Genomic DNA, 138,101 nt, shown 5'->3' on the forward strand with positions numbered 1-138,101 from the left:
CTACAGTGGTTTATTCAAATTTGATTGTATGATCATTACACTGCACAGACACAGTCTACAGCTTTTGCAGATAATTTATCACTCATTTGAGCTAGTTTTGCACTCATTTGCTTCATGGAAGAGAGACAACAGTTTCTCTCAGTGTTTTTAATGACTGGCTATATTAATAAGAATGCCATGTGATACTCCAGACATTATGACCATACATCATTTGCAGGTCCAGATCACCCATTGTCCCAGAGAAATGTGTTAGATGGGGCAGGACAACTCTGAGGTGAACTTCCTCAAATTGCCATCAAAGTATCCCCTTAAGGGAGCAGGAATTTGGAGCCATACAGTATTTGAAGATGGTAAAGTCTCCCAACACTGAACATCTATCCAGAGGGATGGAACCCCTAGATCTGCAAAGAAAGGAGCCATCCACATGTAATGATCATCATCTGCCCATGTTCTCCCCCTGGCATCATGGCTCCTGAAGGAGCAATGCTGTCATCATGCAGTTGCTCAGCAGCAGACACAGTGGGAATTAATGCAGCTCTGTGCAGTATCAGTTCTCTCCTGGATTTCTGTAGGGAAGTCCAGAGAGGGGGGTGTAGGCCATGGTGCAATGAAGGAGGGTCACTTTGCTGCTCTGCTCCTGCTATTCCTGGCACTCCTCCCTTCTGAGCAGGCATGGTAGTGTATTATACCCACTTCTTCTGTCAGTGTGTAAACAGGTTAGAGCAGGGAATTGCTATCTGTATGGCACAAATACAGTATAATACAGAACTACATGCATATACATGTCATATAAGGGGTAGGCTGTAAACTGGACTGCATATCCACATAGAGGTATAAGGTGAGCAAGAAATCTTCCTTGTGTCCATTTCCTGACTACCTGGACCTTGGGTCCAGGAGTGCATGGACAAATAGAAACTGGGCAGCCCCTGCTCCCCCCAAATAGGTATGTGGGGAATGGATGGAACCTTGGCTCTGCACCACTATGCAGGTTAGCAGAACTGAGCCTGTGCAGGGAAGGAGAGGTAGTAATTTGCTGCTGAGATGAGCCACAGATTTTGTAGTGAATATCTAGTCATTTATGTGATATTCAGACTTTGCTATATAAGTTTTGTAACAGATCACTTTAGCCACAAGGTATTGTTTCTGTGCCCTGATTGGATGATTCATGGACTACTCCCCCCTTTGCCTCAAATGAATTTTGTTTCATTTCCTAAACACATTTCTTTTCTGATTAAGTAATGTTTTGAAATTTTATTAAAAAATTGTTGTATGAATGTTTGCAAACAGCAAATAACAAAGGGGGTATGAACAGACCAATTCACAGCATAGTTTTGAATTCAGAAAACTGAACAGATTTTTACACTAGGAATTCTGGAGCAATGTCTAAAGCCTAGATGTTAGTTGAGAATTGACTGACTTTTTCCTTTGACCCCATTCTTGAAAGTAATGCTTTCGGGAGGTGTTACTTTTGGAGATTATAGTTGCAAGGTGGTATTTCAGATTGCTCATGCTGTAGAAGTCTGGGAATTTTTGCTGTTGCTTCTAACACATAAAAGAGGTCATTTTGATTCTAGCCTCTCTCTGCTGATGGCCAATAATAATAGTAGTAAATTGTGTAAAACTATGGACTGTGCTGCTCTTTGATAAATAGTTATTGTAGTCTAAATCCGCTCCATTTTGTATTAGTGACCCTGCCAGAATGCTGATATTTTAATCTAATCTTTTATGGGCAATTAATTAAACACATGGCTTTGGAGGCCATTTGATTGTACTGCCTTGCTGTACTTGAGCAATAGTGGGATACCATTAGATGGGATACTTCCATATAAAACAAGCAGCACATAGTTCAGGTGCTAAAATCCTGCTCTTGTATATTTTGTATTTGTGCTGGGGCTGTGCATATGGGTACTGCTGGAACAAAATGTGTCAGTATTGCATGGGCCATCTTTCCTGCAGAGAACCATTATCGTCCAGTATAACCAAAGATCTGGTCTTTTAAAGTTATGTTCACCATCTAGAAAGTGAAATACTAGGAACAGATTGAATCTCTCGTTATTTGGCCTCAAATAACTCTGACACTTTGTCTACACTGGGAAACCGATTTTAAAACTGGTTGGTGCCAGAGGCTTTTGGTCAGAAGAGTGATGAGGTACCATCTCTGACTGATAGCTGCACTCAAAATTCCCTAGTATAGACACAGCTATACTGGCAAGACTGTGCAGCTTTTACTGATATAGCGTGTTTTACTCAGGGAGGTGATGGTGAGGCTAAACCGGCAACAGTACTGTGTTGCCAGTGTATGCTGAGTCCATAATACTACGAGTGCTTTGCTGGTATAATATACTGGCATTAGCTATACCACTAAAGCACTCCTAGGGCAAAACAAAGTTGAGGCCATTTCCAGACAGCAGTGCCTTGTGTGCTCCGCAGCTCTATCCAGTTTTAAAACTGGCTTGAATTTCTGGGATGACTTCCTGTGTGTAAATCAGGCCTGAGGCATTAAGACAGCCAGTGATAACAAGCGCACACACACACACACACAGCTGTGATCTGTGGTGTCTGGGACAATGGGTAGAGTAGTTTTGTATATTTTAAAAGATTCTATTGAGGGACATCACATAGGACTGGTGAAGGCAGAAAAAATTAGACTGGGAAAACAGATTTGGATGGGCTGAAATAAACATTGGCCTGACCCATTCACCCAAGATATTAACCGAACCTCTTTATTTAGAAATTTGAAAAAGTTTGGCTAACTTAAAAGAAAAATAAACAAATAAAAATCCATCTTTGTGTCCCTTCCTAGTTTTGACTGAAGGAGAAACAAACATCACGAGGTAAATAAACCCTGTCCACCCCTTTCTTTGGGGTCATGGAAGTCAGGAGCCTGCAAAGAAGCAGTGCAAATCCTTTGTTCCATACAGCTGAGCATGGAGTTAGGGTGAACGATGCTGGTGGATTTGCAACTACACGATAAACTATTGGACATTCTCCCTGCCCATCTTCTCTCCCCTGCACAATGGCTACTGTTTCCTTCCACATCTGTTATTATTATTTATATTATTCCTGCTCAACGTAGCATCCTAGCACCTTCAAGCTGCAGGAATGCCCAGTGTCTTTTCTCAACCTGGGCATGGATGGGAGAACTCCGGCATGCAGCCTGTATATCCAGTCTCAGCCCACGGATGAAGATTTGCCTCTATTTGGAATCCTAGAGAGAACAGAACGTGTTGTAGATATCTTGCAAGAAATGTTCACTGGAACAGGCTTTCAGATGGAATTTTTGCACCAAAACAATTTGGATATTTCCCCCTAACACTGGGATGCCTTTACCCAAGACCTGATGGTTTTAGCATTCAAAATACCTAAGGTATGTTTTTGAAAACTTATTGATTAAAAACAAGAGAAGGCAGGTTCTTCGTACAATATATGAAATGTCAGCAACTCTCAAACCTCCAAATTCACACATATCACACAGGCTCTTAGCTTAAAATTTCCACATAAATGCATTATAAAAGATCTGAATATATAGAAAACATAATCAGTATGAATACTTAAAATAAGGAATTATTCATAGATTCATAGATTCTAGGACTGGAAGGGACCTCGAGAGGTCATCGAGTCCAGTCCCCTACCCGCATGGCAGGACCAAATACTGTCTAGACCATCCCTGATAGACATTTATCTAACCTACTCTTAAATATCTCCAGAGATGGAGATTCCACAACCTCCCTAGGCAATTTATTCCAGTGTTTAACCACCCTGACAGTTAGGAACTTTTTCCTAATGTCCAACCTAGACCTCCCTTGCTGCAGTTTAAACCCATTGCTTCTTGTTCTATCCTTAGAGGCTAAGGTGAACAAGTTTTCTCCCTCCTCCTTATGACACCCTTTTAAATACCTGAAAACTGCTATCATGTCCCCTCTCAGTCTTCTCTTTTCCAAACTAAACAAACCCAATTCTTTCAGCCTTCCTTCATAGGTCATGTTCTCAAGACCTTTAATCATTCTTGTTGCTCTTCTCTGGACCCTTTCCAATTTCTCCACATCTTTTTAAAAATGCGGTGCCCAGAACGGGACACAATACTCCAGCTGAGGCCTAACCAGAGCAAAGTAGAGCGGAAGAATGACTTCTCGTGTCTTGCTCACAACACACCCGTTAATACATCCCAGAATCATGTTTGCTTTTTTTGCAACAGCATCACACTGTTGACTCATATTTAGCTTGTGGTCCACTATAACCCCTAGATCCCTTTCTGCCGTACTCCTTCCTAGACAGTCTCTTCCCATTCTGTATGTGTGAAACTGATTTTTCCTTCCTAAGTGGAGCACTTTGCATTTGTCTTTGTTAAACTTCATCCTGTTTACCTCAGACCATTTCTCCAATTTGTCCAGATCATTTTGAATTATGACCCTGTCCTCCAAAGCAGTTGCAATCCCTCCCAGTTTGGTATCATCCGCAAACTTAATAAACGTACTTTCTATGCCAATATCTAAGTCGTTGATGAAGATATTGAACAGAGCCGGTCCCAAAACAGACCCCCGCGGTACCCCACTCGTTATACCTTTCCAGCAGGATTGGGAACCATTAATAACTACTCTCTGAGTACGGTTATCCAGCCAGTTATGCACCCACCTTATAGTAGCTCCATCTAAATTGTATTTGCCTAGTTTATCAATAAGAATATCATGCGAGACCGTATCAAATGCCTTACTAATTATCTGCAACCCAGCTGATTACGGCCCAGCCCTGCAGTCATTTCTCACACAAAATCTCCCACTGAATCAGGGCTCGACTTAATTAGATGTTCTATTACATTTTATGGGCCAGATCCTCAGTAGGTGTTAATCAACATGACTCCATTGACATCCTAAGGGGTGGATTTCAGCTGGTGTACATCAGTGTAACTCAATAAAGCTAGGCTGATTTCTATCAGCTGAGGATATGATCCAACATGGCTTGGGATGTGGCTGTTATGGAGGAGAGGGAGTCATTTCCAGAATCCATCAACTGTACAGTGCTGTGTTTTGGCCTCTCCCTTGCTTAAGCTGCTCCTCAGAAAGATTTTACATTCTTAAGGGCATGTAGCACTCCTCATTGAGATTTCCTGTCTGCACAGGCCCTGATAATTCCAGAATAGGAGCAATACTAAATCAGCTCTGTTGTTACTGCCCGATCCTATCCTATAGAATTGCCGATGGCTGTCTCTGCTCCGCCTGCAGCACGTGTGGCATTGTGTAACGAGAGGGCTGATAGTAAGTATTGTTGTTCAGTACCATAGTTATCACCACTTTTCCTTGGGGCTGTTATCAGTGCTCAGCTGAGTCCCATGCTAGATTGCAGGTGATGTTCTTTTACTAGCACATCCTGTATGACACCAGATCTCCCAATAACACAAGCAGAAAAGGTGGCCTGAGAAGTCTTTCTGTGGGAGCTCAACATATTTATTATTATTTTAAAATAGCCCTATTCCTCCAAGACTGTGGGGATGCTTCTCCCCTCGTTTACATCAGTGTAAGTCAGGAATCAGGTGGGGATGAGGGAATGAAGACTGAGTGGGCTGAGAGGAGACGTGTGGAGGATGCAAATTGCTACCCTTCAATCCCATGCAAATTAACCAGAAAGGATGACTCTGCCTTGGAGCATCCACTCCCAAACTTGGCAAATCTATGTTGATCACCAGGAGCTAATTGGTATGCATGTAGGGGATCAACAGAGGGAGGACATGGAAGAACAGGCCCTCCACACAGGTGATCCTGGCTTCCTACAGATCCCAGGAGATTCACTCAGATCCCTGGTAGTCTACTAAATTTGGAAGCAGACGCCCCAGCCTTTTGCATACAGAGGAGAGGAGGAACCCTGCGCTTTCCCCACCCCCACGTTGGTGCTATGGGGTAATAGCTGTGTGAGGATCCTTTGACCCCATCCTGTGGGTCTTTACATGGAAGGGGATGACTTGGACCAATATTAATTGCAGAGAAAGATTGTTGAAAACAGGTGCAACCAGTAGCTGGTGAAACCAGTACAGCAAGCAGATACGCTGCGTCCTGCAGATTTTCTGCATTACGCTCATGTTGACCCTCCATCCAAACTAATCGGATTCATCATGTGATCACTACTCTGAGGCAGATCATTTCTGTTATTTAAAAATGCATCAGGAGGAGAGCTGGTCTACCTGACTGCCATGCTTGCCTCACTGGTATCCTTACTCAATTCATTATCTGGGAAGGAGGTGCAGAAACTCAGGCAAACCAGCTATGAGTGCTGACTCTCCTAACACTCCTTACTAGAGCTGTTTTTTCAACAGAAAGTTAATGTTTGACTTAACCCCAATGTTGTAAATATCCGTTTGGTTTCTTGTTGTCTAGGGCAATCTATTTCAGAAAGAGGAAGTAGTTGTTTCGAACACACTGTACATTACCGACTGTTGTAATAGGCAAGGTGTGTCTAAGATGACTTAGGGTGACTCAGCAGGATGATGTGCTTATGATCATTGATTTTAAAAAGAAAGTAATTCAAAAATGGTTTGTGTCTCTTCCCTGTCTGATTTCTTTTTGCTCCATCCAGCTGTGAGACTGAAAGGGCCTGTAGTAATATCAGGGAGCACAGCTCTTTTCTCTAAATGAATCACTGCCTTGCTAATCACTGCTTGTTCTGAAATCCTGAATCACATTTGAATTCTTGGTCACAACTTTCTATGGTATGTCATCACCTGGGGTTTTCCTTATTTTAAATCCAAATGCAACTCCAGAATAGCATAGAATTGTTTAAAACTTGACTCAACAGTTATACAAGTGCAACCATACTAACTTAACAGGAAATGGATATGTATACATCTAAGGGTTGAAATAGACTCAGTGATGGGAGCTATACATGGTTTAATGAGTGTTTGGTAACACACTATAAAACATTTTAGAGATTTACTAAGGCCTGATGTTCAGAAACGTGAACCCTGAGGTCTGTGTGCATTTTGCACATAGAGCTACTGCAACGACCGATGCTAATCTAATTTGTGTGCAAACAAGTATTTTGCTCTGTTTTGCATATGTAAATACACAATCTGCTGTGCAACAGCAGTAAGTGCATTCACAAAATAGGCATGGAATAATATGTGCGTGCAGTTCTCAGCATTCTGAAAATCAGGTGCTTAATATTTTCCCCAGCTACAGAGGGTTTTTTCCCCTTGCAATTTTACAAGTGAAAAGGAGGGAGTTGGAGCAATTGAGTGTGAATGATGTGATGAAAGATATAGGTCACATTAAGGTTTTTGTGATGGAATGAATGCCTGTATTCACACCTTACATACTATTGTAATAATCTTTGTATAAAATATGCCTTGTCAGGTATCATTTGAAAACTAAACTCACATGATTAAATGTTGCTATACACATTATATGTAAAGTTATAAATATAAGCTGAAGTCAGGTCTCAAATGTGTTTACCATACAACCAGTTTCTCAGAGACAAAAGACAAGCTGATGCCTCAGGTGTCAAAGTTGATGGGCAATCATCTGTCAAATGGCTATTCTTTGGCAAGGAAGTGGGGAGGAACAAACAGATCTGCATCTTAGCGAACAACAGCACGGAATCTCTTTCACCACAAGGCTCCTTGTCTCCGTCCTTACAGCAAGAATAACCCTCAAGAAAGGGTATCTCAAAGGGGACTGGACTATAAAAGTGAGGGGCAAACACACCCCAAAGCATCTCTCCCTCTCCATTTCTTTCTTTTACTTAAGACAACAAAAGAAACAGCCTTTGGGAGCAGATTCTGACTTGAGAATTTGGTCAGCAATGTTACTGGGAACATGTGGTAAGGGATTTTACCTTGAACCAAGTCTAGTTTGTTACGTTTTAGTACTAGGAAGCGTTTTATCTTTATTTCTTTTGTAACTATTTCTGACTTTAATGCCTTATACTTGTACTCAGAGTCTCTCTTTGTAGTTAAATAAGCTTGTATTATTATTTGATTAAAACTAACAGTGTTCTGAATTGTTTGGGTCACTCCATTTAAAGTAGCAAACTGTTGTATATTGTTCCCTTACAGGGGCAATGGACCTAAAACATCTGGAGTGTCCAAGAGAGGGCTGGACAGTGCAGAACACATTTTGGGGGGAAATTCAGGACTAGGAGTACATTGGGGCACCCTGCAAGAAGCCAGAGTATAGCTGGCATGCTGGTGGGATCAGAGTCACTGGACCAGGGCTGTGGCTATACACAGACACTCACAGTGTGACCTGAATGCTGGTAGGCTGATTATGAGTGACCCAAGATGGAAGCTACAACAGCAAAGAATTGGGAGGCACCCCAGGTTGCAGGGCAGGGGTGACAACCCCTCATTGACCTGGATTTCACCCCAAAATGTCATAAGTGGTGTAGTTGGCAGGATTTATACACAGCTTGCAATTGTAACTGAGATTTACACTTTTGAAACTATTACACCAGTGCTTAATGAGTCGCCAAAAAAACAGTTAGTTTGTTGTTTTCTGTTTGGTTATTTCAGGTAGGAGAAATAAAAATAATAAAACATAAATATGAGCACCAGTGAAGAAGCTGTAAAGCCAGTGCTGGCCAGGCTGGAGAAAGGACAGAAAGACAGAGCGTGAACACCAAAAAGGCAAGCTGAGATTAAAGCCAAGGAGATGGAGGCAAAAAAGCGGCAGCAGGAAGAAGCACATGGGCAGAGAGAGGAGAAAGAAGCAGCTGCTCACCAATGAGCCGAAAGCCAAAGCAGCACAGGGTTTTTTGTTTGTTTGTTTTTAAAGTATGAATCATACTGGAAGTTCCCACACTGAAACTTTAAGCAAGTGGGGTTGTACAGATAGCTGCTGGTTCTCCATGTTTTGCAAATCTGACTGTTCCTGCTCAAATCCTCCCAATAGCAGTTCTGCTTTTATGCTGATTCCATGACCATCTCACTCAGTCTTTGCAGGCTGGACAATCAGAGAGAAACTTATGCTCCCAGCCGACAGCTTCCTTATTTATATGCTTTGCAGAGCACCTCCAACAGCCTGGGAAGGGAGATTAAAAGAAAGGCAGGTATTTGAGTAAAATATAAAATGGTTTGTCCTGCTAGGAATTTACTGGCCTCCTATGTCTCTGTGCCTTACAAGGCAGGGCTATTTAGGCCAGACCTATGGTCTCGAGAGGCCAAGCGCACACCTGAGAGAGTGGGGTACTGTGTGGTCACACACTCTGGCTGATTCTTCCGGGAAATGGGCTGTTAATCAGTATTACTGCTTCACCTGTATTTGTCATGCAGTGAACTGATACTTCCTAATTATTCCCTTTACTAGGCAAACCCAGCTGATTCATGATTCTTTTAGAAAAGAGAACTTGTCTGGTGTGTACTGCAGTGTCATGAATCATGGGCTTTGCTGCTTCCAGCTATATTTATCATGGGAGAATGTGTTCAAAGGAAATTGTGAGTCAGCTTGTTTAAACATCATGGCTTTGACTTCTGCTCCCCGGATTGTTTCTTGAAAGGTTTCATGTTTTGCAGATGCAGCTCCTCTAATTTTTCTGTGATCGAGCTGTGAACTCACGAGTCAGCTCTCACAAATACTGCCAAAAACCAGAGACATTTTGCTGAATGTTCAGAGAAGTCTCTATTCCATCACCTCTTTCCCCATCATGCCCTGTTACAGGAATACAGCTCAAATGAGCATACTGTAAGCAAGAAAGCAAATGACATGGGAGGGTATTGTCTATGGCATAAGGGGAATGGGAGGCCAGGTTAGCACGACTAACTGAGGGAATCTGTTGTAAGGTAGAAGGGACTAGAAGAGAGAGAGAGTCAAATGAGGAAATAAGATTTGGTGGATTGAGGCAGGATACCTGGAGAGGGGAGAGCGCACATGGGTTATGGAGAGAGAGAATAAAGGAGGAAACACTTGAGCATGTGCTTAAGCCCATCCTTAGTGAAGCTTGATTTCAGGCATGTGCCTAAAGTCTCATTGCTCTTAAATGAGACTAAGCACATAACTAAAATTAAACAGTATGTTACTGAATCACAGCCAGAAGAGCACCTGGGGTCTGGATGGAAGGATAGAGGGTAAGAGCATGTGGGCCTAAAAACAAAGGGCCCAGGAAAGAGACAGCATTTTCATTACAAATCCCTATTGCCGGGGCTTTCAAAAGGAGTTTTTTTTTTTAATCATTTGGCCAGCACATCCATGCCTCAGTTTGAAATGGATTGGTTTAGTCATTTTTTTGGCATGTAAAAGGCCAAACTCCCCCTCACCCTTTATAGAAGAAAAGATCATTGTTAATAGCTTCAGTTAGTGCATTTTTTCTCCTCCTTTTAGCAAACTGCTAGGGGGTGGGAGTGGGGAAGACTAGCTGTGACTTAAAAAAAAGACAGGCGTTTAATATCGAATGTGGACTAATGCCCTTTGCTATTTGAAATGGTGCTTATCTCTTTATATAGCTGAGCTAGAAAGGGCACAATAATTCAAATAGCTACCGTCCAGCAAACACTATAGATTTCATTGAGATAACTTACTTTAGTGTCTATAGAATCAGGATCTCAACGTATAAAAAAGTTGCCTGTATTATATGGAATAGCTACTTTTTCTAAAGCTATTGTTATATCAATGGCATCTGGCTCCCTGAAGCCCTGGGTGTGAAATGCTTCTATTTATTTCAAATAATTTCATTGACCCCTCCAAGTCTGTTCCCCTGGAGCCATTGAAGTTTTATGCCTTTACAAAGGCATCGCTGTCTTTAAAAATCTTTCACTTTTACTGCTGTTATTCTAATTGTTTCCAGCTTCATCTGTAGATTAAATGACCAAATGAAAGAACAACCATTTCAGATCTCTAACATTCAAAAGGGAATAGGAGACTGCCTGGCAAATTTTGCTCCTGTCTCGGTCTTGCTCCTAGAAGGTCTTGACTCAGTATTTTATTGTCCAGGCAACATGGCACTTCTGTTGATGCCAGTGGGAGAGCAGATGATCCAAACTGGCTGGGGAAATGAGCATCCAAATTTGCCCTATAGTTGAATCAAGGTACTATGATTAGTCTTTCAGGTTGATGTAGGGCTTATAAACGTTATTAATGGGACTCAGGGTTTCCCCACTATATAATTTGTCTTTGATTTAAGTGGGTTCTTTCTCCCTGTTTAATATTTGTTAATTGTATTACCATAGGACCCCAACTGAGATCAGGGCCCCCCATCATGCTAGGCACTGTATAAACACATAGTGGGAGGTAGTTTCTGCTCCCCCACCCCCCAAAGAGCTTACCATTTCCTTTTACCATGTGGAAGAAGAAACAGAGATGGGAATTGACTTACCCCAGGTAACAGAGCAAATCAGTGGTCCAGCCAGGAACAGATCCCAAATCTCCTGATTCCCAGCCCCAGATTGTCTCACCTCTTTGTATTTTTGAGTGAATGTGAATTGGGAGTCATCTGAAAAACTGGAACTCTGTTCCAGAGTTGCAGGGCCCTCAAGGTCGGCCAGTTTTAGGGAGTGATATTTGAAACAATTATGAGTGGAATTCTAATTGTTTCACCTGTGAAACTTGCACAACAAATCCTCTAGACAAAGGATATACATCTCCATCCAAATTCCAGTTTCAGTTATACCACTGAAATGAAATCTAAAAAGTCACACAATTTAATTCAAAGTGACTCTGAATGTCAACAGCATAAAGCAGAATTTAGCCTATACTATATACATTCACATACAAACACTCAAACTCTTTCATATGGATGTGATCATCAGCTGGTAGCTACAAGTCAGAAGTCAACCTATCAACTTCGGAACCTCTGAAAGATCTATCACTAGTCTCCTTCATTAGGTATGTGCTTGCTAAGTATGCTTTAAAAGCACTTATTAAACTTTAGGCATATTCTCATAAATTACAAGTGGGCTTTTAATTGTGGGGTTTCTGCACTTCTCAGGATTGGACCCTCCAATTTCTACCAGATCATAAATCAAGAAAATTTAGAAAAAAGATTTTGAAACAATTTGCAAATAATCCTGGTTGAACTTGTTTTCTATAGGAGATAAATCCAGACTAAACTGAACTAAATTACAATCCCAGTCACACTGAGAATTAAATCACATTAAAAAGAACCTCTGAAGCACTGTACCTTGGACAGCATTCCTGCCACCACAATGTAAACATGGCTGACCTAGTCAGTGAGGACCTACTTCAGAACAGGTTTTAAATGAAAACTGTCATGCCCAGTCCACAGCTCAAAGATATTTAACCTATGTTTTAAAGTGGTTCTATTGACACATTGTAATTGTCAATGAGATGGGACCTAAGTGTCCCCATTACCCATAAACTTGGGGGCATGTCATATTCTAAGATTTGAGCCAAGATTTACAAATGGAAGTAACATGCATTTCTCATTCAGAGATAATATGCCAAACATATTTTCAAATGTGCTACACATGTGCATGGACTCTACTATCTAAAAGGGGTCACTTTCTTATATCTCTGGGATATCACACATCTGAACTGTCCATTCATATATGATATGTATAAAAAGAGTTCATACACAGTATGTATATTTTTATTTAATGAGTCAAATCCAACATTAATAATAATGGACAAACTTAAAAAGGTTTTGAGAAGGCATTGGACAGTTCACTTGTTTCTCTGAACTATCCAAACTTCTGTGTCAGCAAAGGTGATCTGTTCTCACCAGAACATATTTTCTCATGAGATTTCCAGTTCTTTCTGTCAGGACAGAAATAGTTCAGTCTTTCTTGTAGAATTTCAGCACTTCTACTTCCCGTCCTAGACAGAACCAGGAATTGAAGAAGGGTATACAAATTCAATCTAATGGCAGTAAGATAACTTCAAGCGTCTTTGGGGCAAAGGTTCATTTCTTATTTTATCCATTCCAGTTTTCATCCTGTTTTCTAATTAGGAGTCAACAACAGCGGTACCAACTCTTGCAACGCTGTGAGACTTGCAGTAATATTTGGTGCTTTTCTTAAAGTCCTTGACCACTGATACTGAGACCTCAGGAGCCAAATTAGCGATCAACATTATCCAAAAGAGCCACCATAATGTGATTAATTCATAGTTTCATTTACTTTTGTATATATTCATATATAAACAGTCTGACAGGGGAAATATTTAGTATATGTATATATATTATTCTCACAGCAAAATGACTGACCAAGTATTATAATTTTGTCAACTGCAGTTGGTTAATAATGTAATAAAAGCATCCTGATTGGTTAGTAACTTAGACTGATTAATAATTAAAATCACACTGTGTTTTAATTTCATGTGCTGCAAAGAGCCGCAGGAGACACATTAAAGAGCCACTTGCAACTAGCGAGCCTCCGTCTGAGTATCACTGCTTTAGGCCTTGGCATACGAATACACCATAATCTCATATTCTATTAAAAAAAAGTTTCTAGTCTTTGGAGATAAGTTTACAAATGCACTCTTAAAGTTTAAAAAAACAGAATAAAATAAAAATAATAGATTTGAAATTCTTTTAAGATCTCGTGATTATTAGACCAATCTCATGGTTTTTGGGAACGTGATTTTTGAATGCTTGGGGTTGGCAATACTGCAAACATTAATGAGATGTTCCTTAATCCTGCCACTTATGCCTGATACTTCACAGGGATGGATGATACTGAACAGTCTCTAAAAAGACTTAATTAATCAGAGATTGCAATCAATCTGTGCTTTAGAAGGTTTAATATTAAGATTCAGTTTAACTAAGCACCCAAAAGCCTAGATGTTTATCAAGACCCTCAGCTGCATTGTCAGACTGTATTTCCAAAACTGATATAAAACTCACATGATTTCCATAACACTAGAAACGATTCTTAATAGAGCCTTACGCAAAAATGGAATAACTTCAGGATCTTAGAATTAAGCATGAAGCTTGTCTGTGCAGGAGACAGGTTTTTCTCAAGGGCTGAATGAACTCCCTCACACAAACTAATAGCCAGCACAAATCTCTCCAGCTTCCTTTCCAAATGCAACGTGCAGTTCTTTGACCTTGTCTTTGCTAATATGATGCACAATGTACATCTAATACTATACTTATTTTTTAAAAAATTAACACAATTCTATCCCGGTGGAGAGGAAGAGGGAAAGAAAGATCTTCATGTCAAAGATGCCAGTCACCGCACATAATATATTTCTGGAAGGTGTTTGGATACTCTGATGTAGAGGGCTATGCAAGAACCTACGTATAATAGCACAAATTATCATCTTCTTTCCTTACCCTATCAACACTCCCTATCATTTATCATCTACTTTTGGACAGGTCATTGTATTTGTTCTGCGAGACACCCCGCACACTTGTGGGCACTACCTAAATAATACTTTTGCCTCCTATGACAGACAGCTTCACTCTGTACTTCCTCGTTCTAAGCTGAAAAATAATAGAGAAAAGCTGACCCAAATAATGCAGCGCCTTCCAAAAGGTTCATTTTGGAGGTAGACACAGGCAAAGATGTGGATTGTGCTGAAGTGAGTTATGTATTATGGTGCCCGAGCAAACATGTTATTTGTTTATATAGAACCCTAAATGTGCATGGCCGTTAGGGAGGCAGTGTTACCCAGTGGCTAGAGCAGTGGACTGGGATATGAGACTCTCTTTGTGGCTCTGCCACTGGCCTCCTGGATGACCTTGGACAAATTACTTCCCCTCTCTGTGACTCAGGTTCCCCCTCAGTAAAATAGGGTTAATGAAACTCACCTTTGTAAAGAAGAGTTCACATACTACCTGTACTAATAGGAGGCTTAGCCAGGCTCTCTCAGGCAGAAGCAGCTCCATCCCACTCCCTGTCATGCTGCCAGGGAGAGTGGCTAAACATGCCCAGGGAGCTGCGCAGGGAGCGAGGACAGAGAGCCCCGTTTCCAATAGGTGACATGGGGGCAGCGAGAGCGCTGCGGCCTTGGGCTGGGTGCGTGGCAGTAGAGATACTTGGGGCAGTCACGTGTCCTCCCCGTTAGCTTGTGCCCCACCAGTTTGGGGAGGTACTAGTCATCTATGGGTGCAGGGTCTGTACCTAGTCATTGATCCCTCCGGGCCATCCAGTTCCCCACACCCAGCACTTCTCTGCCTTTTATAGGCTTGCCGAAAGAATGACACCCCTCCTATTCTGGAAAGGGGAAATCTATAATATGAATAAAATCCTCCATTTGTATAGTCAAACTTCTGCAATGATTGCCTCACATTCCCCATGATTCAAGACCAAAATTCAGACCAACAGTCTCACTCATGGATGGCAGTTCAAGGGAGCAAGGAATAAGAATACAAAATAGTGACTCATTCATTTTTTGTGCTAGTGTATTGTGAGCCCATATAAAATGCACAAGCACTTTAAAAACATGCCTCAGACCAATAGCCAGCCTGTGACACTAGCTCAGTTATATTAATTTGCTGATGTTTTTAACAATTTATAATAGTGCAGGCTGTGCAATTGTCTATATTGTAACAGCTACCCCCACTCATTTAAAATGAAAATCACTTTTCCTGTTTTTAACCAAGCACATTTGCTATGTGAGAGATGTACCATTGTTCCACACTATGCCAAGTATATCTGGGATACTGATTGGGTTAAGTAGACAGTGCAGTGGACTGTCACGGCCCCTCACAGGACCTGAGCTGAAACAATTTTTGGTGGGCAGAGGCTGCAGGTTTTCTAATAGTTGGCTACAGTGGAAGAGTGGGGGAGGAGAGCGCTGTGTGTGAAGCTGGCTTTAAGTCTGGGCCAAAGTTACAAAGGTATTACAGTGCCTAAGGATGCAGATAAGTGCCTAGTGGAATTCACAAAGGTGCCTAAGCAGGTTAGGCTCCTAACTCACTCCCAGTCAATTGGGATACAAACAGACAGACACACACAAAGTTCAGTGGCCATGTCTGAAGATGTTGGCCCTAACTATTAATATCTGCCTCCACAATGAATTGCAGATATAAAAAATGTGTGGGCGAAATAGTGCCAGCTAAAACAGAGACTCTCATTGGAAGCCATTAAGCCTACTCTTTGTATTGTGATCTCCCGTTATATGTTTCTGAAGAATTATATTATACATTTATGACTCTCTTATTTAGTGGGTTAAGGACAGGAATGAGATGGATGCATATTATTAGTGTGACATATGCCAATTTCCTGCAATATCTTTGAAAGGCTTTATGGTATTAAGCTTATGTATTATTGTGGGCTGGGATATTATGTAGATTCTTTCTGAGAGAGATGGGATAAATATTACAACCCCATGCTTTGGGTGTATTGTTTTAACTGAATGGTTGAGGTCTGATTGTGTTCTATTCCATGGGGGAGGGCTACCACAGCGCCACTAGGAACTAAAGACAGTGGGTGATGATTAAGGCAAATCAGCCAGGTTGTAATTCCCCAGAAAGGTACCACCTCCTGGGGAGGCTTGCATGAATTTTTAAATGTAGAACATAGGTTGTTTTTAGGCACTCTCAGTGTCTATGACAGTGGTAAAGAATCATGGAAAGAGTCACTTTCTTCTAATACCTATCACGGACATTTATTAGAACGAGGATAATAATGGTAGCTAGCATCTCAGTTTCTGCTCAACATTCGCTATCTTAAAAAAAAAAAAAAAAAAAAAAGTAAAACCCCACAGGAAATGTACCCTTGCCTTGGTCCTGCTCACTTGTGTCAATTTAAAATAAAATCTTTACATACATTTTGGGTTCAGTTTTTCAAAGCACTCAACATTGACCCACTGTTGCTCCCATGAAAGTTTACCTTTGACTTCGATGGGAGCAGAGTTAGGCCAGTGTTGAGTGCTTTTGAAAGTCCCCACCTTTACTCCTCAGTTTAAGCATGGTTCCTAAACATAGTAAAATTGTATGTATGGCCAGCTTCTCGGGGCAGGTGAAGGATGGGTTCATTAGCGGAGAGGGAAAGTTGATGTGGAAGTCTGGCATTAGAGCTGCTGGAAAACAATTTCATTTTGTAAAAACTTTCAACGTTTCTAAGTTTGTTTTTGTTCTGCACTGGAACAAAACCAAAACCTTGCTCACATTGTCACAAAACAGAATCAGTGGCATTGGAACAATTTTTATAGTGGAGGGGGGGGGGGTCCTGAAAGCCATTGAACTGTAAATCATCTATATGATGGAAACCACTTCAAGCTAGGAGGTGCTGCTGCACCCTCAGCACCCCTAGTTCCAGCATCCCAGAACAGAATTGTATAACCCCATCTATTTCTGAATCAAAAAGGTCAGGTTTCCAATTTGGCTCACTCTCACTTTAAGTGACCGGACTGGAGAGTTGACTCTGGACCTCAGGAAACTTCCTGTTAAAATAGCCATCAAAAACTGATAGGTCTTTGCAAAGTTTGGCTTCAGCAAAACAGCATATTTAAAGGGGGCGGGGGGAACCACCAGTCAAAAATGTTCTGATCAGCTGCATTTGGCAGGTTGGGTATTCAAGCCTTCTCAAAAAGATGTGGTGGATGGGCTTAGCAGCTGGGAAGGGAACTAGGAGGGTTACCAGATAGCAACTGAAAAAACGGGACAGGGGGTGGGGGGTGCCTATATAAGAAAAAGTCCCAAAAACCGGGACTGTCCCTTTAAAAACGGGACATCAGGTCACCCTAGGGACTAGATGTGGTCCCTCTGTGAGAGAGATGGTAGGTCTTTGGCAACTGGGAAGGAGTGGTATTTGTGGTTGTTTTCTATGTGGGCTGCAGAACCTATCACTTTATAGAGACTTTTGCCTAAAATGTATCGATACCCAAGGATACCTAAGACCCTAAATTGTGATAGCGGTAAGTAAGGACAGTGCTGGTAAGGTCTGGCATTTTTATACCTAAACAATATGCAACACAGGCTAGCTACTACTCCCGTTATTTGTTCATTTTATGGTAATCTGCAGTGGTTTGAATAGTTACAATTCAAAGCGAACCATGCTGTGGGCTGTGAGTACATAAGGGAGAGGAGGGTATTTGTTCTCATTCGATAGCTCTGCCAGACAGATTTGTGGAATGTGATCAATTTTCACTTGCAAATATTCAAACAGGTGAATGGCAAGTGAGCAAAATAAGTTAAGAACCTGCCCCCGGACAGTCTCTCCCCCCCCCCCAAAAGCACTTATTTTGCCCCCCCTCCCCACCGGGAGTTGTGTTGGTGAAAATTCAAGATCCACTGTCATTTTTGTCATCTGTAAATATATCTTTTCTACATAGCTCCGAAGTCTATAAGTCTAATTCATCTAGTTTTGAAATACCTAGGGTAGGCTTAAATAAAAATCCTAAGTTTGAACATCAAACGCTGGGGATATTCAGATCCACATCTGCACTTCATGTCTGTCCTTCATCCTTATAATGGATTATAAATACCCTAGATATAAGAGTTCAGATCCTGCTCTAAACTTTGTGGCTCTTCTACACTGTCTGTGCTTTGTGTGGACACATACGTGTTGTGTCATACAAAAGAACAACTTGAAGCATTTACAGACAAAGGGTTTTTTATTTTATTTTAATTTAATTTAATTTTATTTTATTATTAAAGAGATGACTGATTAGAATCTCCCCTTTGAATTCATTCATTATATTTACGTGGGAACATCAACGTTCTTTATAATTAGAACAAGATGAAAAAAACTGGGATATTTAAAAAACAACCACAAGTTTGAAATGTTACATAGCTCAGCAGATTTGCAATGTGATTAAAAATAATTGGTGGAGAGACAAGGTGCCAAACATACTTAAAAGTAACCAGGTACTTGATAGCTAAATCAAAGTGGTGGAGGAGTTCTATTGTTCTATTATATGCAGCACTAGATGAAGGAAATCTTAATTTCAGCAGCATTTTAGAGTCAGTTTCTTTGGCAAGGGTGAAAGAATTTGGTGGCAGGTTTTAATGAAGCCTAAGGCTTTCCAAAGCAGTAACCCGTCTGACTGTCTCCCGAGTTCTGCGTATAGAGACCTAGGAGCTGTAGAATTCTGAGAACCTGCGCTTCTCATGTTTCACAGCTTCCTTGCCAATAAATCATTCATTGGACATGCCACTTATTTAGCCATTTCAGCAGAACAGCATGCACAGTGCTGCAGTAGTAGGAAAACAAGCACATCAAAATGCAACCCTGAATGCATCTTGTTCCGAGCTGTTCTGTTAAAATGTTTAACAAGAGTTAAAATAGCTCTATTCAAACTGGAACACAGGACTTTGCCTTCTAGGCACAACTGAGCCCTTCGCTATACTTGTATTGTCTCTCCACTGCTAGGTCAGGCTCTACATCACTGCTCTAATTTGCATGGCTGTAAATAGACTTTCCAGTTGAACCGGTATCTGCAGCACTAGCAAGAAAACAGCTGAGTGCCTCCTAGGGTGAATCAGCAGAGGCTGAGGCAGGAGATTCACTGAAACTGCAAGGGATTATGTAAGGGCTGGGGGAACTCAAAGATCCAGAGGTTTGGCTAGGCTAATGCAAGACTTTGGGATGCCTATCTGCATGTGCCTGTTCCTACAGTCCTACTTGTGTGTTTTTTTGTGGGGGGAGGGGGGACTTTTTGTAAAAGAGTCAGGATTAGGATTCCTTCCTTCTGTTAAGAACAGCATGTAAAGAGTCTAGAACACCATCACGTTTATTGGTCCTACAAAACCCAGGAACAATGCTGAATATTCTTGAGCGCCATCTACTGGCACTTTATTAGTTTTGTACATATTTACAGCATGTCTGCTTCATAGAGCTCTTTCCTAACAACTCAAGACTCCAAACCTGCACCCCTATTATCCCTCTGTGACGGGTTGGATCACAGAAACCCCCTTGGGAGCTGCCACCCGATGTGCAAAGACTACCCCTGCTTCTGTTTTCCCTGCCAGCTCAGGACTCCAGCACCCTGTCTTGCTGAGCCAGACACTCCTGTTTGGCTCCAGACACAGATCCAGGGTCTGAATCACTTGTCCCAAAGCTGCAAGTTTACCTGAAAACAGCTCACAGTAGAGTGCTTGTCTTTAGCACTCAGATGCCCAACTCCCAGTGGGGTCTAAACCCAGATAAATCCGTTTTACCCTGCATAAAGCTTATGCAGGGCAAACTCATAAATTGTTCGCCCTCTATAACACTGATAGAGAGATATGGACAGTTGTTTGCTCCCTCAGGTATTAATACATACTCCGAGTAAATTACTAAATAAAAAGTGATTTTATTAAATACAGACAGTAGGATTTAAGTGGTTCAAAGTAGTAACAGACAGAACAAAGTAAGTCACCAAGCAAAATAAAATAAAATGCGCAAATCTATGCCTAATCAAACTAAATACAGATAATCTCACCCTCAGAGATGCTTCAGTAAGTTTTTCCTCAGACTGGACATCTTCCAGGCCTGGGCACAATTCTTTCCCCTGGTACAGCCCTTGTTGCAGCTCAGGTGGTAGCTAGGGGATTTTTCATGATGGCTCCTCACTCTCTCTGTTCTCTTCCCCCCTTTATATATCTTTTGCATAAGGCGGGAACTCTTTGTCTCTCTGGTTTTCCACCCCCCCTCACTGGAAAAGCACCAGGTTAAAGATGGATTCCAGTTCAGGTGACATGATCACATGTCCCTGCAAGACTTCATTACTCACTTGCCAGCACACACATATACAGGAAGACTCACAGGTAACTACAGCCATCTGCAGACAATGGGAGTCATCAAGATTCCAAACCATCATTAATGGTCCACACTTTACACAATTACAATAGGCCCTCAGAGTTACATTTTATATTTCTAGTTTTAGATACAAGAGTGGTACATTTATACAAATCAGATGATCATACTCAGTAGATTATAAGCTTTGTAATGATACCTTACAAGAGACCTTTTGCATGAGGCATATCCCAGTTACTTACATTCACTTATTACCGTATTTTCTCTAAAACTATCCCAGTTACATTATATTGACTTATCATCAAGTTTTTATAAAACCATATAGACTGCACAACGTCACACCCTCCATACCAGCTTGGTTCCTAAGCCCATGAGGTGACCTCTTTCTTCTTCACTGCACCCCAGCAGGCTCCCTCTGAACTTCCCAGATATTTCATTCCCCCCCCCCCCCCAACTCCCTCACACATCACCTCATCTTTAGACGTGGTGGCCAAACATGCTGGGTATGGACAATTTCTCTGTCTGGCCCCCCATTGCTTCCCTATTATACAATATCCCAGCCCTTTAAGGATGGCGATGGGAAAGTTCCAGAGAGGGCAAGCATTATTGAAATCTTACACCTTTTGGAGCTTCCCTAATGAAAGGGGCACAAGCTTTTTGGGACAGCCACAGACATCAATTGCACACACACAATGCCACAGAAAATAAAATAAAAAGGCATAACAGCAGGGGAAGAGTGGGGGGATGCAGCGGTTCTCAAACTTCACTGCATCGCGAACTCCTTACAACAAAAATTACTACTCACCTCCAGGAGGGGGGACCGAAGTCTGAGCCCACAAGCCCCATCACCCGGGGAGGGGGAGAAGGGGAGAGAAGGGAATGGGCAAAGTCCAAAGACTTGAGCCCCACTGCCCAGGGCTGAAGTCCTTGGGTTTCACCTTCAGCCCTGGGCCCCAACCAGTCTAACACCAGCCATGGCAACCCAATTAAAATAGGATTGTGACCTACTTTGGGGTCCCGAGCCACAGTTTGAGAACTGCTGTGCTAGAGAAAAAGATGATCTTGTTGTTAAGGCACTAGACTAGGACTTCAGAAATCTGGGTTCTAATGTGTAGCTCTGTCCCAGATTTCATGTGTGACCTCAGGCAAACTACTCACATGAGTTCTTCAGCTGTAAAATATAGATTATAATCCCTCCCTTCTCTCACCCTTTGTGAGATATACTTAGATTGTAATCTCTTTGGGGCAGAAGCTACTAGAGTTATGCACATAGTGGATGTTTAAGTTCATTGGCAATTCCAAAAGTAAAAAAAGTTATATTGGTTGAACAAAAAAGGACTAGTCTGAAATTCAGTGAATTGAAAAGTCATTTTGGGTTGAACTACATTTCATCCAAAATAAAACATTTTGTTTAAATTCTGAGCATTTTTAAAAGGTTTTGAATTGTTTTGTAATAAAACTGAAGGGAATTTCAAAACAGCAATTTGAACCAAAACCCCCAAACATTGAAAATATTGAAACAAAAAGTTGGTCTGAATTTTGGTTTTGATTGAAACAATTTGGACCAACTGATGTGTACTTGCAAGACATTTTGATGCCAAATCTACATTTTTGGCTGAGAAATGTTTTGCCTGAAAAATTTCACCCAGCTCTAGGACCTGTACCTTACTATGCACATGCACAAAGTCTAGCAGAATGGGGCTCCGACACGGAGTAGGGCCCATGTCAGTTTTATTTGAAATGGTTTATCTGTGTGTCAGTCTAGGTACTTAAATGGCTCACATCACCATAGTATACACAGGTCTCCCAAGTACTTAGAGAAATTCTCCTTCCAAATTGCAGGCAAAATAGCCTTGATTAATCTATAGGTGCTTTGTTTGCTTGTCTGTCTAGGTTCTTCTCTGTGTATATAGAACTTGCTGATGAGAAACTAAAACAGAGAAATTAGTGTGGCAGTTAGTTCTGAAAGTGGCATGGCCTAAACTCATTCTTAGCTCTTGTGAGAGTTAATTGCACAGGCTAGGTTCAGATAGTGTGAAAGTTCTTTTGCTTAAGGCAGGTGTGGGTGTGTGTGGGGGGGAAAAAAATCAGTGAAGATGAATTATGTTTCCCGTGTCATTGCCAAACTGACCAAAAATCACATTTCATTTCTGTCATCTGCAGAGATGGGAGATCAAATTAAATATGGTAAATCATGGAAAGTATGCAAGGCTCCTATCCGCAGAAGGGCCAGTGTGAGATTAACATGATGAAGCTTCATGCTGTCACTTGCTACTCGAGAGGAAAAAAAAATCAGCTCTCTCCTTTCTTGATTAACTGATGAGACATTTATATTTCATTGCTTGCAATTTTGTTCTGAATTGAAGCATTACATCCATGTGAGACTGAACTACATACATCTCCATCTGCTGGTAGCAGCTAAAATTGCAATTCCTCAAACAATAGCATTTTGTGCACTAGAGTTTGTCAGAATAAAATAAATAATCCTCATTTATATAAACAATAACAAATTTAGAGAATGCAAAGGTTGCATATTGCTTACCCACACTGAATATACTGGATGTGCTTACAGATGTTTATTTTCTATGCATTGATTTATCTAGATCCTGTCAGGCACCCATCATTGTTATATTTTAATAATTCCTTGTCTAGCCCAATCTCTCATTCTTTCCCAGTGGGTAGGTTCGACTGGTGCATTGTGGTGGGGGTTGTTTCTGTGTATGGAGAATTACCGTGGGACAGCTGAGCTGAAGAGTTCAGTTTTGCATTGAGTGAGACAGGAGTATTTGGTCACCAAACATTAGTAGTGGGTCCCAGCTGCTCCCTCTTCTCTTACCTTCCAGGAAAGGAAAGAGACAGAATCACATATGATGGCCCTTATTGCTGTTACTGCTTCCATGACCATCACTTATGTGAATAACAGCCTAACTAGTACTCAGAACTATGATGTACGTGCAGTGTAGTTGAATTAGTTACTTTGAAAATCTTAACTTTGAGGGTGACTAATCTAGGGTTGAGTCAGTTTGTACCTAGTCCTAGTGTTCGAGTCAAGAGAGGAGGAAAGCACAAGGACCCAGGCAAGATAGGATGGGGAGCTGGGAGTGCTATCCTTCCCACCCCCAAGCTGTAAATCACAACAATGATGTCCCATGTATGGGTGCATCCCCTGATATGTCTGTAGTTTTAGTACAGAGAGGATCTTATTGTCTCTTGTCTGCATTTTGACCACAAGGCTATATCTTATACAGAACTTTACTTCTTTAGACTATGTTTACTTGCTGCTGCTCACTGCCAGAGCTACATTAGGTATCTCACGAAGAGAACAGACTGATATTCTGTAAAAGTGCTTATAAACCAGCTTCTGTCTTGCTGCCTGTATATAAGATTATGTCAAGAGATTTATTTACAGATAATTTAGATGAACTATAGAAATTTACAAGACAGGCTGAGTTTTGCCTAAAGACATATCTTAGAATTATGATTTGATGTAGTCAATGCCACGTTTATCATTTTTTATTGGGCAGTAAACTTTAGTGCTTTGGTTTTAAGCACATCTTCCAGGTCTGTGTCAATATATTTGGGGCTGGAACAAAAAAGTCATTTTCCCAGTAGTTCTGGGCCTCCACAAGTTTGTAGTACTCTGCAGATATTGCTGGCTTGGTTGCTTGATTTTCAAAAATACTTTCTTTCATTGAACCTTTTCTATCTCTGCTGCTGAAATGCAGATGGCCTCTCCAGCTTAAGAAAAAAAAAAAAAAGCTCATTTATTTCTCTAATAAATTGAATGTTGGGAGTCATGTCTCAAGAGATCATCAGTAATAGAACAGGGAGCCTTTAGTTAACTGGTAAGCCTTAATCTGTAGCATGAGTCTGTCACTCATCAGTGAACACTAGAAGTCATTACTGTCAAACAGCTGTTTAGAGATCTATGAAATGAGTTAACTATTTCAGAGCCTTTCCTAATGGAGAGATGCTTACACCCCCAAAATTAGTATTATACTTGACACTAATTGGCACCCATTTGGCATCTCAGTTGTGAGAACCAAGAGTGAATGGAAATGAAGATTAAAAACCTCTCACTCAAATCATGATCTCTTCATACCAGCACTGAAGCCAATGGACACTCAGGGGAAGGTGGCCATCTCATTGCCCATACAGTAGCTGTAGATAAAAGGAAGATTTCACCTCACTTTTTTTTTGGGTGCCATTGAAGAACTCTCAAGGCCTAAATGATGAGTTAAAGTCATTTTCTGATATGAAAAGTTTTCTAAATTTGAAAGCTGGAGCCCAAGCCTGGGGACCCTGCGGGTAGGGCCAGTGGAGGGGAAATTGAAACAAAATGTTGTGTTTTGGTTTTAGGTTAAAAAATAATCATCATCATCATCCAGTATCAACCAAGCTTTAGTCACAGGTGTAATGGAGCCAGAACAGCATTTTGGCATTTTTGCCATTTGGAAGATGCCATTTTGCTCCCAAAAAGGCATCCTCTGCACAGCATGACCTAACACTTGCATGGGAGGTCATTCTGGCAGGGGCGTTCCACAACCCATTAGGAGTACACCCCTGCCTCTAGTCAGGAAACCACACTGGGATACAGATTTTAGCCAGGAGGAAGCCAGAAACAGAGGCTGGCCAGCTGTGCTGAGTGGAGAATATGCAGCCATCCAGGCCCAAAGAAATGGGTCACTGGAACTGACTATAAGCTCCCCCATCCCTGGCACACCCAGAGGGGAAAGTAGTTCTGATTTGGGTCAAGTGTACAAAATTGTCACAGCTGAGCCCCCGGAAAACAGGTTGCCTGGAGAACACAACTAAAACCCATTGTGGAAAATAATAATTGATAAGTTTATTTTCTATGAGCCATAATGCAGGCAATTGAAGGGCATTTCAAGGAAAAAGAATAAATTTGTGTTGCCACAGAATATATATATATATATATACACACATACATATATATATATACACATATATACATACACACACACAGTTTTCAAATAAAAGCATCTTCCCCAAATATTTTTTTGACTTCAGACCAGCTGGACTAAAATCTGTAAACAGAAGAAAGTTATGTGAAAATCACCATGCAATATTGTCATGTTTTTCTATCAAATGTTTCAATGAAATTTTTATTACTATCTCTGTTTTCAAGCTTCTAAAAGAGCATTCCTAATAATGATGGAGAAACCCTAAAGACTCAGAGATCAAGGCAGTTTGAATAATTTCCCCAAATTACATATGTTCATCCAAACCTCTTAATCTGCACAATGTAGCTGAAAAACTGCTAAAACTGGCTCCCTTATGAGATTTCTGATACTTCTGACTCAAGTAGAAAGTACTGCAGTATGCTTTTTCACGGTATTTAGGTACTCGGAGTTCATGGCCTAATCAGAACCAAACAGTCCAGAGGGAGGCAAACAATGAATAATGTACTGCAGAAGTAACATTTCTGAGAGGTTTGGTTCTAGCCAGGGCTATTCAAATAGGATACAAGGAAACAAGGCCTGCATATATTTGTTTGAATTGCAAAGAGTTGTTTGGGTCAGCCATATTAAATTCCCTTTTTCACACCCTATCCAGAAATGTTTACACAAATGGGGTTTTGTTGCACATAAGGTTGTGTAGCTACTTTTTGTACAATCAACCATAATGAACAAGCCATTTGAACAAGCCTATTTGTATAGGGGAGTGATAGCTCAGTGGTTTGACCATTGGCCTGCTAAACCTGGGGTTGTGAGTTCAATCCTTGAGGGGGGCCCATTTAGGAATCTGGGGCAAAAATCTGTCTGAGGATTGGCCCTGCTTTGAGCAGGGGGTTGGACTAGATGACCTCCTGAGGTCCCTTCCAATAGTCATATTCTATATGAGTCTATTACTTGTCATTCACACATCTGAACTGATGATTTTCCCCATTTGAAAAGTTTCAATCTTCCAATCTAATTCAAATCAATCTAGCCATCCATACAATCATGGGGCAGAAATTATACCATGGAATCTCTTGACCAATTCTTCACCACAAATAGTGAATAGTCAAACTGCACAGTTCATAAAAACCCATAGACTGAGAATATTTGTCAAATATTGATCAATAAAACAAACAACAAAACCACATGTGCAGAAGTCAGGATTTTTGCAAATGATTCACCAGCAGGAAAAAGAGCATGTATTCACAAAAAATAATTCAGCCATCATTAATTCTTAAGTTACATATCTGACACCAAATTTAAGGCTCTTCTACTCAGGGACACTCAGGAAAGCTAATCCAAATTAATTATTACAGTGGATTAGTTAAACCACATTAAGGCCATGTGGATGTTTTTACCCATAATTAAAGCATCCTTAACTTGGTTTAGCTTAATTCATTTCTAAAGTGAGTTTGAATAAGAACATCCACACTGGGTTTTAATGTAGTTTAACTAATGCACTGTAAATTCACACTTCTAGTTAATTTGGATTAATTTTCCTCAGTGTCCCTGTGTAGACAAGCCTCCAGACTTCATTGTGGGCTTGGTCTGTGTGAAGACTTTAGTATAGTGCTCATAGAATTTAACTGGACAGCGACACTTTTTTTGTATGACACATCTAAATTGCATATTTATAAAGGGACAAGTTGCATCCCATATAACGGAGGTTGCATAGGGTGTAATTCGGGGTAAAAGGGTGGACTCACCATTGGCACACCATCACATGACTGGGCATGGCATCAACAGGCTTTCTTCCTCTACTGTCCCCTTCTGGTGGTCACTCCAGTTTCATGGTAGTCTACCTCTTCTTGCAACTTGGCTCTCCAGCTTGGGCATGTTTTAGTTCCATCCTTTCCAGAGTAACAGGAAGTCCAACAACTAAAAGTCCGATTCCTTATATTGGATCTTCAGCTCTAAGTTCTGAGCCCCATTGAAAACCCTGAGAAAAGTATGTGAGGACAGTCACCCTCATCCTCTTCTCAGGAGCCTCACACCACTTTCCCAGTAGCACGTAGAGGAATCCAGGGCCATCCTCTACACTGGGTTCCGGTCCCTGGGATGCACACCCAAGGTCTGCTCTGTCAGACACTTTGCTATTCCCTCCTACCATTAGCCTTTCTTCAGTCTCCTCCTGGGTTGTTTGTAACAAGCAACACATTCCGGGGCTTCTCCCCAGAGGTCTAGTTCCTACCCTTGTCACAGTCAACCCTAAAAGCTAGCTCCCCTGTTGTACCTTGCAGGCTCTCTTTTCACCCTGAAGGATACTTTCTGTTCCCCACAGCTCTCTCCACTATCTACCATCAAGAGAGTGATTTCAGAATTCTTCCTTCTCTCCTTACATCGCCTCACACTTCAGTCCAAACACCCCTTAGGCTTTGCTGTCACTACTTCTTGAGCTTCATTACCTCTCGCTTCCTCCTGGTTCAGGACAACCCACTGCTGGCCCCATGCTGCATTTCCCCCAGCCTCTCTCCTAGCTTAAAACCCTCTGGTTCTGGTCTCACAGGCTTCTCTTTACCTTTAGCCGAAAAGAGGAATCTTCTAGCTACCTCTCACCTAGATCTCTCTACTCCTTCCTTTCTGAAGATCCAGCTCCTCCCCCATCTGGGCTTGTCACCACTTATACCTGACACAACCCCAGGTGCCACTTAGTGACCTAATTGGGCTCAGGCTCCTGTTAGCTCATGGTTAACCAGTGTGGAGTTTATTACCCATTACAGTTGGATAGAATCTTTGTTACATTTAAGCACCTATCATGCATCTGGTGGGTCTTAGAACTAAATGAATATATACATGACTGATTCCCCAAAAAATCTGGCCATTTACAGGGCTGAAGCCTTCAAGTCTGCAAAACTTCAAGCAAGAATTCAAGCTGGCTTTTTAGAATCTATAGTCATATGCCAGAGACCAAGCCCTGGGTCCTGCTTGACAATATGAAAGCAAAGCTTCAGTTTGGATTTTTGTGGATATCTGCAAAGAATTAGGCCAAGAGTTGCTTTCTTCCTCCAGATTTCTTGCCAAAAACTGTGGCAAGCTGTTTTCAGACTGCAAATTGCTGAAGTTATGTGGATTTAACCAAGTACGATATCTGCTGCTACAAATCCACAAGATTTTAGGGGCCTAAGTAATTGTTTGTCTTTCTTGTGTTTTAAAGATGCTCCAGATTTTTTGGGAACCAGTCATGTATATATTCATTTAGCAAATTATCCTTCATTCACTGTTGCAACCCCTAAACATTGAAAAGTCATTTGTCAGGCCTCAAAAATCACAAGATTAACTTAGAAATCATAAGATTTAAAAAATAATAATCTTAGGTCTTTATTTTTTACTTTTCTGATTTTTGAGACTTAAGTGATATTTTGGGCTTTTCCCCAGAACCATAGGGCTAGAAATGTACTTAAAAAATGAAACCTCCAGAAGCTGGGGCTTTAAAAAAAACAAACACAAAATAGTGAGAAACTTATGGGAGTGGGCAACATGTGTTTGTACTGTTATCTAGGACTAGATTGCCTCAGCCCCTACCTGACCATGTAGTGAAGTAAGCAAGTGGAGGAGGAGGGGGGGGGGGGGGAGGCTTAGCCTTGCTCATATGGCAGCTCTGGCCATTGGGACAGAAGAGTATAGGCTGTTTGCTTGATAATTTCTTCAGTGAGGATATGGGAGACTTGGGGCCTTAGAATCCTGGTTTCGCTGTCCATGACTCACTGGCCAAAGTAGTTGTCTAGACATAGGGAATATTAAGCAGCTCCACAGAAAGCATGAATGAGAGAGAGGTCATTATCCCCATCCACCCTTGCAAGTAGGGAGAAGCAGAGGAATTGTGTCTCTGAGGTTCAGTTTGTTCTCTGGGCTGCTCCTGTGATGGTGCAGTTACATGGCACCCCCTCCTTAGGGCAGATGGTAACTTTACAGTCTGCACATTTAAAAGCAAAATGTTATTGTTGCCCCTTTTCAACTTGAGCAGCTAGGCAAAGTTTGCGGATGTTCCAGTTGGAGGTAGAAATTGATGGAATCTGGTATTTTCTTTAGTGCAAACGTGTTTATTTACAAGGAATGTGCAGATTCCCAAATACAGAAGAAGACAAAAGGAGCAATTTCTTGGTTTATAGCTCTCAAGACGAGAAGCTGGATATGAGTCAACAGTGTGCTCTTGTTGCCAAGAAGGCTAACGGCATTTTGGGCTGTATAAGTAGGGGCATTGCCAGCAGATCGAGGAACGTGATCGTTCCCCTTTATTCGACATTAGTGAGGCCTCATCTAGAATACTGTGTCCAGTTTTGGGCCCCACACTACAAGAAGGATGTGGAAATATTGGAAAGAGTCCAGCGAAGGGCAACAAAAATGATTAGGGGTCTGGAGCACATGACTTATGAGGAGAGGCGGAGGGAACTGGGATTGTTTAGTCTCCAGAAGAGAAGAATGAGGGGGGATTTGATAGCAGCCTTCAACTACCTGAAGGGGGGTTCCAAAGAGGATGGAGCTCGGCTGTTCCCAGTGGTGGCAGATGACAGAACAAGGAGCAATGGTCTCAAGTTGCAGTGGGGGAGGTCCAGGTTGGATATTAGGAAACACTATTTCACTAGGAGGGTGGTGAAGCACTGGAATGGGTTACCTAGGGAGGTGGTGGAGTCTCCTTCCTTGGAGATTTTTAAGGCCCGGCTTGACAAAGCCCTGGCTGGGATGATTTAGTTGGGAATTGGTCCTGCTTTGAGCAGGGGGTTGGACTAGATGACCTCTTGAGGTTCCTTCCAACCCTGATATTCTAGGATTCTAAGCCTCTTTAGCCAACAGATCCAAAATTTCTCTCTAGCTTTTTCCACTATGGTTAGAGGCTCCTGCTTGGCTTTCTTACCTCTTCCTCTCTCTCTCTCCTCTTGTCTGTTATCAGTTTCTTTGTGATCTCCTCTCTCCAAATAATACTCAGTCAAAAACTTCTGGGTAGGTGTACACACACACACACACACACACACACACACACACACACACACACACACACACACACACCACTTTTGTCTCAAGTGGGAATTTATGCTTACAGTAACGTTAATTGAAGGGTAAGTTCACACTTGTCAATCTTCAATGGGTTTTGATTAAATCCATAACAAGGTTCCACCTGGCTCATAACATTATGTTGATAATCCATCACAGGAGGAACAATGTAGTGACTTTTAGAGCTTTGTTGTGAAAACATTAAGAAGCCATTTATCTGTACTGTGTTTAGAGCCTGCCAACTAAGTGCATCTTATACACTGAAAAATAAATCAAAAGCATTCCATGATCTGAGAGAGGCTGTGCATAAGTGACAGGAAAAAATAACATTGTTTATTTTGTAGAGGGAAGGTTACAGCATGTTTAACTTAAAAATGCTGCTTACTGACAAAACTGATGTTTTCAAATTTACTAAGGAACTAAATATTCTCTCTAAACACAGTCATTCATTTGTGTAGCCTTTATTATCTCTTCTGTGGATTATTCTTGTTGGCAAATGGATACCAAATGAGCCAAATTAAAGCCAGTGGTGTTGTTACACCAGAGGTGGATTTGGCCCATTAAAAAAAACACACCAAAAAATAGGCTGGAACTCTTTCCTGGCCTGGGATCACTCTCTTCCAGTTCAAAGTCTTTGTCCTCCAGATGTGTTTTGAGGTGTTGAGTTGTGGGTGGAGTGAGGGCAAGTGATGATGTCACTTCCCCTCTTTTATACTTTCTTTAACTTGCTGTAACGATTTTTGCTGTGAGGTGGGTTGGTCTGCCCCCATGGCATACATGCCTCCTCCGAGAAATCTCTAGGACAGTAGATTCTTTTCTTGATGAGTACTGGTGAGCCATTAATGCTGTCTAGCTACTCCATTGTTGTACCTGAAAGGCTGGTTGTGGGTGTTCCCCACCTCACCACATATTTCAGTAACAATTATACAGCAATACTTTATAAACCTCACATAATGATAGCACATACAATCCAACAGGCTATTAATGTTCAACAGATCAAGACTTTTAAAATGATACCAGACAAGGAATACTTTTATACAAAACATATCATAATTGTATGATAGTGGTGAATATGGAGGTTTCAGGGTGCTGCTTCGAGGTACAGAGTGTCACAACCTCATATAAGCTAAGGTCAGCCACACCTGGCAATACATTCAAGGATTTTATGGAAGACACTCACAAAGATGACAACCTTGACAGACACGCAACTTCAAGAGGTTCTAAGTAACACTGGTGTCAACTGGCCCTAGTATCTAATGGACACAAAGGAAGTGATATGAGACTACTTTGAAGGATGTGGACAATTAAGTGAGTCAAATAGACTCATGATTAAAGGTAATTGTATTGTAATTCCAAATGAAATGAGAGGAGAAATCCTTAACCTCATCTAGGAAGGACATCAAAGATTAACTAAGTGCTGTGAACTGGCCAACCAGTCAGTGTGGTGGCTGGGCATCAGCAAGGACCTAAAACAATAAAGAATCACCCGTGAACATTGCAGAGCTAACAGACCAACATAACACAAAGAACTTTTAACACCTTTACCAGACAGAACTAGGAATAGACTAATTGCAGATTTCTGTGAATCCAGAAGAAATCTACCTGGTCACAGTGGATTATTTTTCCAGGTAGATAGAAATAAATGTATTTGAAAGTCATGACATACCATAGTATTGAGAAACTGAAGTGCACTTTTGCTCACTTCAGTATTCAAGAACAAATTCAAACTCAAAATTCACTGCAGCAGAATTAAGTCATTCCAAACAAAATAGGATTTTGATCAGATTATTAGCAATCCACATTACACACAAGTGGGTGGAGAGGTCAAGAAAGAGCTGAACAGACAGCCAAGAAAATCTTACAGCAGGAAGATCCATTCCCTGCTCTTCTGAGTTAGAGATCAACACCAAAGTCAGCTGCTGGTGGATGACAACTCAGAACTACTGTTCCAACTTTGGAACAGAACCAAACTCCAAAGTGGTAAGACATGAAGAGAATAGCCAAAAATCAGATAGAGACAAAGAGCTTATGAATATTTTTACAACAGATAACAATTAAAGAACTGCTGGCTTTAGAATCTTTGTGTGCCTGTCAAACTTGATGGGAGATGGCCAACTCCAGCTGTTGTAAAGGCAAAGAACTCATTGCCCAGATCATGTATGTGATCAAGACTACAGTGGAGCGTTCAACACAAGCCATCAACAGCTTGAGTTTGTTCCTCAGAAAGAGCAAACAGAACAAAATCTGCAGATGGCAATGCAGAACAAGAAGCCAACCCCAGCCAGTCATTGCAACTAACAGACACCAGATGATCAAGTTGTTACACATTTGGGTAGGGTAATTAGAAAACCAGTACAATTCAGAGACACTTGCAGGTTGATACACATTGAATTTCAAAGATAGCATGATACTGTACATTTTGTAAATGATAGTAATGTAGAACTTAAAGTTGGAATCCTAAACTGTATTATGCTGCTCAGCCACTTAGGAATGTTGTGTGTAAAATACCTTATTAAAGCTAACATCAGCCATATCTGGCAGTACATTAAAGGATCTTAAGGGAAGACATCTTTGGTGTATCTGATAAGGAAGCTCTGTAGTCAGTCCATATCTGACTGCTAGTAGCAGTCCTGCAACCTACTATGTGCATGGTGAATATGACAATGTAACTTTATTTCCTAGAATGTAGAATACAGAAGAACCCCAAAATGGAGAGAAAACAGACTGCACCCAAAGACACCAAAGCACAACATACCTCACCTTACTTTAAGAGAGCTCTTTCTTGACTGACTCTGATCCCATGGTTTGCTAGAGCAGTGCTTCTCAAAGTCGGGTCGCCGCTTGTTCAGGGAAAGCCCCTGGCAGTCCGGGCCAGTTTGTTTACCTGCCACGTCCGCAGGTTTGGCCGATCGCGGCTCTCATTGGCCACGGTTCGCCGCTCCAGGCCAATGGGGGCTGCAGGAAGGGCGGCCAGCACATCCCTCGGCCCGCGCCGCTTCCCGCAGCCTCCATTGGCCTGGGACGGTGAACTGCGGCCAGAGGGAGCCACGACTGGCCGAACCTGCGGACACGGCAGGTAAACAAACCCTCTCGGACCGCCAGGGGCTTTCCCTGAACAAGCGGCAGACTGGCTTTGAGAAGCACTGTGCTAGAGAGCCCCCTAGCCTGCAGTCTGGGCCAGGAAACCTTTCCTTTGATTCCAGTACAGTCCTCAATATACTACAGTGAAGATAAACTAATGTTTGTGAAGCACTTGGATACTGTACTGATGAGTGCTTTAGAAAAGCCCATGTGGAAGTTAGTAATTCTGTCTTCAGAGTGGGGTCTGAATAGTGTTCAGTAAATAAAGCATAAGGTCACACGCGAGCAGTAAGGCTGCAACAAAATACTGAATAACTGCTTATTCAAATGAGCACTGTCCATGCTGTGCTCTGAATGAGGCAGGGGTTCTATAAAAAGTAGGTGACCATGAAATTAAAGACTATCATAACGAATACGTACCAGGCATGGACAGTCTAAGTTCTGCCATTTCCTCACTTTTAGTGCTTGACTTTCCAGTCTTAGTGTTATTGTTAATTCCATACAAAAAAGAGAAGTCAGACAAGCCAGGTCTGCATTTATAGTCCCTTCTTTCCCCTTTCCCATACAGATAAGTGGTTTATTTCATTAAATATTTTCAGTGTTATTGACAAACAGAAATAAGATATTACTGAACTGAAGTTCTTCAGGATGATATATAAAACTCTGCCAAGGGTTTTTTCCTGGATAACAGATTGATGTTTTTCACTTGCATTGTAATTAAAACATGCACGATTATAATGCTCTGCTTAAATGCCTACAGCTTCTCTTAAATGCCTGCAGTGTCATGAATTTGAATGTCATGCTTGTGATTCCTTTAAAGTAAGAATAGAATATTAAATTAAACCCACAGGGTAATTTACAAGACTTTGTACTGTTATTCCCTCTACAGTTTTTTAAAAATTAGGGTGGTTGGACATGGAATTATTCTGGAGTTACACTGGGTAGCTTGGATCAGAATCTATCCCTGTATTTCTTTCTGAACTACAAATGTTTCCCAGGCTCATCTCAGATAATTTTCCATAATATGAAATGTAGATAGATGGGAAATTTCACTGTAAATCTTTTCCTAATCACATTAAAAAAAAAAAATCACGAGAAGCTATGTTTTCCCTGTAATGAATTTTAAATTGCAACAAGTTAAGTGAAAATAGTTCAAGAAACTAATTTTATAGACAAATTTTCAGGAGTGGTGTAAGACTGTCAGAAAGAGAGAATTCTTACGGTTATAAATGCAGAATTAATCTTTTTGACTGGGAGTATTTGTATTGCTGCAGATTAATGGTCTGGGTGGAATTAAAACTGAACATCTTTACATATTTTGTTAGTAAATTGTGTTGCAGTGGAGTCCAAACAACACACATCAAATGTTAGTCTCTTTTGAAAAATTCCACAACTTCCAGAAACCAAATAAAATGAAAACCCCAAATCAACACACAACCTTAAGACAATAGACAGGCAAGGGAAATGAACTGGGACGGGATCCAGCCAGTTTCCACTGCCATATAACCCTCCATCATTCACTATCAAGTCACCTGGTTTACACCACCCACCCAAATGTAACTTTGCCCCTGCAATTTGCAAAAATAATTGCAAAAGTCAAAACAACAGCTTGCTAGGATTTTATAAAATCCTGTTTCCTGTGCAAGGAATCAGTTTCCAGCAATTGCCCAGTAATTTCTTATTTTGAGCTATGTATATATTTTTGCAAATGTTAGGGACAAAATTAAGGCAGGGTGAGTATGAATGAAGAACGATTTAGATTTTAAATGCTTTGGGGCAGAAACTGTCGTCATTTCTTATATCTTTGTACAATGACTAACACAATGGGATCCAACCTGGCTGAAGACTTTAGGTGCTAATGCACTCTAAATGTTAAACAATAGTAGGGCAGTGGTAAACGTATAGTTCCCTTAACTATTCATTTCCAGGCACTCAAAGATTGTATTAAAAACAGCATCAAATATATTTCAAAGGTGAACTCTGCTGCTCTTATCCTAGCCTTTGGACACTTATATTGGGAGAGATTCTTTTTGCTTCTTTTTTTTCTAATGCTTTGTCAATCAATGTTTGGAGGGTAATGAGAATTTAAAAAAGTACTTACCTATTAAATGTAGACGCCAAGATTTTCAAAGAGGATCCTAAGACCCATATTCAGGGATCTAAATCTGTGGCCTAATTTTCAGATGTATTTAGGAGCTCATGGATGCTCAACATCTTTGAGAAATCAACAGGGGTGCTGGAACAATTTTTATAGTGGGGGTGCTGATGATAGAAACCATGGAAACCATATTATTTGTTATTACTACTTCAAGCCAAGGGGTGTGGCAGCACCTCCAGCACTCTTAGTTCCAGCACCACTGAAAATCAGGCTACTTAGTTATATTCCATGTCTACACGGGAAAGCTTTTTCAATATAAACTAAGCTATGAATTTAAACCAATATACCAGGATAAGCTCTCCCCTCCCGCAACGTAGACACTCTTATTCTGGTATAAGAATACTTTTCGGGGGGTTTAGGTTATATTGCTTAGGAAGAGGTTTAACATGGACCCAAAAAGTCACTCTATACCAGAATAAGAACATTCACGGGGGTGGGCTGGGGGGTTATAACTATATTGGCAAAACTTTCCTGTGTAGCCAAAGCATGAGGTCCTGATTTAGCAAAGCACTTAATCATTTAAACAACTGCGCTAGCTTCTGTAGGAGTGTATATTCCAAAAGAATTTTTGTTCCTTTTCAAATTAAAAAAAAAAAAAAAGCGCAAACAAGCTCTCCCTTCCTTTTGACCCCAGTACTCCAACCCTAAATGGTAAACTAAACATTCATGAAAAGTTAATCACTTGGGAAATTAGTACCTTCTTATATTTCAGTCCATGAAACTGCAGCAGCACCTCCTTTTCGCTGACAGGCAAAACTCGGTTGATGTGCTAGATACTTTGTCTTGAACTACTTATCCTTCAAGCAATCTCCTGTACAGGCAGCAGCTAGAACAGCCCTGTGAAATACAGTCACGATGCCTAGACATGAAAAGCCAACCACCGTTGAGAATGCTGGTAATTACAAATATAATTATACATGTATTCACTTACTGTATGCAGCTCAACATTCTGCAGGATTGCTTAAAACTATTTCTCCCTTATTCTTCCTGGTAGAACTTTACCTTCAAAGTGTAATTCATTATCTGTTTAGAAATTTATTTTACTTGAAAGCACCTTTGCTTTTAATTTGCTTCTTATAAGAAGTCAATTTAGTTTTTCCACTAGCTCATAAATCAAAACAATGCAACGACCACCATTGCTTGACCCACAATTCTATCAACAGATGGGGCAGCAGAAGAAAACAAAGAATTTTCGGTGCCTCTTGCAGTTCATACTCAGGCAAAAATCCCAGTTGCTTCAGTATTTAATATTAAATGTAATATACATTATTAATAATAAAAGCCTTTAGTAGTATTTCCATGTTGACACTGTGTTGGATATTAGAAATGGTTTTTCTAGGACTGTATTATCTAAGGATTAGATCCTGCAAAGTGTTGAGCAGCTTTTGAAGGTGTGGCATGTACTCTTCTCTCATGGGCAATGCTGCACTTTTCTAAATGTAGTGGGCATGAAATATCTGATTTTGCTTCTGGAAGGGTCAGGCATCTTATATCAAATTGCTTTTAACAGGAATTCATCAAGTCTCATTAAGTATCATGGCTGATACCACAAAACAATTTTTTAGCAAATTCGTGTTATTCAGGAATAATGCAGTAAATTCTACTTTTATAACCAGCACCTCCAAGAACTGCTCAGCGCTTTGCAGGATAGGGCTCTAAAAGGAGTAACTTGGAGTTATATTCTGACATCCTTTCCCTCCTCTCCAAATACCATCACATAATTTTTTTCAGTCTTTTTTCTCTTCTATTGATTGATATAATTTTCAAATAATGAATGCTTGTGTGGACTCTAAGTTGTTATGTATCAGTGGAATCTAATCTTAGCATGGGACAAATTCTGATGGCCTCACTCAGTCTTTACTCAGCCGGAATTCTTACAGACTTCTGTGGGTGTTTGTTAATCTTTAATAATTTCTTACTCGGACAAAAACGGACTACAGCATTTACCCATATTTGTAGAAAATGGGTACTGTGTTAAATTTTAATCCAGCTAGCATTTGCCCTTTGGGTCTAGATATCGGACTAATAATTCAGTTATGTTAGCATCCATCAAAAAGAGTGATTCTTACCAGAATTAGCATTCCTGAGATGAGCAAGAATGGTGTTATATCTTTTCTGCATTGGATAATAGGATCATAATTAAACTTTAGGTAGATTTTATGTCAGATTTTATTAGTAACATATAATGTTCACTTCACAATTTATATGAAAATCCATTTGTCATAGCGAAATTATCTTGACTCTATTTAGAGATGGGCTCATGCTGCTAATTTCAGGTCTGGATCTGGATTTCAAATACCCAAAGTTAGGTTGTGTTTAGTTCCAGAGCTTCAGTTCATCTTATTATAAATATCTAGGAACCCTCTGAGAAATGATCCATGGTTGGATTTCATACTCCCTCCAGGGTTGGGGGTGTTTGATTCTGGTGCTTTGGTTTCAGGCTCATCTCTAATTTTATTGCTGGACCAAATTTGGTAACAATCTGTTTGATAGTATCAGTCATGGTACTTTATCAGTCTGAATTAACTCTGTCAGAAACAATTTGGTATAAGTAGATTTAGCAAAATTCAATATTATTTTTATAATGTTGATGGATATATTAATTATTTTAAAGTTTTTTTTATTTTTAGCTATTTAAATGTTCAAAGTTGCAGGAAATTATGGTGGGGTGTCAGACAACTATTTAGTGACAGCAGACGTTGAGATTCAAGAAGTTAAAGCTTTAAACCACAAATTGTCAACATCACATGTCAAAAAATCCTTAACTCAACAAATCATGCCTGTTTTTACTATTAATTCACTAGCCCATAAGCCTAATTCACTAGTCTAGATCACTGGATTTTGACTCTAATAAGTTCCCAAGCAGTGTTTTTCTTATTTTGCATATCTGTAAATTTCTATCATCATCAATAGAAATATTTTTTCATTGGTTTGTATGTGTATGGTGAAATAGAAGTTTACCAACACCTACCGATAAAATCTAACCCTTTCAAAGCTAGGTATAAGGCACCTGACCCACCTCTTTCCACGAGCAACAATGCTTCAGACATGTCTGTAATCCATGATATTACATCCATACAATTTAGAAAAGTGTAGCATTTTCTCAAATGTTTGGCAGATGCATTGTTCCTGGGGCATGTTAAGGATAGTGCAACACAATAATTTGCTGTCATGTTGCATGATGTGAAATAATCAATCAGTAAGAAGTACAGAAAATGGTGGTCTCCTGAACATGGTCTGGTGGATCAAGCAGGGGCATGGGAGTCAGGACTCACATCTTCTATTCCCAGCTTTGTGACTGATTTGGTGTATGGCCCCCACTAAGCCACAGAGGGCTCAATTCTGCCATGCTTACCAATTGTGGCCCAGGAACCTCTTGGTGCCAACTGGCAGAGGAGAAAAGGGGGTGCAGATAGTTTAACAGGGATTCTCTGGGTCAGATACATGTTTAATAATTCACTAGAGGGTGGCATGTGAGGCCACCCTTAATAATTCACTAGAGGGTGGCATGTGAGAGCCAGTAACCTGCTAGTCATCATCCATCCATATATTTTGCAGTGATGTATAATATTTAAGAATTTATGTATCAATACTGAAAATTATATTCTTAAATTCAGGCATGTCACCAGGAGGTGACATGTTTCAGCCAGGTTCCTTTCAAGCAGGAGGTAACAGATGCTTCTCTCTCTGTCTGGTCATCTGCGCATACTGAGCCAAAAGTTAATCAAGAGATTGAAAATGTTTTCAAGAGAGGAAGTTTATAGGAAGAAATAAACAGAAGGGGATTTTGGTTATGAATATAGACAATGGGTTGTTGAGGGTGTAAGTGGGGTTGTAGAGGTACACCCTGGATCCTTCACTGAGGAAGCAAGTTAAGAATAGCATGTATCTTATCAATGGAGGTCACAGCGAAGCCTGACTGTAAAACACTGGCAGGACTTGGGTGATTGCTTTATAAGATATGAAAGGATCTAGTTAAGTAAGTCTAAGTTCTAGAATGCATGTTCTGATTTTATATGTAACCATTTGTTTCCAGTACTTCTATTTGCTATCACTTGAATTACTACACTTTGTTAAGCTTTTCCTTGTTTTCACTATAAACATTTCTCAGTGCTGTGTGTCAAGCAGAGCAGTGATGTGAGCTGTAACTGGTAAGTGGGCGTGTATGGCTTCTTTGGCAGGACAGCAACAGTGACTACTGCAGGCCTCCAGCGGAACAGAAGCTGGATACTTCAGGGAGATGCTCGGAGTTGGGGTGTGCCCATCAGTAACCTGTAGAGAGAGAGAGCGGGGCTTGTGTAGACCTAGACTTTGTGTTGGCCGTGGCTGGTGGAGTCAGGCAGCTGACTCATGGCAGGCAGAATAAGGGTCTCTCACACCAAAGGCATTTGGTAGTGGGTTGCCTCACAGCCCTGGGAAGTGTCACCCAGTGGGATTACTTAAGGGAATACTCAACACGAGTGCATCTCCATAATGGAGGGGCCCCAGTGGAAAGGTAATGTAACCCAGGATCATACAACCTATCTTTCCTGATCTCTAGAGGATCAGTGAAGCCCCTCCCCTCAGTCCTGGCCAGCCCATGCATCTGACTGATCCAGAGTGCTCTCTGTGGGGCCTGGAAGTGGATTGAGATGACCCTGATAATAGTGAGGCATTGGGGGTAGGATAGGGACCAGGTCTGTTTTATGTACACTAGACTTGGAACTTGTACAGAATCTTTCTTTTCAGTAGCTAGCAGTACCACCTGTTATTCTCATTACCAATGCTATAAATGAGAGAATGGGAATAAGATGAGCAAGTCACACTTTGGAAACTGTAAAGGTCAGAAACATACAATTTACTGATTTTCATAGACAATACTGGGCATTAATATTTTGATCCTACATTCTTAGGACAAAGATTGCAATAAGAATGGGAAATGGCCCTACATCAATCTGCTCAATTGACAAAGTGTTAACACAAATAGGAAGTGATACAGATGTAACCTGTTCTAGTTCTGGTCTTATGTGCGTCATTTAAGGGGCTCTGCAGGCTTCAAAGACCCCAACTTCTACCTATTGTAAAGCACTATAGGCCAGCTCTTCCACTGGTATAAGCCAGCATAGCTCCACTGAAGTCAAGGGCTACAATGGAGCTATGCTGAACAACACTGGCTGGTCCCTCTATTTTTGTTTTAACTCTTTTTTCCTGACTTGATCAAGAAAAATTTATAAGCTTGCACCGTGCTCTCCACATGGCACCAGGTGTTTTGCAGCAAAACACTAGATTCTCAGGTAGAGGCCTAATTAAAAAACACAACTGAGCCATGAGTGGTTTTCTCTTCCAGGTATTTATGAGCATGATGCAAGCAGGGCTGTCACACCATCCTTCCGCCTACCTGTCTGCTCAGGAGAGATGGGTTGGACAGGCAAAACTCACATGCGGATCTGAACTTGTCCCAAATTCAGCAGCAGTCATCTGAACCAAAACCCTTGTTGGCAGGGCACTGACTTATACTCCACATATATAAACAGATTTTAATCTCCTAACCCCCCTGCATGTACTCTAAACAAAGTCCGTACGGTATGTCGAATGACCGGGCTGAGCACAATCTTGGTATTGGTGATGCTGTGCAGAATGTTTAATTGTAAAGCAGGCCCAGGAGCCATAAGGCTTCTGGTAGGTCCACAGGGCTTGGGGAAGGGCAAATCCTGTGCCTCCCATGACGGAACAATATGGGGGAGGGAGGAACTCGGAAGCGTTCTTCATTGAATTTTCCTCCCCTCCTCAGCCTGCTTCTGTGGGTTTTAATGGCAAGGGGGAATAATACGGGCCTGATTCTGCAGCCCTGCAATAGGCTTATCCACCCTTGAACTGAAAGGGAGCTTTGCCTGAAAAAGGAGTTCTAAGTCTTGCCCTAAACTTAAAGAAGCAACAAATGAAGCCTGTGATGGACAAGTACAGACTAGTAGGAAGTTGGAAGCAGCCAGCCAGATTGTAGGATACCATACAAGTGCATGACAGGATGCCAACCCTCCTGATTTAATCAGAACAGTTCCTATTGTTTTAACAAAACATTTACCACTTTTCCATTCTACCAACAGAAACCTATTGCCACCCTGCAGAGCTGAACAGAGTTGAAAGAATGTGTCCTTCATTTACTTCCTACATCTCCCTGTTTATAACTTTCAGATGTTGACAAGGTTGCACATTGTTGGGCAAAACATCCTCTTCAGTGAAAGCCTGGTGTAGGGAATGGATAATAATGAGGCACATGACTGACAACTAGGCAGTCGAGAAGGTATATATTGGGGGAGGAAGGGAAGGGAAGAAAGAAAATCTTCCTTTAGTTATCTGAGCCTAGTCATTGAAAACTGAACCTCATTAAATTTATGTAGTGATGACATTTTGGACATGTATAAACATGTCTATTTAACTAGCTCCCCTTAGCACATTTGAAATGTAGCCTGGAAAAAGAAAAAAAGGACAGTGAAGGCAAGTGGGGGTTGCAGAGTTCCTGTATCAGCCTTCTAGAGTTTTGAAGTAATCTGATCAGCTTCACATACAAGGTCACATCAAACAGCTGACAAGCAAAATCTGAGAATATACTAAAATGGTAAAGAAAACTTGAACTTCTCAATGCGCATTAAATTTGCAGTATAGATCTATAATTGAGTAAAAGTGAGATGTTTGCTTAAAACAACAAGGAATTTCTTGATTTCTGTAGATTGATTCTTGGCTACTTGAAGGCCTTTGTCTCTCCCCATGTGCTACACTATGGCAGATGGGATGTTTCCACTGACAGTCCCCTGGTTAAATGAGATGGGGATGCTAGCAGAGCATCCTAGGGGAAGGATAATTGAGCTCAGCTTAACTTGGCCCCTTCAGGTCATCTTCAAGGTCTAGTGGTTTCCCCAGGGTTTGGTTTCAGGGAGAATTGTGAGTGGATGGAGGCGTGGTGAGGAATTTAGGATGTCTGGGACTACTTATTTTGGACATTAGTCTACTATTCAAGGTTCAGAGAAGAATGTGAAGGGAATTTCAGATTTTTTTTAAGCAACTGGATGTAGATCTTCTGAGGCATAGATAACTATCTTTTTGGCATTGGAGAGAGAATTTCACTAGTTTCTAGTGAAAGAGACCCACCTACATTATCAGATCTACTTACCAGGTCCAGATGTAGAAGAGGTACTGTTGCCTCCTGACTGCTCCCTCATTGAGGAGTGAGGCTCTGCTGTGGCTTGCCTCAGTTTCCATCCCTTAATGGGGTAACAACGAGATCACTAAAACAGCCTGGCAAAGGAGAAGCCAAAAACTCTGCAGCAGTACATCTCCCTTTAATAAAGCCTTCTGAAAGGAACACTTGCACCAGGGTTCTTACCTCAGAGCCCAGATAAAACTTAAAAATCCCAAAGCAAAATTCTCTAAGTTCCAGAAGCAGCTTCTTATGTTGTAAGGCCTCAGGATTCTCCACAGCCCAGATAGCGCTGCATTCTTTGCCAGCTTGTTCAAGTTCTCTCTCAGGCTTTCCCTGTCTGGATAGCTGTTGCCTAATTCATGGTCCATAGGTGCTCCTCTCCTCTGGAGCTTCCTTTCTCCTCAGAAGCTTTTTTCAGCTGAGATCTCCTAAGCCTTTTATTTGGCTCCTTAATTAACTGCCTTCCAGCTACATAGGCAATTAACTACCCTCAGGTGGAGCAGGGTTGGCTCATTCCCTTCAGCGGAGCCTGTCACAGGTATGCTGGGCGTTTGACTCCAGGTAATTGCTTGAAAGTCTGTCTGTGCTCCAGTATATTGTCTTAATGATTAAATAATAAAAAGTCGTATTATTCATTTTTTATGTCACCCTTTATCCTGAAGAATCTTACAGTACTTTCCAAACTACATACAAACCACTTTGCCTATTACTGAAATGCAACCTCCTCCAGGGTGGAATACAGGCAACTGTTGAACAATTGCCAGCCAGCCGTGTTACACAACTGGACCATATTTTATGGGTTGGTTCTGAGGAACATTTGCATGGTGCATCGTGTTATCAGAATAAGACCTCAAGGAAAGTTTGTCAGTAAGAAAATATAGAATGAGCTAGAAAACAAAAATTAAATATGAATGCTTCCCTCCACTCCTCCCATTTCAGCAAGGCATATCATCAAGTGCAAAGGTCAATGGCAGGATGGATGAGGTAGGAATTTATCAGTACCTACAGTTCTAAATCTCAGGTTTATGAGGGCAGAGTGACCTGAGTGAACACGGCCACTGAATGGCCAGTGAAGGCCCACACACAATCTGTCTCTATATCTCATGGAGTGCTCCACTTGTGGCCACCAAAGTGAGAAAATTCCAGGTTTCCCTCTGAGCAGTCTATTGGCATCTACGGGCCAGGCTTCACTGCAGCATTAACTCTGACTTGGGTGTTGCCCCAATCCTGTGTCCCAGGTACACACAAATCCCTCTCACCCGAGTTTGGCGGAGCTTTCAACCCAAGCTAGCTCACCTGACTGGGGCTATAGGCTAAAACTTGAGTGAGTCTTTGGTTCGTAACCTGATCACTTTGCATTGAGGATGAAGGCTAAATCATTTGAGTGGTGATAGTCCTTTAGTGCCTTCCCATGACTCCCTCCATGAACTCAGAAGGACAGAGAAGTTCTCTCACAATTCACTGGGAAAGAATCAGAGTGATTCAGCTTACCACCGCACAAAGAATCACAGGAGGCATATCCTGAAGTCCTAGTGACACATCCAGGTGCAGCACCAGTAATTCACGCAGAGTTTTGCAGTGTGGCTGCGCACACTGGGCTAGGCTAACCTGGGTGCTCAGATCCTGGTGCTGGTTACCTAAGATAACTGCAGTGAACACATACCCCAAGATGTTTGAGATCCTCTTCAAACCTTCTCATTAACACTGAGTCATTCTAGATGTTGCTCCATAGCTCTGCTCTGCTTCTTGGAGCTGTTCACAAGTCTGATCACGTGTAGGCCAATTTGAAAAAGCTGGAAACAAGTGACAGTTATACAGCTAAAAGCATCCCACATACTGATGTTTATGGTCTTGCATCAAAGATTATAAATAACCACTTCAGAAAACCAGTGTATCATGAAGCCTTCAGTTTTGATGCAGGGTAATAGTAAAGTGTCTGAGGAATACTTCTCTGCCATTGCTGTAGACTGTGTCGTATAGAAGTGCATTGAAGTTTAGTGCTAAACAGCATTTAGATTTAGTGTCACCATGAAATGTAATTTGTATATGGATGAAATGCTCCTCTAATAATTCAGTAAGACAGGGTTTGCCATGAATAATTGTAGCATTGAATTGTGGGCTGCTTAGGCCCTTCTTTTCCTCTTGGAAAACTATTACTGAGTTAATGATCTGAAGTAGCTTTCTGGTAATAATGCTAAGTACATTTCTAACAATTTATTGCGCCTATCTGTCAAATGTCCAAACTACCAATAATGTTGGTCTTTTAGATATGTGACAAAACCAACAAACAAAACCAAAAAGTCAATTATTAATACAGCAAAGATCTTAAAATTATTTGGTTTTTTTACGCATGTGGTCTTCGTCACTCCAGCAGCTGAGAAGGGATCTATTTCTTTAACATGTATAATATTTGCTAGTTTCATGATCATTTTTATGACACAGCTTTTTTAATGTCAATAAAGTGCAGAGCTATGTGAAATGTTTGCAAGGAAGTCACTAGAAACACTTCAGGTTTCTTGCTTTTTTATAAAGTCCAAACTTAGGTTAGGTGTGTCAAAAATCTCACTGGCCTTTCAAGTGAACCTGAACACATCCTGTAATGTGTGCATGCTCCTGTGGAGCAGAGAAAGTTTTGGCACTCATTAACAAGTGCCACTTGCCAGGCCTACACCCTGGACCTAGTATTACTCATACAGCATACCTGTTTTTTTCTGCTTTGCATTCAGCCACAGGGAATTACTGTGGGTCATGTGACTTTGCTTCATATGCATTGTCCACCATGTCAGGTCAGAAGTCTCATAAGTATTTTAAAAATTGGCACTGGTACGAATGTTGCTGACACTGATTACCATGAAAGGCACATGTCCCAGAGTCTGGTGCTCTTTGGCTGCAGCTCCTCTCCTGATACTTTCAATTATCATTGAACTGTAGAAGTTGATACTCTCCGCTCAGCAACATACAGTACTGAGTTACAATCCAATAGCACCACCCGAATAAATAACGCTTTGTACCAGACCACAATGTGAGCTCCGTAGGTAAGAAATAAAGATAAGAAATGTAACATGTCCAGGCCGCTCTAGAATTTTTGATGCAATATATCCTGTATTGCTGTCCCCCCACTTTTTAAAATTACTAGCGATATTTGCATGGACCAGCGTTTTTATCCTTGTGAAGTTCTTTTTCCCTTCTGCTTATTCCTGTCTTATTTATACTTTAGCACGTTTGTTACTTTCTGCGTAACATTTATGTAAAAAAAAAAAAGTTTAGTTAAAAATATGGTTTCCCAAAACAGGTCTAACAAGTTTCATCAGCTTCACATTCATCAGGCAGAGCAGTTTAGGTCACATCTACTTGGTGTAAAAGCATTGCAATAAAAGTGGCTTAAGCTGGTAACAACTGCACAACACACATACAACTGCTGCCCAAGCATTTTGCAAGCATCAATTATATCAGTTGGATGGAAAGCCGGGGAAGAGGGGTTTTTTGCTTTTTCTAGCATCTATTTCTGTGAGATAGATGAACTCTTGTTTTTGCTTCCTACCATGCCTGCTCTGGGAAAACTTCTGCTAGAGCTGAAAACTGGCCTGAGACCAATATGAGAGCCCAGCATGGGATATGGAATGATGAGGTGTTCCAGGTGGAGCTCACCTACCTGATCCACAAGCGGCAGGTCTCCAGCAAGGTGTCACAGAGTTTGGCGAATTGGGAATTGGGTGTAGTGCTAACCAGTGCTGAGACAACATCAAGAGGCTGTAGGACCAATATAATAAAAGAGCATTGTCAGGGCTGCTTGAGTCACTGGCACCTCCATCTTGGGCCCTTCTATGCAGAGCCTGTCTCCATCCAGGCAATCATTCCAGGTTGTTGGCGCTTGCGTGGGGTAAGGGTGGGGCTGATGAAAATTGCCAAGAATCAGGAGGAGAGTGTCCTGGAGTCCAAGGGCCAGCTGACAGAGGAGTATGACTGAAATGAAGATGAACTATCACAAGATGAGAGGACATTGACATAACTAACTGTCTTCAGACTAAGCTTTTTAGGACAGATACTGTCATTTACTCTATGTATATACAGTGCCTGAGACAATGGGTACCTAGCCTGTCTGAGGCCTCTAGGTGCTACTATAATAATTATGATTAATAATAATAGACACACTGTGTGTTCTATTTGATGTCATTGTGCCTTATTGCCTTTTTCATTTGTTTGTCCTTGAGGGAAGAAGAATCCCAGAACTAACAATACCAATACCATCAACGTAGTACTGAGATGTTTCTTCAAAGAGCTAGTAATAGGCATCCATCTTCATTTGGAAATTTATCAGCCACTCACCATCACCCCATCCAGCTATCATCCCAACATAAAATAGAGGCCTCATCCAGAATCCACTCAGGAAACATTCATGGATTGAAAGAAGGCAAGGTCGGTGTTCAATGCCTGCCTGCTGCACCAGTAGATTATTTTACAGCTGATCCTGGGACGTTGTGCTAAGGGGAGTTATAAGCACTGTGCCCATTAACTGAATTCTCAGGAGCTCTTATCTGTTCCTGAATTCTGCCTGTAATGCTTTCCAACCTTCAGCAGCAATGCAACTAGTCAGGGGAAGCAGTGTCAAGAATGGTCACTTCTGCTCCAGAGTACGGTCTATGCTGGTGCTCATGTTGTTGGTGACACTGACTGCACCTGAGAATTCTGGGGTATTAACAAACAAGTCTGATATCCTTTAACTCCCAGAATGTTTCACGATGTGGAAATTCTTCTCTCTTATCCCAAGACTACTTATTTTGCTTAAGAGCCTTTGGTGAGGGTCCCTGTCAAAGGCTTTCTGAAAGTCCAAGTACACCTATGGAACTCGTTGCCAGGAGATGTTGTGAAGGGCAGATGAACCCCATGCTCTGGGTGTCCCTAATCCTCTGAGTTCCAGAAGCTGGGACTGGATTGACTAGGGATAGATCATTCAATAATTGCCCCGTTCTGTTCATTCCCTCAGAAGCATCTGGCACTGGCCACTGTCAGAAGACAGGATACTGGGTTAGATGGACCATTTGTCTGACTCGTTGTGGCCATTCTTATGTTCTTATCTAGTGCAGAGAAGGCCAGAGTGTTTGGAATGAAGCACAATAATGTGTAATTCCAGAAAATATAAAAGGAACTTGTGATAATTTGTCACTTAAATGTTGCCACAATGATTTCTGTTGCACAGTAAATTTGTTCTGTTTTAGAGGGTATCTTTAGGACAAATAGATTTAACAGGTTTGCAAGGTCTATTTTTGCAGAAGAATGTGGTCATGGAGGCAGCAACTACCTTTCAATCTAATGCTATAAACTGTCAGCTTTTGCAAAAAAACCAAGATTGTGCAGGGTCTGCACTATGAACTCACTACTCTAGCAGTTGCGCGATCCCCTCTAATCCTCTCTTTGCACTTCCAGGCTAATACAAGGCTTTTTCTCACCTCCTTTCCACAGTAATATCCACGTCCATTTGTTTTTATGTTTTTTTCTCTGTTTGTTGTTTAAAATCTCTATTATTTAGCACTTTTACTGCTGGTCGCATAGATAATCAAGCATATAAACACATTGACTTTCTATTATTTGGAAGACAATGGTCTACCTCCTCCTTCCCCTCCCCAGTCAGAATGATGAGTGATCCTATTATTTAGTGCAACATATTATCTTGTCCGATATGCTGGATTCAGTTTAGCACATTTATTAGCTTATGCCACTATATTTAATTAAATTCAATAAATTACTTTCTATTGCATTTAAGTTGCTATGCTGCATAGTGCATTGTTTTTATTTCTACCAGATATAATGTTAATTTCTGCATGATATACTGTTAGCTCCAGCGCATGATTCAGAATATATTCTAACCCCTCAGCTGTTCGCTTATTGTCTGCACTCATCAGAATCTGCAGTAAGGCCAATCCTATATCATTATAATGCTTCCTTGGGAATTTCTCTTTGGCTGGAGGAGCTCAGTAAAGGAATTAGTTGCAAATAAAAGACCATGAGCTACCGTTGCATGCAACATATCTTTTTAGAGATGTCTGTCTTCGTCATTGCAAGCTCTCAATAACGATGTAATGATCTTTGTCAAATGTAGATCCAGTTACTGCCAGCAACAGAAGGCATATGTCCAGGCTGAACAAAAGAGCACTTATTTTCATATCCCACTGATGATATTGCATGATTAAATTTTTGCATAATCTTAAAAAATTATTATGCAGATGTTGTGCAAATGACAGAAAATACTATTACAAAGATGTTTTGTGGAGGAAATTTAAATTTTGTGCATACATCCCTGTTTTAATATGCCTGTCAAATACTGGATAATAACCCTTTCCATGTTAATACATGGACAGAAACAAGACTCTTTGTTGTTTCTTGTTTACAGCTTTACATATTTTACCATTTTTTGATTTATAATCTCCTATCTCAGCAAAGCTAAGCAGCAATGCCTGATTGTTTGGTTACAGTTTTCACTGGATAAATTAACTTCTACATCATTGTTTAAAAGGTCACAAGCTGCTTAATAGGAGTCCATGACAGAAACTGGTGGGGGAAGGGGAGCCACTACAAGAGTGAGGAAAAGTGAAAAGGCACACAAGGAAGTGAATAATAATGATAATTTTAGTTTCCTCTTGACTGAAAAGTTGTTTTAGAAAAATTGAGTTGTGCAACTTACTATAGGCTTACTGTCCTGACTTTATAGGGAGAAAGTTAGGTAGCACATGTCTGAAAATATAGGATATATAGAAATTGAACAACAACTGCATAGTTATATTAAGGGACAATATTTCTTAATTTCCTCCTTAATTCTTTCCCACCACATATCAACTTATACATTCCATCGGCATACCTCAAGCCCTCTCCCTCCTGCTTCTGGGCCTCCAGACCCAGACAGAGACACCTTGAGAACTTTTCAGGGAGCTGGCTGCAACCTTCTCCTCTTACACCAGTAGAAATCTTTCTGAGGAAACATCACTGGTTGACACCAGTTGGCCAACACCAGGTCAACACCAGGTCACCAAATAGCTCTTTTCTTCAGCTGAACTTCTTTGGAATTAAATACATAGGGTTCCCTACCACCACCACCACCAGTTCAAAGTGCTCCAGATAGATTATTTGGGATATACTCCTGGTTACTTGTGGCTAGCAGGTACAGGATACCTCCTGCTCTACTCATTAGTAATCAATATTAGAGTGGTGTGAATAATTTGACTAGAATGACAACTCCCATAAAATGAAGGTAGGTTTGTGTGTTCTAGATCTTTCCAGGAATAATAAACCCAGTTCCGTAAACATTTAGGTAATAGGCTTGATAACATTTGCAGAACCATAGATCTACACCCTCCAATCACATCTCAGTAAACAGAGCAACTCAGCCAACCTCCTCTATTCATTACAACTAGGGCCCATAAGTGCCCCTCTCTCATTAAGCCAACCATCAGCTTCCTCCCTCACTGCATTACTGGACTCCCTCAGACAGTAACACCACAGCCATGTCCCTCCACTTAGGACCAGGGAGCCCACTCCAACCTCAGTATTGTTGTCCTGGGAGTTGAAGGTGGCTAATATATGGGGTCCTCTCCCTGGAGTCTCCACTCTCTATCTCATCTCTTGAGGGCTATGAGGTAGGGCAATTCCCTGTCCAAGAAAGAACAAAATCATTTCTTGCCACTTTGCTTAGAGTTTTGAATACTAAATCTGAAGCTTCAAAAGAAACTCCTCTCCCCTCTTCTGGAACCCTCTACCCATCAGCTGTGCTGCTACTCCTAAATCTCATTCCCTCTCCACTCAGTTTTACCAGGAAATGGCTCTTTGTTAAAGCTTGCAGGTGATCTTAGAAGATTCCAGAGCGCTAGTCACTGCTAGTCTTGCACATTTTTAAAGAAAGTTTGAGAATTGCCCAGGGTGGCAGCACTTTTTTCATTTTCTTTCTGCTTTCTCCCAGACAGGAGGTTGCTGCTGGTTACCTCATCTCTCCATGAAACTTCTACCTCTCACATCCTCCATCTTTTTCCTATTTGAAAAAGAAAAACTCACTTTTTATTACCACCATTCTCAGCTCCAGTGCTCTGGCCAAAGAAAGGGGGACAAGGGGTGCCACATACCACTGTGTTGTTCATACCTCCCTGGTTGTACTCACTAAAATATATATTCTAAAACGTCAGTGTTCCAGTATGTTGGGTTTATGTAATTAAGAGCCCAAATATGACACATTCAAGTCACTTCTAAGCATATCTTTTAAAAATGTCTTTAATAACTATTTATCTTTCAATGTACAGCACAATATGATTTCTTTCACAGTGGGCATTGAAGTTGACAATGAAGAAGGCAGCGCAGCTGAGAGCGAAGATGACGACAGCAAAATAGGTAATCGGTGATGGACAATTTCAATTCTACATTCAGACAGTTTCTTGTTGCAGTGCATGACACGAGATAATCCAGTTCCGGTTTGGCTGTTTTTAGTGAAGAGACTCAGGCTGGATTTAAACTAATCAGCTGAAGTGAAGAGCTCTATAGCCTACTACCATTCTTTTGAGACATCCTGATCCCACAGTTCATGAATTACTATAATCATGTACTACACTCTGAATTTCATGTTTAACTAATATATTTGGAAAATAACTCCATTGGTTGAAAGGCAGCAGGGAAGTCTATCATATAATGAACTTGGTGATAATGTAATGAACTTGGTATCTTAACCTGTCAGAGGTATAGGAGTGTGGTGAGCTGAAATGATAGAATCATAGAAATGTAGGGCTGGAAGGACTTTGAGTGGTTATCCAGTCCACCCCCTGCATCAAGACAGGACCAAGTATACCTAGGACTTCCTTGACAAGTGTTTGTCTAATCTGTTCTTAAAAATCTCAATGACAGCGATTCCAAAATTTCCCTGGAAGGCTAGTCCAGAATTTCCTGGGAAATTTTGGCATCACTGTCATAGCTTAACTATCCTTATAGTTAAATTTTTTTTTTCGAAATATGTAACCTAAATCTTCCGTGTTGCAGATTAAGCAGATTACTTCTTCAGTGGACATGGAGAAAATTGATCAATGTCCTCTTTATAACAGCCCTTAACGTATCTGAAAATTTATGAGATCCTGTGCTGGGGAACAGGGGGTTCAGGTCTGCTCCCAGCAGCACCACCTGCTGGTGGTACTCTGGGATATGTCTCCCAGCAGTGAGAGTCAGTGGCCACTTTGCCCTGGTGAGAGTCATGGCCACGTCGCCCATTGGCAAGAGTCAATGGCTGGGATTAGGGAAATCTGGGACCTCCCTGCTCCACCGGGTTCCACCCCAGGGCCCAATGAAGCAGTAATTTAAAAATGTGCGACCTAAGGGGCAGGCCCCCCTACATCTGCTCCCTGGGCCACTTCCTACCCCAGCTTCTGTTCCTCTATTGGTGGCACTGGTTTGCTTGTGGGTCCCTTCTGAAGCTCTCACTGTCCATGCTCCAAAGGGTCTTGCTCTTACAGCCACGACTCATCGTTGCCAATCTCCGCAATTGATAGGTTTGTGGCGGCTTGGCGTTGAGAACTGGGCCTTACCGCCTGAAGCCTCAGTGGCTTCTTGGCAGGAGCCTGCAACTGTCCACCCAGACTGAGCTAAACTGTTCCCTTTTGAGCTTAGCCTCTGCTGTGAGCACACCAACAGGGGCAGCTGGGCGGGGATTTCTGGGACCAGAGCTGCTCCTTAATCCTTACTTCACCAGTGTAGGTTCATATACCGCATCACATTCCCCACTCAATAGTTTTTTTTTCTCAAGAATAAACATGCCCAGTTTTTTTAATCTTTCATCATAGATCATTTGGTTATGTCACGTGCAGCTACAGTATATCATACTGATAACATAAATTCTGTATGTGTGTGTATGAGAGAGAATTGCTAGTACTGATACACAATATTAACTTTTTGTTTTTGTCTGTCCCTCCCACCCCCCATCATGATTGTGAAGATGAAGAAGAATCTGAAAAAGAGAAGAAAGTAACTGCCAAAACCAGAAGAGGAAATGCCAGAGGGAGAGCCAGAAAGGATTCGAAGGAGGAAGAGGAGACGAGGACAGCTGGGCAACGCAGACAGAGAAACAGGAGAGCACAGAGGAAACAGGCTGGGAATGAGGACAGTGATTCTGATGAGGAATCCTGCAAAAACAAGAAGAACAGGGCAAATCAGATATCCAAGCAGCAGGAGCCCAATGAGGATGGAGAAGATGACAATAAAGGGGGCAGAAAAGGAAGAGGCAAAAATGAGACCAAACAGGAAAAAAAACCTGATGAGAAAGGGAAAAAGGAGAAGGACAACAAGAAAAAGAAGGATAAAAAGAAGAAAGGTTCCTCAAGGTAATTATTTATGTAATCTGAAATCTATTGAATTTATGGCTATAGTTATAGTACCCCAGTCAGCACAACTCCCTTAGCTATAAGGGCCAGTTTTTCAGAAAAGATCAAGGCCAGAGTTTCAGGGACTCAGGACCCACAATTGAGGCCAGATTTTCAAAAGAGCTCAGTTCCCACAGCACCCATTGTGACACTTACAGCCAGATTTCCAAGAGCCCATCGCAAGGTATGCTGAGTTATTTTGCAAACCAGTCTACTTATTTAGGTGCTTAAATGGAATCTGAACTCTTTTGAAAATTGAGCACCCAGTATGGGTGCTGAGGCCTTCTGAAAATTCCAACCTTTGTGTTGTTCTGCGAGCAGCCTTGATGCTCTCATTCTTCCACCTTCTTTCTCCACCACCTCATGCTTTGTGTTTTTGAGTCACATTCTTTGAAAGGAATCACCCTCTGGGAAGAGTGCATCATGGAGCAGATGTAGATAGATACATTTACATAGCTGGGAGAGATATTCCACTTCCCTCATTTTTACATTCACTATAGGTGTCGGTGCCCCCAGAGACACCCCAGAAGAACACAGCAGGAATCATCAAAGGAAAGGAACCCATAATGTGAGACATGTTGTCTTGACTCTCATATTAATTTGTCCCTGAACACATTTCAATACGCTGCTACTCCATTTCCCCCACTTTTTAGCATTCCTAGAATTTGTCTTTGTTCCAGCTCTTCACTATGAAATCCATTATAGCATTATCCTTCCTTTATGTGATTTCCTGCACTCAAGTATATTTTACTAAAATCGTATTCCTGACTGTGCCAGTTGATATTCTTCCACGTATTATTCTTGTCGTCTATTGTGAACATTAAATAGTTATGTTAATAAAAAAAGACCCACGGAAAAATGTAAAATTGAATGAAAACAGAACTTTTTGGACTGGATGATAAATTTCAGTAGAGGAGGATATATTCATTTAGGCAAATTAATTAGAAACATTATACAGGCTAGGACATTGCTCATGGGGATTGCAAGGATAACATTTGAGGAATAACTAAAGATAGTTATCTATTCCTGGAGGTACATCAAGAACATTGTCTCCTTAGACAGTAAGTGGGACAACTAACAAGATCACTTTTCCAACAAGCTATTGTAAATAAGGTATGAGCTCTGGGACACCAAGAGTAGAGGGGCTGTCCTTTCATCTGATAGCAGAAACTTATGAGGTATGTCACAAAATGACATTTTAAAGATTTTTAAAAAGTAATTGTAAGAAAGTTGAAATGAGCTAAGGGAAGTTTTTTAAATCACTTATTGTTTAGACAATTCCTTACAACAACAACAAAGGGTGTTTAAAGGGTGTTTATTTTGATAGGCGAGCACAAATAATGTACAAACAAAGAATGATGTGCTGATGATCAGTTTGGCTGATAGAGCATTTGCAAACCTTGGGGCAGGAGGAGAGGCCGGAAGGTATGACCTCTTTAGTATGTCCATGTGGGTTCATCACAACAAAGGCTATCTACTGCAATGGTCCCCAAACTGTGGGGTGTGCCCCTGCTAAGGGCACAGAGGAACATTGGGGGAGGGGGGGGAACTTGGGCCAGCCCGTATGGTGGGTGGAGAGGGAACACCACCCAGTTCTGCTCTGTCCTCCCAGCTCTGCTTCAGCCCTGCCCCTAGTCGCAGCTCTGGCCTCGGCCTCGGCCTCGGCCACCAGCTCCTGGCCCTGCTCCCGACCATGGCTCTGCTCCTTGCTGCAGCCCTGCTTCTGGCCACAGCCCCTGGCCCCAACTGCAGCCCTGCTCCTGGCCTTGGTTCCAGATCGCGGCTCCCAGGGAGGCACGGATCAGGGAAGGGGGGGAGTGACCAAAAAAATGTGGGGACCACCAACCTACTGATTTAAAAGTGATGCACTGCTTCTGGCTTTCAGGCAGAGTGGATAAACATGCTGAAAGAAAATAAGATGTTAGGAATGAAAAAATAAACAAGGAAAAGAAAAACCTAATGAGGAACCTTGGAGCATCCACTGCTAACTTTTTGCCATGTTGTGCAATTATTTGTTTTCCCTGTCTATATTCTGTTCATGATAGAGACCTTTCACCTCAAGATTACCTAGATTCCTTAGCAGCCTCCTGTGAAGGACCTTGTCAAGGTCTTTTTGAAAGCTCTGAAAGTCTTTCATCTGAGCTTGTTCATTATTATAGGGCAAGATTGTGATACTCTTATACTGAATAGCACTTTATGAGTAGTCCCACTGATTTCACTAAGCAGCATTTAAACTGGTTGTAAATAAAGATAGAATTCAGATCTGTTGGTTCCAAAAGCAGAGACCTTATACTTGAGCTAAAGGAAAATTCTGACAATTTTGGACCCAAATTATATTTTTTAAAATGCAATTTAATTGAAATCAAACTGTTTCACAAAACAGTTTGATTTCAATTAAATTTTTGATATTTTTTATGAAAACATTCCAAATAGAAGAGATGAAAAAAATTGGTTGGCTTTATTTTGAATTTTGTTTAAAAAAAATCATTTTTTGTTTTTGAGGAAATAAATTCTTTTTTAACCAGTGCTAGGTCTGACATTACATCATATAAGGAGCAGTGGGACAAATAAAAGCTTTAATATATATTTTATTCTGCCTTGTTTGCAGTGTCTCTTTCATTTTGTACAGCATCCTTTCCTTACTGGCTCCACAGTATCACAATTTATTTCTCATACTCCCACACACATTCCTCTTGGAACTAGCTACAACACAACACATAGATTCCCCAGTGTCAAAGGGAACCCTCCTCAGCTGCCTTGGTAAGAAAGGTTTCTGGCTGCTTTGTGCTGCCTCAGCTGGAACAGGGGCAAAGGATTTAGCCCCTTTATCATAAATAGTATAATATTCAATTCCTTGTCAGTCCTTTTGTTGTTTTTCGTTTTTTAAAGAGTACTCCCTTGCATTAGGATTCAAGTGCCTCATCATGATATCCATGAGACATCTTACTTTTGATTTTCAGTACATTGGCCGAGGTCTTTATATAGCTCTTCTACTTGCTCATCTCAACACCAAATAATAAATATGTCTGATTGGCTTTCAGCAAGGCTCTTTCTTTCTGCAGAGGTTTGTTTTCAGCAGTGGGATTTTTTTGTGACACATTCTTGCTGAAATGTTATGGATGATGAGTTCAAGTTCTTTAACATTCAGCTCTCTTTAGTATGTAGCATTTGATTCTTTAGTAATTGTAGGATCCTGTTTTTTTTTTCCGACTCAGTCTAATGCGCCTCTTACAGTCATCTCAAATGCTGTTTTTATATTCTTCCCACATAGCATTTGTTACCAAAGCTAGAGCTGGGTGAAGAGTGAAAAAAATATATGTTTTGATGTTTTCTAAAAAGAATTTCACTTTGACTGTGTTAGTGTAACTTTTTAATAGCTTTTCATGAACATTCATGCTGGCAAATGTTTTGGTGCAAGTATTAATAGAAAGCATCTTTTAGGTCAATAACTGAGGTCTGGTTAGTCACACAAATCATTGCATTAGCAAATGGAATTTGTTTTGAAGGTAATTCAAAGAAGTTTATAAATCCTTGATTATCCAGTCAGGGAACAGAAACCACATTATGTGACTTAATCACACAGCTCAAATATCAGATCATACATATCAAGCATTCAAAGATGTAATGGCAGGAAGCAATTTGCAAACAGTCCATAGGCTAAACTTCGAATGAACAAATCATTCCTAAAACTAATTCAAATAGCAAACAATTTCCTAAAGGCTTCAGTCCATTCACAGAACATTCAGAACAGGAAAAAGAGCTAAATTCACTGGATACATTTTTTGTAAATTCCTTTGGTTGTCATCCTCAGCACTGATTTGTTCACTGAGTTCAACAATTTTTAATCATTTCCCCCCATGCCGCTGCTGCAAAAAATGTTTTCTGTCATATTGATGGTTATCTGTTTGTAGTCATATAAGGAAGAGCAGTAGGTAGTTATTGTCACAGTTCAGGGCAATTGCACCTGTATTTCCCTCTCATGATACTTCAAGGGCACCACTCTAGGCTCCCAGCTCCTCAGTAGTCACCTCTCTGGGGCAGAGACAAATGTCTCTCTTCCCACTCTTGACCAGGGTTTTTCCAGGCTGCACAGTTTCCTGCCTTCACTGTGATATCCGCAGCAAGCCAGACTACCTAAACAGGCCAGCACCTGCACTTTACTTTCTCTTCAAAGGCTATGGACACTTGTAACTGCCTGCAGTTATATGTTAACACACAGGTTTTTATAAGCACACATATTTATTCTTAAGGTGAAAGCATTACAGAGAAAAATATATTAAAAACAATTAAAAAAATTACATACATGCCAATAGCTTACCTCAGAGATCACCCCCCCTACTCCAACAAGAACTCTGATAGGAATCACCCCTTCCAACCTTCTAGAAGGATTGGGGCCACCCTTGGACAGAAGGTTCTGTCCATTTGCTGGATCAGAAAGAGTATGTTTAAACTCAGGCTATTTATCCAAAAGTCCATTCTTTGTCTGTTGGTCTCTAGACAATCTAGTATGAACTAGTATATGCGAGCTATCCCAGGAGGTGGTATCTCTCTGTGGGGTAGGGGAGTTAGTTTTCTGGCTGATTTGCCTTAATCACCACCCACTGTTTTTTGTTCCTGGCAGAGCTGTGGTAGCCCTTCCTTTTGGAGTAGAGCATAATCATATTATCAACCATGCAGTTAAAACAATGGACCCCAAAGTTGGGTGCAATATTTGTCACATCTCCATAGAAAAGATGCATACAATCCTGGCCCATAATAATACATAAGCTTAATACCAAAAGGTCTTTCAATGATATTTCAGGAAATTGCCATATCTGTCACAACTATCTTTAGCCATGTTATCCAGTCATGTAGTGGAAAGAATATTACTCAACCCAGTCCCATATCCAGAACATTCTGAGCTACCCACTAACAGCATAGTATCAGCCTAGCTTTACTGTGATAGTGTATCTGGATTTCTATATAATTGGAGATGGCCCACTGCAATGATGTTGTCATACTCATTGGGTTTAGGCTAGGGTTTAAATTTGTTTGATTCAGGGCTAGGTTAGGGGTTTGATAGTGCTGAAATCTCATGACATTTTGCCCCTAAATAGCAGAAGACACGTGAAATTAGCCGATCTTGTGAGAGTTCTGAGATATGTAAATTTGCAAAATCAATTTTTCATGAAAAATTTCCACACTCTCATGTGAACTGGTGTTGTCACAAGATTTTGGCCATGTATAAACTGGACCCAGAAATTAAGCCGCTTTGGAACCAAAGCCATAGGGTGGGGCTGAAATCCAGAGATTAGAACACAACACTCCCTCCTCCCAAATGTAAAGTGGTTCAGATCCAAGATTCCAGTTTTAGCCCCTCTCTGTATAAAGCACGCATAATTTAAAATGCCATAGGCTCTGCCTTTTTGTATTAATAAGAAGATGGATGATGGTCATTATTGCAATTTAAAGATCAGATTATGACTAGCCCTGTTCAGGTGTCGGGGAAGAGAGAGTGAGGGTATGGCTCTTCCTACTCCAAACTAGCCAATAGCGATGAGCCTTCACAGTGGGGAAATGGCTCTCTCAAAACTGCAGTTTGAAAAAACAACTCCCTCCTCTCGGTTTAAACACTCTTTTAAAAAGAACGTATACAATGTTCCGAGTTGGGTTTCCTTACATGAACCTTTGCATCTAACAGATTGGATTACCCTTGAGGAGCAGATCTCTTGCTCTCTCAAGGCCTGATCCACAGCCCATTGAAGTCAATGGAAAAATCGCTGTCTCTGTCATAGTCCAGCTCAGTTTCAGTACTTCAAGCTCCAAATACTTCATTTCGGGTTCAGGGGTTAAGGAAATTCAAGTTCAGAGTTATAGCGGCAAGACACAGATCTAGAGGATCAAGTTAAGGAGTTAGCACCGAACATCTGCCTCAGTGAAACCTTCTATTACCCTCACGTTTTTAAACTTACTGTATTTATCCCTCCATTTTTGTTTGAAGCTCTGACTCCGACTCTGAAGAGGAGCCAATTACGGAGGAGGAATTGGCCAAGCTGAAGGAAGAGGTAGAAGAGAAAAAGAAACTAATTGCCACATTACGAAACAAACCATGGCAGATGAAAAAGAAACTAGACGTCCTGAAGTATGGTCTGATTCATAATGAATAACGCTGTCACTTGTAGTGTTTGTACTGTATACTCTCCTTGTTTTTCTCAATTTTATCTTTATTTCTATATCTGTTGAACTTCAAGCAGTCCCAGAGATCAGGCTCCTTTTTTCTTTGAAAGCCCATCCTTGGGACTTAAGTGGCGTGTGTGTCAATGCTCCTTCACCTCCTTAGCTCTTGGGTGAAAATATGAAGGAGTCAGATCTGTTTGGTAGGATTCCATTACTCACACTGATCCGACCTTTCTGATCATGATAGTTTTCCATCAATTAGAAAGGTCACTATCTTTGGAGCTGTCTTGAATGCCATCTGATCGCTTGGGTGCTGTAATTTTAGTATATATTTCAACATTCGTGGAAAATTCTCTGTCTCTTAAATTGCAAGGGAAATGAATGAAAATTTAATTGAATTTGGGAAAAAGAAAATATTGGGAACATTTTATGCATTTTCTTGTACGTTGTAGGCACAAATTGCCTTTGGCCTTAGTGAATGTCACACTTCCATTTTCACCAAAGCAAAAAGGTTGTTTTCATTAGCAAATAAGTCTCCAGTGGAAACGAATGCTTACAATCAAAACAGATGAGACGGACACAGGGTGGGGGAAAGGATGTAACACACAAGCAGAGTGAACAATGTGATGGCAGCAAATGTCATGTTAGTTCCACTATTTATTTATTTTTTGCTGGGGAGGAGGGGTAGTTAGTTAAGAGGGGATCAGCTAAATGGAAAGAAAAGTGGAGAGGGGACATTGAAGGGAAGGGGGTGAGAATTGACAGGATAGAGAAGAAGGTGGTAAGGGGGCAGGAAAAGTGACTGTGAGGGAGGGCCAGGATTGGAGCAAACAGCCAATTGTCACAGGCCAGAGAAAGTGCAGTCAAAACTATACAAAGTTCTTAGAATGTCCAAACATCCCTACTTTGATTGCTTCTAGAGTCTCCGGCTGGTTGTTCCGCTTTGTAGTTTTCTCCAAGGCCACATGGTGAGGGGAAGAGATAGGTGGCACCACCTGGGCTCTAGTGCCCTCAGAGTAGTGGGGGCCTGCCCTGGATAGTTCTAGAAGTTCAAAGGAGGCTGAGGTGGCCCCAGCTGGGCCCCATTTTCTCCTCTCCCCTCAATGAAGCAGCCCCTGCTTTGGCTACTTAGGCCTTGTCTACACTACGAGAGTAGTTCGATTTTACTTGCATCGAATTTTTGTAATCGATATTGCAAAGTCGAACGTGTGTGTCCACACTAAGGACAGTAATTCGACTTTGTGCGTCCACACTAACGGTGATAGCGTCGACATTCGAAGCGGTGCACTGTGGTCAGCTATCCCACAGTTCCCGCAGTCCCCTCTGCCCATTGGAATTCTGGGTGTAGCCGGCAATGCCTTCTGGGTAACAAAATGAGTCGAGGGTGCTTTTGGGAAACTGTCGTCATCCGTCCATCACTCCCGCCCTCCCTCCCTGAAAGCGCCGGCGGGAAAACAGTTCGCGCGCTTTTCCAGTCATTGACAGCGCGGACGCCACTGTACTCCGAGCATGGAGCCCGCTGCGACCATCGCTGCAGTTGTGGCCGCTCTCAACGTCTCGCAGCTTATCATAAAGGTTTCCCTGAGGCAGATGCAGAAAAGTCAGGCAAGGAGGCTACGGCACCGCGGTGATGTCCTGAAGTCTGAGAGTAGCACAGACCTGTCAGAAAGCAGGCGACCCAGCGCCGAGGACATCACAGTGGCAATGGGTCATGTTGATGCCGTGGAACGGCGATTCTGGGCACGGGAGACAAGCACTGAGTGGTGGGACCGCATAGTGCTGCAGGTCTGGGATGAATCCCAGTGGCTGCGAAACTTTCGCATGCGGAAGGGAACTTTCCTGGAACTTTGTGAGTTGCTGTCCCCTGCCCTGAAGCGCAGTGACACCCGGTTGCGAGCTGCACTGAGTGTACAGAAGCGAGTGGCCATAGCCCTGTGGAAGCTTGCAACGCCAGACAGCTACCGGTCAGTCGCGAACCAGTTTGGGGTGGGCAAATCTACCGTGGGGGTTGTTGTGATGCAAGTAGCGAAGGCAATCGTTGATGTACTGCTGCCAAAGGTAGTGACCCTGGGAAACGTGGAGGCGATCATAGATGGCTTCGCAGCGATGGGATTCCCAAACTGCGGTGGGGCCATAGATGGAACTCACATCCCTATCCTGGCACCGGACCACCAGGCCACCCAGTACATTAACCGAAAGGGATACTTTTCCATGGTGCTGCAAGCACTGGTGGACCACAGGGGACGTTTTACCAACATCTACGTGGGATGGCCGGGCAAGGTTCATGACGCTCGTGTTTTCAGGAACTCTGGTCTGTTTAGACGGCTGCAACAAGGTATTTACTTCCCGGACCACAAAATAACTGTTGGGGATGTGGAGATGCCTATAGTCATCCTCGGGGACCCAGCCTACCCGCTAATGCCCTGGCTCATGAAGCCCTATACTGGCGCCCTGGACACTGAAAAAGAACTCTTCAACTACCGGCTGAGCAAGTGCAGAATGGTGGTGGAGTGTGCTTTTGGCCGTCTCAAGGGGAGATGGAGAAGCTTACTGACTCGCTGTGATCTCAGCGAAACCAATATCCCCATTGTTATAGCAGCTTGCTGTGTGCTCCACAATCTCTGTGAGAGCAAGGGGGAGACCTTTATGGCGGGGTGGGAGGTTGACGAAAATAGCCTGGCTGGTGATTACTCACAGCCAGACAGCCGGGCGATTAGAAGAGACCAGCGGGAAGCGCTGTGCATCCGGGAGGCTTTGAAAGCAAAGTTCCTGAGTGAGCAGGGTAACCTGTGATTTTATAGTTTGTGTACTGAGAAGCTAAACCTGCCCCCGTTTCTTTACCCAGGTAATGTTGACTATCCTATCCAGTTACATACCCCCTTCACCCCCCCTCCAACACACGTGTCGAAATAAAAATAGTTCTACTTTGTTAAAGCACACCGTTTTCTTTAATACTGTTTTAGCGGGAATTTTTTAAAACTGGGACGCAGACTGTGGTGCGGGGCGGGTCTAGTGTTGTGATGCGAATGCAGCTTCTAAACTCAAGGATTGACAGGCTCCGCTGCGGTGGGATGCTTGTTTCAACGGAGCCTGTCACCCCTCCTGATCGGGACTGTGTGTATGGGAGGTCTATTTGACTTTGTGGCAGGGGGAGGACGGTTACAGATCCCATGCTGTGTGGCTCTGTGATCCTGTCTAAGGACCGGCGCTTAAGATCTGTAACTGCCCTCCCCCGCCACAAAGTCACAGAGCAACCCACCCCCCCCAACATTACATCAAAACAACCTCCCAGACTAACCGGGGCAACTAGTCACTGCATCACTGCACTGTGTATGTGCCCTGCTGCTGTGCCTGCCCCCGACTATGTACCCTGCCAAAGGAGACTGTCCTGTCCAATTTCCAACCCCCTTTCCCCTCCTCCTCCAAAAGAACATGATTGAAACAGTAGTTAACAGAAACGAATTTTTTATTATCAACTACACATGGCATTGGGAGGTGAAACTTGGACGTGGGCTTGTGTCAGGCGGGAAGGAAAGAACTTTTCAAATTTTGGGAAATGAGAGCCTTCTGCTACTAGAGCTCTCTGCAGGGGTGGAGTGAGAGTTAGCAGGGACTCTGCCGCCTCTCCTTCTTTGCACTTTGGGTGAGGTGGGTATGGGACTTGGTGGCGGGGGAGGGCGGTTAGAGATGGACTGCAGCGGGGCTCTGTCCTCCTGCCTCCGTTCCTGCAGAACATCCACAAGGCGCCGGAGCGTGTCCGTTTGCTCCCTCAGTAGTCCAAGCAGCGTTTGAGTCGCCTGCTGGTCTTCCTGCCGCCACCTCTCCTCCCGATCCATGTTGGCTTGGTGCATTCGGGTCAAGTTCTCCCGCCACTGGGTCTGCTGTGCTGCCTGGGCTTGGGAAGAGGCCATAAGCTCAGAGAACATGTCCTCCCGTGTCCTCTTCTTCCTACGCCTAATCCGCGCTAGCCTCTGGGAGTGTGATTCCAGGCTAGGTTGTGAGACAGTCGCAGACGGGGCTGTGGAAATGGGAAAAAGGGAGTGAATTCCTCTGAAAGATAAATGTAGTTGTGAACAAAGAACATAGTCTTTCTCTGTGAACAAGACCATGCACAGCACCTTTCACATGCGCACTCAGCACAAGGTCGAATTCTCGGCCTTCGCATTCTGTGCCTGGGGTCTTGAACAGCACATTTGAGAAGCGAGGCAGCACAACGGAATTTCTGTTGCAGGCAGACATGGTAAGCCGTACACTTGTGGCAGTTTAAAACTTTTATATTACCACTGGCCTCATTTCACATTTAAATCAATGTCAGTCCCTGCTGCCAGCAATCCGGCAAGCGGGAACTCTGCCCCTGTCCCACCCCCTCGCGGCTGTCCCCGGGAATGATCCCTTTCGGCTGCCCCTCTCCCGCCTCCACCGCGTGGCTGCAAACCAGCGGTGACAGTTCTGTAAAGGAACGGGAAAGCAGTCCCAACACTAACATTCCCCTACCTAATTAAAAGCAGGTCACCATGGCCGACATCACCCTGATGAGGATCTCCGAGAGCGACAAAGAGAGAATGCTCCGGGAAAGCCTCCAAAGACCAGGGCCGTATGCCGCCCTGCTGTGCAGAGCAATGATCCCCGAGTACCTGATAATCTCGTGGCGCGGCAACGTGTCGTACTTCGGAGGACCCAATAAGGCCGCTCTCCCCAAGAACCTCATGCAACGGCTTTCAAGTTACCTCCAGGAGAGCTTCATCGAGATGTCCCAGGAGGATTACTGCTCTATCCCCGCACATATAGACCGCATTTTACTGTAGCTGCAGTAGCAGGGAATACACAGTAGAGCGGCTTGTGCAGGACAATCACTGAAAACCGGACATTGCTAGATTTCTTTTCAAAACTTGCACTGCCCCTTACTAAACCGTTAAGCGCCTAGGGCACACTAATCATGAACAACCCATTCTTTTAATTGTTAATATTCCTGTTTTGTTAAAAATAAATGTTTAGATGTTTACAACACTTACTGGCTGATCCTTCACCAGATTCTGTGTCCGGGGTAATGGCTGGGGACGCTTCGTAGGGGATCTCTGTAAGGGTGATGAAGAGATCCTGGTTGTCGGGGAAATCAGCGTTGTGAGAGCTGCCAACTGCCTCGCCCTCCTCATCTCCTTCCTCATCTTCCCCGTCCCCTAACATGTCTGAGGAACCGGCCGTGGACAGTATCCCATCCTCAGAGTCCACGGTCACTGGTGGGGTAGTGGTGGCGGCAGCACCGAGGATGGAATGCAGTGCCTCGTAGAAACGGGATGTCTGGGGATGGGATCCGGAGCGTCCGTTTGCCTCTTTGGTCTTCTGGTAGCCTTGTCTCAGCTCCTTGATTTTCACGCGGCACTGCGTTGCATCCCGGCTGTATCCTCTCTCTGCCATGTCTTTAGAGATCTTCTCGTAGATCTTTGCATTCCTTCTTTTGGATCGCAGCTCGGAAAGCACGGACTCATCGCCCCACACAGCGATGAGATCCAAGACTTCACGATCAGTCCATGCTGGGGCTCTCTTTCTATTCCCAGACTGCACGGCCATCACTGCTGGAGAGCTCTGCATCGTTGCCAGTGCTGCTGTGCTCGCCACGATGTCCAGACAGGAAATGAGATTCAAACTGGCCAGACAGGAAAAGGAATTCAAATTCAAATTTTCCCGGGGCTTTTCCTGTGTGGCTGGTCAGAGCATCCGAGCTCGCACTGCTGTCCAGAGCGTCAACAGAGTGGTGCACTGTGGGATAGCTCCCGGAGCTATTAGCGTCGATTTCCATCCACACCTAGCCTAATTCGACATGGCCATGTCGAATTTAGCGCTACTCCCCTCGTCGGGGAGGAGTACAGAAGTCGAATTAAAGAGACCTCTATGTCGAACTAAATAGCATCGCAGTGTGGACGGGTGCAGGGTTAATTCGATTTAACGGCGCTAACTTCGACATAAACGCCTAGTGTAGACCAGGCCTTAGTTTGCTTAGCAGAAATTTATATAGTTCCACTCAGAGCCCTCAGGGTATATAGTTTTGTTTCCATGCCCACTTGAGTCTGTTTAACTGAGATAGGCCTGGACCTCAGGTATTTTCTCTTGAAACAATCTGAAAAATTCATCTGAAAAAGCTAGAATGTTTATGCCTTGGCTAAACTAGCAAAACACACAAAATACTGATCTTTCTGTCGGAAGCAATTTGGCCTGGTTGAGTTAAGTGACATTTTGCAATCCAGAAGTCAATGTAATTATGAATGAAATGAAATGAACAATCTGCTTCCCCAGGAAACTGTGCAGTGTGCTTTTGTAACCTGGTTTCCTCTGTGCCTGCCAGCCTTCCCTCTCCCTGTGCCCTCACTGACTGCTGGTAGCATTCTGCCAGTATCTTCCAGGAACGGGCTTTTGGTTCCATGCTTTTGACTAAGGGCTCCAGGCAGGTACTTCTGTACCCATATAGGTTCCTCTGAATCTTGCGATTCATTTTTCTTCTTTTGGGAATCACCAGCAAAGCTACACCAAGTGTCCAGTACTTCCAAATTATCTTAAGTAAAGAATATTTTGGTCTATAAGTACCTACTACATGGGGAACAGAAATTTGATAACAGGGATTTTCAATCTAGCAGAAAAAGATATAAGAAGATCTAATGGCTGGAAGTTGAAACTAGACAAATTCAGACTAGAAATAAGGCACATATTCTAACAATGAAGGTAATTAACCATTGGAGCTACTTACCAAGGGTTGCGGTGGATTCTCCATCACTGGGAGACTGGAAATGTATTAAATTTCATTTTCTCATATCAAAAGGTTTATGTGAATACACAAATATGTACCAATGTGTTTTCTTGTGTCTTTCCAAAACAATGGTTTATTTTGTGCTGTGCTAAACACACAGCTCTCTTTGAAGTAGGCTTAGGAGCATTTTAATGGCTGACCCCAGAAAATATCAGAGTTCCAAGTGGAAATGACAGATCTTCAGATCAGTTCTTTATACTGAAATCTATTTTTGTAAACCAATGAATCACATTTGTTACCATCTAGCTACATCAAATACATTCCAAAAATAGGTACAATTTATACCAGGCAATCCTATTTTAGATTGTCACTGTTATGTATAGAGATTCATATCTCAGCTCAGCAGAGAAAAAACAAACAAAAATTAGAACTTAAAAGCTAATAACCAGGCCACATTTTCAAATGAAGGTGCCTAAATTTAGGCATCTAAATCTATATTTGGCCCCCTTATGTAAGTGTCTTGATTTCACTGAAATCAATGGAGTAGTGAGTGCTCAGCACCTCTGAAAATGAAGCCAGTTATTTTGGTATCAAAATATGGACCTACTGTAAAATTTTCCAAAGTGTATAAATCCCATTTTCAAAAGTGACTTAGGCACTTTGAAGACCAAGTCCCGTTAACTTTTAATACAAGCCTTAGACCTTGTTTACTCACAGTTTTTGCACTGCTTTAACTATGTCACTTTAGAAACCAAAATATTTTTGGACACATTTATGTTGATGTGAAGGTGCTTATATTACCAGAGCTTACTCGGGGTGGGGGTGGGTGGGGGGGTGGGAGGGGAAGGGAACAAACGTTATGTAGACTGGCCAAAGTCATTTTTGAAAATGGGTGTTAGGCTATTTAGTAACTTAGGTGCTTTTGAAAAATGTTACCTCTGGGTACCTAATTTTAATAATCCAAGTTTGAGAATTCTTAGATTTTAATTTTTATTAAATTATTTCCTCCATCCTTCCCCTGGCTCTTTTCTGAGCAGCTGCACCATCTGACTACATGAGCTGGGAGCGGATTGGTTCAATTCATATCAAATAATTGTTACATGAACAAGAAGCTGTGTACGCCAATGCTCTATAGTTAGAGGGAGGCAAGCTGTTCCATTCTGCTTTCTCCAATCTCTACAAAGTGAGATTTCATTGGAGGTTGTCTCACCATTCCATCAGTTTCCTTTGCTTCCATTTTTCCTAGGGGAAAAGTCATTAACGCAGAAGCTTTAGTTATACTATCATGACAGAGTTAGAGTAATAAGTGAGCATCACACTGACCAGAAAAAGTGATCACATTGAAAAGAATTTCATTTGTTTTAGAAGGAAGTGTATTGTTTTCTTTGCTCTTTAGTTTTGTTCTGAAAATGTGTGAACTATAAAATTTTAATATGCAGCTGCAGAACTAGAATTCACATACAAAGACACTTACATTTACGTTAAGGTCTGGCTGGCTTACACCTACAAGGGAGATGTATCATAGGTTGAAATGCCATTCCTAACTTACACCCTTGTGCCTAACATTATGCACCCCACATGGCCCTGATTTTTCTCTCAAGATCCATGTGTGGGGGAGGATCTTCCAGCAGGTAGAGCTATCCCTGCTTATGATGAAATTGGGGTTATACATTTCTGTAGCACGGCTCCCCAATCTTCAGATCTCACAGACAACTTTTCATAAGTTTGAGGATTTGCAAAGCGGGAGGGGGCAGGCCAAGGATGGGAATGGAGGAGGAGGAGAGAGAGAGAGAGTTTGTGTGAGAGAGAGAGATATTGAGAAACAGATTAACTAGGTGCATCATCCTTCAAACAGCCTCATAAGAAATATTCATGCTGGGATGTGGGTAAGGTTCAATAAGAGCCTATGTAAAGGCTTTGGGAATCTCAAGGGATCCATAGTGGGTGGCTGAAGCTTCTGCTTAATCTATTTGAGGGCAAAACTTGCCCTTTGATGGAATGATCTGTCCTTTGCCACCCCCTCCTCTATTAATCCCCACTTCCACAAGTTTTTCTTCTCGGTAGGGTGCGGGGGATCTGACCTATATGGTATGTAAGAGCACAGTTCTCAGTTACCTGGTAGAAGGCCATATTCTCTGTACTACCTCAGCATAACTGAAGTAGGGAAGGATGGTGATTCAGCCTCTCTCTGAATTTCCTGGCTTTAGTGAGATTAGACATTTTGCATTTCCTTCCTCCTTCTTCTCGGTTAACTACATGGGCTTTTTCTGGTTTCAGCTGGAGTAGGACAAACCATTATTCCAGGATGTGCACTACTCCTTTTGCTGAGTGTAATGCCTATTAAAGAGGTCAGATGGGACACTTAGGGAATAAAGCGCTTTGTTTATCCTAGGAAAGTTGTAGCATGGGCAGTGTCTGTATAAATTTCTCCAGTTTACCAAACCAGTGTGTATTAATTCTGAACTGGAGGGAGAGCAGCTGAGGATTAGAAGGTAGGGCAGGCTGTCTTCTGACCTCTTCTTTTTTGGGGGCGTGGTATTTTCTGTGATATAGACTCTTATCCTCTGAGAACTGGTCTGAGACACCAATATGTTTCACAAAGGCTACTCCAATGGTAATGACCTTCAGTTCCTATCTACTGAACTGGATTTGGAGAAAGTTGAACCTACAAATGGTGCTTATAGAGATAGAGATAAAATACTATGGGCCAGAACTTCAGATGGTGCAAGTTGGTGTAACTCTATTGACATTTACACAGATTTACACCGCCTGAGGACCTGAGACATACGGGTGTATCCATATCTATCCAGCTACCTTGTTTTCCAAGCTAATGGTTCTTGGTCCTGGGGTGATAGGACCACATTTGCAAAGTGGGCTTCTGTATTTGGTCCTGGAGCACAGTTCTAATTCTCATTATTGACATGGGTCAGTTACATTTTACACACACAAAGTATGCATTGTATAATCTACAGAGGTAGTTAACTGCTATGTAGTCAGATCTATTAGCATACTCCTATTAAATTACCATGGAATCCTGCAATTATACAATAGCCATGTAACTATAATTCTCCCTTGTTTAAAGTTCTTACTAAATGTTAAAGCTACCCAATAAAGTTAATACCAATGTACGAATTACAATTAAATTAATGACAACAAAATATGAAGGAGATGGCAGACATAGATCAAGCTTGTATCATTCACAAAGTAGCTTCAAATAAATATAGAATACAAAGAGAATCATAAGACAACTTGGGAGTGGATGTAGGAACAGTGACAGTGAACAAAGGATATTTGGGAGGGCCCCTAAAACATAACTGGTTCATATAAAATTAAAAGGAGGAGGGAGAGAATCTTCAGTCTGTTACCAGGGCTGGATTTACATCTTATGCACCCTTAGGCACAGCATCTTCAGTGCCCCTCCTGTCTACAACTGACCTTTGTGTTTCACACTGTTTTAGAGAGGTCAGGCGCCCCTAGAATGCTGATGCCCCTAGGCATGTCCCTACTATGCCTAATTGGAAATCCAGCCCAGGCTGTTCCCAGCATCCTGCAACGGGGGAAGTAGAGCCTAGTTGCTGTGCTGGGATCTATAGGCACTGAGCTTGGTTCCATTGAAATCAACAGTAACACTTTCACTGACCTCAGCGGAAGCAGTGCCAGGGCCGGCTCCAGGCACCAGCCCACCAAGCTTGTGCTTGGGGCGGCACCTGGAGGGGGGCGGCGCAGCACTCCGGCTGCGGCTGCCGGGGACAGCGTAGCCCCGGCCGGGCTTGCCACCCTCCCCCCGGCGCTCTGGCTGCTGGGGAGAGCGGAGTCGTGGCGGGCTCTCCGCCCTCCCCCCAGCGCTCCAGCCGGTCCGGGAGAGCGGAGCCCCGGCCGGCTCACCGCCCTCCCCCCGGTGCTCTGGCCACCGGGGAGAGCGGAGCCCCGTCTGGGCTCGCCGCTGGGGAGAGCGGAGCCTTGGCCGGCTTGCTGCCGGCTTGCCGCCCTTCCCCCGGTGCTCCGGCCGGTCAGAGAGAGCGGCCCGCGGCCGGGCTCGGCGCCCTCCCCTGCTGCGCTGGAGGGGGGGGAGGCGCGCGGCGGGAGGCTTTTTTGCCTTGGTCGGCAAAAAAGCCAGAGCCGGCCCTGGCAGTGCAGTACCCACCTGTGAACATTTTTTTCAATGGATTATTTCTAAATAATAGGGGTAGGTGGAAAGGTGGGTGGGAGGGGGGTGTTTAGACTTTGTCTTTTTTTCCTTCAGTTGTTTTACTTTCCAATCCAGACTAGCCATAAAAATAGATTTATTGTAACAGAATATTCTATAAATGCAGCATGACAAAAAAAAAATCACAAACTACTCTGTGAGATGAAGAAAAATATTTTCTTCTTCAACTATTATCTTCAGACCCTCGCAGATCTGTTGTTATGAACTTATTGGTAGCCACCGAAACCAAATTAAATGACACTGTAGTTCGTCCATTATTACTGCTGAGCCACTTTCCAAGCTAGCTGCCACCTGGCAACAGTTGTGTTGCTGTCAACTTTTAGCCAGTCTTTTTAAGGCTTACTTGGAGAAGTTCAAAGTGATCAATATTAAAAGGACATTTCTTTTTAATGACTTTTTACATGTTGGTGACTGAAACCTTCCTGAACTGTTGCTGAAAAACGTGAGCTATCCACTTGAATCCTGTTCACCAGCAGCAACCTCTAAGTGCTGTAATACATCCTCTACTTTGTACATGCTGAACTGCCCTACATGCAATATACCTAGCACTTTGGAAGCTGCAACCTCATACCTAGGATTAATAATTAACCTGGGCTACTTAAGGGCAATACTACCTGGCTCCATGAAATATTTATTAGCTCCTTATGTTGGTAATTAGATTAAGATGTTTTTTCTCAAACAAAAAAGCTCTCACAGTTAGCTAAAGGGGTACACTTTGGCCTATCTTGTGCTATAGATAATTTACCTATAACACGATACCAGTGATTACAAAGCTCACTTTCATCTTTCAGTGTTGTTTTTGACACATCCTCATATTTGTGAGGTTGTATCACTTTGCATATAGTGTGTGATATTTTTGAAGATGCTTCTCAAGAATGTGCAGATGAGATTTTAATAAACTGTTGTAATGATAGGACTGTTCTTCCTCTGGTTCTCACTTTTCTTAGCACAAAGTGCAGAGGTGTGTTATGATTCTCCAGGGATGTACAAATAAAGTTCTTATTCTCAAAGCTGAGAACTGAGGTAAAGAGCATTTCAACTGAGAATTGAGGTAAAGAGCATTGCTTAGGAAACAATAATGTGAATAATATACAAACATGTAGAGGACAGGGAAATACATTTATTAGCTGTGTACTCACCTGATAGTTGCATGTTGATTTAGATAATGGCACAGAGAGTACACTTATAAAGTTTGCGGATGATACCAAGCTGGGAGGGGTTGCAAGTGCTTTGGAGGATATGATTAAAATTCAAAATGGTCTGAAGTAAATAGGATGAAACTCAATAAGGACAAATGCAAAGTACTCCATTTACGAAGGAACACTCAGTTGCACACACACAAAATGGGAAATGACTGCCTAGGAAGGAGTATTGTGGGAAGGGATCTGGGGGTCATAGCAGATCACAAGCTAAAAGCAAGTCAACAGTGTAACACTTTTACACACACACACACACACACACACAGAGCAAACATGATTCTGGGATGTATTAGCAGGAGTGTTGTAAGAAGACACAAGAAGTAATTTTTGCTTTCTACTCCACGCTTATTAGGCCTCAACTGGAGTATTATGTCCAGTTCTGGGCGCCACATTTCAGGAAAGATGTGGACAAATTGGAGAAAGTCCCGAGAAGAGCAACAAAAATGATTAAAGGTGTAGACAACATGACCTATGAGGGAAGATTGAAAAAATTGGGTTTGTTTAGTCTGGAAAAGAGAAGACAAAAATTGTTATCATGTCCCCTCTCAAAGTACATAAAAGGTTGTCATAAGGAGGAGGGAGAAGAATTGTTCTTCTTAACCTCTGAGAATAGGTCAATAAGCAATGGGCTTAAACTGCAGCAAGGGAGGTTTAGGTTGGACATCAGGCAAAACTTCCTAACTGTCAAGGTAGTTAATCACTGGAATAAATTGCCTATGGAGGTTGTGGAATCTCCATCATTGGAGATTTTTAAGAGCAGGTTAGACCAGTGCTTCTCAAAGCCGGTCCGCTGCTTGTTCAGGGAAAGCCCCTGGTGGTCCGGGCCGGTTTGTTTACCTGCCGCGTCCGCAGGTTCGGCTGATCGCGGCTCCCACTGGCTGTGGTTCGCTGCTCCAGGCCAATGGGGGCTGCGGGAAGGGCGGCCAGCACATCCTTCAGCCCACGCCGCTTCCCGCAGCCCCCATTGGCCTGGAGTGGCGAACCATGGCCAATGGGAGCCGCAATTGGCCGAACTTGCAGACGCAGCAGGTAAATAAACCAGCCTGGACTGCTGGGAGCTTTCCCTGAACAAACGGCGGCCCGACTTTGAGAAGCACTGGGTTAGACAAACACCTGTCAGGAATGGTCTAGATAATACTTAGTCCGGCCATGAGTGCAGGAGAATGGACTAGATGACCTCTCGAAGTCCCTTCCAGTCCTATGATTCTATATTTAGAGCCAGCCAGGACACAGGAAGTTTAGGAGGGAGTGGGGAAATTTCCTTAGTTTCTGACCTACAAATCACCGAGGGCCTGACTTTGATCTCACAGCAAGTAAATAAGAAGTAACTCATTTTAATTCAAGGGTGTATCCCAGTAAAAATCCATTGAGAGTCTCTGCTGGAGGAGGGATGAGCAGGAGCAAGGAAAAAAGCACTTTGCAGTAGCTGTTTGATAGCTTCAGCATCACATGGGGCTTATGCTTTCCTTATTAGTTTCCTTGAATGCAACTGCACACATATTCTCTGCCTCATCACCCACAGGCCCTCTTTCAAGCTCTGCTCTACCACTAGATGTGCTTGTCATATCTTTTGTTAAATACTGCAGTGGGAATTTTTCATGGAATTAAATTGTTATTGAGACTTGCACTCAACTACCAATTAAATAGGGACTTGAAATTAGTCATGCAAGTATTCCTATTCCTGGATGCAGCTGGGCTGCTGCAGAGCACAAAATGGCTTGACTATAGGTTTTCATGTGGCAGGGTCCCCCCCCATGAGCACGTTATTCACTGGGTCTTCCTAAAGCTGTAATGAGTGTACAAAAAAGCTTGTTAAAAGTCAGCTACAACCAAACCTGTACTGCCCATTCAAGGAGAAAGCACATATGTAGAACATCAAGTGTAACTGACACATATAGTGCTTTCATTCTGACAAAAGATGCCGAATAGTGGCAAGCTTCTTCCATCTACCCAATAATACCATGGGGTAGTATTTCCTTTCATTTGCTGTGGAATGTGTGAGAGGCTTTTGAGTGGTTCTTTAACAGGAATGGTGAGTGCTATCAGTACTGTATTCAAGTGCCTCATACTGTGCAAAGGTACTTAAATTACGATAGGCAGATAGTTCAGTATTAAATATACAGTTGAGCCCTGTTAAAGTGAAGGGTCCCTTTCTATTTAAAACATAACATCTGCATAAGTGGATAGTAACTAGACTAGATGATTAATTTGGCCCAATGTGATTAGTAAAGTTAAAGCTCTTAAAAAATATAGACAGATTAAATACTGTCATGCAGATAAGGGATTTTTGTAACATACACGAAGAACCACCAGGGACCTAGCCAAACACCTGCAAAGATATGGAGAGGAAGAAAAGCCTAACAGTCAATAAGAATGGGGGGAGGGGAACAAATGAAAGAGGGAGGGGAAGGGGAACTTCACTGAGGGAAGTCATGGGAAAATACAGCAGTAGTCCAGGAAACCTGGATCACTACATCCAAAGGGCAAGAATTCAGTTTGCACTAGAAATCTGCAACCAGCTTGCAGATAGAAACAGAAAACCCATCCTTGCCAGAGAATTCAGAACCCAGAGAGGAATAAAAAACTATATTCTAATGCAGAGGAAAACACCTAAAAGGCATTTGATGTGACATTCATTGCATTGCAAACAATCATGCCTAGTTTGAATCCTTGGCTTTAATTGAGGGCTTGAATTCATGATCTAAAAGACATGTTTTTATAAACTTTGCCTGTGGAAAATAATTTCTTTGTTTTGGCTTAGCCAAACTCATGATCATTTTATAAACAGAAAAGAGAAGTTTCTGGAGAATTTCTGTGCCCAGCTATGGATGTATGATGTGTATACTAGGGAGGAACTTTTTCACGTTAGTGACGTTGTGTCAGGCTTTTGTTTGAATATTATCCTTCTGACTTTCTAATCTCCTCATTTCACTTTGAGAAGTGTATTTTTTAATTTTGAAGACTGGAACAGTAAAATAAAGTGGATGAACAGCTGAAAGTATAGATTTTAGCCATGCCACTGCATGTTGTGATTTCTTCAGCCCTTTCACAATCTAGGCCCTGTACTTGGACGTAAAGTCTCCACAAATCAACTAGTGCCACAGTAAATGGTGTTGATTAACTAGGTGACACTCTTCCTTCTGATTTGAACAAATGGTATTAGAAGGATCAGAGCTACTTCTGAAACTGCAGTCATTAAATTCCCACAATATTTTTCATAAGAATAAGAGAGATTAGCTTTGATTCACATGGAAATTCGGAGCTGGTTATTAGTATTCTTCTTACATAAGCATCACCTGCAGTTTTTGTCATGTTTTGGCATGTTGTAATGTTTTTGTTTGCTTGTGTGGATATAAGCTGTGGGCAACAGATCTATGCATAAGAAATAATTCCAGTGAGAGGGACTCAGGCAATTAATCTGTTTGCACAGCTTCCAGAAAAGAACTTCACCGCAACTAATAGCTAGCATTTCTCCAACTACCCACCAGTCTCCGAATGCCTATACAGGCAATTAATCAAAATGTGTAAGGTGCTCTGTATTAGTGCCATCTGGTGACTACCACCAATATAATGGTTTTGATACCACTGTGCAAACATTGGATTTCAAGAAGTCTTGTTTCTTTTATATAGTACTTTAGACATGGTCATTCAGCAGTTAAAGTAGCCACCTCTCCTCAATAAAAGTACATTCACTGGTGTCTTAAAGTTTGTCCTCACAAAGGAGAATAAAAAGGGGGTGGAGAAGACTCTAGTAAGTGCCTGGTCACATCTGATCATCATTTAAAAGTGCTGATGTTACACAAAATCTTAAAAACATTTTAAAGGAACTTTCACTCTTTTTTTTCCTTTCACCCTTATGTCCTATGTGTCTCACTAGGGAATACTTTAATAATGTTGTCAATCAAAACTCTAATCTTCTGGAGCCAATTGAAGCCACAGTTATGAGAAAATGATTCATAGATTGTACAATGGACAAGACATATGTGGAGGCACTGAGAGGAGTGAAAATATATGTAGCCTAGAAGAGAGCAGACACAAGGGAACCATGATTACAGTCTATAAATATCTTCAAAGTAACAATTAAAATGAAGAAGAATAATTCATATAGTTCCAGTGGATGAATGGATTAGGACCAATGGCTTGAACAAAAGGAAATAATTCTTAAGAGGAAGTACTACTGGGGAATAGGCTAGATTACAAAACAAGACATCATGACTTCAGGTATTCACAGAACAGGCTAAATAACATTAGCAGGAATTAAGTAGAGATCACTTCTGGAAAATGCAGATGGCTCAGACAAAATGACAAGTTGTTTTCTTCTGGTTGCACTAACTATGATAAAATTTCTGGGAAATATAAACTATAAGAGTGTCTCTAAGAGAACAGGGATATATGAACATCCAACGTGGAGTAATCGGACATGTTTTTCAAGCCTGAAGTGGCAGGAATTCCAGTTTTACCATATCATCACATGCATGTCTTTTTGTTCTTATTTCTCAGGGAAGCCCAGCTTTTTGTAGAAAAATTTGAAGGTGCACTTGGAAAAGGAAAAGGGAAAAAGTTTTATGCATACAAAGTGATGATGACAAAGGTAAGGATTTTATTTAATCAATTTCATACAATGCAAAGCAATACAGTGTTGTAGATTATCATTCACCACATCCTCATAAATACCATCCCATTCTTCACGTGCATTTTTAACCCTCTTTGCCCCAAATTATCCCAAAGCAGAGGTCATTAACCAAACCCATACCTACTGATTGGGCTCTATCTTCAAGAGCCTTCCAATCTGTTCCACCAAGAGTTCCATCCTCTGGGGATTAAAATTGGGTTTGGGGTTAGGCCCAGAATAAAGAAAGCCAATGAAGATCATGCTCCTTGAGAAGATTCAGAATGTTTCAGTCTCCTCATTGTAGCAGAAAAACTCATGGCATATGGCAAACATGCACTTTACATATTAGATTGGAATGGTTCCTTTCTCCCTTATATAGTGCTTGGACAGATTGTCCCTTTGCCTCAGAGCTGAGAGAATACTGCAAAAAATCTCTGCAAATATTTATTCAAATTTTAAAACAAGTTTTGCTTCAATCATGTTCAGTACTAATTTGGCTTCATTTTTTATAGACATTTGTGGAATCACATTTTACTAGCATTAATGTTCAACAAATTTTCAACTTTCACATTCTGAAATATGCCTGGAAAGCCTGATTATATTTTTCCTCCCTTGGTATCCTGCTAATGAGATACATTGATTTATCTCATTAGACTGACCTCACACTTGTTAAAGCACCCCCATCCTTTCATGTATTTATACCTGCTCCTGTATTTTTCACTCCATGCATCTGATGAAGTGGGTTCTAGCCCACGAAAGCTTATGCCCAAATAAATTTGTTAGTCTCTAAGGTGCCACAAGGACTCCTCGTTGTTTTTGCTGATTATAATAGTTGCTCTTATCCAATTGAGGGACAGAGACACCACCACCATTTAGACTAACCACAACTAAGCAATATAGTTCGAATTTCAGATTTGGAATAAAATACGTTAAATGATCAGAAACAGTTCTCAAGTCAAATAATACTCAAGAAAAAAAATCACGATCTGTTCAGACATTCCACAAACAGAAAAAAAAAAAGGCAAAATACAGCAAATTAAGTATTTGATACAAATTCACTCAGTTCTATGCTGGATCTCAGAGTCATGAGTGAGAATGTATATGAGAACACTGAGAATGCGGCCTCTTTTTCTTTGTGATCCTTTACAGAAATGGATGAAATTTCAACGAGATTTTGAGAATTTTAAAACAGCCTGCATACCATGGGAAATGAAAATCAAAGAGATTGAAAGTAAGTAGTTGTGGAAAACAATCAAATTAGCACTTAGCAGCAGGTGTACTCCCAGAGGCCCCCCTGATTCCAAGAATGTTCTTACTGCTTTTAAAAATAGCTTTCCAGATGTTTTATTCCTCAAAAGAGAAGATGGACCCGCCTTCTTAATTATCAGTGAACCCAAAATGATCTCTTCATCATTATTCTAGAGCACTGGCACCCCTCCTAGCTGTCACGGCAGAGGACACAGCCACATTCTGAACAAGAGATTATGTTTCATGAAACAATATTCACAGTCAAAGCTTGTCTACACAAACATGTAGCTTGCAGCAAGCTGGAGCGTGAATCTATCTCGCACTAGCCTGCCCCAGACTAACATCCACATGGACCCTGCTGATGTGTATTAACAGTTTGTTAACATGCTTTGATCTCGTCCTCTTTGAAATGGGACAAAGAAGCACACCGAGCAAGCCAAAAGGCAATGTATTGATTGGGCCTGAAGACTAAACACTCCTCTGACCCTTAAAAAAGGTCTCTGCAATCAGGGGTAAGGCCCTTTGGTATGTTTGTTCCACCTGTTGTGTGGGGAAAAAAATTAGACTTCTGTGTTTATGGCTCTCAATCTGGCATTTTTTAGCATCACTAAATTAACACAACTTGTTCCCTCAAGAACATCAATTGATCTAAACTGCTGTGCTGATGTATATGGAAACAGGTTATTTTTCAGATAGCCTATACCCAAACTATGACTTCCATCATTTTGACTGCATAGCACTTCCTTTATTTTCAAGGACAACTCCAGGGTACCATAAACAGTATTATCACCACTACATCTAATTGCAGAGATCATACATAAAATTGTCACGTTGATGATTTGGTAGTGCAGAATCAGATAGAGAATTCAAATCCCACTTGAAAGAACTGGAAAATAGAAGGTTTCAAATTTGTTGAGAAGTTCTTTCAATATAGTAAGAGAAAGAGCTGCTTATCTAACCAAGAGAATCATAGAATCATAGGCCTGGAAGGACCTTCTAGTCTAGTCCCCTGCACTCAAGTAAGGTTGACAACTTTCTACTCACACAAAACCAAACACTCTTGTCCCACCCCCTGCCCCTTCTCTGAGGCCCTGCCCCCACTCACTCCATCTCCCCCTCCCCTCTGTCGCTCTCTCTTCCCACCCTCATTCACTCACTTATTTTGACCGGGCTGGCTCAGAGGGCTCGGGTACAGGAGGGGGTGAGGACACTGGCTGGGGGTGCGGGCTCTGGGGTGGGGCCAGAAATGAGAAGTTAAGAGTGCAGGAGGGGGCTCCAGGCTGAGGCAGTGGGTTGGGATGTGGGAGGAGGTGAGGGCTCCGGCTGGAGGTGCGGGCTCTGGGGTGGGGCCAGGGATGAGGGGTTTGGGGTTCAGGAGGGGGCTCCAGGCTGGGGGATGGAGCTGAGGGGTTCAGAATATGGGAGGGGGCTCCTGGCTGAGGCAGGGGATTGGGTGTGAGAGGAGGTACGGGCTCTGGGGTGCAGGTTCTGGGATGGGGCCAGAAATGAGGAGTTCAGGGTATGGGAGAGGGCTCTGGGCTGGGGCTGAGGGGTTTGGAGTGTGGGAGGGATCTGGGATGGGGCAGAGGGTTGGGGTGCGGGGTGTGTGTGTAAGGGCTCTGGCTGAGTGTGCAGACTCTGGGGTGGGGCTGGGGATGAGGGGTTTGGAGGGTGGCGGGGGGGGGATCAGGGCAGGGGCAGGGGGTTGGGGCCTAGGAGGGGGTCAGGGGTGCAGGCTCTGGGCGGCGCTTACATGAAGCAGCTCCTGGAAGCAGTGGCATGTCCCCCCTCCTGCTCCTTCATGGAGGCGCAGCCAGGCTGCTCTGCACACTCTGCGCAATGCCCCATCCACAGGTGCCACCCCCGCAGCTCTCATTGGCTGTGCTTCCTGGCTAATGGGAGCTGCGGGGGTGGTGCTTGGGGTGGGGGCAGCATGTGGAGCCCCCTGGCTGCCAGTACATGTAGGAGCCGGAGGCAGGACATGCCAGCTGCTTCCCGGAAGCCAGCATGTATGGAAGCTAGCAGGGAGCCTGCCAGCCCCACTGCGCAGCGCCGCCAACCGGACAGTCAACGGCCCAGTCAGTGGTGCTGACTAGAACCGCCAGGATCCCTTTTCGATTGGGTGTTCCGGTCAAAAACTGGACACCTGGTCACCCCACAATCAAGGCAGGACTAAGTATTATTTAGATCATCCCTGACAGGTGTTTGTCTAACCTGCTCTTAACAATCTCCCATGATGGAGACTCCACAACTTCCCTAGGCAATTTATTCCAGTGCTTAACCAATCTGACAGTTAGGAAGTTTTTCCTGATGTCCAACCTAAACTGTCCTTGCTGCAATTTAAGTCCATTGTTTCTTATCCAATCCTCAGAGGTTAACGAGAACAATTTTCTCTGTCCTCCTTGTGACAATTTTTTATGTACTTGAAAACTGTTATGTTCCCCTCTCAGTCTTCTCTTCTCCAGCCTAAACATTACAAACTGGTAATGTTTTCTAGACATTTAATACTTTTTGTTGCTCTTCTCTGGACTTTCTCCAATTTGTCCATATCTTTCCTGAAATGTGGCACCCAGAACTGGACACAATACTCCAGGTGAGGCCCAATCAGTATGGAGTAGAGTGGAAGAATTACTTCTTGTGTCTTGCTTACTATACTCCTGCTAATACATCCCAGAATGATGTTTGTCTTTTTTTTTTGGTAAAAGTGTTAGACTGTTGACTCGTATTTAGCTTAGGAAGGAACAATCAGTTGCACACAAGTGGAGTACTTTGCATTTATCCTTATTGAATTTCATCCTGTTTACTTCAGACCATTTCTTCAGTTTGTCCAGATCATTTTGAATTTTAATCCTATCCCGCAAAGCATTTGCAACCCCTCCCAGCTTGGTATCATCCTCAAACTTTATAAGTGTTCTCTCTATGTCATTATCTAAATCATTGATGAAAATATTGAACAGAATCCAACACAAAACTGATCCCTGTGGGACCGCACTTACAGCTTGACTGTGAACCACTGATAACTACTCTCTGGAATGGTTTTCCAACCAGTTATGCACCCACCTGATATAAGCTCCATCTAGGTTGTATTTCACTAGTTTGCTTATGAGAAGGTCATGCGAGACAGTATCAAAAGCCTTACTAAAGTCAAGATATACCTTCTTCCCCTACCCACAAAGCTTGTTTACCCTGTCAAGGAAAGCTATTAGGTTGGTTTGACATGATTTGTTCTTGACAAATCCATGCTGACTGTTACTTATCACCTTATTATCTCCTAGGTGTTTGCCAGTTAATTGCTTGATTATTTACTCCATTATCTTTCTTGGTACAGAAGTTAAGCTGACTGGTCTGTCTTCTCCAGGTTGTCCTTATTCCCCTTTTTATTGATTGGCACTTTATTTGCCCTTTTCCAATCCTCTGGAATCTCACCCATCTTCCATGACTTTTCAAAGATAATACTAAAATTATTTTACAGTTTTATTTGTACTTTAGTTTTACATTAACTGTGAAATGTCCATTACTTTCAAATAGGAGTTGCATTTTTATTCATTGTGACCTATTCCGGGCATGGGGTTCTTTCTGGGAACTATGTGTTGGGTCACTAGCCCCATTCACTAAATATAGATTCTGAAACACAGCCAGGTACAACTAAAATACTTTAAAAAAATCATTGTAAAATGTCTACATTGTATACAGTCTTCTTTTGTGAAAATTGATTTAGCTTGATAAGGCATTAATAGCTATTCATCAGAAATATCCTTTAAAGGCTTAGTTACCTTACAGATAATAATGCCCAATATAGATGCCACTGATAAGTTTAAACCTTTTTCATTACCCAGTATTGAAATTAATCCTGGAAAAGTGCTCTTGGGATACAGCTTATAGGCTGGCTTTGTTGTTTACCTATAATATGCTATTTAAGTGTTCTCAAATCACAAAATAAAGACGAAAAAGAGAATATGATCACGAATATCACTGTGCATATATAAAAGTGCAAAGTACTTGTGATGAGAGTTGGGGCAAAATTTGAGAACGGTCTCATCATAAAGTAAGCTTTATATTTCATAGGGAGAAAGGCCTTCCAGTAATGAGCTAAGTTACCAACAAATCCCCTCTGAAGCAAACTTGGCTTAACATCACAAGGTCTTGAGTGGGAGCCTAGCCACTGATCAGCCCTAATTATAGTGCAAGATAGCTTTACTGAAGGTAGCTTTGGAGCATGCAATAGACAGTGTCAAGGTGGCCATGACCAGGAAAATGGTCAACTGTGAGTTTTAGCTGATTTGTACTTTGTGTTGCAAAGCAATCCTAGACAAGGCGGCACTAGGCCAAAAAGAAAGGGTAATTCACCACATAATAACTTGAAACACACGGCGTCATGATCAGCAGAGAACAAAGCAGGCTATGCAATCACTGGGATTTAATTTAGCACGCAGAAGAAGCTGTTGAATAAATGTAGTTAAATCAAATTGAGCAGCAGGAGACAGGTGGTTCTTTTGGTAGGCTAGTAACAGAATAGAATTCATTTTGAGAACCCATGTGAGTGATCCTTCAGTTATAGTTGGTAAATAAATGGGCCTGGACTGAGTTGTTTTGCCATTAAAACCCACAGCTGTTTCAAGTTACATTAGTAGGACAAGTATGTAAAAATAGACCAGGATAATTAACTGATACTGTGTCTATGTACAGTTTTTTTCTCTCCTGTAATGAAATAAGCTCCTTTTTCTTTTCCTTAGCTTAAAGATGGCTGGACACACAGAATATCAGAGTATAAATGTTACCTTTATAATGACCCTCAATAAATAGGATTGTGAACTTTATCTTTGTAAAAAAAAAAAAAATCAAGTTTGGACAGAGACCAAAAAGAAAACTATTTTGCAACATTCACTATATTGCAAATTAATGTGTTTTTATTGTACGTCTAAATTTTAAACCTAGAAAATCAGCAAAGCAAACCATATAATGCAGTGATGAAATGACTGAATCAGAACTTGCTGTCCCCCATCTAGCACAGCTCAGGGGACGGGTGGACATGAAGTTACTTTTAAGACACCTTTATGCCCGTCTACCCATCCTGGGGCCACTGGGAGCTTGTCCAGTCCCAATGTGCATTTAGGTCCATTGCAACATCTGGGAATCAGATGATGTGCAACTTGAAGTCCTTTATATCGGCCAGGAATCAACCACACCTAGTGGCTCTTAGCGCTGATTCTCTTTTCTGCAGCTATGCATAGGGTGACCAGATGTCCTGATTTTATGGGGACAGTCCCGATATTTGGGGCTTTGGCTTTTATAGATGCTTATTACCCCCGACCCCATCCTGATTTTTCACACTTGCTCTTGTCATCCTAGCAATGCACTGGTGTGCTGGAGTATAGGACAGGATGGCATAGGAGCTGAGGATTCTCCTATATTGAGCGGGACCAGTTAAGGTAGCTTTCTGGCTGTTTTGTGGCACAAAAGGTCAAGATCAGGTCAGAGGCAAAACCTGTCCCTTTGTCTTGTTACAATTTTCTACTTAAATGGAGCGACTAGTGGAAGTGTATGGGAAACTAATATTAGAAGGTATAAAGGCTTCCTCTCATAGGAGCTGAAAAGTTCAATGTGCTGGACAAGCAGTGCCAATTGGAAATACTAACGTAAAAGCTCAAAGTCTACATAAACAGGACTAGGTATTTCAGTTCTTCTGCAACAAGGGCCTGGGATGATTCTCCCCTCCCTAATTCAGTCCCAGCTAGTGACAGCTTAATGAATAACTACAGGTCAATAAATGTTAGAATTAACTGGGGTACAAGGCTAATCTTAACTGATATAGCACCAAGAGGGCCATTACCAGAGAAAATAGTAACAAAACAGTTCATGAAATCATCAGGCACAATAAATGCTCACATGTTCCAAACCAACAGGAGCCATTTTAGCAGTAAATAAAAAGGTCATATGACCAAGGTTTTGGGTTACAGCAGCTACACCTCCAGAGCCATGTAGGGATAAAAAAATCTTCATTTAATCATAAAGCGTTTGATTCTTGATTTCAGTGGAAGGTTTCTTCACATAAGTATTGCAGAATCAGGACCTAAACAGCTATTATTTTATTATTATTAATATAGTAGTAGTACCTAGAGACCTCAACCGAAATCAAGGCCCAGTTGTGCTAGGCATGGTGCAAACACAGAGAGAGACAATTCTTGCCCCAAAATGCTTACAGTCAAAATGGACAAGGCAGACAAAGGGTGGGAGGGGAAAGAGAGGCAAAAGAAATGAACTGACTTGCTCAAAGTCACACAGCTGGTCAGTGGCAGAACTGAACAGCTCATAGCTCTCAATTAAATACTCTGTCCCCCTGATCAAGCAACCTCCCCTCTTCTTTCCTACCTAAATCTTTCCCATTTCTTTCACACAGTATATACTTGTTTCCTTAAACCTGAATCTTAAACCATCCCTTGTTGTCATTGCTAAAACTTTTATATTGGTGATGCATAGACTAATGAGCCTGTTGTGAAGAATCTTTTGTATTGAGTAACTGTATACTCCTGGTTCTCAAGGTATTCTGCATCTGGTGTTGTGACAGACACCAGCCTGTTAGCGATTTAGTATAAAAATACCACTGTATTCTATACAATAACAGCAATCGTAGTGTCACCATTGCAAAATTCTAGTGTTTTGGACCACTGCTGTAGAATAGTGTGCGTGTATTTTTTTAAATTCCGGAAGCTGTCTTTCCAGCAACATTTTGCTTTCTCCCTGGCTAGTAGGCCAGAAACAAAGCACATGTAAAAAGGCACTAGAAGCTCTAGAGACCAGGATTTAAAAGGTATTTTGCTGATTTCAAGTGGAGTTAGGTGCCTCATCTGTTTAGTCACTTTTGAAAATCCCACTAAGCACCTTTCTGCATCCTTAGGCAACCAAATACCTTTGAACATCTGGCCCTAGGAGATCATCCTGAAGTTCTATTCCATTGTGTTGGTATCATGTTATTTATATTCCTTCAATATAAATGTATAATCTTTGGTAAATGGTTTTCTTGGCTTCTGTTTTTTAAATCATTTCAAGGAAGTGAATGCTAGTCTGCAATCTTGAAAAATTACTAAAATGATAAAATTATAGGTATTAATATAGAATAAAGAAAAATCTGATTTTTTTGTATTTTAAGCACCCATGAAAATGTTCAAGTAATCTTGTCTCAAAGTAAGAAGACAAGAATATCGACTGATCTGTCTTTTTGTCACTGCAAATGTTTTCATAGGTCATTTTGGCTCTTCAGTAGCTTCTTATTTCATATTCTTGCGCTGGATGTATGGAATAAATATGATTCTCTTCGGATTGACATTTGGCCTTGTAATGGTGCCTGAGGTGAGAATGCATGATTTGGGATTTTTTTAAATTGCATTTCTTATTTCTGTAGGGGAATAAAATGTCACTCAGAAATGTTGCTTAAAATTTTTACCTTTGTTACTAGAACACTTAGGGCAAGATCCCTACCAATGCTCCAGCTCCTTTAAGCCATGAAAAGGGACAGCAGTGTAAAACAGATCTAAACGCCCTGGTTCTGCCCAGGGAAGCATTCCTGGCACAGGCATTGCAGAAGACAACTATAAGGCTGCCTCCCAAGAACTTAACACCCCCTGGCATGGGGGAGGGCATGCCAGAGCAGGGCTGAGCGTGAGACAAGTGTGGGAGGCAGGGCTGCATCCTGCAGTGCTGGGGATATTCCAGGAAGTGCTGTGACTCTTAGGGCAGTCCATGAAGTCTGTCTAAATTACATCGGGGCATCCCCACTCTATACCTGGAGCAGCCCAGGACTGGCAGTGGAGGGGGGTGGGGAGCACAAGGTGGTTTAAAGCTACCTTAGCCCCCATCTCCTGGACTGTGAGTTCTGTGCTGCACCTCTAATAGTATGTCTGTACTTTGAGCTGGAGCTATTATTTCCTGCTTGAGGAGATATACCCCATGGCAGCTGTGATCAAGAGCTAAATATAAGGTGTAGCCATAGCAGCACAAAGGGCAGGCACAGCTAGCCACCCCACATATGTACCTAGCATGTTGAATGGGATTGTACTCAGGGCAGCTAGCCTCTCCCTCTGCTCACGCTGCCATGGCAAGACTCCATTTTTAGAGTGCTAGCTTGCTTAGACCTAGCCTGGGGTACATGTCTCCTCAAGTGGAAATTATACCTCCAGCTCGAAGTATAGACATATCCTTAGACATGCAGCACAGAATCTTATCCATAAGGTGGAATTCAACTCAAATTGAAATTATCCCATGCAAAGGATGAGTATAAGACTTAAACAGGGCTCAAAATAGGACTTAAATGGAATTTAAGTGGTACATAGGTCTTGGGCTGGCCCCTAAATTTCTGCCATAGAGAATATCCTCTTGATTACACTTACTTCCAGTGTGTACATGTAAGTGAGTGCAGCAGATAACCTCAAGCCCACAAGATTTATTTAGGATATGACATTTTCCAAAAACTTTCTAATGGATGGGCCAAATTCTGCTTTCATTAGAGTAGAGTAATTGAAGCCAATTGAGTTACTTTGGATTTATACCACCTTAAGAGCCTGGTTCTGCTCCCATTGAAGTCAAGAGAAAAACTTCCATTGATTGCAGTGGAACAATATCAAGACTCAAGTGAGACTAGAATCTAGCCTAGTACTTTCAATGGTTTTGCAAACATCTCACCAGAGGCTCAGATACTTTCAGAATCCTGGTTGTCATCATCTGAAAACTATATGCATGTAATGACCCGATATATTTTCTATTAAAAAAAGCAACAAAATCAATAGCACAAGAAAAATAAACTTGCATCACTGAAAGAACTCACTGATCTGATGAATATTTTTAACCTTTGTTGCTGCTGAATATAAAAGATACAGCTTAACATTCCACTGATTTTTAGTAGACTACCATTTAATAAAAAATTGCAATGGAATATACTTCAGTAATAGCGTCAATCACGAATAAAAGGTATGAAGGCAAAAGATTTGGAGAGGTGGATTGCTATCAGTAGGGAGTGAAGGAGAACACAAAGCAAAATCTCCAGTGCAGTTGTTCGCATCTGCATTTTATACTTTTAGTTGTTAGTGTTGTGTTTTGAGCTGTTATCTACATTCATCATATTTTGGCTACAGGTGCTGATGGGGAAACCATATGGCACGTTACCTAGAAAAACTGTCCCGAGAGCTGAAGAAAGAACTGCTATGAATTTTGCAACTTTGTGGGACTTTAGTGTAAGTGTACATTATTGCAATACTGCACATTATCATGACTCTTTGGGCTCTAAAAGGCTTTGATTTCAGTGCTCAGTGAAGAACTGCTTCACTGTTCAATTTCAGTAGTTTAATATGAAATATGTCAGGAGATCATTCAAATGGATAGAAACCAATTCAAATCCCCTTTTCATTAATTCTGAGTATAGATGTTGTCTTGATCTAAAAACAGAACATATGAAAATTCCATGTCCATTACTGTGTCTTTGGGAATAAAAAAGGAGAGGAATTTGGGAATAAGAGTCTAGACTGATTTAGTCTCTGGTGTAATTCCATTTGCTTCAGTAGAGTTGGACTATGGATGAATTTGACCCTCTGGGATTATATGCATTTAGACTTCAAATTGGTGGTGCTGTATAAGTTCCATGTAAGAGAAAACCTCGTACTTTAGGCCTTTTTTAAAAGATAGACTAGAAGCAAAATTCTGGTTTTTAAATTTGCAAATATTTTAGCTGTAGTGGGATGGATGGCTGAATCCCTTATTGTTTCTTTGAAGCTCATCATATCCTTAAGAGATGAACCTCCTTAACTGAAAGTCTGAAGGAAGACTTCTAAATACCGTACAATACTTTTATTTATTGAAACAATATTTTCACCACTTTTCACACAGGGCATGCCTCCATAGTGTGATTACTTTCGTAAACATGAAATAAATTTAAGATGACTGTGTTGAGGATAAATTCCATATTACAATGAGTCCAGACAACGGTACCTTGGTTGTAAGGCAATGAAAGTCTCCGCGTTGTCTTTCAGGCAGCTGCAGAGGTCATTGTAAAGGATTTTGTACAAACAAAAAAGGTGAAATCATCCAGTTATAGGGAACAGCATTCAGATAAGGGTGACTTTGCCTGAAGCTTCTGTACAATCTCCCTTCTACATTTAGGCCTCAATCCTTCAAATCTTTATGAACATGTTTAACTTTAAGCACTTGTTATGGATTTCAGCAAAGGTAGGTATATGTGGGAGGTGAAACTGGGAGTCTGTTTCTTTGAACAATTTACAGCCAGACATTCTCTTCATACTCATAAGCACTAGGAGAAGTGTTAAAAATATCTCAAAGGATGAAGGAGTTAAAGTCTCCTTGGTTCGGACTGCTGATGCCAGGAAGGGTGATGAGGGCTGTGGACAGTGTTCCATTGCTCACCCTAGGGAGTTCTGCCAGCTGGGGGCAGATGTAAATTCTGGAGTATCCTAGGAGCCCTGCAGACAGAGGCTGTGGTAGGGGTTCACTGAATTAGCTCAGCCTTTGGCCATTCCTCCCATCAACATTGCCCACTTTCAAGGATGTGCTGGCTGCCTAGAGAGGGCCCCAGGCTTGTGCCACTTCAACCCCAGGTGGATTTTTTTATTAGGGGCCTTACCTCTGGCACAGTGCCTGGAACAGTGGTGGGCAACCTGCGGCCTGCCGGCTGCATGCAGCCCATAAGGGTAATCAGATTGCGGGCAGCGAGACATTTTGCTGACGTTGACCGTCCACAGGCACGGCCCCCCTACTGCTCCCAGTGGCCGCAGTTCACCATTCCTGGCCAATGGGAGCTGTGGGGGGCCGTGCCTGCGGATGGTCAATGTCAGCAAAATGTCTTGCGGCCTGCAATCAGATTACTCTGATGGGATGCACCACTGGCCTGGAATGAACTCTGGCCCATTCGTTTATTTCTTTGGACAGTTTCAGCAAGGTAGCAAGTTTTTAAACTCTCAGACAGAATACCAGACTGGATACATTGATCTGTATGCTGACTTCCTGACTTTTAATGCAGTACTTCCAGGCTGACTCACTGAAACCCAGTGAATTTTTAAAATTTTAGTTTAATAAAGTGTTCAAAGTAACACATTACCTCTCTCCACATTGCCTGATGTAAAGTGGTAACTGGCCAGATGAGCTGATTTCCTTTAGCAACAAAGTGATGGCCCCTCTTTAGATGCATGAAAGGAGGTCAATGTACTTTTTTGGGTGAGCTCCTGGTCCATTACAAGGAGCAACTCAATAACATTCTGCAATCACTGATGTATGTCAGTAATTAACAGAGTTGAACTCCGTTGTATTTAGATGATCAGGAGTTACAATGGTTGAATGGTAGTAGCAGGAGACACAGCAATGAAGTCAAGTGGTGAGGCCTATTTAAAAAGAGAGGAAGTACTGCAGCAGAGATGGACCTTGGAGGAGAAAAGTGAGCCTTGTAGCAATGTGGAGACCCTTTTAAGAAGAGTGGATCCTAGAAGAAGGGGAGAGATGTTTATACAATTGTATGGAGAAGTTAAAAGAGAGAAGACTTGAGAGAAAAGAGATGGCAGCAGGAGAGGAGAGGCTCCTAGTAACTGAGAAAGAAACAGGATCTGGCAAGGGACAATGAAACCTTTATCCAGACAAGGATGGGAATGGGGACTATATAGCTGAGACAATTTTAGAGGCAAAAATAATTTTTTCAGGTCCAAAATAAAATGATAAACTAATGTGCATATTTAATCAAACATTTTTTTTGTATTCTGGAGTAATTCCCCAATAACATTTCTTTCAGAAATAATAAAAAAATGGGCTCTAAAATGTGTAGCAAAACATGAGGGGGAAAATTGTGCCTGCCCTGATCATCCCTGAGAATGTGGCTATTTTCATCCTGCAGAAATTGCTAAATTGCTGTTGCCTTTTGTATTTTAATCTTGAATTGAATTTTTTATATTTATATAATCTACAGCTCAGACCCTACTCCACAGCAATCAAAATCTCAAGGCTCATTATAATCATGCATACTACTAAAGAGAATATGCTCATCTAGCTTGTGTTAGGCTGTGGGAAGAGTGTAGAGTGAGACCCTATACTTATGGCTACCACTTCACAGCTAAAAATATATCAAGCTTCACAGTTAAATACAGTAGGCAAAGCCCAGGAAACAACCACCCTCAATTACTCACAGTGCAGAGCTCATCTAAAGGCTTTAAAACACCTGTGACAACACTGACTTAGCAGAACATGGTGACTTTAAAGATATTTTAATATTTAGTGTGATCTAAACAGACATCCAGAAATGTATGAGGCTATGTACAACTACAGATTAGACAATCCAAGCCCAGTATAAATTCTTACACGAAATTACACCGTTTCTTAATAGAAGTATAGTAACTAAAGACAAACCTGCTCACTTTTGGTGCTATACAAATAAATAATAATATTCCCTTTCTCCTAGAATCAGATGCTTAATATTGTCTCTCCTGCATCTCTACAGCTGTTCTGATACCAATACATCGATTACCAAACCAAGAAATCTGTGAATATTACCTTTAGTTACCGTATATTAATATTTCATTTTCACTTTCAGAAGAATTGCAAATGAGCTTCTGAAGACTGTGTGAGGCTCATTTCAGACATTTAAAAAACTCCAATAAATCAAATGCATAGTTAGTGATTACACAAAGCAGAAGGATGTTAATCTATAGACATTATAATCTATGAATGGATTAATTTTAAGAAATACCAGCAGCTAAACAGAAGGAAAGTAAATTGACCTTGTAATTTAGGAGGACTAAAGCACTCTGCATTAGCACTGTTAGCTCACAATCAGCACATCTCATATTCATCAACAATATATCAATAAATTATACTTTGGCATGCTGAACTCTAGTGTTTGATTTGAGTTAATTGTGCTCATTTGGAGCTTCGCTGCTGCTCTGCATGTGCTATGCTGTTCATCAAAGGGGTTTACAAAGGGGTTCATCAAAGGAGAATACACTGCTCTCCTCTCCTCTAACCAAAATGGTCTTTGACCAGGCTAAGCCAACTATCTTGATTACTTTCAGACTCCAGCAATTGCCTATTAAATTATTTTGAAAAAATAACAATCCAAGTCAATAGAAACTTCATTCATACGATTTGTTTTAAAGAAATGCAAATTTTTCAATACCAACGTAATAATTAGTTTTATAAACTGTAGATACAAGAATCATTTCAGTATCCAATGAAACCCAACCATCTGCTGAATGAAATTTATCAGCTATTAACCAGCACACAGCAACACTACCCAATACTTTAGGACAGAAATGAAGACTTTTATACCAAACTGGAACTGGAGGGAAATTTTAAGAACATAGAATATAAGTAACCAAACTTTCTGTTTTGTTGAAAAGCCACTTTCTGTTAAAACACACACATACAACCAACCAAAAAAACCACTTGGTTGAAAAAGCTTTCGGCTGCTACGTTGTAGATGAAGTGTCTAACCTACGAAGTACCTGACAGGTTATGGAGCTGACAATCAACATGACATATTTTTCAGATCCTCTTTAAAGGCTCCAAAACAGGGCTGTTCTGAATTCTCACAGAATAGTCAGGCCCCAGCTGTTAGGTTTACGATAATGATGTCTGGAGATGTCATGAAGGCATAAAAATGAATGTCTCTTTGGTATTCACTGCTTTTGGTGAAGTTTCATGAGGTTTAGTGTGTGTATGTATGTATATAACAGGCTAGTTAAGCTGTTACCTGCTATTTACTTTTCAGGGCCTTGCACAGTATTCTGTGCTCTTTTATGGCTATTACAACAACCAGAGAACAATTGGCTGGCTGAAGTTCAGGATGCCTCTTTCCTATTTCCTTGTGGGAGTTGGGACCATTGCCTATAGCTACATGGTTGTCATCCGAACGTAAGTTCCTTCGGTCTTTGGGAAGTAAAGAACGAATTAAAATAAATGCAATTCTCTTCACAAAGGATAATGTAGCAGTTTTAACAGCAGGATTGATGCAGCTCTGGTGGGACAAAGCTGCAAGGAAATGCTGGACTATGTTAAAGCCATTTATAATTTCGTAGGCCAGTATTTATTTATTTGTACCAGAAAGCGTGTCTCAGTCCGGCAGAGGTGGAGAAAAAAAATCTTTACTGAAATAACATAACACTTTCCCTTTGCATCTTAAAGGTGTAAAATGAATGTGTATTTCAGGGAACAAAGCTCTCAACCCCTCCTTCTATAATAGTCTGCATCTAGCACAATGTCAGATAACGTCCAGGCCATTCAGTTGTTCCTCTTTTAATCATATCTGGTGTGAAGTAAATTAAAAAAAAAAAAAAAAGGGAAGAAGAGGAAAACACCTGACCAAAAAGTTCAGCTGTATAAGTCACAGTGAGCAGTAAATGATTCTCAGCAAGATTATAGTGTTTAGTTCACATTTACACAGTGGTGTAGCAGAATTAATACCATTGGTCATGGTAAAGGATTAGTGTCCTATGGCAGACAAAGTAGTCTCCAGTTGTGCTTTCTCTATTAAATTATATTTAGAGCACAATACTAAAAACAGTAGGAAGACTATGGGTAAGTGGGAGAAAGGAAAGGGAGACTAGATGGGTTAGTGCACTAAACAATTACACTTCCACCTCTGGAATTCTAGGTTTAAATCCTGGTTTAGATCCAGAGTGAAAATGAGTTTGGTTGTCTTATTTTAGGGCCAAATTCACTCCTGGTATTAACTGGGGATACTCCATTGGTGGTTTGCTAGTGGTGATTTTGTTCATAGTACCTATTTGCTCACACTAGAAAACCCCCTAACATAAGAAACACCAATAACTAAACAAGCATACTGAAGTGTTTCTTTAGAACAAGCTCAGAATCGGAAAAGTCAGACCATCGCAAGTCAGGATTATCTGGTGCTCTAGTGCAGCTGGGTAGCAGAAACTCACACAAATCCTTCATGTGCTGTGTCAGGTTGTTTGTTTTTCACTTTCACAAGCACTAGATTAACTCAAACAATACATGGTTGCTTAGATAAGGTAAGCAGCATTCCCAGACAAAAAAATGGCCGCATTCTTTTTGTTTAAAATAATGTGTGTGTTTGGAGAAAGAACAAAACATTTTGATGCAGCAGGCATAGTTTTTGACCTAAAACAGCTTTTAAAAACGTTTCTTTGATGGTATATGCCTGAAGATTAGGAGATTCTTCTCACTGAATCCTCAGGGAATTATATTTGAGTGGCTGTCAACCAGAAAAAAGAATCCTTATAATACAGACTCTCTGAGGCCAAAACAAAGGGAATATCCTTGGGGAAACATATACCATATGTGCTAAATTTCCATCTGGCCACAGATACTAGTGCTAGTCCACATTTAGGTAACCCTATATAATCTTCTGCTTAGGCCATTTTTTTCATTGCAATACAATAAGCACAGAAGTTAAAACCTAGTGTCATTAGGATTGTTGTTCTTTTGCTGATGGTTGAGGGCAGAGAAGAGAGAGAGAGAGAGAGAGAAGTTGACTATTACATTTATAGAAACCATTTTGAGTTAGGGCACAAATCAGCAACTCCCTCACTCACCAACCCAACACTAAGTGGAAAAATCCACAGCCTTAAGGTTGCAGAAGTCACATATTTAAGATAATTTTAGTTTCAAACTCTTAAGGAGTTTCCAGTTCATCATGCAGCTGAGGCCAGATTTGCCTGTCCAAGGAGTGGGCAGGGGATGTGGCTGCCCATACCTACAACTATTCTGAAATCCATAGGTGCTCTTTGCAGTTCTTGGGGCATCCTACAAGAGTCTGTGCATTCACCCAGGCCCAGAAGCTCCATGTTACTCTCTGGGACCCTGTCTCTATACAAGAATGCTCCATCTGGATCATATGGTCAGGAATCAAATTACAGAAAGGTATGGTAGATTCAAGAAATTGACACAAGGAAGCTGTTGGATTTGGGGAGACTATTGTGCCTTCCCTCATTCCTCTTTTTCTTCTCTGTAATGGTAAACAGTGAGTATATATCTCCTCTATCTAGTTGCTGCTTGCTTTAATAATGACCATGCAGTGTTTCTATATTCTTTAAATGCTTGTGGAACATGATAGTGGAGAGTATTTTCCCAGATGATTTCCGAAAGAGAAGGGGATTATGTGGACAAGAGGTGTCAGAAGAAATATTCACAACAGATTATTTTCATGCAACTTCAAACGACTAGCAGAGACTGTACACCGAGAAATCTGCACCTCAGATACATATATGATAACAGACTCAAAATTAGCTGCCTAGATTCACATGTAATATAATGCATATAGATACAAAACAATAATTACACACACAAAATGTGCATTTTAATATCCAAATTCCCATGATACATTGGTCAACTGCATGTTGGACCAAATCCTTCCATCTTACATACACCCCAAACACTGAGTTGTTCACCAACTTTCTTTTTGGGAACTGGGGAGAATGAGACGTTGTGAGAGGATTCAGAGCAGCAGCAGGGCAGAAGCGTCACAAGGCCAACTCAGAAGCCGTTTGTGCTGTTAGTATCTTCCACCACTCCTACCCGCGGTATCAACTCCACACCAGCTCAGCTGCCAGAGACAACGCCATCCCCACAGATGAGAAAGCAGGAATGCTGTATAGCAGACAATTACCTGGGTTAATGCATATATGTTTTCTTGTGCATTTTAGGAGTTTTGTGGTTCACATTGTTTATGTCTAATAATATGATTCTGCTCCACAACATAACCTTAAAATAGAAATTGTTTTCCCCTGAGCATGAAATTAATGAAGAATCCAAGGCCAAATTTATCATTCCCTAGTAATGTACTCCCTTCCTTGTGCTTAATGAGCTGAATTAAGTAATATAATCTACAGCAACCTGACCATCAACATTACAAGGCTGATAATACCTTGAAATAGGGAAGTTAGCAGTCCAAGGTGAAGTCAAGCCACTTAAGAAATAATTTGATATTGATGGATGCTATTATAAATCCAGTTATAAGCACATAGTAACTAGCAGCATAAAAAAAAGCAGCATTTGTAATTTGTTTATTCGGTGCAACCAGGTTTTTTTCCCTGGCTAGTTATTAGAATTTATTTTTCTCTTGGTCACACCTAGGAACTGATTAGCAGCACTGTAGTGTGTTCTATAGGTTTCTGTTTAAGATAACTTAGTCCTCCCTCTTGATATCTTGTTTTCTCCTGAGTTTCTCCTCCAACTGAATTTCTCCAATGTGCTACTGAAGAAACAAATAAGAAATATAATTTATAATGGTGAGAAAATGAATTGACTCCACTGGATATATTCTATCCATCATTTCTTCAACATCATGGGATTGGAGTGTATTTCTTGGATTTGGGGGGGGGGGGGACATGAAATGATATTATGTGACATTAGGAACATTTGAAAATCTAAACCATTTAACAGAGCCAGCTGCTTCTTTCTAACCCTGGGTACTTTGTACATCTTTTTGGCCTTTACAGAATGGCAAGGAATGCAAATGAGGAAGGTGGTGGGGATGATACAAGTTTTAATTTCAGCTGGAAAATGTTCACTAGCTGGGATTACCTGATCGGCAATCCTGAAACAGCAGATAATAAGTTTGCCTCAATCACAACAAGCTTTAAGGTAAGATATAGCTCACTAGAGAGAGGGAACCTGATTCTCCCTTCACACCAAAGTCAGTCAGTCAATGGAAATATATCGCTGTAAAACCAGGATGAGAGTGGAACTAGGTACTGTGGTATCTCACTTGCTCTTTCCTTCTAGGACTCCAGGTAAGCAGTACTAGTAGCAACGGATGTGTTCTGTGGGATTGTTGTCCATGTACTTGCAAAATGATTCCTGTGCAAAGCATGTTTTTCTTCTTCTCCTCACCTTTCCTAGCTTCCAGTTTCTATGGTGCTTTTATTTTAAAAAATGTTTTGTTTGAAAAATGCTGGTGACATTTTGCAGCACTGACATTGTCATATTCTCTTGCTACTCTGAAGAGATACCATTAGACAGCAATGTCATTGCTACAAGGGCCCATTTGGCATGTCAAAAAAAATTGATTCAGAAGTTTGACACCACACCTGCATCTCAGTAAGATAAAAAAAGGTCATTGTGTTTTCTCACAACAAATGTTTTATTTTCAACTGAACAGGGAAACGCAGCCCGGTTCCCTGTGCAATACAGCACATTCACTGACTGGACTCTAGACTTAGGACTGTTTGGTGACTTTAGTGATCTCTGGCGTGCTCATGGGAGGGGTAGTGCAACAGCCACATTGGCTGGAGGCATTCTGCCTCTGGAGTGCTGAGACAGGCACCTTAGGACATCCAGGAGCCGCTTCTACCATGCACTTCATTTGGGAGATGTAGCATGCACTCTCATCCATTGCTGGTGTGGAGAGTGCAGGAGGCTAGGGCTGTGTTAAGGAATTAGACGAACTAGAGCACCACTAATTCCACACTACTCAGCCAGCCACAGCCCCTGTGCTTTCTGGCATACTGTCCAGGGTGCTAATAATCCCCCCCCCCCACCCCTGCCTTACACATAAAGAGCCTCTCTCCCCCATACAAGGATACAAGTAATTTCACTGGAAGTTACTCGGGTCCTGTGGGTGGAAAATAAGGCCCAAGACGCTCAAGCAACAGTGGCTCTTTGTGCAGATTCCCATGGGGGTTAGAGGGCTGTGAAGGGTCTGCCTGTGTCCTCTCCTCACATTATCCTATACCTACGTGGGGGCAGCCAGGATCTGGCATGAAAAGAGTGAAAAATCACTTGAGAGAGAGAGTAAAGGTCTTGATAGATATCCCATGATGTAACCATCCTACCTTCATTTCTATGAACAGGCCAGGAACTGAACAGTCAAAGGGTGAATTCGTGGCCTCACTGAGCTCAGCAGTTTTGCCATTGACTTCAGTGGGGTCAGGGCTCCACTCAAGAATTTCCGCTCTCTCATTTCCTTTATGTAATAGACAAAAGTGGAATAAAGGAAGCAGAGCTACATAGAGCTATTAGAAGGCAGTAATCCAGCTGCCCTACTGGGCGAAAGATACTTTTCTGTACATAAATGTAAGAAGCTGTAACTAAACTCTCCCTCCACAAGGACATGGTGGCAGTTTGAGCTCTTTCTGCTGATGAAGCTAGGAAGGGGTGGAAGTAGGGAAGAAGTTTAGTTACTCAAGAGCCCTGAAATTCATCTGCACTCTACACAGAGTAATGTTGTGCAAATGTTTCATTTCAAAATCTGAAATCATCCAGCCTTGGTCTAGTCTGGGGTTCCTATACAGAAACCCTTTTCAGTCTCCCTGAATTTCAGACCCTCAAAATGAAACCTAGCAGTCTCCAGAGACACATTTTTCAAGTTTCCCAGTTCCTTAACAAAAAGATTTCTGACAACTGGTCATACACTTATCCTTCTGGGTCTCCCAACTCACAGCACCTTGTGAATTCATTGTCAGTGCTGGCTTTGTTTTGAATCACAGCTTTGGCATGTGAGTTCAGGTGTAAGAGAAACTCAAAATGAAACTAAATGGGGACAAAGCCATAGAAAATGAGCCGGACGATACCCATGCAAGCCAAATCCAGCAATGCCCTACGGCTCCAACAGAGATTTTGATACAATGTCACCTTCTTAAGAAACCTGATGCCCAAGAGTAAAGTCCATTCATCACAACTCATTTAAAAAGACTGTTATCTAGTAGCTGCACAGACAATATAGAGCCCGATGCTTTTAAGGCTGCTCACTTACAGCTACACTTTTGTTTCCAATAAGTGCAGGAAGCTATTGTGGAGGAGCAGGAGAACCGAAAAGAAGAAAACATTCACCTAACCCGATTCCTGAGAGTTCTTGCTAACTTCCTGGCCCTGTGCACACTGGCCGGGAGTGGTTACCTCATCTATTTTGTTGTGAGGAGATCCCAGAAGTTTGCCCTGGAGGGCCTGGATAACTATGGCTGGTGGGAGAGAAATGAAGTTAGTCCCAGCACACGTTATGAAATAGATGTGGTTTGAAGTCACAAGTCTCTCTCTCTCTCTCTCTCTCTCTGCTCTCCATGGTGCTTTTTTTCTGGTAGTCTTCTAATTAGGGCTTGGATGGTAAATGTGTAACAAGGGATTTCCCTTTCTTTTCTCTGTTTCCCATATTCATTAAGACAGTCATGTTTTGTTTTGTTTTCTAAAATAGCTTTTCACACTGAGCTCCCTCACTTCAATTCCAGCCCTGACTATAAACTCCTCCTCCTCCATACCTAAACCTGTCTAATTTCTTGTACACATTCAAAGCAACTAGTGACAGGGCCTCACCTACTTTATCAATACAGCCTGTTAATGGCATTGTGTGGGTTAGCCAAAAAGATGGATGGGGTTGAATATTAACACTAACGTTTCTGTGTTAAGCCTTTGTTATTGGTTCCTGCAGGTAAATACAAGCAAAGACAGAAGTCATGAATCACAGTTTCAAGCAAAATGAAACTAAATTCAAGGACATAGGAGAGTTCCATTAAGTCTTTGGTTAAACACGACATGTAACATTCACAAACATACACACACACACACACAAGTCTGGGTCTAACAAATGTAGCACACTTCCCCACAGCACAGACCAAATAAAAGACTTTGGGCCTGATTGCCCTCTTGCTTACACTGATTCTATATTGGTGTAACTCCACTGTCTTTGCTGTTACTCCTGATTTACACTGGTGTATGTGAGATTAAAATAACAGATTTTGTTACAGGTAGCTGAGGCAAAATTCTTGTTCTGCCACAAAAAGGGAAGAGCATCAGTTGGTGCTCTATAGCATTTACTCTATTTAATGTTGCCTGGCTTAACTCACAGGTCACATTCACACAACAGCACCTGACCTAGCAAGGAACTGTAAACTATGATTTATTAGGAAGGTTCAGTATCTTATTACAGCAATCCTCTCACTGACTCCACTGGGAGAATTTTCAGAGCAAGGGGTGATTGAGTGATGAACAATGTTGCCTAGTGCAGTGGACTGAAATTCAGTAGACTTGGGATCTAATCTTGGTTCTGTCAATGGCCTGGTGGGTGATGTGGGCAAGTTACTTTACCGCTTTGTGCCTCAGTTTCTCCATTGGTAAAATGGGGATAATAATCCTTACCTCCTTCGTTAAGTGCTTGGCTATCTACTGATGCAAAGCCCTATATAAAAGCTGAGTATTATTATTTAGTAGAAAATAGGTAATGGGAGGAAAATCCACATCCATAAATTCTCTCTTTCTATCTGTGTGTCTTTATCTTGTGTACTTGCAGAGTGTCCATACTACCTAAGCAATAAAACTACTTAACAAAGGGCATATAATAAAAGCATAAAGAACTTGTGGGTAGACAGACTGATTCAGCCAAAACAGAGTAGTTAATAACACTTGAAAGAGAAGGAGGTCTTGTTAAATTAAAAAAGTCTTTCCAGCAGCAAAAAATAGGTTTTACATTTAAGATCTTGCAAGCTCAAACACAATGGATTTTTGCAAAAAAATACCTTCCAACTGTTGTAAGAGCTACCAGCAGTGGGGATAGAGTAGATCACTGCATTTATATTTAAGGTATCACTATGTCAACATTCAGTTTTAATTCTAGACATCTCAAGGTTTTGCTACTATAAAGTATAAATCTTCCTCTTAATTGTTAAAAAATTGTTACAATATTTGAAAATACATGAAAAATAGAGCTTTACTACTGCCTTCAGTAGTAGACAAGGCTATTACTATTGCATTCAGCAAGAATGGAAAGAGTGATTTATATTTTCTAAACTGTTTATTCTTAAACTTATAATTTAAACAGCAAGCAATCAGCATTCAATATTAATTGCTGGTGTGATTTACGATGCTGGGGGCTTGTGTTTAGACTTCACCGCAGTCACAGCACTACTTACAAGATTCATAACCTCCCTTAGCAGCGGGAAAATCAGAGCTGCTTGTGCAGCTGTTATTTTCTAGCCCTCAGAGTGCCATGGAAAGGGTTGCTCACTAGAATAGTGGACTTCTCAGTGAGGGGAAAGGATGTGTTTGGAGCTACAGTTTGCACATTAGTTAGTGGGTATCTGGTGATTATTGTTCCGTGTGTACCTACAATCCCAGCTCCATAGGGTAGACATTACTTTTGAAGTTCACTTCCTGCTCTTTGCAGATTTTTAGTGATTGGCAAAAATCCAGCAGCTATGGAGAAGCTGAATATGGGAAGGGGTAGATATCAGGGTTAATTCACTCGTGCACATGCACCTCTAGGAATGAAACACCTGATTTTCCACTACATTACATTATTGTTATGCCAGTGTAATTCCACTTAAACTACTGCAGTTACCCCAATGTAATATCGGTGTGAACAATATGGAGAATCTGCCCCAGTATCTAACCCTGAAGCAGAACAAATGTCGAGAGTGAATCCTTGCTCCCTTCATAAACATAGATGTATTTGGATTTGAGTTTCTGAAGAAAGTTTTTAATGAAATTATGAATTTCAATGAAAAAATGTGAAAAAAATTCAAAGAAATTTACTTGAAAAGGTTGGCATTTTCCAGACAGCTAGAGAGGGTTTTTGTTTGTTTGTTTTTAATTTTTAAATTTTGGTGAACCTAAAATCCTTCTACCTAAATCTCTTTTTGCATTTTCAATTGCCCACCATATTCTTCACCTTCTGACTTAAATAGTCATAGTGTTGCTGTGTATTGTTTTATGACTTACACCTTCCATCCCACAAATGGCTGTGTTTCATTGATGGTTGCAATTAGCTAGAAGGATATTGCAGAATAAGAGGGGGTTCAGAGACAGGAAACAAGAATGCCTAGGGGCATGGAAAAAACACTGACATGCAAAGAGATGGAAAAGAATGGGATATTTTACTGTAGAAAAGAGGTTAATAAATGGGGGCATGATAAAAGTATTTATGGATGGTAGAGAGAAGGAAGTTCAGAAACTTCTGTTTGTTTATCCTGTCTCATAATAGAGAAACAAGGGGGGGAAAAATCAATGGAATTGAAGGGTGGAAAATTCAAAATTGACAAAAGAAAATACTTTTTCACATAGGACACAATTGGAATGTGGAACTCATTGCACAGAATGACATTGAGGTCAGATTTAGCAAAGATTTTGATTTAGCAGCTTTAGCATGATTTAAAATGAGGGATTGGACATCTATGTTAACAAGAGCACACAGTTATGATAATAAACACTAAAAAGAGGGAAGAATTTTGGAAGGGATATAAATCCTCATACTTCAGGGTTTAAACCAACCTCAGATTATTAGTGGTTACAATGAGAATCCGTTGGGTGCCGGATTATTCTGTAACTGCCTATTGGGGAGTTGCTTACACCCTCCTTTGGAGCATCAGGTGCTGGACACTGTCAGAGACAGGTTGCTGGACAAGACTGGCCACCAATCTGATCCAATATGGTAATTCCAATCTACCTATGACCTGTGTTTGCATGTATTTCTCTATCTATAGAGATTAGTTCATTGATTCCGTACTGACTCAGAGGAGTGTAAAGTTTCTTAAGCACTTCTGAGATTCTCTTGGATAGTCTGTTGTTATCAACATGCCTGTTTTGTTCAACAGCAACATCACCAATAAAAAGTAAGGACACCTCACAATAATGCAGAACAGTAAGAACCAATGTTCAGGATTTCTATCAAATTTAGGTAAACCAAATAGGTAAGCACCTAAGAACAATCATCTGTTAAATTAATAGTACACAGTGGTAAATAGATTCCACATTCTTCAATTATAAAGCCAGAAGCTGCAAGGGATGGCAGCTGCATACTTTTTGTTTGTTCAGGTTTAACAAGTAAGTGTGATTTCTTTGTTAGAATTAGTTGTTTAAATAGTGATAATTAAACACCTTTCTATATTTATAAAAACAGCTTTGAATTTCTATCATCATAAAACCTCCAGCTTTTCAGAGAGATTACATGGTGCTACAAGCCCCATACAGAATATGCCACAGGTTGTCTATAAATATGAAAATCCAGTAATTAGCACTCATTAAAATCCAAAAACAGAAAAGCAACAAATAGAAATGCCATTTATTTCTTACACTGTTTCCACTGATGAAACTCTACGAGACACCAATGCTCTGTAGTTGCAAATGCAAGAGGGTAAATTTTTCTTGCCTGCTTAGTCCCTTTTTGGTGTCACATTACATGTGCAAACAGAAGTGTAACCTCAGCTTTCTACCCTTTGTTATTAGGATGTTGTAAATGTATTACATTCTGTTTAAGTTTTGGCAAGAGTGGGCACAGAAGAGGTTAATTTCAGGGCAGTCCCAAGATATCTGTAAAAAAAAATCAAACAAAAGAACAAAAATCTATTTCACCTGCAGTCCAGCAACCAACTCCTTAGGAGTCCAAATGGAATTAGATTCAGTTTGTGGAATGTATAATCCATACTGAGTTTCAAAATTATTAGCAGATATCTTTATGCTCTAGGACCATTCAACTCAATACACTTGCATACAGTTATATAGACAAGTTAAGTATCAGAGGGGTAGCCGTGTTAGTCTGGATCTGTAAAAAGCAACAGAGAGTCCTGTGGCACCTTTAAGACTAACAGAAATATTGGCGCATAAGCTTTTGTGGATGAATACCCACTTCGTCTGACATCTGACGGAGTGGATATTCGCCCACGAAAGCTTATGCTCCAATACATCTGCTAGTCTTAAAGGTGCCACAGGACTCTCTGTTGCTTTTTATAGACAAGTTAGTGCAGCTACAGAATGCTAATCACAAAAGGCAGAAAGGAGAGGACAGACTGGGTTTGCACCTGCAATGTGGACAATCAAATACAGATTATTTAAGGGCCATATAAGGGCCCAGATACTGAATTAGTGGTGCATTGTTCTAAAAATACCTCATTTTGTTTAAACCCAGATCCCTTTGGCAATCTATTAGCTTTAACATGCAAGAGGGGTGGATATAACTTGAAAGATGATTGGAAATGGGAAAATCCTTCAGATCGGATACAGAATTTGGCCTGAAAATAGGTGCCATTTAGAATAAAGTAACGAATGTTTTATTATTCCTTTCAGTGCTAGTGGTAAAAAGAACTTTAAAAACAGAGATTAAGAAAACTTTATCCATTTACAGTAGATTACAGCTGATTTTTTTCCACCTTCATCCCCCATAAAAACATCTTATGTGAACTCCCACAATAAGTTTTGTTTATGCACTGGGTGAAATGCCAGCTAAAATGGCAGGGGAAGAGCAAAAGCCCAGGACTCCTCTCTAACTTTTTCTTGTGCGATTCTTTGCAGGTGAACATGGTCATGTCTCTCTTGGGAATGTTCTGTCCAACTTTATTTGATGTAATCAGTTCTCTGGAAAATTACCACCCTCGAATAGCTCTGAGATGGCAGCTGGGGCGCATCTTTGCTCTCTTCTTGGGCAATCTATACACATTCATCATTGCCCTGATGGATGAGATCAATCTCAAGGCAAGCTAACGAGGAATTGAATGTGTGTGTTTTTTCAAATATCTAATGACTGAAGTCATGGGTTCCCAAGATGGGACTGTGACCTACAGGGAGACCAAACAGGTGTTAAGAGGTTGTGATTACAGCCAGGCAGGAATTTCTCAATAAAAAAAATTTTCATCAGAAAAATGCTGATTTGTTGAACCTGAAACTTATTGGAAAAAGAGTTGGTTTAAACAAATTCCTCAACTAAAAAAAAAAAAAATCTGAAATTGTCAAAATATTTCATTTTGACATTTTCAGAACACAAATCTCTCACTCAAACTGACTTCATGTTAAGAAAATTAAGCTAGTTATAGTCAAAAATTTAAAGAAATGGCCAAAATCAAAACAAAACATTTTGATTGATGCAAACCTAATTATTTTTCATTTTTGTTTTGCAATTGTTTCTCCAAGAGGTTTACTTTTCATCGTGATTCAGGATTTTTTTTTCTTCAAAATCTCAAAGAAATTCACAGGATAGGTAACTTTTCCCAACCCCCACCCCCCAGCTCTAGCAGTGACCACTCCACCGTGCCCATATTGTTCCCTCCCACTTATAAGGGAGGGACATTCTAGGGGGTTGGGATGGTCTAGGAATGGGAAAGATTGAGAACCACTGAGTTAAGTTCACACAGTTGATCTCCTGTTTATTAAAAGCACATTTGGGATTTTTTTCTAGCTGGAAGAAGAGAAGATAGTGAAGTATAACATGACAATATGGGAAGCCAGCCTCTACAATGGTACGATACCAGAAAATGCCACTGCTCCTCCAATACAGGTGGATCCTGCAGATGTCCCTAGAGGGCCATGTTGGGAAACAATGGTAGGGCAGGTAATGCAATTTATTTAGGATAATAGTGAATCTCTCAGAAGATTTTACATCAGCACCACTCTGTTTCTGTTCTCACCTGGCATTTCCCTAAAGTAGAAAAGACTTGGGGATTGGGAGAAGACAGGGTCCCATGTCACTCCTTTGCTAATGGGCAGAGAAATACTTATTCCTTTTTTTGAATCTTCTTAGGCTCTCACAGTTCCCCTTGCCCTCACACATTGACTATAACTTGTAATGACTGGAAACATTTCTTTTCTCCTCTATTTTTCTATTCTCTTGTCTTTCTCTCTGTCTTGTACAGTATATTTAGCACTCATGAAAGGTGATGGATTTACCATGTGGAAGATGAGTAGCATCATTTTGATTGGAATTTTGATCACCCAAGACCAATTTGTGACAGCAAAATGAGTGTACCAAAAGGTACAAAATGTGTAGTTCAACAAGGCAAGATTTTGTAAGACTTGCCTTGTTGAACTACACATTTTGAATAGCCATCACTGCATTTAAAAAGTTATTTTGCCATATTTTATGGAACGGTGCAAGTGTTGCAATTTAACACTGTGGGCAGTTTCAGGCAGCACAGTTTAGTGATGGGTGTACCTAGCAGTTCTGTTTGATTCTGTTCAACATACATATCCATCTTCGCTATCCATGTTCTAAGTGGCTTCTGTGATCTTCCTGCAACCTGTTTTCCTCCTTTTGACCTTGTCTTATCCTCTTTCTCTTAACTTCCAGCTTTTTCCTCTCCGAGACCAGATCCTCCATTGAATCCTAGCTTTTGATGCTCCAGTCACACAGCCAATTTCCCTATCTGGAAACCAGGATCTTCATTGGGAAATCTTACAGTCTTTACAAAAAGCCTACTGGAGATGTCACCAGTAGGGGGCAGATAGCCTGGGAGATACTAACAGTTTAGCAGGCTCTCTGCTGGACACACTGGTGCAGAATTACAAGCTGTGAAACTCAATCTGTTGTGTGTCTCAGAGGAACAAAGGTTTTAATTCAGCAGCATTTGAGACCCATCAGTGACAGTGACAGACTTTCTGGAAACCACAATAATAGGACCAAAAATTGAGGGAAGAGTAGGTCTGGGGTGAGGTCTGATAACTGGGGAAGCATCTACTGGGGCCTCCCAGTGGGATGTGGGCAGGGAGAAACTTTTATGTTGGGATTTTCCATCTTCTTCCCTCTCCAATTCCTGTGGGAACTGGGGGGAGGGAAGAGAGCATAGTCTACCCTACATGTTTGAATGCTTAGTGTCAGGGGTGAAAAGGGGATTTAGGGTATCATCTACCTAAGAATTGCACTGTTGCAGCCCTTCTGCCTCCCAGAATAGGAGGTTTTCCACAGTGGGGACTGGATTACACTCTGGCAGTCCCAGTTGGTAATGGTCACTTAGCAGGCGGTTATCCACCATGTTACAGCAGTCCTCGGACTGTTCTAACATGCTGGGGGCCAATTTGGCCCCTGGCAACTCCCAGGGATCAGTAGGGATAGTAAAGGGGCAGAAAGTTCCCCTCTCTTCTAAAATGTGCTGAGCACATCTGGGGATGTCTCCCAGTATTATTTATTTATTACTAGCCTAAACGTTCTCTTAAAAGAAAACATTGTGTCAACAGGAATTTGTGCGACTGACAATCTCTGACACTATGACAACATACATCACAATTATAATTGGGGATTTCCTGAGAGCCGTCTTTGTCAGGTTTTTCAATTACTGCTGGTGCTGGGACTTGGAGTATGGATTTGTAAGTATCTCTCTCTCTCTCTTAATTCCATTGTCAGATTATCACTTGACATGTTGGTAGTAATTTGTATTTTCATCTTGAGCATCCCAAGTTTAGAGAAGACAAGGCCCATCAACTTCAAAATCCCTGAACAATATTAAATATCATCTTTTCTCCTCTCTTGCTACTTTGCTTTGTTTATACACATTTCCATTTTAAAGGATCTAATATATATCCTACTGAAGTCACTGGAAAGGCTTCTGTGAGCTGTAAATCAGGCTTTAAATGGTTTCTAATATGACTAAGCCAGCCAGTGGGATGGGGAAAAAGCATCGAAGGGCTGCTTTTAGATACGTTAGAAATTGTTTTAGTTGGAACGCTGTTTTAATTAAGATTAATCACGATCACATAACATTCACCTGATTAGATCAGTGACTCAATTTGTTTGGTGACAGGTGCATTCGGAATATCTAGAATGAAAGCCTGTGGCTTCATTTAAGTCTTTGACAAAATCCCATGGACTTCCATGAAGCAAGGATTTCATCCTTAGTCTGTAGGATGTTTTCTAAGGCCAGTTCTTTCCTTGTTTCCTTGTATTTGAAGTGAGGTTTTTAACTCACGAAAGCTTATGCCCAAATGCATCTGTTAGTCTTTAAGGTGCCACCGGACTCCTTGTTGTATTCAACAATAGAAAGCATTCAGAGTTGAACTTGATGTAAACTTAAGTCTGTGTCTACACTAAAGACTTCTTCTGGAACAGCTATGTTTGTCGGGGCTATGATCCCTGGCTGACTAGATATGCCCGCAAAAGCCCCTAGTGTAAATACAGTTATACCAGCAAAACTGTGCTTTTACCAATATAGCTTGCTTTGTTCAGGGAGCGGGTACACTGGTAAAGCATAATTTTGCTGATATAAGCCGTGCCAACACTAGGAGTTCTTTTGCTATTATAGTATACGGGTATAGCTATACAGTACTGGTAAAGGGCTCATACTGTAGAAAAATTTTAAGTGTAAACAGAGTTCCCTTACACAGTTAATTTCTTGGTATTTCAATGCACCCATCCTGGTAATATTTAACACCAACACAATAAATAGAATGCAGTGTGTAAAACTAATCTCCTTTCATGCCTCATCCATCCCTCTCTCCTCATTTTATGCCATGAAAGTATGCATGGATTTATTATTAATTATATTAGGAGCTATCTTCAGGGGAAAAAATGACACTGAGCTATTTAGTCGAGTTATTATTCAGGGACAGCTAATGCAAGATGGTTAGGATGCTTGCCATTCTAGTTTCTTGTGGAAGAGTTCCATAGCTATGAACCAGCCACTGAGAAAGCACTCTGTTGTGGCAAGTTTCAGCCTTAACACTTGTGACAAAGTTCCTCCTCTATCTTGGTGGGTCCTGCGCTTATTGGCGGATTTTCTTGCCTCAGAGATTCACCATGTGGGTTGGGGAACAGCCCAGAGACCTTCCCCTCTGGAAGAACCCACAGTCCAGGTCAATTGGGAGGTTTGGGGGGAACCCGGGCCTGCCCTCTACTCTGGGTTCCAGCCCAGGGCGCTGTGGACTGCAGCTGTCTATAGTGCCTCCTGTAACAGCTGCATGACAGCTACAACTCCCTGGGCTACTTCCCCATGGCCTCCTCCAAACACCTTCCTCCTGGTGTCTGATAACGCTTGTGCTCCTTAGTCCTCCAGCAGCACACCCTCTCAGCTCCTTGCGCCTCTTGCTCCCAGCTCCTCACACTCGCACCACAAACTGAAGTGAGCTCCTTTTAAAACCCAGGTGCCCTGATTAGCCTACCTTAATTGATTCTAGTAGCTTCTTCTTAATTGGCTCCAGGTGTCCTAATTAGCCGGCCTGCCTTAACTGGTTCTAGCAGGTCCCTGATTACTCTAGTGCAGCCCCTTTCTCTGGTCACTCAGGGAACAGAAAACTACTCATCCTGTGACCAGTATATTTGCCCTCTACCAGACTCCTGTACCCCACTGGTCTGGGTCTGTCACACACTGTTAACACCAGCACCCCCCTGACAAATGGAGCTGTTGTGGTTGGTCTCAAGAGAAAGGCAGTTCCTGAGATAACCAAGGCACAACCTCTGTAATGTCAAAGCCAGGCACATAAATGAAACTCAGTGTTGGACAGGGAGTCAGTGTGCCATGTGAAGCTCTGGAATGATGTGCTCTCATTGCTCTGTGCTACTTAGTAGATGGACTGCTGCGTGTTGGACCAGCCGGAGCTCCATCAGTCTTCAAATTTACCACAGCCATTGTGCTAGTTGAGCCTGGAGGTGAGGAACACATGAATCATTGTGGCCAATCTCACATCGCACAGAAAGGGGCACAGCCTCCTTACCAGCCAATAGTAGCAACAGGTGTTTTTGGGTACTATGGCTATTAGGGGATCCAGGAGCAGTGAAAAGTCCAGAATGACTCCAAGCCTTCATGCCACTCTGATAATTGGAGAGCAGATGCCGTCCATTTAGAGTGATGTTATAGGCTTGGCCTGTTTCCCTCTTCCTACAAACTGCTCCTCTGATTTGCCCAGTGTTAAGAGCAGCCAGCTGCTCTTCTCATAGGTGCTTATCTCGCTGAAGCCCTGGGAAAGATGGGAGGTGCCAGAATTTGATGTGAAGGAGATATAGAGCTGAGTATCATCTGCATATTGCTTGTACCAAAGGCCATGGGAGCAGATGTACTGTAAATCTTACTGCATGGATGATAATCACAGTCCCTGAACCAAAGTGGCAGGAACGCCTTTATTGATCTCTACAGGAAATGCTAACGTCATTGTTGGCTTTAGAAAAAAAGATGAAAAAAAATGCCAATTTGCTTCCTGGTGGTTTCTAAAGCCTGGCCAAATGCAAACAGTAAGAAATGTCACTTGTTAGATCATCATCATTACCCCAAAATATAATGCTGTCCCGGATTCCTGGGAAAGATGTTACAGGTACTGTTTGAGAACAAGTGACAATGAGGTGATATAGGCTTAGGCCAAACTATGACTTTAAGCTTGGGAATAATCTTACTAAAGTCAACGGGCTACTCACACTTAAAAATGGTATGTGCTTAAGTACATTGCTGAATGGGCCCTCAACTTGAAGCAAGTCCTGTTGCTCATTGTGCTCTACCCAATGCCATTGCACCCTACCAAGAGATCATGTCTCCTGACCCAGCTACTTTGGCCATGCTCCTCCTCCCTCTTTCCCTGACTCATAAAAGACGTCATTTAGCCCTCAGAATAGTATAGACCCGGCTTTACTCACTTGGATGTAAAGTATTAAACTGGCTGGTCTTAGTTTCTAGCTTTTACGCTTGAATCAGGAGTTCTATTCAGCCATTCAGCATTTCAATTTCTCCAGTTAGTATTTCATACCACTGCCTAATTTTTGCTTCCCCATTGCTTTTAGCTACCTTCTTGTATGTTAAAAGAATAACAAATAAATCACTAAAGCATAGTTTGGACAGACAAGAGCTCTAATTAAATGTGGACTAGAAGAGCAAGACCATGTCTCATACCTTTTACGCTTGAGCAGGCCTGCCATGCACAGGACAGCTACATTTGACAGGATAGTCACACACTCTTGATTGCTTGCCTGGGAATATGCATTGTCAGTGATCCTGGGGCAGCCAGCAAATGGGATGCTCTGATTAAATGTTAATGAAAGTTATGGAACGTTTACTTGGGAGTAAGTGGATTCCTTATTTTTGTTATTGATTATTATTCACTAAGTGCCACTAATACATTTCCTGGTTGATGAAGCTAAATGAACTAGCTATGGATAATTCAAGGTCACATTTAAGAGATTTGCTCAGTTTACAAGTCAAAAGTTAAGGGCCCAGATTCACCAGTGCAGTCTAGATACCTTGTGCAGCCCTAGTAATGTAAAGCAGACAAAATCCAAGCTAATTAAGCCAGGTTTACAGATGCTGTTGGAGCACACAAAGCAGCCAGAATTTACTGGTGAATCTGCCCCCGATTTTCCCACTGCCAACCCTGTTGACACGATTTAATTTGAAAAAAAAAAATCAGGCTGTGTTCATTCTGCCTCTTCCATCATCACCAGTAGTAAACTGATAGTTGATACTGTATGAAGTAAACTAAAATCCACTTTACTTATCCATAAAATAGTGAGAGTTTGTATTGCCCGGCAGTATTCTTTTACTTTAGAGCAAAGGCTATATAAACAACATACATATCACAGCACTATATATAGACATGTATATTTCATATAAAAAGTTATGTTAAGAGAACATTAAGGTTGCAAAATCAAATACACAGTTATAGTATTTCCTAAGGGTGTCGGTGCAACCTTTTCCAGCCTTCCCCTAGTTGCACCCCTCCCCCAACATTTTCTGACTAGCTCTAATACATTCACACACACTTATACATAGATAAGTGCCCAGAGGTGACCATTACTGGAATACTATGTCCAGTTCTGGAGTACACAATTCAAGAAGGTTGTTGATAAATTGGAAAGAGTTCAGAGAAGAGCCATGAGAATGATGAAAGGATTGGAATAGGCTTACGGAGTGCAATCTCTTTAGCTTATCAAAGAGAAGGTTAACGGTGACTTGATCACAGTCTAATTGCTTACATGGGGGGAAAAGTTGATTCTAGAGGACTCTTCAGTCGAACAGTCAAACAGATAAGATGATCAATGGCTGGAAGCTGAAGCTAGACAAATTCAGGCCAGAAATAAGGTACACATTTTTAACAGTGAAAGTAATTAGCAAATGTTAACTGGAACAATTTACCAAGGGTTGTGGTGGATTCCCCATCACTGTACAATTTTAAATCATTTTTTCTAAAGAGATATCCTCTAATTTAAATGGGAAATCCTATGGCCTATGTTATACACAAGGTCAGACTAGATGATCTCAATTGTTCCTTCCGGACTTAGAATCTATGAATCATTGTTTAAAAGTTCAAAGCATATCCAATAAAAATGGAACTCTTTGTACTTTCCAGTAGTACCTTCACCTCTTCAAAAAACTCAATAAGATTTATAATGAAATATTACAGGCTGTACTGAAGGCAATACATTGATCTTGAGTCCTATTCATTTGTTTCATGAATCATTGTTAATATGCAACAGAAGAGTCTTGAGAAGACATTGCCAGTATGTTGTTGCTGTTGTAGATGACAGTTTTAATCTACAGCTCTGTGTCAGTTTAAAACATTATCTGCAAGCCTAATGGAAGCATTGTGCCTTTTCTTTCAGCCTTCATATTCAGAGTTTGATATAAGTGGAAATGTGCTGGGACTGATCTTTAACCAAGGCATGATCTGGTAGGTGTGGCAGAGAACATGTATGGTATTAACAGATGGTTGTATACTAGGTCAGCTTAGCCAGCAGGGGTGTGAATTTTTTCACACTGCTTGTGAAATCAAGCATGAAACACAGAAATTCACATATTTGTCACTTCTGAAATGCTGGGCTTGATTCACCACTGTAGTACTCCAGTTTTATGCCAATGTAGCTCAATAGGTATCAAACTGGATACCTTGAAATCAATGGAGTTAAATCAGCAAAGAATTAGGGTAACAGTGGTGAGTCAGTCCCAGGCTAAGGTTATGGGACCACATTCAGCAATATATTCTGCTATCTTTTGCACTGCTCCGGTGACACACAGCAGCTGTAAAGTTAGGTTTATAGCTGCCGAGCATTGTTGGAGCAGCGGAGCATTCTGGAGACTCTGATCTGTGGTTTTATATTGAAAAATAACAATGTATTAATGTGGCACAAATCCAAAGAGTTTCTCAGTCAAAAAGCTGTTTCCTTACCCCTGTATCCTATGGAAAAAAATGACAGAGATAAATAAATACCGAAATAAATATATAAAAAAATCTGCCAGTGTGAACTAATGGATCACTTAGTGGTAGTGCTCAGCTGTGCTACTGAGTTTGAGACCCATTTCTGGTCTTCATGAACTGAACTGGTAAGCGCTGGGACCACTGTGGGGCAACATGCTAAGACCCTTTGTGGAGTGATTTACATCACTCAGGAATGATCTCTTGCTCCATTATTGGGACAGCACTGACATATACTGCTGAGCATACTTCTCAACCCTCACTTGTAAAGACAGGGACCGACTATGCTCTACAGTGGTTTTACTCAGATATAACTCTAGTCTCTAGTGCATTAGGGGGAGTTAGTCTTCCTCTGGCTACCCAGACAGCAGCTGGGGATATCCCCTTTCCTGGCCCTGGAGCAGCCCCTGGTACTCACAGCAGAACTCATGTGTATTTAGCCTCCTATGCATCTAATCTAGGCCTGGAGCAGCAGCCTCATGCTGCAGCCAGTCTGCTCATCACATACATCACAGAGCCACAGAAATATGGGCCCCTTGGTTAATCTGGCCCTAGGTACATTGAAAATCCACAGGGCCAGTGTCTACCTGGCACTCGAGGTTAAACTAACAAATTAGCTTGTATTGTGTGATCATAAAGGCAGCAGCAACTGACATCCCAGTTGCTCATACTTAACATTTCTGCTGTACACATTCCACTGTTCATCAAGATGATACAGCTGTAGTATAAAATGCACTCCCAAGTTTATGCACCATGAATGGCACGGTCATTCCACCACCATAATTAGCACTTTTTGAGGGGGTGGGGGGAAGGAAGATGGGAGGGGATTGAAAGTCAGCCTTTCATTATCAAAAGTTGGGAGGTTGGTTTCGGGATCAGATTGGGTTTATTTTTGATTACTTTCAGAACATTTCATGTTTAAAACCTCATTCAAATACAGATATTATACACATCTATACTCTGTCACAATATACACTTTCTAATATAGCATGGTCCCCAGTGTGGGATCCACATGGACCCAGCAGTCCAACTGCCTGCTACATACTGCAGGAGCGAGACCATAACATGTTAGCTAATGTTGCCTATATCAAGCAGTGAACTTGTTATGTTTTTTAGTGATTTAGCATTTATAATAAACATTTGATCATCTCAAGTGAAATTAAGAGAGACAGTAAAAATGACAGCAATAAAATAATGAATAACTATTTTAGTTACAATTTTAATAAAATATATAATGAGTTATTGTATATTTCTAGAATTATTTTGAGCTGCACACACATGTACTCACTTGAACTGCAGTGACATGAGAGCTTTTGATGTGGCTGGGTCTAGCCTGTATCTGGAGAGGATTTGAGAGGCCCGAGTATATTTGTGTATATTTGCATGTGTATGTAGGGAGATTCATTTCTCTCTTTATAGAAAGGCTTCCTGTTCTGCAAAGTGAATGGAATGTAAATCTTCTCATGTGAATGTGCATATTAATGAGTCATCTGCAAAATTTACTCTGGATTGCTTCAAATGTTGTACCTAAAAGTGATGATAATGGGCACAAATTAGCTGGATCCTCAACTGACTGGAGTCAGTGAAAGTTTTGCAACTGATTTCAGTGAGAATATGATCAGGGGCACAAGGTGTAGTATGTGCCCTTAGCCAAGAACTAGCAGAGTCTATATGGTCTCTATCCATTAAGAACAGATGAAAAGAAGAAGAGGTAAAGTTACAATATAATAGTAATACAAACAAAATACTCATCAAGCCTGTAAGAGATTATGGGGTATAATGTTTGGGATTATGTGTTCTATAAATGAATGACAATCTATCTGAGTGGATTTGAAAATGAAAGAACCATTTAAAGAAGAAGAAAGTGAAAGGGGGAAATCAATAACAGTTTTCTGACTGGTTGTTAAAATTCAGTTGGAGAAAGAAAAAGGGGAGGGGGAGAGCCTTGAGACTTGGAAAGACATGATTTAAAGAGTATTTTCGCCATATGCCATGAAGTCAATGGAAGGAACAGAGCCAAGACCAATAAAAAGAGTTAAACAAGGCTTCATAAGCTGCAAAATGGAGTGCATTGTATGTGGCTGCAAAACAAGGGGATATGAAAGCCCAGGGTGGGTGAAGAGTTTTGGTGTATCTAAGGCTGCAGAGTTTTACAGAGCACTTTCTTGTTTGTTTCTAGGATGGGTTCTTTTTACGCTCCAGGCCTGCCAGCTATCAATGTGTTTCGTCTCCACACCTCGATGTATCTGCAATGCTGGGCTGTGATGTGCTGCAATGTCCCCCATGAGAGGGTCTTCAAAGCCTCTAGATCCAATAACTTCTACATGGCCATGCTGCTCTTTATTCTCTTCCTCTCCACTCTGCCTGCCGTGTACACTATTGTCTCTATCCCACCGTCCTTTGACTGCGGCCCATTCAGGTCTTTCACATTTTATATCCGTCTCTTCCCTGACAAATAGGTTATCTCATGGTATGACTACTGTACAGTGAATGACATAACTAAAACCAACTTCCTTACTAAGTGTTGGCACTTTATAAACTATGCTAATTTTACTTGTGCATAGGACCATAATCTCTGAAGATGAATTAAATGTGAGAGAAATGATTAACTATTTAAAAAGTATTCACTAACTGGTAAGACAGAAATTCTGTTTTTTTTAAATAAAGTTTCTTACTAGTGTGATCAAGTCTGAAATTATATGTAAGGAAGAGAGAACCATTCTGTTAGAGATACATGCTCTACCTGCTTGAGATGATCTGTTAGAGTGTAGAATAGTCTCATTGCTTGGGAGATAGAACATTTAGAATAGGCTGCAGCAAGCACTAGAAAACATACTGCAGAAAGGGATGTGGCAGTAGCAGAGGGGAAGACTAGATGACCGAATAGAGCTTTTCCATCTCAAATTTCTGAGACTCTCTGCAGTACTTCAGGGAGTTAGATTCAGTAGCACTGTTATAATATATTTCTGGTGTTGAGAGTCATCCTCTGGAGTTCTCAGTAATGAAGGAAAGAAAGGGTGTCCGTGTTGACAGCAATTTGTGTGTAAATCCATGCATATTGAAATAAGTATAAACAATAACCCAGATAACGTGGTCTACATTTTCAAAAGGGACTAGTGATTGTGAGCACCTCAGTTTTTGGGTGCCCAGCTTGAAACACCTGAAAAAGAATTTTCAGAAGGTGCTGAACACCAATTCTTCAATAATCTTTAAGGTGTCTCAAGTTAGGCATCCAGAATCACTAGTTGCTTTTGAAAAAGATGAGCCTGCATTCCCCTGCAAGCAGGTAACAGCAGAGGGGGATATAGCTATGAAGACACCTGCCCATCCAAGAACAAAGCTGATCCCATGCCCTATTCTTCACCCTGTACATTGCAGAAGTGGAATATCAGGGGAGAAATCTTCAGCATCTCTGTTTGCCATTTAGTGTGACATATTACACTAGTAAGCAAGCAATAGTTAGACACGACATTTAGATTTTAACATGTTTGAGTCTTTGATATCTGCTAGCAAAAATGTGTTAATGGAGTAAAAGGAGAAGAGCAGTAACATGGAGATCTGGTTTCCAGTGAAGGGCTTGAAAAATACATTAGTAAAGTGATCCCAGTGCATCTTCTAAAGGCACAGAACTCTTGATGTCTTAGCTCTAAAAGTTCCTTTGGGTATAGGCAAATCATTCAGGAGATGTTTTCCAGACACTCAGGCCTTGGCTACACTTACCCGCTAGTTCGGCGGCTGGCAATCGAACTTCTGGGTTCGACTTATCGCGTCTAGTCTGGACGCGATAAGTCGAACCCGGAAGTGCTCGCCGTCGACTGCGGTACTCCAGCTCGGCGAGAGGAGTACCGCGGAGTCGACGGGGGAGCCTGCCTGCCGAGTGTGGACCAAGGTAAGTTCGAACTAAGGTACTTAGACTTCAGCTACGTTATTCACGTAGCTGAAGTTGCGTACCTTAGTTCGAATTAGGGGGGTAGTGTAGACCAAGCCTCACTGTCACTATGTGGGAGAAATGCATGAAATACCAGCAAATCTGCTGAGACATGAAACTGGTTGGATTTCACAGATCTGGTACAAAGCAGGTGATACTGATTGCCAATTTTCATTTAGTAAATCAGATCATAGAAGACATAGAGGGTGACATCTGGGGACTGGTCTATGTAACTGCAATCCCAAACCATGTGTAATTCAGGATTAGATAAACTAGAACAGTTTCAGTAAGATTTCCTTTGCCCTATGCCCCAAGGAATGAACAAGCTACCCATTTTAATTTTTTCTGTTCTGCTTTAATCTGTTAACATGCATAAAAAGTTATGTTTTTCTTAAAATCGACTCAGTAAAGAGCATTTAAATAATGTGAATGACAATAACTTATTGTTGAGCCCAGCCCTGGTCTGATATAATCATGTTGTATGCTGATACACAATGCTACACTGGCATTGGCAAGGTATGTGATACAGTGTTAATTTTTGTTTTTAACAGTGGGAAAACTAGAATGTTTGAGGTCATTTCAGAAACCTTAGAGAATGACTTCCCTTCCTGGTTTGGGAAAGTATTTAGTTATGCTTCTAACCCTGGACTGATCTTGCCCTTCATATTGCTTATGGTGTAAGTACAGTATCTTAAATCAGATCAAAGCTTTCCTATATGAATCTCTACCCAATTCCTTTCATGTCAAGCCTCCACAACCGTAGGTGTCCACTGGAAACACAGTCAAGTACAACACTGATTGCCTTGTGTTGAGGGACTTGAAGAATTCACAAGTCTTTTGTTTGATCATAATTAATGTGTAGTTGCACAAAGGGCAGGCTCCCCAATCTCTCTTTTTTGTTCAATGGCTTCATTTTTGTCTTGTTTTGTTCCCATAGTGCCAAAAATCATTAAGAAGCAAAAAAAAAAAAACCCAAATAAAAACAAAAACAACCCCCCCCCCCAAAAAACTATATGAGGTCCAAAGTGGAGCGAGTTTAATCAGTCTATTGGGCAGAACTGCACATCATAAAACCTAGCATGTTTCGTAGTGAACTCTCAGAAGTGCTATTCCCCTGATACAAAGCTTTCTTTAAGCCTGTTCCTGGGCATCTCGGGTTTTGTGTAATAATAAAGAGGCCTGAAAAGCAGCAGAACTACCATCATTTTGCTAAACTAGGTGTGAGGTAAGAGTTGGGGGCATGTAGCAGAGAACCCACACAGAGGGCTTCCAAATTAGATTCTTTGGCTAAAACCCCAATGGAAGTGGTGTGCAGTAAGGCATGATTGCTACCCCCTTGTACTAGAAGTTCCCTGTCCAAAGTCCACTTTCTGAGACTTTGGACTAGGAATAGACGTTTGTCCATAAATCAGTCCTAAATAAGAATAATAATCCTGATACCTTTCATCCTAAAGGACTTTACAAAGGATCACTTTATAGGATCACTTAGCACACACAAAAGTGCAGCTACCTCTTGGGTAGGGTGACCAGATAGCACGTGTGAAAAATCGGGACGGGGTGGGGGGCAATTGGCGACTATATAAGAAAAAGCCCCAAATATCAGGACTGTCCCTAAAAAAATTGGGACATCTGGTCACTTACGCTTGGGTAAAATTCAGACATGATTTAACAACACAGTTATATTGCCAAATATTTTAGAAAAGGAAGTGAAAAACAGTAAGTGTAACAGAAACTGCAGAAGGAACTTACACAGGCAGAATGCAATTTTGAGATGAAATTTGGCAAAAACTTGCTGACAATCATACTATATACAGAAAGACTCTCATTGAAGAATATGGTTAGCTCCCATTGATTTCAAGGAGAGCTATCTATATTGTGCATTAGGGGACTGTGACCCAAAACAAAGGCAAAGACAATACAAGGCAAACTAGAGTCAACAAAACAGGGAGAAGATTAATCACTTATTTCAAACAGGAGCATGACATACTGTTAATATCATTATAAGACATCACATAGCTGGATCTCCAGTTAGAGTTTCATTAGGTGAGAGTAGGGGGTGAAAATGTGCTAATTTCTTACAGTTATTTAACAAAGAAAATTATGCCATGTAGTCGTGATTTTGTGTGCTAGAAGATTATGATTTAGAACAAAAATCAACTAGTTTTCCGTGTTTTTGCTTGTTGTCTTTCCTGTCACTACAGCACTTAAATTTCCTATTGTTGTGCAAGTTTAAAGGATTTTATAAACATTTGGTCATTTAAAAATACATTATACATCTTTTACAAGTCAGTTTTGCAGAACACCCATGTTATGGAAGAACAGCTGGATGGAACTGCCTCCTTAGCACCGTAACTGAAAGTAAGGTTCTTAAATAGGGAAAGTGAATTTTTCAGTTAGGTTGTTCTGGGATCTCAGGTAGAAATGTACTTTCTTTCTCCTGTGAGGGAGCACATAACTGAACTGTCAAAATGTTAGTGTTAATAAGACTGGGTGGTGGAGTAAAAGCCACTCTTCATATTAACACATTATAGAGGATAGGGACAACCTATTTATTGTAATGTGGATTTATTAAGAATGATGTTAGATTTTACAATTCTTACCTAACATAATGTATTCTTTTTCCTTTAAAATTTAGATTGAGTATCTATTATCTCAATGCTACATCCAAAACCTACAAGGAAGCTAACTTGGATCTCAAAAAGAAGCTACAAAGTGTAAGGATGCCATAAAGAGGGTAGAACTGTTACTTTTTATTGTTGTGAATCAGTAGAGAAATGATTTAAGTAATTAAGGTATGTCTCCCTCTCTCCCCTTTGACCAGCAAGCTGAGGAAAACAAAAAGAGAAACAAACAAAAAGCACAACAGTCACGGGAGATGGAAGAAAACTCCCTTGAGACTAAACCCAAGCAGCAAGGAAGCAAACAAGACTCCGCAGCAGATCAAGGTGCGACTGCTCTGAAGATGTCTGTATATTTGCTACCATCCCTCTACACTGTCTCAACTTCTCTACTTACTGTACAGTGACACCCTGAGAGGGACAGTCATGAAAATTAAATAGTGCAAATTAACCACAATACAGAAGCTTGCAGCCACCAGGTTAATCTTTATGGCATTGGTCTTTCTCCTTCCCTTATAAGAAATATTACAAGTTCTTTCAATAACAATCCAGAATCCTACAGTAGTAACAAACTGCAAGCTGTATTACTTTGGACTGTTAGGCCCCAATCCAGCAAAGCACTTAAGCAGGTTCCTAATGTTAGTGGGACTATTCGCATGCTTAAAAACTGAGCATGTGCATAAGTGTTTTGGTAGACTGAAGTTTTATTGCAGAATACTACAGTATTTTTTATATTGGAATATTGAGGGCCAGGTTGTGGTTTTTAAGTCCAGGCTCCTGCAGGGGTGGTGGTGGAGGGGGGCGAGGGGGGTGCAGCGAGTCCATGATATAGTAGGAATCCTCAGGAAGAATTCTGGCTCAGTCAGCCAAACTTCTTCCTAGGCATGGTCCTAAGCTGCATATGTGGCAGCTCTACCTGCCTTAAAGAAGGTGTGGTGTGCTCTCCTCTCTACACTCAGGCACTACTGTCCTCATTGTCCATGCCACAAAACAAGCACACAGTTTGGCATGACTGGCAGCAGGAGAAGTCAGGGCTGGAATATTAGGGAGGATGTAGGTCAGGAATGAGGCACATCAGCAGAGCTATGTAGGGAATTCCAAGTGCACCCTGCTGAAATTGGCCAGTTTTATAATGAAATTGCTGAGTTTTGCCATCTCTCTCACACCACCCTCACTCCCCCAGTAACCTAGAAACTGCCTCCACTTACTTGGTGCTGCCTTATGTAAGGGGGAGGGCTTCTACGTTCCTTACTCAAGGTCCTGGAGGATGGAAAGGGCTGGCTGGAAAACTTCAGGGGGAGCTGCTGAATCATTCCCCATAACCTCACTCTAAGAGATGGGGTTGGCAGGGTAAGTGCTGAGCTTTCTCTTGCTCCTACTGCTCTAACAGGCAATCTCTGTTCTATGGCTCAGTTTGGTTTTCTAAATACATTTTAGGTACCCAGAAAGGACAAGGTGACAAAGAGTCTAAGAAAAAGACCAGCCACCAACACGAAGCAAGCCCCTCTCAGCAGCACAGCCCTGGCCCAAATGTTCATTATTCCTCGCATGGCAGAGGAGGAAGCCTTACTCCACCCCCACACATAGCTGTGACTCGACCACCAGTGCCAAGAGGATATGGCATGCCCGGCTACCCCCCCAGAAATCCACGCTTTGAAGGTTTTCCTGGAGGACACCCAAGAATGCCAAGGGGCACTCCTAACTATAGATAATAAGGCTCTTCTACACTTTCCTCTAGTAAAAGTGAACTACAGGATTATATGGTACAATCCTGGCAAAAAAAATGGCCCTGATTCAACCAATAAGTGAGGTGTCCCATTGATTTCAATGCGACTCCTCCTGTGCATGAAGTTGCTCAGTGTATTTTCAGGATTGGAGGCTTCAGTACCAATATTTAACAGAAACCACTGCATTAGTCTTCTTGTTAATCTGAATGTCTTGGAAAGATGTATGTTGTCATGAGTGTCAAAGTGTTTCTAAGTATATAAATATTTATGAGGAGAATGAAAATGTTAATTTATTCTTGCATAAGTTTCTCAGTGTGTTTCTGTAGCATCTCATTGTTACTTCATTTATTTTTAAAACCACAGGTAATTGTCAATATAATTGCTTGGAAATTATATCTGAGTCTTTTACTTGAACAGCGCACACAGCTTGTGTTGGCCATCTGCAGAGGAGTGAGACTCGCCTGATTAGTTTAGACTGGAAATATATGACTACCTTTCAGTAGCCAAAGCATGACCTTTAAATACCTAGAGATATTGTGCAGCCTAGCGTTTGAAGTATGTGCTTCCTAGTTCAGAGGCATTATGCAGCTGAGCTTTTAATTTTATTAATATCCCTATTTTTCCTGTCAGTACAGTAATAATTCTTACCATATGCAATATCATACAGCCACCTCCCCAAGCACCTGCTCATGGCCAGAGGTCACTCTGAAGCACCTTGCCTGTTTCCATCTCTTCAGGACCCTTTAAAAACTCACAGTTCAAAGGTAGTTCAAAACAACTCCACAAGGAGTCCCAATTATTTAGTCCTCTGATATATACTGGCTCTCTAGGCCCCAAGCAGTTCAGCATCTCTCCCCTGATTAACCCAAAAATAACACAAAACACAAACTCAAGGAGTCTTCATCCCAGCTGGCCTTTACAGGATCTCCTTTGCTTGGACAGAGTCCCTCACAGGCCTTCTACCCTGAAGGCCTTTCTCCCACTTACTCCTGTTTCTACAGCTTTTTTTCCACTGCTAAATCAGGGACCTACAAACATCTGCTGGCTCTCTGAAGTTACAATTTCCCCAGCCTCTGCTCTCTTAGAGAAACTTCTTGCTCTTTTTTTAAATCCTGGGAATCACCTTATTCAGCCCAGTTGCAGCTAACCCTGTAAGCAGGGATGGTTTAGCCATAAACTCTCCAGCCCATGGGGCAAGCTGCCCTGTTACATCACATTTTAAGAAAGCATTTCAGATGCAAAAAGAAACCATATTTGAACAAAACAGTTCAGCCCTGTCCTTTGGTATCCGCCTCCAAAATGCTTTCCAAGGTTGGGGTGCTCTACATGGGGGCCTTATGGACAGATAATGGGCACTTGCTATTACCGCTTAATTATTATTATTTGTATTGTGGTAGTATCTGGGAGCCCCAGACCCCATTTTGATAGGTGCTATCCAAACACAGAACAAAAAGGTGGTCTCTGCCCAAGTATTTCCATACACCTGTTTGAGAGTAGTTACACAGCTTTACTACATTGGCCAGAATTTGACCCACAATATCAATAAAAAAATGTAGAAAAGGTTAGTCAATGCAGCTGTTTTGTAGTGTAGAAGGAATGTTAACTCTGTTTCATAAGGCAAAGCCTGGGGGAAATCTGTGATATCATGAAACAATTTAGGCTCCCCTTAATTATGGTGTAACTAAATCAGGAAGTCTGATCATAATGGTACCTTCTGGCCTTGAAATCTATGAGCTGTGCCCCCTTGTCCCAGGGCTGAATTTGTTCTGGAATATTGCAACAAAGGGCCAGATCCTCAGCTGGTGTAATTCATCATAACTCCATTGACTTCAACAGCCATCGGATGGCCTCATACCATAGGTGAATAGTGACCTTGGAGGTGAAAGTCTATATCATAATTATCAACCCTTCTAGCCAGCCGAACCCTTTGTCTTTCTACTTTGTTTCCCTCATGCTCTTACCTGCCTACAAACTGGCTCCTTTCCCCCCCTCATGAAGACAGAGGTCTTGGAATGGACACTGTATTTGTGCATTTGTATTGCTGTAATCATGCAGTTCTGGATTAGCATTCTGTGAATAATTTAAGGAAACAATATAATGAAGTTCAATTATGGCTGACACTCAGATTTCCAAATTCATGTGAGTAAATCTCCTTTGATGGGTTTTTCTATGGGAGTGATTATTATTGTGGAAGAAAGGGTGATCCGGGAGCTAACGCAGAAGACCCAGTTGCAATTCCTCTTTCCCCACAGACATTCTGCATGACCTTGGACAAGTCCTTTATTTTCTGTTCTTCAGTTTCCCCATAAACTAGTAATAACAATCTGACAGGCTTCTTGACTTTATTGTCCTCGTGTGGAACCCTGCAATTCTCCCCCTCTCAGACTAGGTCTCAATCTAGATCCTAGTAGTATTAGTGGGCTAATATTATTTCCTGGGCTGTAAGCCTGATCTCTGCTATCTGGACTGAAGGCTGTAAAAAGATCTCTGAGCAAACACATTTTAACATTTCTATTAATAGTTTTTTTTCTCCAGCTATTTCTGTGGACCCCTCACCTGTGTTTATTGGTGCATTCCTGAGTCTAGTTAATGTCCACGGAGTAGAAAAAAAAAATCATGCATTTGCCAGCAATATCTGTAACTGTATTAAGAAACATACACTTTACAACGCTGCTACAGTGCTTCAGTGAAGACTCTGCTATGCCGATGGGAGAGCTTCTCTCATCAGCGTAGTTAATCCACCTCTGTGAGAGGTGGTAGCTATGTCTGCGGGAGAAGTCTTACCATTAACATAGCGCTGTCTACACTGGGAGTTAGGTCAGTATAACTGCGTCACTCAGGGGTGTGGATTTTTCACAGGTCTGGGCGAGGTAGTTATACCAATGTAAGTTTATAGTGTAGACCTGGCCATAGGGTCAGCTTGTGACCTGGCTTGCACAGTGAGGGATGCCCCAATACCCATAATCCAGGTAGCAGGAGCAAGCAGTAACATGTAGGGGATGAGAGCAGCCTCTATGAGAGGGTACATTCCCCACCCCATGTGAGTGGCAGGAGTGGGTAGGGTGGGATGAGGTGTAGGCAGACCTCTCCCCCCCCCCAAAGTACACTGGCACTGAAGAACAGGGGTACTTCCCCCGAATGCAGCAGGGGGAAATTGCAGAGCAGAGGGTAACTCTCAGAGTCATTGCTTCTTGGGCTGCTTCTGAGGTCGCCTCTTGCTCAGGGCCGATGTCTAAGCCATGACTGAGCCCTCAGGTTTGTAAGGGAAGAACACTGATTCAATGTCATGCTTCCACAGCAATAGCTTATGAGAAACATGAATATTAGGATTCATTGCTATACTATATACTAAATATCGGATGTTCCCTAAATATTCTGTTGTGTAAAACTCAGTACCATTCTGCAGTGTAAGGCCCAGCCTGTGGGGTTTAAGCTACTTGCTGCGTTTTGGGGTCTGTGAAGGGGCTGCACCATGGAGGGGGGCGGGGGCACCAGAAGGAATTCTGGTTCCTTCATAACTTCACTCGGAGTTGCCCATGTTGGAGCAGCAGCTCCACCTTCCTTTGAAAAGATGCAGCTTGTGCTCTCAATTGAGCCAACCCTGCTCTGCAGACCAGTGCAGAAAGATAGAGTCACCCTCCCTCTCCCTGATCCCTTTTGGGAGGTTAGTGTCCCTGGTAATGCAAGCCATGAGCCATTCCTCCATGCCCCAGTGAATCTGTGCTCAGCCCTGAATGCACAACTGCACACCAGTACAAAGCCAGGCATGATATAGTCCTGAATAGGCAAAGATTACCCCAAGAACCTGTCTAAGCCTGATGTTAATCATAGCCAGCAGAACTGAGTCAGTTCTTTTGCAGTGAGTTTACATAAAGGGTTATTATATTCCCTGTTGCTAGCACTACACCCTCTATAGTAAGCCCACAGATGCAATTCAGCTCAAAATGGGCTAGGGGAGGGGAGCTGACTGTAGCTGATGGGATTATTACAACCTATTTCCTCATCTAGCAGTTGCAGAGCAGCTCTGCCAACACTCCACAGCTTGGAAGAAAGACTTTGTCCTCCTGGATCCCCATAGAACTCTGTTGTACCTGTGCCGAAGCTTGTTTACATGGGCTTTGTACAGGAGAGAGGATTTGGGCCAGTTTAAATAACTCTCTAAATAAACTTATCCAGAGGGGTTGTTGGTAACTAATTAGGGGTAGAGTGGTTGAAATAATTAACAGTAGTGTGTGAAAAACCCATGTCAATGTCCAGGGAGAGCTCTGTTCCTTTCCTTAATCAATGTGTAAAGAGTGGAAGGCACAAGTTGTAGATCCTATTGGAGGAGGGTGAGTGGAGAGCTCTCCTCAGAGTTGCGGCTCCATCATCCTTGCAGAATGATGTTTTACTGAGACGTGTTTGCTTGCACTTACATTATGAGAGAGGATTTTTAGGTGAATGTCAACAACAGAGAAATATTTGGCATTTAACAGCAAGAATTCAGTGTAGCAATAAAGGTCAGCCAGCCATTAGTCTGGAGAACAGCTGTATATAGTGACCCATACATAAACAGTCTGCACCCATCTTGCCCTAAAAATCTGAAAAACAAAGCTCGTACACTGCAGCAGAATTTCCTTCCATGTAGTTGAAATGGAGATCAATGGAGACCTGCAGCATCTCAGAATAGGACAGAGATAGAACATGGTGGATTAATATCTGCTCTAAGTATTGCACACACAAATGTGCCATATTAGAGGTTTTCTTTTGCCCCTGGCTTTAGTTTTCTTTTTTTTTTAAATGTATTCTTCACTGGGATCAGGTAAGACAGTTAACTTCATAGGCATTTGTGATTTAAGAAGTGCCTTTATTTTAATATTTCAGTAGTGCAATAAAGGTGGATTTTCAAAAGTGATCAGTATTGGCCTAACTGCTCCTACAGAATTCAGTGGTTGATTTTTCAACCTAAATCCATTTGTATCTCCCATGGGGTGATATTCATTTTAATAAGTTACAGAGCCTTGTGATAAATTACATTTATTATGCACCTTTGATTGCCTCATCTATACTCTGCCCATTAATCCATCTCTGCTGGGATTACTTATACTATTTCAAAAGTCTGTGCAGCTTCAAACAACCTCTTAAAAAAAAAAGCCAGAAAACTGTTTCTTTCCTTCTCCAAAGTATAGAATTTCTTCCCACAATTATACTGATCAGAGTTGCAGGAAAGACAATATTCAGTGATGGTTTTAACTGAAATATCTCAAAACCTATCAGAACATAAAACAAAATATTTATTCTACAGCTGATTCAATCTTATAAAAATGATTTTTCAAATATTTTCCCAAATAAAAATGACAAGTTCATGGGATCATAGTGCTCATGATTCACAAGTATCCAAATGTATCTGCTGTGTACTGTGACCATGTTTATTCACCCAAAACTTCATAACAAAAAAGTGTCCATTATTTTATTCTTCAAAAGTGACCTACACGACCATTCACAAATCGCAAATGCCAAAATCCAAATACGGAAAGCAAAAAGTTTTCAAACACCTCGTAGGCTGAAAGTTATTCACCAGAGCTATTCTGCTAATACTTATGGATTATCTAACTGTCTAGATACATCTGTGGAACTCATCCCTTACAGAAATCAGAATTAGTTCCTCACCAATTCTGTCTACAAAAGGGGCTAAGCTAGTAACAAGTGATTAAACAGCATGACTTTACACCACTTAAACAGGAAAGAGTCTCAACCAGATAAGATAAACAACAATTCTTCTAGCCCTGGAAGGTCCTGGAATAATAAAGCTTTATATTGCAACATAATGATATACAGAGAAGCTCTTCTAAATCACTTACAGAGATCTCTAAAATATAACACCTCAGCAGATGTAAATCATAGCTCAGGATCCAGGTGATAGTTACTGTCTATTTAATATCTACCTTATGTAAGATAAATCATCAGTCACTGTAGTATGTATGCACGAGATACAATTTTAGGATAGACATAGTGAATATGAGTTTGCACTTGCCATTTGATGTTTTGGTTGCATGGGCTTGATTAATTTGAATCCTTCTCACAAACTTTCTCACTACCTCCTCTTTGTTTTTTTTTAGGCAGGATTCAGCAAACATATTCTCAATGATCCACACAAAGAAGGGAATGCCTTTCTCTTTTTAAAAATAAAAACATCTGGTTTTTAAATGAACTGTCATACACAGCACCCTAAGAGTTGGGTAGTAACTTTGGGCTGCTTTCGGTAGGAGATTCTGATGGAAATGCAGCAACAGCAGGCTGTACGCGGAGAGTGCTAAAGGCCCTTGGTATAAAGCGTCATATTTAAAAGATGGAATAATGTAACCAATTACAAATCTGCATATTGCTTTATAAATAATTCATACAGAAAAATGGAGGTAACCCTCTCTCTCAGAATCAAGGCGACAACAATACCCTTCCTTCAGCTTAGAGCAACAACAGCCACAAGACCTTGAAGTATCTCAGGCGGCCACTCTTAACAAAAAGAAGGTGGTGGTATTTAAAAATTGTCTTTCAATCTCTTTATACTTGGTCTGCAAGTAGATTTAAAATCTGATTTTTTTAATTAGCCAGATTTTCTTTGTTGAAATCAGCAGTAGCCCGAGCCAATGTGCAGAAAGCAGACAAATAGTTCTGTCTGAACAATAAGTGCTTTAATTTGCTGTGAGGAGCAAAGTGAAATGATCTCCAAACCAACAAACATAAGAACACAAGAACAGCCAGACTGGGTCAGAAGAATGGTCCGTTTAGCCCAGTATCCTGTCTTCCAACAGTGGGCAATGCTAGGTGCTTCAGAGGGAATCAACAGAACAGGTAATCATCAAGTGATCCATGCCCTGTCGTCTACTCCCAGCTTCTGGCAAACAGAGGCTAGGGACACCATCCCTGCCCATCCTGGCTAATAGCTATTGATGGACCTATCCTATAGAAACTTATCTGGTTCTTTTTTGAACCGTGTTATACAGGTCTGTCGCATCTTACGCGCATTTAACATGTGCGATTTCAACTTTACGCGGTTGGCAAAAACAAAACAAAACAAAAAAAAGAGAAAAACAACAGTATTAATACTATACCTGTAGTGCGGGTGATTTTGCCCACCATTGAACTCAATGGGGTTTTGGCTATATGTGGTTTTTGCTTTATGTGCTAACCGCGGAACGGAACCCCCGCGTAAGATGAGACAGCCCTGCAGTTTTGTTGAACATCCAACAATAAAGTCAAGACAGCTAGTAAACAGAAGCAGTTGAGAAAGAATGTCCTCTCCTAGACCTAATCCTCTGATTCCTTCAAACTTCATATCCTTTTAAATAGCACACGAAGGCCCACATTTTCATATGTGGTCTCTAATTCTCTTCAGGAATTCATCTATTTTAAACTAAAGAAGTATAAATATATACTGCATTTTTCTTGCCCATAAGTTGTACTTATTTTTCCTAATTGAATCTTGTCCTTACATCCCCTGTTGGCTTTTCTCCACATGTAACTCTCTCCTTAAATCCTCTCCCATTCCTCTCGTCTCCTTTTACCAAGAACTTGCTGATTTGTTCACGAGAAAATTGATACAACCTAGATTCCACCCCATCCACATCAAGTCAGACACACAAGGTGGATTCCATGCAGGGCCGGCTCCAGGCACCAGCTTCTCAAGCAGGTGCTTGGGGCGGCCGCTCGGAGAGAGGCGGCAGGTCCAGGTATTCAGCGGCAATTCGGTGGACGGTCCCTCACTCCGCCTGGGAGCGAAGGACCTCCGGCCGAATTGCCGCCGCAGATCGCGATCGCGGCTTTTTTATTTATTTATTTTTGGGCTGCTTGGGGCGGCCAAAATCCTGGAGCCGGCCCTGATTCCATGAAGGGACTTAGGCATTGCAACACTGGGGAGAGATGGGTATCTAAGAATGTGATCCACAAAAGCCAGTACAAGGTAGGTGTGGAGCCACCTAAGCTAGCCAATGAGAGATGCCCATGTGCTAAGCCCCACCCCCCCACTTTCTCAAAGATAAGCACCTAAGTCCAGTCTGCAGGGAGGCACCTAATTCTGCTAGCTATCAATGAACAGGAACTCCTCTCCTATGTAGTTTCTTTCAGGAATGAGTTAGGCACCTGCCTTGCTTCACATAAAATTACTGGAGGAGGAGGAGAAAGAGATGGTACCCACCTTCTAACTTTTAGATCTGGCCCCCTGGGCTAGTTAGGTGGCTAAACTATTGTCTCTCCTCTTCACATGTTTCAGTGCCTATAGGTTCGGTGAGAGTTTTGTGGATCACAGTGGGGGATTAAGGTGCCTCTGTAGCTTTGTGAATAGAGCCTTATGGCTTAATCCAGCAAAGCATGTAAACATGTGCTTCACTGTAAGGAATGGGTAGTTCCATTGACTTCAGTGAGACTACTTATGTGTTTAAAGTGAGGCACATATTTACATATTTTGCTGAATCAGCCTATGAACACCTATGCTAGCCTATGAACACCTACGTTTTTATTCTGTTACCCTTTTCCTCTCTCTCTCTCTCCTGCTACTGTTTGTTAAACACAGTGATTACATCTTGTCTTAAACTAAATTGTAAACTCTTTGAAGCATGGTGTGATGATTTGAGAATCTGTACAATTTATGAATTCTTTGTAAGATTGTGAACTCCCTTTGTATCTTTACCAAGCTGAAAACTCCCTTTTGAATGTGTGGGCTAGTTACCCTCTCCGTGATCTCCTTGCTTCCATGCTGGACTGAAATTCCAAGGTGTAGGGATACAGAGCTGACAACAGCCTTTTGTTAGTACTTTCAACACCTGCATAGGCCTTACCTGGGGAGAATGAAAAAGAGTAACTGCATCCTAGGGGAAACCAGCGTTCTCCATCTTCCCTCACCAGGGGATTAGGGGCAAAAGTTCTTCAAGCAGGACAAAAGATACAGGGACCAAAGCAACAAAATATAAAAGGACTCCAAAGTGGAAGACTCAGAGAACCACACAGGAAGTTTGTTTGGGAGAGGGATGGGGGATGGACCTGCCAAGGTACGGGAGGTGAGCTGGAGGGAGGAAAGCTCCATGTTTCAAAACCCAAGCCAAACACTGTGAACGGAAAGACCCTGCATGGCCTCAGACAACTCTGAGTCCAACCCAAAGAATTCTCAGGAATGTTGAGGAAACTGAGGAAGGGAAATGGTGGTTTAGAATCTTGTGCAAAGTCTGCCTGTCTGTCTGTGTTACGTGCTACACTTTATCACATGCACGTTAAAGTGTAACCCAGAAGGCTCACACCTTTGGTAGGATTCTGGGAGAGGGTGTGTTTATGCTACAGGGGTATCTAAGGGGTCAGCACTCATTCCAGAGTGCTGGGCATGGTCTGTATTCTCAGGAAGGGGTGCTAAACTTGCACCCTAAGAGTGTGCATAGCAACCCCAAGACAGAGACAATTCAGAGACTCTGGGAGGATTAATAATGCAATAATAAAATAAAAGACTAATAAACAGGCAATTTAAAGTTAACATTAGTGAATGAATACTTAGCATGTCATCAAGTGTGAGTAAAAAATACATCAGTCTGACAACTAAATCCACAGGAGAAAGCACTGGGAGAAAATATATGTTGGAGAGAAATACAGCAGAAATCCTTGTATTTTTTCCTTTTATATTTGCTGATTAAAAAAACCCATCTGGCTCAGAATGAAAATACATGTGCATTGGTGTTTTTGCCAGCAGAGGTCACAGCAACACAACCCATTACAGTAGTCATAGCATAGAAGCTACAATATTAAAACCGGTGTGATTTGTTTACTTGAAACCTGACCATTTAAAAATAATTTATGTTCAATACCTTGTATTTGTTTTATGAGGTTTTTTTAATAATGCTTTTGTTAACCAGAACAAATAATTAATTAACAGAAATGTGAGGGTTTTGTTGACAGTGTTCAGTGTAATACCAGCACACTAACACTGTTGTTCTGTGGCTATATAAAAAGAAACTGAGGAATAAGGAACTGAAAAGGTCATGTGACAAACCTAATCAGTAGAACTGGGGAAATTCTACAGCAATTTCCCTCTAACATTTGTTTGAATTTTGAATGAAATAATTTCAGATGTGTTCACCAGGGAATGAGTTTACTGGCCTCTATGTTTCATAAATTCACAGGGGTCAGACGGACCATTAGGTCATCTAGTCTGACCTGTGAAACACAGGCCATTGGCTTTCATCTAGTTACTCCTATATTGATCCCAGTAATGTGTAATGTTAATAGAAACAGCAAACCTTAATCAAATATTGGCAAATATTCACAGAAAGCAAACTTTCAAACTCAAACATGAGCTTTTGCACTCACAACCTGATTCTAAGAGTCACACTCATACAGTCAGGGAAGAGGAACAATATGCCACTTGACCAATGTCCAAACTAACCAATCAGTTCAGCCTGAATTTTACATTTTGCCTGATCGGTACTCATCTCCAACCAGCTACAGACTAAGAATCATTCCCAGAAACTATTTAGCAAATAGTTTCCAGTAACAAATAAACAAACTAAGCTGCTCTCAGAAAATGCATAACCAGAAAAAGATGAAATTCATCATGTAGGCTCATCCTTATGACTTATGCACCAAGTTCTACAAAGAACACAGCAGTGTTCTAGTTCCAGTTAACTGTTCCCAGTGGCCCAAACAAACACCACCCAAAGAGATTGATTAAAGTGAAGGCTGAAACTTCTATTAGGAATGATGTAACAAAGCTACGAGAAGAACAGCCAGGTGGCTCCTCCCCACACAAACTACCCAGCAAGACAAGTCCAGTCCAGTTTCCAAACAAACCACCATCAAGGCAAAGAAATCCTAAAGAGGAAGTAGCTGCCAGCCCCTTCCTATGAAATCTATCCAGGGATCCTGACCAAGACCGCCCAGATTCCACCTTACCCTTCCGTCATGCAAGGAATAAGTATTGAAACGTGAAGTGCCTCTTTTTGCAACTGAACATTGAAGCCTTTGCCTTGTCATGGCAAGGGTCCAGCCATATGCTACCCAAACAGGGACTGCCATGGCAACTCTGACTCCCTGCTACCTCCAGAAATCTACACTAGACACCTGCCAAACAGTTGCAAAAAACAAACATCCCTCCCACCCCCTCTAGCCAAACTTCCTGTGTGCTGTAAGGAAGACTAATAACCCCCCACAGCTAGCTGTCATTCTGCAACGTGGAAAAGGTCCTTCCTAGCCCCTCGAAAGGGCATTGGCTGAAATCCAGAGCAGAATGGGAAATCTAGCTGTAAGAAACAGGAAAAACACAAAAACAAACACCAGAGAAGGGTGGGTTGGACAAAGAAAGCAGGTATGATTGGCAGCTCACACCCAGCAGGAGGAATATAGGTTGCCTGATTGTTAACAGATGAAGTAGTGAACTCAGATATTAAGATAACGTTTATTACTATTTTCTCCATTTTAGTCTTTACATGGGGCTGTAATTTTAGTATTCTATGATGTGCCAGAGATATATCGCAAAATCCCATCACCCTGTTTTTTTACTCTCTGCCTAAGCAGTGGCCATTTCTACCATGTTTACAGTACTGGCTAGCATTTTTGAAGCTATCCTCCATTGTTTGAAGGTATCTTTGCATTTTTGTTCCTCGTTCCAAGGCCCCTACAAAGCCATTCTGTTGGTATCCTCAGCTGCATGGCCCAAGATTCAGTGCACACATTTCTCCCTTCCCCACATCTGCCCCACCCCAGGGGTACAGCTCAATGAGGGATGGAATGTAAGGGATGGGGTGGGGTCACATATCCAGAAATGTGAGTTTGGGGACGGGGGAGGAAAAGGGGAAAATTGCATATGACGATTTTCTGTTAAATGGGGTAGCGTGGCTCCGCGCTGTGCTCTAAAACAGTGGTCCTCAACCAGGGGTCCGAGGCCCCTTGGGCGGCTGTGAGCAAGTTTCAGGGGGTCCTCCAAGCATGGCCAGACTCACTGGGGCTCAGGATGGAAAGCCAAAGCCCAACTGCATGGGGCTGAAGTCCAGGGCCCTGAGCCCCACCACCCAGGGCTGAGCCAAAGCCTGAGCAAGGTAGCGTCGCAGGAACCCCTGTGGCACAGGGCCCCGGGCAATTGCCATGCTTGCTACCCCCAATGCCAGCCCTGGCTTTTATATGCAGAAGAACAGATGTGACACAGGTGGGCCATGGAGTTTTTATAGTGGCGGGGGGAGGGGAAACCAGAAAGAAAAAGGTTGAGAACCCTTGCTCTAAAACATCATAAACTTGCCCCCAATTTAGATAATTGGATTAAATATATTTGTATTTTATATAGGGAAAGTCCTCCCCTGCCTCCAAAAGTAATGATATCCCCATTTCCAATGCATGGCATTTCCCTCCTGTGCTGACAAACCAAATGAGTTAAAGTAATGTCACACAATCCCCTGCTGGAAGGCTAAGATCTCCTTTTATATAAATCCTTCTGCAAATATTCCTCTAGTCTACTGATCTGTCTCTAACTATTGCTGCATTTTTGTTGAGCAATGTATTTCTACTGAATTATGGCAAAGTCAAGAGTATATAGAGTAAATGGTAAATAAAATCAGCTTGTCCTGGATTTGGAATCAAATTTCAACGGGATAAGTCACTGCTCCGCTCATTTCCCCTTTGAAAGCCTCATTGCTATGTAGTGCTGTGTGCTCTGAACATTGTGTCTCTTGCAACCTGGCCACAGTATTAGCTTCATTTTAGTGGCAGATGAACTGATCTCTTGTGTAATGAAGGTATTTCTCCTGTACTGACAGCCAGAGAAAGACATATGCAAACTGTGAATGTGTCTTTAAAATTCAGTTTAATCTTATCTGGCACCACACACTAGAAAATGCTGTTGTCATAACTATATGGCTATTGGAGGATGCCACTTCAAGGCACTTAAGAGTGGTTAGGTGCCTTATCTGGGTGCATTTCCATAGTTTAACATGTCAGGATTTCTTTTAAGTTTAACCTTAATTCTGAATTTCCCAAGTTTATAGTGCTTGTTTTCAAGATTACTACAACATCTCTGTAATCTCTCCCCGTAGTTTACTGATATGTATGCTCAATTTGTACTTCCATTTAATGTAGGTTTTCTCTGGGATTATAGAGAGAGAATCTATAAATCTTGAGGTCTTGAGCTTTTGGATGAAGGTGGTTGATACATGTGAAGTATTATTATAGGTTGGGATAGGTGAATCTTGTGATTTAGTGACACATCTGAACGATGACACCACTGATAATGCAGGTTAAGCGAGAGAGAGAGAGGGAGAGAGAGAGAGTGTGTGTGTGTGAGTTTGCATGCGTAAAAAGACCACCATTGGCCTCCCTTTCTGCCCCTTTACACAATCTATGTGTAAATCTTCTCTACTGCATCTTCTACCTTCTGGAACAGCTTTTGTGCATCTTTCTGCCTTATCAATTCCCCACTGAATTCGAAAGCTTATCTGAAAACATCTCTTCTCCCTTGCCAGTAGGGAGTCTTGATTTCTTTCAACCAATCCTGTTTATTATTTTTTACTTTGCAACTTTATTATTTTAAGCCCGTAAGACAGTTAAAATATGAACAAGATTTGGCCCTGTGTATTTTATCCACGCGAGAAATCCCATTGACTTCAGCCAGTTATTTGCGTGCATAAAGTGAGCAGGATTTGGCCGTCGTTCTGTGCATTTTATGATGTAAAAGTGCATGTGTGCACTTTCTCTCTCATGGGGTGATGGCCTTTTTGCATTGGTTTTTCAGCAGCAAGTGATTTCACAACTGCCGCAATGAGTAAAATTTAAACAGATATTTTCTGTTTAATCATGTAATGGCTTATTTATACAATGAGAATTTTAGTTTTAAATATTTAACTTGTTTCTGGATTCACTCAGCTCTTGTGCTCTTTGTTCTGCCCTCACATTTGTTATACATTTCCCTGGTTGGATGCCATTATTAAAAGTCTCACCTTCAAAATAATTTATTCTACACAACATTCAAAAAGAAAGGTTTATTTTAAAGATGACCAGTTGGTTTGTTTAACAAAAAGAGAACTAATTGGAATCTTGTTGGTTCACATTTCAACTTATTCCAAGCCTTTCAGATGAAATATGCTTCTTAGAATGTAAAACTAGGGTTACCATACGTCCGGATTTCCCCGGACATGTCCTCCTTTTGTGTGCTAAAAATAGCGTCCGGGGGGAATTTGCAAAGCTCTCACAATGTCCGGGATTAGCAGAGAGTGGCTGGGAGGGCTGCAGGGAAGTCCCGGGCTGGACTCGGGAGCAGCTGTAGAGGAGCCGGATCCGCCCTGCATTCTGAGCAGGCAGCTCCTTTGCAGCCCAGTCCGGCAGCACTGTGCAGGGCCAGACCGGGTTTTGTTGTGCAGGGCTAGACCGGGTTTTGTTGTGCTCGGGAGCTCAGCCACATGTCCGGCTCGGCTGCACAGAGCCCAACACCCTGTTCTGAGCAGCAGGGTAAGGAGGTCAGGGGGCAGGAAGGTTCTGGAGGTGGAGGTCAAGAAACAGGGGGGGCTTTTTGGGGGCAGTGGAGAAAGTTTTGGGCAGTCAGGGTACAGGTAGGGGGTAGGGTCCTGGGGGGCAGTTGGGGGGGGTCTTAGGAGGGGGCAGTTAGGGGACAAGGAGCGGGGGGGGTAGGGGGCTGGGAGTTCTGGGGGGGAGCTGTCAGGGGGCAGGAGTGGAGAGAGGGATCGGAGCAGTCAGGGGACAGGGAGCAGAGGGGTTTAGATGGGTTGGGAGTTCTGGGGGGGGCTGTCAGGGGGCAGGAGTGCGGAGAGGGATCGGAGCAGTCAGGGGACAGGGAGCAGAGGGGTTTAGATGGGTTGGGAGTTCTGGGGGGGGGGCTGTCAGTGGGTGGGGAGTGGTTGGATGGGGCGTGGGAGTCCCAGGGGTCTGTCTGGGGGTGGGGGTGTGGATAAAGGTTGGGGCAGTCAGGGGACAAGAGGCAGGGAGGCTTAGATAGTCCTGGGGGGCAGTTAGGGGCAGGGGTCCCAGGAGGGGGTAGTCAGGGGACAAGGAACGGGGGGAGGGTTGGGAGGTCAGGGGGGGGCGGGAAGTGGGAGGGGCAGGGGCGGGGCTAGGGCGGGGCTCCTCCCGTCCTCTTTTTTGCTCGCTGAAATATGGTAACCCTAGTAAAACAACAACATTCCAAAGTCAACGAAGCAACAGAACTTGGTGGACAGTTCATTCTTCTGCCTAGAGTTTATCAAGATTCAAAGGGGATTGGATATTCATAGGATATGGATATCCAGAATTATTACAGTTTAATTCTAACAACAGTTTGGGAAGGGAAGAAAACATCATGTGTCAGGGCTTAAACCAATTCTAATTATTAAGGATTAAGATGAGATCTTCTTATACAGCAGATTATCACACATCTACCTACGATAGTGTTTGTTGCAGCTTCCTCTGGAGCATCTGGCTCTGGCAACTTTTGGAGGCAGATGGAGCATGGGTTGGTTTCAGTATGGCACTTCCCATGTTCCTACATCAGCCCAACTCATGTGCCTAGTCAGGGATGGTGCCCAATTCAATACTCACTGATGTCACCGGCAGTATCTCCATTGATTTCTCTTGGTGTAGAATGGGGCATTTGGTGAAATGGCTGCTTTAAACAAATTTGGGAACTTCTAGCATTCAACACAGTACACTGCCTGAGAGCATTCTCTGTAATAGTTTTTATGCAAGTGTTCCAATTCAAAAAGAGTAATTTAAATTTCTGGGTCAAATCCAGTCACCCAGCTCTCCTTCCAAGCAGCTGATCTGGATGCTAGGGAAGTGGAAAGGGGAAGGAACGACAATTTGAGGTTGCAGTAAATATCATGGCCCTAATAGGTACCCTGCGGTGGGAGGTGAAGGGAAGATCTGTCCCCCCCCCCCCTCACCATTTGTCCATCATTACAAACACTTCCTTTTTTCCAGAGCCACATTATCAGGATAAATTATATGTCATCCCATTCTGTTTTGATAAATAGATTCCACAGTATCTATAACATACCATATAACAGGATAGGACTATTGATACATACATTATGATGTATATATGGGTCACAGGCAATCAGTACTTATTCTACATTTCATCTATGTGCACCCTTTACAAGATTGTACAACAAATACATTAGTTAAAAAAAAAAAAAACCTTTCAGCTAAAGAAGGGAATATCTTAAAAAAAGAGTCACCTGAGACATCTCTGGTGCTACATGAACCAATAGTACTATCCCTAGCCACAAAGTAACCACCTGGGAACCACAATAGAGGCATCAATGCCCCATCATTCCAGGGTTGGTATTTAACAAGGTACAGGGAAGTGACAGATAAAACATCAAGGTTTAAAAAGGGTTCTGCTTGATTAGTTATGGTGAGTACAGCATCCACGCAAAAGAAAGCAACTTCATGCAATTATTGAGACAGAAGCATATGATCAGACATGATCAGTCTTACATCAATGCATAGTCTAATACACAGACATGTTTCTTTTTGTTGCAGGAAACTAGGACACATCTGAAGAGGAACATGGTGACTCAGCACAGGATGAGAGCACTGACTGGGGGTGCATCACAAACCATAAGAGACACTTCATATTTTGTTGATTAGAGAGCCTAGGTTCATTAATGATAACATTGCTTAACAATAATGGTTCCAAATCATTTCAGTTGATTGTTTCCATTTATCTATTAAGGTGTAAATAGAGAACTAATGAAGATCAATCTTTTAGTAAACAAATCCTGAAGTGACCTGATATGCACTTTGATACAGTGTGTTTCTTAGATCTTGTGCAGTTTCTGTAACCAAGAGCAGCCATACAGTTGCCCAGCCATAAGTAGTAAGGTGATTCCAATGCATTTTGTGCAGTCAGAGTTAACATTCTGCATATCTCTTGGTTGCCCCTTTTAATAACACTAATAGTTTATTTTCCTCAACCACATTAAAATGGAATATTATGGAATATATACTACTTGTGACAGCCCACGGGAAGCAAGCTCATCAGGGAGGGAACATGAGGTGGCAGAAAGTGACTTCAATTTCCCCAGAGCAATGGGGACCATGTGGGGGTTGCATAGTTTAAAAAGTAGGCAGTGTTAGTTGAGAAGGGTGTTTGGCCAGTGTGGCCATGGAGTGCTCTTATCCAACATCTCCCCCCAATAACTCCCACCCACCAAGGTCGCCTGGAGCTCTGACAAGATTCAGCATTGTTCCCCCCTCCGCCCCTCACCAGTAATAACCCTGAGGGCAGCTGGTTGCACTTACGCTCCTTCAGGCGAATCTCCCTTTGGGGCACATGGGCTCCTGCAGGTGCAGGGAGATGTAGTTTCACACTTACCTGTACCAATGTTATTGAACCTGTCACCCAAACTTTCCTGAGTTTTACTGTGCACCTGGGATCAGAAAAACCGTAGTCTGAACATACGTATGACTAGTGTGAAGTTAACAGGAGCTATTGGGTGGTCAGTAATTTTGAATTTCAGGTCTTTTATTTAAGTGTCGGAATATAGATTTAGGAACTTAAATTTAAGCTTCTCCTTTTTTAAAAATCATGGGTACTGTGGTAATCTGTAGTGCAGAGACAAAAATCGCTCACCTGTCTCTCACTAAAACACCTGCCAAAAGGGAAATGATAGAGTGGTATGATAGAGAATATATAGTAATTAGTGTATTAGAACTGAACAAGTAATTTGCAGCGAGTAATTTGCTCTATGAATTTAGAACCCTTCTCTTCATGAGGAATGTCTGCAAACTGATCATGATTTCCTTTAATTTATTCATCATTCAAATGTATTCATTAAATTATTTTTATCCTGTGGATTAACCATGCTGTACATGTTTGGTACCCAATACCGAAAAGCTGGGCTCTATTGGTTAGTAATGATGGATTGCATAAGCCAACTAGCATTGTTTCTGTTCCCTTGTTTCTATTCCCTGATTTGATGACCCAGAGCACCTGAAGAAGCTAGTGGGGCCTCCAAGGGGAGGCAGACATTCAGGGAAAGGTAGCAGATAAACAGGATTAAGGATTCCTTTCTGTGCCAATCAGGCCATCCCTGAGGCATCATTCTTAGAAAAATCAGACTAGTATAAGTATTGTCTGGGTGCAGTGTTCAAATCTAGTTTTCTAGCTTAAGTCAGTAATTCCATGTACCTGCACAGTCCTAGCTGTCAAGGACACAGTCAGATCCTTGCCTGGCTCAGTTGACTGTCTCCATTCCATGAAATCCTGTCCAGTCCCCCTTGCCGCAACCAATCCCATAAATTAGACCGCACCCAGTGTGACTATTCTCATGCTTGAGTTTACCTTGCCTGTCTTCAAGTACTCAGGTGCATGACTGTAACATACACTTCCATGCATTTTATTGTGAGCAAAACTGATCATTCACAGAAAAACAAAAAGGGGATGTGACTGTGGCTCCATAGTATTCATTTTTCAGTCTGATTGAATATTTGTAGGCAATTATTGTGGAATTCTCTAAACTCTACAATGTATCGAGTCCCTCTCTATGGTAGTTTCTCAGAAATCCATTTCTTATTTTGGTTTATATATACAATGGCTCAAATTCTGTTGTT

General features: G+C 41.6%; 2 protein-coding genes and 1 long non-coding RNA gene across 3 annotated transcripts; 1 reads left to right on the forward strand and 2 right to left on the reverse strand.

Moving 5' to 3' along the window:
- Positions 1–21,944: 21,944 nt before the first annotated feature.
- LOC135972231 (uncharacterized) lies at positions 21,945–43,480 on the reverse strand. The gene is made up of 3 exons (XR_010588640.1): positions 43,113–43,480; positions 36,450–36,611; positions 21,945–24,301 (listed from the first exon to the last, which is right to left on the reverse strand). It is a non-coding gene; the product is annotated as an uncharacterized LOC135972231 (long non-coding RNA).
- On the forward strand, positions 36,489–120,071 carry TMC1 (transmembrane channel like 1). The gene is made up of 20 exons (XM_024105436.3): positions 36,489–36,647; positions 51,234–51,299; positions 52,885–53,269; positions 59,289–59,429; positions 76,110–76,200; positions 77,371–77,452; positions 84,710–84,816; positions 86,595–86,693; positions 91,220–91,362; positions 94,929–95,073; positions 97,213–97,407; positions 102,703–102,882; positions 103,583–103,735; positions 105,355–105,483; positions 110,693–110,760; positions 113,462–113,701; positions 115,762–115,887; positions 117,846–117,924; positions 118,032–118,155; positions 119,266–120,071. The coding sequence occupies exons 1-20, from the start codon at positions 36,608–36,610 to the stop codon at positions 119,538–119,540; spliced, it is 2,868 nt and encodes a 955-aa protein (XP_023961204.2). The 5' UTR covers positions 36,489–36,607; the 3' UTR covers positions 119,541–120,071.
- Positions 62,913–69,845, reverse strand: LOC135972230 (uncharacterized). The gene is made up of 2 exons (XM_065549398.1): positions 64,477–69,845; positions 62,913–63,482 (listed from the first exon to the last, which is right to left on the reverse strand). The coding sequence occupies exons 1-2, from the start codon at positions 65,051–65,053 to the stop codon at positions 63,007–63,009; spliced, it is 1,053 nt and encodes a 350-aa protein (XP_065405470.1). The 5' UTR covers positions 65,054–69,845; the 3' UTR covers positions 62,913–63,006.
- Positions 120,072–138,101: the final 18,030 nt, after the last annotated feature.

The sequence above is a fragment of the Chrysemys picta genome, chromosome 6, assembly GCF_011386835.1.
Source record: "Chrysemys picta bellii isolate R12L10 chromosome 6, ASM1138683v2, whole genome shotgun sequence".
Lineage (NCBI taxonomy): Eukaryota > Metazoa > Chordata > Testudines > Emydidae > Chrysemys > Chrysemys picta.

What these genes read in the sequence shown, in the direction of transcription:
- TMC1 (XM_024105436.3), top strand. Translation starts at nt 36,608, where the DNA reads ATGCCTAGACATGAAAAGCCAACCACCGTTGAGAATGCTG. An exon ending in AAGAAGAAAGGTTCCTCAAG is followed by an intron (nt 53,270 to 59,288) that starts GTAATTATTTAT and finishes TTTTGTTTGAAG; the next exon opens with CTCTGACTCCGACTCTGAAG. An exon ending in TTTAACCAAGGCATGATCTG is followed by an intron (nt 110,761 to 113,461) that starts GTAGGTGTGGCA and finishes GTTTGTTTCTAG; the next exon opens with GATGGGTTCTTTTTACGCTC.
- LOC135972230 (XM_065549398.1), bottom strand. Translation starts at nt 65,053, where the DNA reads ATGCAGAGCTCTCCAGCAGTGATGGCCGTGCAGTCTGGGAATAGAAAG. An exon ending in ATCTGGTGAAGGATCAGCCA is followed by an intron (nt 63,483 to 64,476) that starts GTAAGTGTTGTA and finishes CCATTTCCACAG; the next exon opens with CCCCGTCTGCGACTGTCTCA.